We start from the raw sequence: 144,179 nt of genomic DNA on the forward strand, positions 1-144,179 counted from the left end.
CTGTTTCAGCAGGTCAGGGCAAACTGTGAGGAGAGCAGGCTGCTGTCTACAGCACAAAAAAGGGCCCAACCGTGCTGCTGGCTTTGCCTGCCTGTGAGACCTAGAAAACCCTGAGCAGCTGCTGTGGCCATGGGAGGCCTGGGAACATGTGGACAGGGTTGGGGCTGGTCAGACTCAGCAGCAGCAGGCACTGCTCCCAAAACTCTCACCCAAACTCTTCTCCACCCATACATCGCTGTCTCCCTTCCCCTCCTTCCCTCTGGTGGGAGCAGCCTGACCTGGCCCAGCCTCGATGCTTTGTTCAGTTTCGCCTCAATCCAAAGATCCAACCTACAAAATAGCAGGAGCTGAGAAAGATAAAGGAGCTGTGTGGTCCTGACAGCGGTGGACCCATTGCAGATGGCCTCACCTGGGCAGGACACTCAGTCGAAGTGCTTGAGTTGGATTTTAACAGCTGGGTCAATCTGAATGCCCATTGCTCTCTCCAACCACTGAACACTCCTCCTTACAAATAAAGGCTTATTGTACATTGCTCGCAGAGGTAGCCGCCAGCACCCTTCCCATGCCAATGGGTTGGAATGAGCCATTGGGCCATGCAAGGGAATGCCATGTCATGGCACTGATGCCAAGCAGGACCACAGGGCAGCAAGCCCTTCTCAGCCTCCCTTATGCACACCGGGAGCACCACCAGCACACCGGGAGCCCACTGCGTCTGCACCGGCCCCACCTGAAGGAGAACCCCGTGCGCCTCTTGCCCGCGATTCGCGGGGCTGCGCTCTGTCCCAGGACTCCGGGTCATCGGGAGAGGGGGAGCTCTTCCTCAGGGGCCCGGCCCTCTCCTCCCATCCGCTCGGGAGCGGCCGTCGGCCGGCTCGGGCAGGGGTCGGGAGCAGGGGCTGCCCCGAAGGGACCCGCTGATGGCGAGGGGCGCCATGCGGGGCCGGCGGCTCCCGCTTCTGCTCGGCCGCGGGGGCTGGAGCGGGGCGGGGGCCGGGGCCGGCCGGCCGGGTAGAGGGGAGCGGCGCCTCGGCCGGAGGGGGGTGCGGAGCCGCTGTGGAGGGCGGAAACGGGGTGGGGGGATTTGCGTCAGTGAGGGAGCTGGGAGCAGGCGAGGGCGGGCGGGACGGACGGAGGGACAGACGGACGGAGGGAGCCCTCCGAGAGGCACCGGCCCGCCCCGCTCGCCCGCCGCCGCTGCCCGCCGCCCCATGGAGCTGTGCCCGGGGCCCGCCGTGCACTGGGGATGGGCGCTGCCGCTCCTCCTCGCCCTGGGCGCCGGGCTCAGCCACGGCACCCCGCACCTGCCGTACTCCCGGCCGGGCTCCCGCAGCAAGTGAGTACCGCCCGCCCGGAGCGGGAGCGGGAGGCGCTGCCGGCGGCGGGGCGAGCTGGGGCAGCCCGGGGTGCCGGTCCGGGCGAGCTGGGCCGGCGGGAGGACTGTCTGACGGGCGCTGTCTTTCCACCCTCCAGGAACTGGTGCGCCTACATAGTGAACAAGAACGTGAGCTGCTCGGTGCTGGACGGGACGGAGAGCTACGTCCAGGCCCAGTACAAGTGCGCTTGGAACCAGTTCCCCTGCCAGCCGACCCCGGTGTAAGTAGCCCAGGAGGCGACCTCGGGAGGGCAAGCGCTTGGCCACCCACCGCCAAGCCCCGGCAGGGAGGTGGTCGCTGCGCCGGCGCTCGGGTGGTTCCCGGCACCCCAAAAGCGCAGAGTCGGGGCAGGAGAGCGCGGACCGGCCCTGGTCCCCAGCACGCCCCAAACAAAGCGCACTCTCATTGCAAACATCAGGCGGCCGGAGCTAATTGGAGCCAGATTGAATTGTTGGTCTGTACAGCCAGCCCGCCGAGAGGGAGCTGCGCTGGCACACCTCGACGGCGTGGTGGGGCGTGCAGGCAGGCGGAAAGCACGCGGGCTGCTTCCCATGGACGGCGGGAACGCCAGGATCTGCCGGGAGCGCACCTATGTGCTGCTGGGAGCGCCCCCCCTACGCACCCTGACCCAGAGCTGTCAGGGTACAGCCACGCTCAAAACCGGTTTTATAGTTGCTCTCTGTTCCTGGATCAAGAGAGAGCCAGGAACGTGAACCAGCTGCTTTACAGTCTGTGTATCCCTGTCGGTTGCCCAGCAAGGGGAGCTGCCAGTGCAGAGATTTTTACGGGGGGTTATATAAAGTTACTTTTTTGATTTTAAGCTTTATGAGTGTGACCACGTGCTAGTCTGCAGAGTGACCACCTACAGCACGCTGTGCTGCAGTAAGGCTGTGTGAGCCTGGAGGTACCATAGGCGTCAGGGAACAGATGTATCCCACTTACCTTCTGGCAAATCTCAGGCAAGTCCCCATTCCTCAGTTTCCCACTTGAGAAGCAGTAATATTTGCATGTTTCTGTTTGAAAGCTCTTAGTGAAAGCATTTCACCTCTCCCAGAAGACAGTGGAAGGACACCCACAGATTTTTGTAGGCTCAGATTTGGGCTGCGGTGATGATGAGAATTGTTTTAGAGTAAAACTTCAGTAACTAGTTTTTATTTTGACGTGAAACAGTGAGAATGAAACTTATACTGCTGTATCCTGGGTACTACTGAAATAAGACTGTGGACATTGATGACACTGCCACCCTGGGGCCCATGACAATAGGTGTTGGGTGTTTGGCATTCAAATGCGCCACTTTCTGTCTGTTTGGGTTGCTATTTTCGTTAAAAAAATCAGCTTTTCTCTGTTGGAAAATATAAACACTGGAATTTGAGGGGAAAAAACAAAGACAGCAGACAGCTGAGTAACATTCTCTTGTGTAATATCCCGTTTCTCTTTGAGTGTTGAACTGGCCATTTTGGACTTGTGACTGAGTTTATGGACTGTGTAATGGGGTGTGCCCTCTATCTTGAGAAGTCTCCGTAGCAGAGCTACAGAGGAGTGAGGAGTGGTTGAAACTGAGCTCTTTAAACATATAAATCACCAAGCATTGAGATAAGGAATTTCAGAGGCAGTAAATTAGGACTTTTGTGGACTATTTGCTAGTAGATAATGAAGAAAGTGCAAGGGCATTGCTTCTAGCTCAGGAAATTCCTGAACTGAAAATGTTTGAGTGTGTGAGGTCTTTGGCAGGAGTAAGAAGGGGAAGCCCATCTTGAGCAGGGGGCTGGACTGCATGACCTCCAGAAGTCCCGTCCCTTTCAGATTTCTCTGTGGTTCTGTGAAATGGCATTGTCTGTCCTTGTGCTTCGGAACATCTGGAGTTGGCTGCTGTCAGAGAGAGAATATGGGGCTAAACAGGCATTTGGTCTCGCCAGCTGTGTCCAGTCTCATGGGGTTTTTTTGTTCTTTTGAGAATGGAATTAGATACTTATCATAAGACTTTGTTGCCTCAATCTGACTTTCTTTGTTCAACATCACTATTATTTTCTTCGTAACTGTAATGGCAACTGCAAAACAATTCCTTTTTCTTAACATAAAATATTTTAAGCACCTTCCACAGCACTGGCTGATTAACACTGAAGGGTGGTGGAATATCAAAATCTTGAAATTTTATTGTGTTCAAAACTTTTGAACTTTTTGACTTTTATTTTTGTCTGCTGCATATACACCTTCTCTAAGTGCCAGAGTAGGAAAGGAGCTAATCCAAAATGTTTGAAAGACACGCCTCAAATCCTACAAATCCCTAACTTCAGTCCTGTGAAAAGAATTGTTTAAGTCAGAAGGAATAGTGGTCTGAATAACAAAATGTGTTTATATATGTTTATTATCTAGTGCTGACATAAATAGGAGAGGAAAGAGCTATAAAAGCAACAAAGAAATAACTGTGAGGACTTTTCAAAAATTATTCTCTTTCCTTCCTTTATACACTTGCATAGAGAACTTAAAATGAACTAAATAGCAGATATTCTTGGTAATAAAGTATAGTCCCTGTGTACTCTCTTCCTGATACCCAGGGTTTCTCTGAGAGCTCATTCAGCTGCAGACAGTGGGGACAGTGAGATCCAAATCAAACAAAGAGTTCCTTAACTGTATCATAGATGTAGGAGTTTTATTAGTACTTAAGTACTGTTAGGTCTATTTTTTAATCAGTCAGTGGATTTACTGTTGATTTATGTTAGTTGAAGACTAGGTTTAAAGCGCCTTTCTAATATTTAGGTACAGTCTAGGTTATGGATAGCAATTACTTAGATTGCATTTTATGTGAGAGCATTTCACTGCCTTAGACATACGGAGTACTCCCAAACTCCATGTGTTCTTCACATACAAGAGAGTGTGTATTCAAGTTTGGATTATAGTCAGCACTGATTATCCTTTTAATTTTTTTATTTTTTTTTTTTTAGAAATACAAAACTCTGGTGATTAAGCATAAACATCATATGCGTGCATGAACCCTTTTTATCTACCCTTTAGGCCCATTAAAATATAATTTGTCTGGAGAAAAACAAAACAAAACAAAACAAAATCCCCTATTGGGATGACTACGCTTCTAGAAGTGTTAACTGTAAGTTCACTTTGGCTAGGGGGTGTATTTCCTGAACTGTTAAGTTGAAATTCAGGAAATTATTAAACTTCGTTGTTTAAGTGTTCTGTAGGTACTTGGGCTCGATAGTGCATTTCCTTGCTGAAAAGCTGGTGAATGCTTTGGCTCATTAAGGTGTCAAGGATAAATGTGAGTTGAAGTGTGGCTGCTTAAGAGATAGGAAGAGAGGGAGTGGAAAGAGCAGAAAGGCCCTTTGAAGTATGTTCCCTTTGAAGTATGGGGGCACCTGATTTATTTTTCTTAAAACTGTGAGTAGCAAAAGCAGGAGGAACGTTGTTATTAGTAGGTCATTGGGCTGAAGGGTGCTTACACAAAATATTAATGTTTTTACCCACTAAAAAGAACTTGGATGTTTTGAAATTTAATGTTACTTCATAAATAACTGACCCCTCCCTGCTTCTTTTGTTGTGAATTTCCTTTCCTAGCTTTCTTGTGAATGGTTTGGTAACTTAATTAGCATTATTAGCAATTTATAACTAATAGCATTGTCTGATTCTAAAGAAAAAATGTGTTGCCCTTCTGGTTAGATCCTACACACTCTTTAGGGTTTTGGCTTGTTCTGGTCAATGTAGCTGCTTCAGAGTAGGGTATCGTCCTACCAATTGTTTGGTTTGCCTCTTGTTCTGTAGAGTATGTTGGGACACCTGGCTGTACCATAGGTACTCAAGTTTATGGCCCAGCATTTTTGGGGAAAGCTGCTCTTGACACTAAGGTTTTGATTTTAAAGTTTGAAGTGAACTGAAGTGGCTGAAGCGGAGGGATGTTTTCTGGGTTTCTGTCTTCGCCACAGAACTGCAATAGGACTTCACCGTAAATCAAATAGAAAGAAATTTAGATTGGTAAGAACCTCTGGAGGTATGTAATTCCCCCCTGCCATGCCTCCCAGCTAGCAGGAGAGCCAGCTTCAAGGTTAGATAAGGTTGCTCGGGGATTTGGAAGAGGGGATGTTTCATCAGATCTTCTAATTCATGTACCAACCCCCATTAATTCTGCTACATGAGTAAAGTATTTGTGGGCTCAAGTCAGGTCATCTGTCTTTAGCTTGTGAAAACTAAATTTCATAGTTTAGTGTAAGCTTCTCATATAACACTAATGATAAATGTTTAATAAGCAAACCCATTATTTCATTTTATTGCACATACTTAGAAAATGGTCAAGGAAATGATGAATGAATCAATAGCTGAATTGGCAAGCCTCTCCAGATCTCTCATTGAGCAATATTTTCCAACTTCTTGTCGTTTGATACTTTCAAATGAGCATAAATAAGCCCACTGCCAAACAATTCATGGTTTTGTTCATTGCCCAGAAGAAGATTTAAAGCGAAAGACTGAAATAACTTTAGAGAATATTACTGTTAGTTTTCTGCATTCTTAAGTATCAGGATAGATGATTACTTATGAGTAAAACACAGCTTTTAATGAGCAGCACTCAGTGTTTATTAACAAAATAATACTAAGTAAAAGCAGAAATGTGTTACTGAGGAACAGCATATGAGACTTCGAGTTCATGTTAAATGGCTTCATCAATCTGGCCACCCCCGAGCAACCTCGGTGGAGCACATCAGCCCTAGTCTAGGAACATGTAGGAAATCCACATCTTGTTTTCAACCCTTCAACAGTCTCAATGTAGTTTTAAGTGAGACTGTTCAGTTGCTAGAAATTAAGCATACAGACCAGTGTCAGAATGCTTAGCACCAGCCAGGATCAAAAACTCAGATACACAAGTCAGCACAGATCAGAGCCTGTGCCTGCCACTGGCCTCCAGCAATACATATCTCGTAAGAAAAACTTTCAGGATGCACAAAAACTTGAAGGGAAAGTGAGAGCTGTTTAATGTTTCCCCTCCAAGTATCTATAAAGGTCTTTGGGATTTTTTTTTTCTGACTTCTTGTATTTTGTATGAAGCAGTGTTTCTTTGTACAGGCTCCAGCTAGCTGACTACATAGGGAGGTTAGCCTAAGGGGTTGTGCATTGAAAACAGCAAGGAAACTTAAAAAACTTCAGTCTCCTGTAGTGCTTGTTTGAAAATCTTTGAGGGCCTGCTGGGTGTGGTAAGCTTTCCTGGCTGGCTCCCCGAGCCTGAAACTGTGCATCTCTGCCTCCACACACTGAATGCAAGAGAATCTTTCTTCTCTGTGAACTGGACAGGGAATTTTGACTTCACACATCATCTGAGTGTGTTGCAACAATTTTTTAAAAATCACACAGTGCTCCCCACTTCACATTAGTGTAAACACTTAGAGTTTTATGCTTTCAGGTTTGAGAAATGTGCGACCTGGAGGTCTGGAGCCTCTTCTGTTAAGCACCAAAACAACAAATTTTCTCTTTTAGGGAGCTGCTGACCTGTTTAAAGTGTATTTCATCATAAATCACCCAAATAACCAAGGAACATTCTGCACCATTAGAAAGTGGGCAGTGCCAGTTTTACACATTGTGCATTATTACTCCCATCTGATTTTGGTTTTGCATTCACATCTCATCTTTCCTTTCCCTTCTGGTTCACTTTTGACTTGGTGTCTTGAAAAGTAACAGCTCTCAAAACAATGCTCCATTTTATTCTGAAAGTCAGGGTCCCAGCTAATCCCACAGTTAGCTCTTGCATTCATGAAAGTATTGGTTTTCTCTTCTAACTGTGTGTGTTCTTAAATAATCTGTCAGCAATAGCTAATTCTAGAGCATCCTAGGAATCAACTATTTCATGGGCAGAGAAGCAGGAGAGAGACTGTTGGAGCTCAGTTTCTGAGGCAGCTTTATCAGTAGCAGTGTTCTGCATCCTCACTTGATCTTTTCACTGCTGTAGGGTGAGAAACTTGGTCCTCGCTGCTGGAAGAGGCAAATGAGTATGTTGCTAACATATAACCTGTTGCAAAATTGCACCTGTTCCATCCCTGTTAGACACGTTGCAGCTCTACAAAGTTTTGCTGAAATCTTTTTGAAAGGACTGTATTTTCAGGGTTCTCCTATCCCATTCCATTTAAGTGGGATTTTAATAGCTTATTGTTGGTCTGTCACCACGTCTGACTGGCATAAGTGTATCTCATGACAAAATGGAAGGAAGCAACCATATAAGATAATTCAAGATTGTAAGTCCCAAGAATGAAGCTCTGCTTTGAGCTTTGCCACAGGCTGTCTGTGGCTGCAAGTTACTTAAATGCATCCTATGTCTTGGTTTCGCTGCTCCTAAGAAGAGGATGCCTACCTAGTGGTAATTTATGAACATTAAGAGTATTAACATTTTAAACTTCTGAGCATTGCCTACTGGACTTTAGTGGTCAGCTCTTTGAAAATAAAATCTTTGGTGGCTGAGAGAGAGTTAGACAGATAGGTATTTCCGTGTGTGTATGTGTCTGTATGAAGATATATATACAAGAAGAAATAACTAGTATGAGACATGAGGTCATGTTTCAGAGTCCTTTGGCTCTTTCTTCCCATGACGAAACATTTCTCTCCCAAGAGAGAAAATTGTAATTTGAATCTCATCTTTTTTTGATAGAAGAATTCCAGCTGAGTGGCATGAAATTCACTGTGTAAGTAATAAACAATGGCACTTCTGGAGGCTTTGAAAGGAGCTACAAATGAAACCATGTGGTGTTGCCTGAGAATAGTTGAAAGTTTTTGTCTTCTAATGCTTCCTGTAATCTTCTGCCTCTCTTATTGAAAAAACCACCCAAACTCTGAAGTAAAATTCAGGATTCTCTTGGATTCATTGAAATAATGTTCAGCATTGAAGAGAACTGTGTGCAAGAGACCAGCCTGTAATGAGCTGATTTGGGCATCATGATTGTCTGCTCCTTCCCTGGCACCAATAGGTGAGACAACAGTTTTATTTAGATGTAGGGAAAAGCAACTTTTTCCTTCCTTGCAGGAGGGAGTAATACAGTCACCTGTGCCAGGTCTCTGCCCACTAGCAATTTCTTCCATCATGCTTTTCAGGTAGCATGAAGACACCAAATGAAAATAAGCACTGGAAAAAAGCACTTAGTCTCTAATGCTCATTCCTGTTTTATGCAACATTTAGTAAAATTACAGTGCTTTTGTAATCACATACTAAAACAGTCATTGCCGTGACCTGGATGGGTGATTTCTTGGTTATGTACACAGCAGGCAGTTGTGTTTCTGTGAATGCACGGTGCTTTGACTTATTCCCTTACTTTCCTTGAGTTTCAGTCCCTGTTAATACTCTCAGCCAGCAGCAGTTTTTTGTTCAGGATTTAGCTCAGAATAGATCTGGTACAAATGTTGGCCATGCTGTAGTATACATTAGTGAAAACTTTATTAAAAGCTCCCTTATGTGCCTGTGCGAGCCCAGCGAAGCTGAGCCTGCTTGGTCATATTGTGCTAGTGGTACTTGTCACAGTTTTATGTTTTCCGCAGGGGTGCCTCAAAATTGTGTTTTTTCCCAGCACAAAAAAATTTGAATCACTCTGTGGTTTCTTTTCATAACGAATATTAGGTCCTGATTATTATGTTATCTATAGACCTGGCCATGACTTTTCAGGATCTTCAATTAAGATGGCTGTGACTGGGCCAGACACTGGACTGGTGGGTAAGGTCAGTGGCATTTTTTTCCAAAAAAAGTAATTCCTCAGACCCCAGTGCCTGCAAAGACATGTACTAACCTACTTTATGTGAATTTTGAAAAAAAAAAAGCCAGCTAAAGGAAGAGTAGCAGTGTAAAGATAAGATTTTCTTAAGTCTATCTGTAAGAAGCAGCTTAGTGTCTCTAATGCCAGATCAAAATGGAAAATCATTTTGGGGTGCAATAGGATTCTTTTAAAATTGATTTTGCTGCATTGTATAATTGGAATTTATTATGGCCTTGATGTCTTTCTTTCACTTAACACCTAGACTTCTGTAGGTTACTCTATTCCTGTCAAAACATCTTTTCACTGCTTGCTATAAATGCCTTAGGATAAACTCTTAGTAAAGACACATTTTTCTCAAATTAAGCTCATCTGTGGGCTGGAACACAAGCTAGCTGCCAGTGCTGCTGTGCAGTAGTAAGGTTATAAAAGAACAAAATCCAGAGGTGGGGTTTGACTCACCCTGAATTCAGTTGTCTGCCCTTTATACGGAGGGATGAATATGAGCATGGGAACTTAGACATACAGTAATGGTGACTCAAATGCAAGTCAGTGGTGTCCAGCATGCTCTGTAGGTAATCGGTTGTAAATAATGGCTTTAGGGTGAGATGCAGCCTCATGCAGTGAGATGCAGGTTTGACTCTGCTGGCTGTATTGACTATTTCTGTTGGCCATCGTGGAAATACAGAGAACTAGTGCCTGTCCATACTTACACAGGAGGCACCTGAAATCCAGGAGAGCTGAAACTCGCTGTTACAGACAACCACTGGAAGTTTCCCACGATGTCAGTGGAACTAAGATTTCTGGCACTATTTGTAGGGCCTACGGTTAGGCCTGCAGTCTTGGGAAACAGAAAACTTGGGATCAACTGGTTCTAGTTTAGTATTTGTGTAGTATAAACCTACAAAATAAAAAATGTTTGGTCAAAGCACATTTGCATCTAGGTAGTATTTCTGAGAGTGTCTGTGTGCTACTTTGGCACTCATGTTGCAATCTATATTGGAAATTTAGATGACTGGGACTATATAACTGGATAAAAATAACTAGTAGACTATATAATTTGCAAAGAATGAATCTACATTCAATAAAATTGTGAAATACTGAAGATTTGTTATCTTATATTTAATAAGACAGCAATTTTCAGGCTGCTGAAGTATGGGACTTGTTCCAATCACTACAGAATTTTGGACCAACCTTAAAGCTTTGTGCTGAGAATAAACATTTTATATGCTGCTTATGTAGAAACATATGCTGAGTCAGCAGTCCCTTCCTCACAGTGAGGATGTGGTGCCACTTATCTCACTGCATTTCCCAAAAGGTTGAGTGTTAATATCTAGTTCCAGAACTGAGCCATATGTTTTCCCACCAGTTTTGTCCAAATGTTTCTGATTTGTTTTATTGCTATTAGGTGACATTCCAAATATCAGTGTTAACTGTTTCCTTCTGTGGTTTAGCACCATGAGAATATTATAGCTTATTCCCTAGTCAAAATGTCTAGCATTTACAGCAAACATGAATTTTTAATGAAGCATTTTCCTAAGGATGTACTTCTCTTTTGAAGAGGAGGAATATTTGAAAGCTATTGTCACCCAGTACAACTTTATTTCAGCTGCAAAACAGTTAGCTATTAAAAGTGAAGATTTGCATTAGCAGTCTGAATGTATTTTCTCATTTGATCAGCATGTTGAATTCATGGTGAAGATAGTAGGCATTGGTAGTTATAAGCCTGTTGTGGCAAGACTCCTAAAACCAGCTGTTCTTATTTTCTCTGTTGCGAGGAAAGATTAGAGACTGTTGAGAGAATTATTTCAATTACAGTATTTAGCTCAATTCATCAAGGGGATACAATCATCATCTTCTACTGAAGGTCCACAGGAGGATGGGATGACTAGGCACAGTAAGTGCTGGTGTATTGTATGTAACTTTTAACCATGTAAGAAATTACTATTTTTAAAAAATATCTTTAAGATACTTGTAAAAATAATTGTGTTTAGTAACACTTACATGAATAGCAGAAATCCAAGTCAACTGTAGGAAGATTTGATGTTTTACTGTTTTTGAATTGCGTTGCAGCATTTAAAGGCATTAAAGCAGAGCCTCAATTCTTTGAGAGACTTCTGAATGTTTTGTGAACCCTTTTGACCAAATTGCCTCACTAGATAGCTCTGTAAAGATTCACACCTACCAGATACACGATGTGAAAACTGATGATACATTCTAACCATGTAACTCTACCCAGCTTCATAGAGAACCAACGTTTTGTATCTCTGGCTACACGGAGTGCATTTTTTACGTTTTGTATGTTTGTGATTGTATGTTATGCATTTGCTGTGACTGTGAGTGAGCGGTTGGATTCAGAATACTGAAGAATTTAATAAAGACATGTCTGATTTGTATATTCTGGTAGCTCCCAGTCCTATGTCTTTCCCATATGTAGAATCACAAATTATTCCCAGGATGTGGTCCCTCGCAGGAAGTTACGGTTTGTTTTGTTAGAACTGTAACCAATAATACATTGTGTTCAATGCTGTTAGACTGTTGTATCCTAGCAATATCCTGGAAGTCTCCAGCTCCTGCACTGAAATTCATTGAGCAAGCAAAGTTCTGGCTTTAAAAAACTTAATATATGATTGAGAATCTCCCTTGGGCTGGATGCCTGCTGGTGACTGGCATTTATCAGTGCAGCTGGACAGTGTTGGCACAGTGGCACCATTCCTTGCATGGGCGACTTGCACAACAACTCTGTATGAAGTATATCATTAGTAGAGAAGCTGCATCAATAAAGCTGTGATTTTTGAGACATTTTTATTTGACTGAATTTACATTAGGAAAGTGTTATTGTAAGTTCCTGTTTCCCAGCCTTACATGACTAGCCTTCCTGGAGGAAATGGGAGTAGCTCTATGATTCATTCAGCTGGACTGGCAGTATAGAGAAGGAATAGTTCTTGGTAAGTAAATCCGTCTTTAATTTCTGAGCCATCCATGAGTATAGCTTCTTGTTAGCGTAGTTCAAAATGTGAAATATGAAAGCTGTTCTAGATTCAGATTTTGAAATATTCTGATTCTAGCTTGTTTTTGCTCTAGGAGAATTGTGGTTTAGGATTCAGGTTAGTCTGTATTTGATGTGCCGTATCTGAAATCAAAACAGATCCAATTTGTGTATTTGCTTAAGTTTTCAAACTGGCAAGAATTTGTAAGAAATGGACTGCTACAACATTTTAAAAGGTGTAGATGCACAGTGTTTATATTTTATAACTTAGAATGTGAGAATTATTCTGCATTTCAAATAATTTATTAAATCATATTGAAGGATTTTATGCCTCTTAGAATCATGAAACTATGAAACAAAAAAAAGTAAGAATGTCAAACATGCTTATTTTTTATTTTTAATTTTTAGAAAAATTTCACATATGAGAAATATTAAACTTGATTTCTTTTTATTTGTTTATATTCTTCTTTTGTGTCTCATGTTGAAGTCATCAACATTGTTGAAGTCTGAATGTCTATGTTGATGAGTATGAATATAGAGAAGGTATAGAAACTTGTCAAAAATATGATAGAAAATTCTCGTTCTGTAATTTAAGCGAAGAAGTGCACAGTTTGCATAAAACTAGTTCTTATTCCTTTTATAAAATTATTTTCAGCTATATTCTTAAAACTTTGTTAGGAAAATAGAGAGGTGTTTGAAAATAATCAAAATACTGTAATTTTCAGGAAGGGGGTTGGCCCTGAAAGTATAGAGAGGAACACACACGAAGTTTGGAGCAGTTAAGTGTTTTATGGAAATCAGAGAAAAGTATGTACAACCATTTCCGGCATGTGAACATCGATCTGGAAGTTCAAAGTTTGCATTTCAGTAATGTGGTAGTTGTGAGAGAGGTTGTAATGACTCTCAAAACCACTTCAAAACACTCAAGTGTCTAGCTAATCCTGTTGCTCCTGACTCTGGCAGCTAGTTGGAAGGAAAGGATTCAAACCCAAATTATCTCGACAAGATGTGGTTTAATACTTTAGATAAGGGAGAAGGAAGAGGAAGTTCCTGGGTGGCCAGGATATTGTTCTTCCCAGTGGTGCCCTCTGTGTTGCACTCCTCTATTTAATTTTTAAAGCACTTGACCTTGGGGATGTCTGTACTTTATATTTGTAAGCAGGATTCAGCAGATGTTTCAGTGAAAATTGTAGAAGAAATGATGAGCTGCTACAGCTGTTTCATATATGGTGTTGTGAAGGTAAAAAAAGGATTGGAAACCCACGTTGAGTTTACGTGCTCTGAGTCAGAGTCTGAAAAGCTGACAGCCCCAGCAAACCACTGTAGTTATGACCAGCTAATAGACAAGAGATACAACATAGCCTGCCCCTGCTTTCCTTTGTAATTGAGAGGCTTATTAGAATAAGATACTCTTGGCCCAGAAAGTAACTTTTTCCCATTAAATGAGAAGTCATAGACAAATTAATAATGCAAAACAACACTGAGTATATGCAAAAATTAGAATATATTGTGGCAGAATTGGGAAAGGTATGGTTGGGAAAGAAAAAAATTCATAATAAGTAGTAAACGTTTTAAGCACCCTGCCACAAGTTTGTTAACCACCTTACTGAAAAGGGACAGTAAATGTCTGTGAGATGTGGGACATTATATTAAAATTATGTATCTGGAGGTGAAATATGCTGAATAAAAAAAAATAGAATTATTTTAGCAATTATTTGCACCCGTGGCAAGAGGAGCTTTGAAGGGTAACAGTTAAACTAACTCTCAGTCTGTCACTTTGAATAGAAACTGTTTCACAGTCAGTGTAAGAATTTAACTCTTTCCATTTGATAGCTGAATACTGGGGGTTTTTTAACCAATAAGGAATTTTGCAAATTAATACAACACAGTGTTTAATGAAGTATGTAGGTGATTTTTGTGTGATAGTATGGCTGCTCTTAGTGCCTGTTCTGTACTGTATTCTCTCTGTCCCAAGAGACACTCCCTATGAGCCCAGCCAGGCTATGGATGAAATCTGTTGCAGAGCTCCTGTAGAGTCCTTTGCCACTGTTCTGAATTTATTCTGGCAGTATTACTATTTTAGAGACATCTCAGCTGTGAAGTGAGCCTGTCATTCATTAAATGAGTGCAACCTGTTGTTATAATCTGAAATAATTGTAAGGAAAAAAGAAAGGAAAAAAGATCTGAAAATGCTGTAGGGAGATTAGTAGCGTGATGCTAGTTTTACTCTGAGAAAGGAATTCATGTGAGAAATGGGGATTTTTTGTTTCTCTGTATCCCAAAAATACAATTTTATAGAGCTCAGGCAGCAAATCCCTATTTTCCTCATTTTCCTCTTCTCTCAACCCGAAATGAGCTGTACCTTAAATTGATTTAGTTTTTATAAAATAGCAGGGCCTCTGGTTATAGTCTGGTGGGATACTATAGTGTCTGACCGCAGGTGAACATGCAGCGTGTATATGAAAGAAAGCTATGGAAGAAGTCTATGGTTAACGAAAGTGATTAATCAGGGAAACTCAAGATTGTATGTGCATAATGTGTGCATAGGTTTGTCTGCCACACCCTTTTCAGCTTAACTAATGAAGTAGGAAAGAGTTGATTTCTTTGTTGGTTTAGCATTTCGTCTGACTCCTTCTTTCATGTCCTTGTCTGACTCATGCCTTCAGCGTTTTGTCCTTCTCTGAAATATCCCTTCCAGCTTTGACTGCTCTGTACATATGCATCCTGATGAATGGTTTAAGTGAAGACTGTGGAAAGACAAGTGGAACGAAGCAGGCAGAAACATTTTTTGATGTCCAGAAGAGCTCTGTGGGTGGGTTTGCAATGAAAAGCAATTATTAGAGGAAAAAGGTTTTGAATTTATAGAATAATACATTGATGGTCACTGTTACTCTCAGTGGTGTCTGAGAAGTTGAATCTTCACTTGCCACAGCATTTTATCCCTCTGCTCATACATGAAAGCCCTTATTCCATGCCAATATTTGTTTTTCCTGACATGACTGTGTTGAGCGCAGGTAACTTTAAAACCTAGACAGAAATGTTTGTTCGTTTGATGTTTGAAGCAGAAAATGAATCATAGATGAAAATATTTGGTTTTCATTGGAAAAAAAAACCCCAAACCTGTTTTAATTTTTACTTTAATTCAAATAGCTGGTTAGGTTATAGATCGCTTAAAATGCTTTCTGTTTTGGCAGATACCGAACGAGTTTCAGACCTCGGTACACAGTTGCATATAAGACAGTGACAGAGCTAGAATGGAGATGTTGTCCTGGGTACAAAGGGGAAGACTGCAGGGAAGGACCAACAGAAAAGCCAAACACTGCTCGACGTCCCACAACACCAGTGAAAGCTGTTGTGAAGAAAGGTGTGGGTAAGTTTTGGGTTGAATTTTGGTAGGCGTGATCATGTCTGGTTTCTTGTTCTGTCTTTTAAGAATAAGAACCGTCATGGTTTCTATTAAAGTCAACTACTGGCAGGTACAAATACCGTATGGAAGACGCTGTGTGGAGGCAAAATAATAGCCAGGCAATAGCAGTCTTGATACAGAGAATTTCCTGAAGAATAACAGAGGGTTGGGCTGTAGAATGCTGGCTGGAAATGCCATCTGACTACTCAGGGTTCCAGAAAATCTTTGTTTTAAGATTGGAGTTTTTGTGAGAATTTATAGGATTTTTTTTCTGTGGTTTCTCCAATGTTGGGGGAAAAAAAATAAGAAGAAGAACTACTATTAAAACAAAAAAAACCCACAGTAGGTACTAATTTTGATTATACATAGTGGTCCCTTGCAGTTTCACAGTGTTTTGTTCAAGGTTGTGTAGATTTTACAGATTTATGTTAGATTACCTGCCTTAATAGTAAGGAGTAAGGGAATAAGTAAGGATAAGCCTCAGTTCCTCAAAGAATATTTTAAAGAATAAATGACATTTGTGTAAGATACTATCTTCTGAAAGGGCATTATGTATTATGTATTATGCCTTTTCTCCATTAACAAAAAATGATAAACAGATGTTTCCTTCTGAAGGACTTTTTCTAACATAATTGGAGATTAGTGTCACATATAGCACTTAGTCAGATTTCCACATGTGTTTTCTGTGTAGTGGAATATATTGAATGACTTAAAACATGCTTTCAAACTAGTCCTATAGATTATACACCTGCTTTAAAAATAACCTTTTAAAATATTTTGTTAGCCCACCTAAAACATTATTTCCAGAAAATGGTAATAAAACATGGTGATATCTGTATCATTCTCCTCTCTTCTAGACTAAGTAAAAAATTACTTTGACTTTTCCTGAAGTTTATCCTTTTTTGACGTCTGATAATATTTCTTTTTTTGTTGTTGTTCTGGATTTTCTGCAATTGTCACACATTTTGCCTGAAACTGAACATCCAGAATTGCATATGAAGCAAGTGTGGTGACTGGAGTACCTTGCAGAACCCCATCTCGTAATCTCATATATGGGATGTATATTTGGACCCCTTCAGTAAAATACTGGAGCACAAAGCCATTTCAGGCAAATAAATGGCTGGCTGCCACTGAAGTTTTCAGTGGGAATTCGGGAGCAAATTTATTGTTGTAGGAGATGCAGTGGTTCCAAGGTGATTGTGTTGTGATATGTATGGATCTATAATGGTCTGTTATATACACTATAGCTTAGATTCATTGCTGAACAAGAAGGGCAATTCTGCTTGCCAGTTTATTTATTGCCCTTGTATCTCGACAGGAGTTGGTCAATGTGCTAGAACTTTTTAGTTTGGAGGGTTTTTGATAATGTGTTAATTATAAACTACCGAAAACAAGAACAGAAAAGGCAACAAGCATTCTGCAAATTAAATCATTATTTGGTTTTAAAGAAAAGTGAAATTAACCACAGCTGATTAAAACAAGTGACACTGGGAATATTTACATCCAGAGCTTGTCTGTTATTTCTGTGAAACAGATGCAGAACCAACGGAAGTGCCAGAGCCTCCAGCATATGAGAAGAGAATGCAGTTCCTTGAGGATGAATTGTTTAGACTTACACGATCTGTGATTGAACTTCAGTCCTCCGTGGCAGGTGTGAATGAAAACCTGAAGTTGACTGTACAAGAAGATGCTAGTAAGATGTTGGTCACTTGGCTGAACAACCTTTACGACCGCCCAGAGCCTGACAGTGCGGTTAGTGGTGAAACAGATGCTATTCATCTGCCTGGACTCCACAACAATAAAGATCAAAAAGACCCTTTTATTGATTTTGAAATGGAAGATATAAAGTCTGAGCTAGCTGAGGTCAAAGAAGCCTTGAAGGTGAGGAATGACGAGCTGGAGGAACTGAATGGAAAAGTAAAAGGCTATGAAGGACAATTAAAACAACTGCAGGAGGCAGCACAAGGACCTACAATAACAATGCCCAGTGACAATATTTATCAGGAGTATATAGACTCAAAATTTGAGTCCCTCAGACAAGAAATAATGGAAGGATTTGAGAAGAAAATGTCAGATCTGAAGAACTCCTGTGAATACAAACTACAGGATATTCAACAGCAGTGTGATGACAATGAAAATAACTGTGTAGGGATAATTGATGTTATAAAAGGAAAAGAGAATGATTTGAGGAAAGAAATAAATACTCTCCGAACTCAGATTCCATCAAACGACTCCAGTTGTTGCAGTGAGGGTGAGAGAAATGACTTTGACCAAAAGATAAAAGATTTAGATAAGAAGATTGACAGAGTTGCGGAAGCACATAGGATCTTGAACGTCAGAATAGATAATGAAATAATTCGATTGTCAACTCCAGATCTAGAAGACATGTTTGGCGAGAGGTTGGAGGAGCTTGATGCGAGGATGAATATTACAGAACGAAATGCCGAAGAACATTGCTTTTATGTTGAGGAAACTCTCCGCGGTGCTATAGCTGCTGAGGTAGATGAACTGAGAGACTTGTTTGACCAAAAGCTGCGGGCACTAGAGGTCAGGCTGGGTGGCACTATTTTAGAGATCGCTAATACCACGGACCCGGATGGAATGTTTATGAACCCTGGGCCCATCTTGCCCAGTGATGCAGGATTTGCAAATGAGCAATTTACAGCAGAGATTGATTTCCTGAAGAACAAACTACTGTCACTCGAACAGCTCTGTGGACAGAAATGTCAGTCTGCACCGCAAGGTATGGAGGACCTTCAGAAACGACTAGAAAACTGTAATGACAAGTACAGTCACTTGCTTTTGAAAACAGAGAATAACTCTGTTCTTCTGCAGTCTCTAAATAGCTCTCTTAATGAGAAACTCAACTTAATTAAGGGTAACCAACGTGACATCCAGAAAATGCAAAGAGACATACGTGTATTCCGGTATAATCTGAATGTCATTGATAAAGATATGAAAAATCTTCAAGATGGCTTGACTAGCTGCAAGGAGCAGCTTCTGGGTGTCAATTCTACATGTAGAAAAACACAACGAGGTGTCTTCCGAAAAATTGATCAAATGCAGAGGACATTTGCAAATCAAACTGCTCATCCCAGTGAGAGTTGCTGTGGTGAAGTGAAAGAGAGACTAGAACAATTGAATGACCATGTCCTGAATGATCTTAGCAAGTGCAAAGAAAAGACACAAGGTATCCAGGAGGGTGTTTCGGATGTTGAGAGCAGAGTCTCACATGTTGAAAAAGTTTGCGGCAAGCTGGACTCTGTCTCAGATAGCTTGCAGAGGATAAAAGAAGGTCTGAATAAACACGTGAGCAGCTTATGGAACTGCATCCATGAAATGAATGGAACTATAGCATCTCATTCCACAGATATTTCTGGCCTCAAAAATTCTGTCCAACAGTTTCATAGTCAGGTCTCCAGAATCACCACAGGCATTGAAGATGTGCTGAAATCTCAGTCTGATACAAGTAAGTTTTTTCCTTTTTTTTTTCTCCCATTTTTTGTTTGTTTGTTTTTCAATTGGCTTTCCTTTCTGAAACTTGTATAAAGGAGCTAAACAAGGGAGGGAAAACTTAATATTACACAATTACTACTTTGTTTTTACAGTGACTGTAATTTTGGCTCTTTGCTCTAGAACACCACAGAGTACTTTGAGTGCTTTTAAAAGTATCCTCCAAAAAAACCAAAACCCAAAAAAGAAGTCTTACATGCTTTTACGTTTACTTTGAGACAGAATAAAGAGAGTGGGAAAAGTAGTATTTTTGAATAGTGCATTTAAAGTAATGATTGTCTGTGGCTCTTATTGCAGTTAATTTGATTTAATTTTTTTCTTTTTTGTTTTATTCTGTTGTGTGAGATTATTCTGCATGCCTCAGGAAAAATTGAAAAGTAAATGGAGAAAATCAAGTCAGAGTAATTCAAATTTATTTTGATAATACATATTATCTCTGCATTTTCTCAGTTGTGTTCTTAGCATGAGTTAATGATTATAATTCAGCACCAACTCTTTGATCTAGAACTTTCATAAACAAGCTCTGGCATATCTTGGCATGGCAGTATAAGAATTCTTCTTTGTAACTCTCACAGAAGTTTGCATTCCCACAAGGTAGTTGGCAATAGTTGGCAGACCCCAGCTGGCACTGTTTTCACAGCTCAGCCACTTCTGTTGGTAATCCAACATGTTAGTACAAATCTACCTCCGCAGGTGGTTAAAAGTTTGCATTAGAGCAGATGAGAAGCAGGGGCACATTCCCTTTGGCTCAAAATACTGTGAAATGGTAACCTCAGCATGCTGGTGAACCTTGCCATGAAGGTTTAGGGACCTTGACAAAAGCCGCTCTGTTCCCTCTGCAGTTCTTGCTCCAAATTTCAGCAATGGGTTGTTTTGCTGAGAGAGTCAAAGTTTACAGAAGGAAGCTGAGTTCCTGTTTCTGCTAGCATGACGCAGAAACATAAGAATTGGAGACTGCTTTGAAACTGCACTCCTCAGCTGGTTGATGCTTCTGGTTTTAATTCTGTACATGTATGAGATAAATAAGAGGCAAATTTCTCTGACTGGCCTAAAATTAGGAGAGGTGCTCAGGGAAGAGCCTGTGGGCTGTTGCAGCTGATGGTAGCTGGGAGAGATCAGATGCAAGACTGTGAGCACTTGTCCTTGAATGGACAAGTCGTGCTTCATGAAGGGTCTGAAACTAATTTCTTTAGGGAAAACTATTCTTCTCACTCCAAGGCAGAGACTTGAAAGCCTATAATAGATGTGTTTCTTTTGTTTAATTGTTTAAAACCAAATGTATTGCAGTACTTGATGCAAAAATCCTTCTGAGGTGAGAAGTTCTGTGTGAAATTTTAAAAAAATACATTTCTCTTCCTTTAAAGGAAGAAGTGAAAAGGAATGAAGAGGGTCCATAATTTTAAGATAATTCTTTTGGTGTCATCTTGACTTAAATTCAACAGGGTTAGGACCTTTACTCCTAGATCTTGCAAATCCTCATTAAAATGAGTATTATGTATCTGTGTAATCCTGTTTCTCATCTATGTTGCCCAAAATTAATTTGCACTAGGGAATGACACTGGAGAAAGGTCCAAGGTACACACAGTAATCTTTCTTCTGCTCTTTAAAGCAGATGTTCAAGTGACCTCACGGGTTGCATTTTTCAGCCCCTATTACAGTGTATTAAAGCTTCAGCACACCTGGCTTTCCATAAAATAATGCTGCTTGAGGGCAGACCTCTCCATCTACCATTGGATGCTAAAAGTCTATGGAAGGATGCTGCTGCTGGATCTGGGGTGCAGGCACTCTTAGCATCCCTTGCTGCTATGGAGTGCCTCTGGCCTCTGAAGGATTTGTGAAGCACACATTTCAGTTCCCAAATGTTTCCAATTATAATAACACTATCTGGCAGAGCAGTCTAAGTAAGTTTTGAAAGCTGGAGTTGCAGAAACGTTTTGGCAGAAGAGCCTTTTTCGGAAGTGATTTGGGAACGCTGTAATGTGAGTTGGGGTATGGCTTAAACTATTTTTACATCTGTGATCTGCAGCACTGTCTCTGATACCAACATTATTTGAAAGGAAGACTGACAGTCCTGGACTTGGCTCAGTGCAGAATTTCTTATGCACAATTTGCCAGCATATTGTAGCATTCAAATGATGTCATTTGACTTCAGAAGGGCCAAAACAGAATCCAGTTGTTACTAATAAAGTTGTTGAGGGCAGTAAGGCAAGGGTATATTGCAAGGAATAGAATACAAAATCTCATCAAGCAGTGTAAGCCCAGCGCACTGTAAACCTGAGCAAAGTCAAAATGACAGTGATCTTAGGAATATTGGTTTTCTTCCAAATGTTTTTATTAAGGGGTTTCAAGTGCCTCAATCCAAACTAACAAGCCAGTGAATCAGTACATCAGATATGAACCCAGAGGCCAGAAATGTATTTAATTTGTTATAATTCCTGATGAAGGTAGTGCAATGTCCTGCCTCAGACAAGGTGGTTGTCTGCTCTAAGCATTTAGGGGACCATGTATGATGTACTCTCCTAGGTAATATGATCCTGTAGCTTTTCATCCACACTAAATGGTGGCTGCCCCCAGCTCCATAGCTCCGTAGGGTAAGTTGTTCTCATTGCACTCTGTGCCTCTCTGTGAGTACGTTTGCTCTTCAAATGGCACGAAACTGAAAGCCGTGTTAAAGTCAGTGGTCTCTTTTAATTACTGCCTATTCATATATGTCCATGAAGTTTTCCAGGGATCAAAGTGTGGTCTTGTAGCCAGATACCATGCTGGGAGTGTAGTTTGCTTTGGTTACGGTTATTTGGCCTGAACTGCAATTCCTACAGTAATTGTCTCTGTAGCAGGGTTTTGAAAGCAACAGCAAAATGTTGTCTGATGAAGTTATGGTCTAAGAAACCAAATGTGCACTCTGCATTACAGCATCGATAAAAGGCAACATAAAAATCTTAATGTTGCAGTGTGAATAGTCATACAGTCATAATAGTCAATTCCTCTGGGCTCCCTGTGAGCTTGTGCAAAGTGCTGCTTCCTAGCGTAATTGTAAAATCCCCTTGGTATCTATAAGAAAATTCACATGAGGCCTTTTTGGCTTCTTGTGGGTGCAGTGACAGATTCCTTTACTCATTAGTTTGCTTTATACACTTTGTTTCTGTGTGTTTGGGGGACTGAGGAGAGCATGGTCAGAGTAGAATGATACTAGAAACAAATGCATCCCAAAGGTCCACCCGCCTTGTGCATCCAGGTTGCTGCTCATTGTCCTTCCCAGCAAATCATTCCTCCTTCAGTGAAATAACTTGCAGATTAAAGCTGACTGGCTGAATAAACTGAAGGGAGAGGGGAACAAAAGCAGTCTTATTTTCAACCAAGGAGGAAAATCTTTCCTTCGGTTTTTAGTTGTGGATGGGCATCTGAGAGAAGACACTGTTATGTGATATGGTAACCACATTGTCACTCACAACAGTGATGACAGCCAGAGCAGCAAGGTCATCTCTGCTGAGGACAGTGTTAGTGTTCCTAGCTGTGTAATGATCTCAGCTCTATCCTTTGCATTCCCAGACAAATGGGAAGATGATGAGGAAGATTCTGTTTCATGTGCTGCTCAGCAAAGTTAAAGCAGGTCCAGCTAGATTCCCCCCAGCCTTCATCAAGGGTTCATTTTCTCATTGCCTTGTGAATTGACAATGTGTGTTATGGAATTCAGTGTCAGAATAGGTTGACTCCAATGTTACCATCTTTATCTATTGATTTATTGGTACTTTGTCTTGCTATGATGCATCTCAGTAGAAGAGGCTAAAAGGTTGGCAAAGGTGGCAGACCAGATTACTCTCAACTTGCACATATCTGATTACTTCTACTTTAAGTTGAGCTTTAGGCAGGTGATTCTGGATTTAGTTTTACAGAGATGGGATAATTCTGGGTATTGCAGTATTGATGTTGTGTGCAAGGAGGCAGTTTGCTCAGGATATGGGATTTCAGCTGTTGATTGTTATTTAAAGGTCTAGAAAAACAAACAAATGTATACATTTTCCCAGTGTCATTTCAAATAATTGTCTTAATAAAGCTCAGTATAACTGACTCAAGAAATGACAAGTACATGCATCCCAAATATTTTGTCAGTTTGTGTTTTGAGTGAGGTTAATCTGAAGATCTTAGTTGAAGGTCTAAATTGATGCTGCTGAGGACAGAAGTTGTCTCTAAGTTAATAATTCTGTTAAACAATTCACTTTGATACTTAAAGGCTTTTTTTTTGAAAAAAATTCCAAGATTTTCTTAATCTTGGGATTTTTATGAAAATAATTTTAACCTGTATAAAGTGAACATTTCACTCTTTAGGCCTCTGCCTTGTGGACAGAGTTACCAATAGAGCTTTAGCCCAGCTTTGTGGTGCGCTGCCTGTGTAAGTTTCAATTCTCATGACAGTGAAAGTCAGCCAGCAAAGCTCAGGGAGATTTATTTCCAGCAGCCATATCGAGCAAATGAATGCAGGTGGTGTGAGACTATGACTTCAGACATCCTCCCAGTACTCTGGAAGGCTTATGTGGACTTCTCATGAGACTGAAAACAAGAAATGGGATTCACAAGGGTAAAGTGCAGGTGCTGAGTAGTCACAAAACAGCATGTGGTTGCGATGACACTGTCCAAACCCCAGCCATGCGTCTTGGACAATACCTGCGTGACTTGGTTGCAAGCTCTTGCCCCAAGGAGCAGTGTAAGGCCCTCCTGGGGTCCCCAGCTGCACAGCAGAGCCAGGGGAAACCTCATACCAAATCTGCTTCTAGGCACAGCCAGGTGGTTTAGCCCTAGCCACTGATGAATTTACCCAGGCTGATTTTGGACTGTGCTGAATTGAAGTGCTTCACTGTGACCACTGAGACCTCAGAGAGGTGGTCTCCACTGTAGACCATGGCAAGCATCTCTGACATGTTTCTGACACGTCAGAGTCTGATAAGTTTCATCAGATAAATTTGCAATGGGGGTTTTACCCATTTCCACAGAAACTCACATCGCTCCCTGCACCTAACCAAAGTAACCTATGCTGAAGTTTAATTTAGCATGAAATTCTAATTATTCTGTATAAAAGCTGTCATTGCATCTGTTGAAATCTACACATTTGTAGATTTCTGTTCTTAGTGTAGATGTAGTTCAACTTTATTCTTGGGAGGACATTTCAGCCTTAAATGTCATCTAGGACTTCATTTTTATGAATGTCATAATTCCTGTAAAGGGCTTAGAACTACACCAGACACAAATGTAACCACGTCAGTGCTGTTCAACCCTGATGTCATATGAGCTGGCTGCCCTAGTGGAAAAGTCTTTTAATGGTATCTCTTCACTTTAAACAATAAAGAGTTTTCTGGTAGATTATATCCTAGGGTTCTGCCTTCATTGTCAGAAAATATTAGTAATGGAAGCACTTAGAATTTTAAGTTCATTGCTTTTTAAAGTAAGGAAAAAAAGTCTCATAAGTCGTGCTCATTACTGAATTTTTTTGCTGTGGATAATTTTCTTTATGGTCATGCTGAAGAGTCAGCCTTGTGCTAGGAGTTATGTGAGTACAGAGTTGCAGAGTACGCAGTGGGTGTGAGGGGTTGAGCAGAACTGAAGTGAAAGTAGAGCGAGAGAGAGAGCACGCAGTGGAGATGAAGGTACTGGTGGGAATAGGTGTGCCTATTTTAATAGGCATACCTAATAGGTGTGCCTTTCTGCCTGGTGCAGAAAGTTAAAACTGGTCTAGTGGTTGAATGAATGTTCACGGGTTATTCAACTGCTGCTTGTCCTGACCCCGGACTGTCCTTTCCTTGTATCACACAGGCTGGTAAAGAGGGGAGTCTATAGTACCGCAAGAGTGGAATGGAGTTTTGCCGGTGCGGTCTTGGGTCTGAGGGAACAGGTGGCCTGCAACCGAGCCCTGTTTTGTTTTAAAGTGTTTATTTTACAAAACTATGCCATTTTATTTACTGTTTTAGGCAAATAAATTTGTATCTTTCCTCCTCTTTCATCATTTCAAAGGGCGATCAGAAGTACCATGGCAGCCATTGCCACCAAGGCCACCCGTGCAGCCCCATCCTGGCATATCCCTGCTGCCATCAAGGCCAAGGATACAACCCCCTCGACACAGGACCCCCCTCCAGCCACCACAGCTGAGACCTCCTCCGCGCCCAGTGCTGCCAGGGTCAGGAGTTGTGCCACTTCTGCCTGGAACAACCGGGATCATCTTGGAGACTGGAGAGGCAGGGCCTCCTGGCACAGTTTTGATGTCAGGAAGAGGACGGCTTAGAAGTGCGGATGGTCAGGCTGGTCAAAGTACCATGCCCATTGCTGAAGGGTATGCTGGAGCACCAGGTGAGAGAACCAAACTGGTAGTGAATCACTCCCAACTAAGTGTGATGGACATGCCAAGTCTGGCTAGAGAAGTGACACTGAGATCTGTTGTGCTTTACCAGCCACTTTTACCTTCCTTGATGTTGAGAATGGGTTTACAGCAGAGATGATTTGTGAATGGGCCTTTGCAGACTGCAACTGGCTATAGAAGCAGGAGAAACACATTCAGTGCCAGTTTTGTTGCTTTTCCAAGGCTGCACAAAGCATGAGGTCAACAGAGCTGATGTAAAATCCCTGGTAACTACAGCAGTCTTTGCCACTAGGGAAACTTAAATTATTTTTTTCTTTCCATAATGCTTGCAGTGGATTTAGTACATTGAAGTAATAACTTGGTTTTCTTTGCCATGACCACCCCAGTTTAATGATAATTGAGCATTTCATAAGGGGTGCTGTTTGGTAGCTATTTGGGTAGGTTGCTGTTCAGTAACCAAGGATCTTTTCAGAAGACTGCAGTGATATTGGTCATAATGAACTCTGCTATGTACTGAGTCACACATACTACTTCTCCTTTGTAGGATATCCAAAGTCGTCTCCTCCTACCACAGAGTCACAAGGTAAGGTGATTGTTTCCTAGAAATTCTTCACACAGGTATTTAATGTTTATTTCAGTCCCTGGAAAGTCATGGTTGAAAGAAAAAAAGTGCTGATTTTTAGTATTTAAGTTTAGCATTGAGGAAAATCTGACCGATTTTTGCTATATGTACGCATCAAAGCAGAACCTGCATACTTTACAAATATGGGGCGGGGGAGAAGGGGGTTAGGTTTTGAGAAATAATTCGTCTTGGGTTCTTGTTACTTACTTTGGTGTGTTTTTTAAATACAAAGGGTTTGTAGTTTCTAGCAAATGTTAGTACAGACCTTTTTATTTGCCTTTTAAATGAGAAAATAAAGATATATTTCTGCTGACTTTAATATTATTTCTTTAATAAGATATGAATAAGGCCAAGACTAAGATCTTGAAGAACTGTTAGTGCCTTAGTGTAGTGCGTGAGTTGGTTCTCCTCTTGGGAGAGTTTCTGGCTTTGTTAGAATCGCCAAGGCTTGTGTTCCTGACTACAGTGAAAGCAAAAGTGCTGTCCACTGACAGCCACAGATTAAAGGATTCAAAACGCAGTTTTCTTGGTTTGGTAGGGTGTTTTTTTATTTTTTATAATTGTTAATATTGCAATTCATTTATAGATTTGTATTACAAACAGGTATAAAATTTGTGTAGGACGTGCTAGTTGGCCTTGATAAATATGTTGATTAGGTGTTGCCAGCCCTGCAATTTCATGCTTAAGATATTATCAAACCCTGGGGAATGGTATCCTCGATCAAAGTGAATATTTCCACACCCTCTTCAGAAAGAATGATTTCATCTAAATTTGTTTGAGGAAATATGGGAAATAGATGGAAATAAAACATAAGGGCTTTATGGAATCCAAAATCCTACCCTTGGGACTTAGTTTGATGACCATAACAAAATCACAAAAACACGTTGTAAAGACTGGTCTGGGGACTGACAAAAAAAGAATTGTAAAGAGTTCACACTGTAATTCTGATATTTATACATTCTAATTAAAAATCCATCAAACCTTAAAGCAATGTTTTTGCATTTGGGGATTGGTGGTAAGAACAAGCAGCAATAGATGAGGTTTTTGGAAGAGGATGAGAAGTAAAGAAACATTAATTTATCTTGATACCAGCAAAGCAAATATAGATGTCTAGATTTCTGTGATAAATGGATTTCCTGGGGGTTTTCTTCCACTTTGTACAATTTATTGCAGTTTATAGGCAGCAGTATTTTAATAAGTTTATGCTAAAACTGTGTGAAACAGTAGTTGGATGTTAGAAGTGTTGAAAAGGCAGGGTGAGGCAGGCAGTGCACCCGTCTGCTGCTTGGTGGAACATATTGGTGGAACAGTTATCACCCTGGGATCCAGAGGGAGGTGGGCTTTGCCAAGGAGTTCCTTTTCCTGATCCGTGTCCCTGAAGACATAGATATCTTATCTAAATATAAGATATACCTGCTGATCTGTCCTTTAGCTTCCCCCCAAGTGCCTCGCAAACCTTAATGGCAGGTACAGTCAGAAAACAGAGAGGTAAGAATGGTACAAAGAGCTGTTAGACTTCTGTGGAGTTGGAGCATTTACATCCAGTATCCCTAATCTGGCCTTATGGCTGGATAGATGGGCCGAGACCAACGGCATGAGGTTAAAGAAGACCAAGTGCTGGGTCCTACACTTTGACCGCAATGAGAGACTGGAGAAAAGTTTGTGTCTTCATAACACAAGGAGGTGTCATCCCCATCAGAAACACTGTGACTCAGCAGAGCAGCTTCACTGAGCACTGGCTCATGGAAATCAGTGTGATGCTGTGCTGCATGGCCATCCCATAAGCAGAAAAAATGTTCCTGCAAATGAGACATTAGGGTCAAACTGAAGTATTAAAAAATAAAAAAGTGAATCTGACAAATCCTCCTTACTTGTGCCATGTTCAAAGGAAATCAAAAGTGCCTGCTGGTAAATTAAATACTTATGGTCTTTCTTCTGTGTAGGTCCTTGAACAATCTTCATTCCAGTTGCTGAGCAATTGTCAGCAGCACTATCACACTTATTTTTTTCTCCTTTCACCTTGATGGCAAATGCCTATGCTGTGTGCTGTTTTGTTTCGCTTAATATTTTTTATTTCTTTTCTGTCCTTCTGGCTCTTGGGCTCTGTGGGAGGCATGAACTGTGCTGGGAAGTCAAAAGAGAGGTGGAGAACCAGAAGTACAACTAGCAGATGGGTGGAAGTAGATGTAACCTAATAAGGGCCACCCATGCATCTTCTGTAATTCTTTGACTTCCCAGAATGCATTACGTAGCTTAGATTGTCAAGAACAGGCATACCTACTCCTTCCTATGTATCTATATATAGAGAGATATAGATATATCTATCTCAAGTGAAACCTTCTTGAATGCATCTGAAGTAAAAAGAGTTTTTTCTGCCCCCAGAAGCTGTAAAACTGGGGTTGAATCTTTTGTGAAACTTTCTGTCTACCTAGCAGTTTCCTCATCAGAGCTGTGCCTGGGGTTCACCACTTTTAAATGTTTTAAAATTTTTCTTTCTGATGTTAATACTTCCACAACACTGACTGCTTACGTGAAAGTAGTTTTCAAGCCTGGACCTTGCCTAGAGAAGCTGAACTTTGATCTTTGTATGAAGGAAAGTGTTTTCAAGGGGGGACATGTAAGAGAGGGTGGTACATCCCTCTGTAAAGTTCCGCAAAACACTGCTGAGCTGTTGGTAGGAATTGTGAAAGCTTTGAACAGGCACAACTCCAGCTGGAAGCAGTGAGGAGGGTAAGAGAGCACAGACACAGTGTGTCTTCACTGTGCCTCCTTATATTGACCCTGAACTGATCTATAGGATATTTAGACAGTTTTAAGATTTCCACTTTGAATATATACATATAGTGTGCTAAACCAGGCTGCAGATCTGAAACAATTCCAGCAGCATAGCAGAAAATAGTTATTTCTAACAACTGTTCTAGCAATTAGTAAGGAAAATCTTGAAGGAAGTTGTGGCAAACCGGGGCAGGAGTCACTCCCTTATTCAGATGACACCAATCTGAACAGCACTATTGTTGCTCCAAAGGAAGAGGGCAATGTTTATGGGCAGGCAGCATATACTTGTGCAGTGTGACTGCAGGGGAGAGAAACCATTTGAGTGAGCCAGTAAGAAGTAAGTTGAGGTGTGTTTTCAGTTGATTTGAGTCCTGGGGTAAGCATATACATAGAGATGCTTTCTGTAAGTAGTGTGCTGTTAAGGTTGTGGAATTCTACAGAAGCTGCTTAAGTAAGTAGACTTCCAGCAATTAATGTTGGTCCTTTCAAATAACCTCATCTTAGCTTACAGGGCACCTGCAGCCACACTGGCAGGCAGGGGTAAGGAAAAAGGGCTTCTGTCTGTTTTCTGAACATGAGACAAAATGCTGAATGAGATTTCTAAAGGTACAGGAGGCAGCTGGTTACCAGCCCCCAAGGGAAATCAAGGTAGTTATTTGCCAATTATGAATTTGCAGGCATGTCTTCCTCTTGCCTTCCCCTCCCACTCCCCCATGCTGAGTTATTCAGAAAAAAAGTGGATAGGATAGCAGAGCATTTGTATATCTACATTTTAGGAAAAGTTTTGACACCTTTAAACTTCAATTTTTAAGTGTTATAATCTGGATTAGATTGGATATTAGGAAAAGCCTTTTCACCCAGAGGGTGGTTGAGCACTGGAACGGGCTCCTCAGGGAAGTGGTCACAACATGAAGCCTATTAGAATTTAAGAAGGGTTTGGACAACACTGTCAGGAACACAGTGTTATTCTTGGAGCTGTCCTGTGCAGGACCAGGGCTTGAACAGGTCTCTTTCAATTCAGGATATTCTATGATTCAATGAATTGAGCACTTGTTGCTGATGGGTACCTCTGATTAAGAGGGAGAGGGGAAAGGCAAACATTTATTTTATGGAAGGCAGAAGGAGCAGGGTGAAGCAGCAATTGTGGACAACTTTAAGGTCATTTGTTGTTTACCTAATTGCCTGAACAAAGCAACAAGAGTTGACTACTTCTAGCAGTGTGTACTGCCTTAGGGGAAATGTTTAAAGGGAAGGTAACTAAAATGGGACTAATAAGTGGTTGAGTATTAAGTACTTGCCATTAAGTCAGTCTGTTAAAAGTAAAAATTTGTCTTAATTGTCCAAATTGTATTTCATCCAGCCCAGTCTAACAGCGGTGTAAACACTGCTGGTAAGCAGATAGCCACTATAAAATGCCTAAGTATCTGTTTGATCTGCTGAGAAAAGGAGAAAAAATTGTGAAGTGAAAATTCACCCAAAAGGGAAGTGCCAGAGTGAGAGAATAGCCTCTTTGCATTAATGTATGGCCAGTCTTCGCGAACGAAGATTTGGGAAGGGTCTTTGCCCTTCGAGCCTGCGCAGTGGATTTTTTAGGTGAGACACAGTGTGCGCTGAGCTGAGCCCACCCTTTAATCCTAAGGTTCATCTGCCGGGGCCGAGCAAGCTTGGACGGTGGCAGTGAGGTCCTCAGGACGTAGGTTTGTTTAGAGTGACCTTCTCTTAGATGGATGGCCTTACAGGGCTAACGAGCTCCATCTACCCGGGGGACTCCTCTGACCGGGACCCGAACCCGGGCCGCGGCGGTGAAAGCGCCGCATCCTAACCACTAGACCACCAGAGCATTAATACTGAAATGTTATATATCTCTTTTCACTACCCTTTGGCAGGGAAGGTAGGAGATCTAAGCTGTGTGTAGCTTCTCAGCATGACCAGGAAAGCTGGCATGAGCCAAACACCTTTAGCACTCCTGTTGCCATTGTAATAGTGACAGAGAGTGGAGATGTTGAAGGGCAACCTCAGTCCTGAAGAAGGACTTTGGCAAAAGCATTGTAGAATTGAAACGTGGCAGGATTTCCACTGCCAGCATTTAGAAGCCATGTATTATTTTCTTAGAAGGAAAAAAAAAAGACTGTGATCAACACAGGAACTTTATGGTGCTCAGTAAATTTTATGGTGAGACACCTGGGACCTGGGCCAGCAATACATATTCTGCTAATTCTGGCATCCCTCAATAGACAGGATTAGTCTAAGGGGAGTTATGTGCAGGAACAGAGACATTGGATTATAAACCATCACAGGGAAAAGGCTGTGTTGTCATCCTGATGTGATTCTCACTCATGTTGTTACTCATTTTAGGACCTGCTGCTGCTGCTGCGCCCTCTCTGGTGTCGTTTTCTGCTGGGCTCACACAGAAGCCTTTCTCCAGTGATGCTGGCGTGGTTCACTTTAACAAAGTGCTTGTGAATGACGGGGACTATTATAACCCCAACACAGGTAATAGCCAAAAGATATGGACCCACAGAGATGATAGACTGGCAGTAGCATGGGTTTCCAGGGTTTGAGGTTATTTCAGGTCTTGCTGGCACATTGAACAACAAAATAAGTCCATTTAAACCAGACACACCGGGGTAAAAGCCTACTGTGGATGTGGACAGACATACACTTTGCCATGGCTGGTTTTCCCCAACTGCCCAGTACTACTGAGGCCCAGCTCACCACTTTGTCTTCTCTGGCAGCACAACTGATTGTGCTCCTCACCCCACCACAGGCCAGCTGAGCCCAGGTAGCAGAGGTGAGATTTCTTCCTAACCCTTACTTACTAATCCTGATTTCACTGCAGCTTAGCCAGCTGGGTCACCCAGAGGATAGGTGGGAGGGGGGTGTCTCACACTGCCTCTCCAATGGCCATCCCTGCAGGCTGCCTCCTTCTCAAGCAGGGTGTCATGTCACTTGAGGTTGTTAGGTGTGCCTCAACCTGCTGGGGACTTGCACAGCATCAAGCTGTGCACACCTTCATCCAGCTCCAAGTCATGGGAGCTGCTTAGGCCAGGACATTTTTGAATGTTGACAAGACCTGGTCATGTCCTGGAGGACAGGTGGTCTCTAACACAAAAGCAGCACTCCTTTGTCTTCATGACTGTTGTCAGTTGATCAAGGCCGACCTTGTGCAGTTACCTGTATGTAGCGATGGATAACCCATGTAGCTTTATGTTTGTCATCGTGCTTAGAAAAGCCGTTTCTCTTCTGCAGGCATTTTCACATCACCATATGAAGGGCGCTACCTGATCACCGCCGTGCTGGCCCCAGAGAGAGATGAGTATGTAGAAGCAGTGCTATCCGTCTCCAATGCAAGTGTGGCTCAGCTCCACACAGCTGGGTACAGAAGGGAACTGTTGGAGTATCACAAACCCTACTCGGGGAAACGGACCTGTGGTGGTCCTGGGACGTTCCACCTTGTTCTTCACCTCAAAGCAGGAGATGAAGTAAATGTTGTTGTAACGGGAGGCAAACTGGCCTACACAGACTCTGACGAAATGTACTCCACATTTAGTGGAGTTCTCCTTTATCCTTCTATTTCTCATGTTTAGGTTTGTCTTGAACAGGAAAGAAGGGTAAGATAACTCAGAAGAAATTAAGTGTAATAAAGTTCAAAGCTTTAATATATTCAGTTTATATATTTGATTTCAGTGATGGGTTTATAGTCTATACGGAGAACTTTTCCTTGTCCTTTGTTTCCCGAGGGAGCTACAAAAGACATGTTTCTGTAGCTAAATGAACTCCTTCCCAAGCCCTTGACCTGTACAAGAACAACTGTTTAAAAGGTACATTCTCAATAGACACTTCTCCACTGTGCTCTTGCTGTTCCCTATTAAATTGTCTTTGCCATCTTCTCCCCAGTTTTTCAAATTGTCCCTAGTATATAAGAGTTTACATCTTTGCTTAAGTTTACAGTTCCAGTCAGGTATTTTCATGTTTTCAGTAAAGCAGGGCCAAGAAAGAGAAATTGTAGTGGATGTGATTGATGACTTTTTATTCCTTGTGTTACTGAATCATGTGCGTTTGCATAATCAATTTGTGCAGTGCAATTGCTGACCATGGTGCAAAACAAAATGATACTCACCTGCATCGGTTTTCTTTTTTCCTCTAAGGGCCAAAGGCAGTGCTAGGAGGCAAGCTGAGTGACTCATTCCAGTCAAGTGAAAGCTGCAGCGCAGGGAGAAACTTGCCTCAGCTTTCCACTGGGCAGATGTGAGCATAATGTGCAGTTGGTACTACTGAAAGGTTCAGAACAGCTACTATCCATTTATAGAGTAAAAAAGAGGATCAGTTAAACATGATGCTCTTGGGATTAAAGCTTGCTGCTGGAAATTAATTAAACAGGTCAGAAAAATCAGAATTATCTTTGCTTAGGTAGGAAAATGGTAATTTTGAAAAGTTTAAAAAAATTTACAAAGTTTGTTTCTGGCACTCCTAAAGTACTTGTATTAAGAGGGAAGTTTTTTGTCTTTGGTGCAAATGAGAGGAAAAATCATTGATAAAGGAAAACTGTCTTATTAGTCATTACTGTCAAATGCAGAAACCAACCATCTGCAGCCTCCTTCGCATTGGTGAAGTTTGTTTTAACACGGCATCTGTTTATATGGATGGAACAACTTTCATAGCTTAAACAGACAAACACATTTGGGGCAGCAGTATTTTATTTCTCATTCTAGCCACTTCTCAGTGGAGGTAACAAAAATGATGCTTTGGCTCTTAGGGGATAGCATTTTGGTGTCTTTTGTGGCTGAAAAGAAAAGCCAGCCTTGCCTTACTGAGTGCCAGACTGTTTGTCTGTCACCTGTATATTCTTGTATCAACTGGCCTTTTGAATAGTCTACTCATGCCACATAGAGCTGTATTTATCACAGTGGTTTGTGTAGTATATTTTCCTTCTTAAAAATGCAGAACAGCTGTTTATAGCCTCAGAACAAACAATTCCTTTAGCTGAAGGAAGAACTCTCTGTGCTCTCTGCTGTAAGCAGCACAGTATGTTTATAGCTGAAGCCCATCCCATCTGAGGAGATCAGATGAAGACTTGTGCCTTTGTTGCTTAGCTTTGGAATAGATACTTCCTAATAACTGTGTTTCCAGGCAATGAGATGGGGCCTTCCCACAACAAACTGTCACATCCTGGAAACTGAACTGCTTTTGAGAAAAGCAGGCAGAAAAACCTTTCTCTCCACAGAGGAACTCTGAGTCAGTCCCTGTGCAGCTAGGATTGCACTGGGGGAGTTCCAAGCACAGGAAGGAAATTGTGAGTGGAGTTTTAAAGCACCTGGTTTGGGAAGATCTCTTTGGACCTGATTATCAGAAATGATGGTGTTAAGAGATAAGCAGAAGCTGGCTGTATTTGTAGCAGGAAGGCTATTTCTGTAAGAGCAGCTGTTAGTAGCCAAAGATGTACAGTGAACTTGTACTTCACAGCTTGATAAAAGGAGCCACCTCTGTCTCATTTCCCTGCGTGTTTTCTGAACCTGTGCTGGGGTGCGAGGCATTAGCATGTAGTCAGCAACCACACACTTGTTCAAGGGGGGCTTAGTGTTGTTTTGTCCTTTCTGTTTCACGTCTTTCTAGGTCTCAAAATTGAAGGGACAGACAGGAAGTGTTGTTTTCTGTGTTTTCAAAAGTCAAGCATATCATCCACTTTTTTTTTTTTTTAATGTAATTTCTTGTTATGTATAAAAGCCAGAGAGGCATTTTTTCTTTTAGAATATTTTTCACTCTTCTCAAGAAAGCTGTGTTCTCTAAGAAGTTGGCTCCAGACTATGTGTGACTCAAGTATTGTTAGATTATTGTTGCCTGTTCTAAAAATGACTCATGGAAATAAACAAAATGAGCTGAGTGCTTAGGGAGACCTAGCTGGCAAGCACAACGTTTTTTTTTTCCGCCCACGCCAAGTGAGAAATTTTTAAGAATTGGCAGTGCAAGTTTAGAGCTGAGTTGCAAAAGTTGTATCATTTAATTATTACCTAACTGCCCTGGGAGATTGCTAAATCCAATTCACAAATCTTCACAAGCCCAGTCTTCTACCAGAAAGTTTCTCCTTAGGCCCAGAATCTGCTGGTGCCCGTGCTGGAATGGTTGGAGCCCTCATAACGCAGAGTAACTGGTATTTGTACACTGCTGTAAAGCATTCCCTAAACTGTGTTACAGCAGGGCTCAGTCTCAGCAGCGTATTTTGAGGATACTTATAGATCTTTCAGGGATAGCTTCCCATTCATCTCTAGCAGTGTGGGTGGCTAAAGCTATGACCTTTTACAAGGAACCTCTGTCTTAGATTCCTGCCTTTGTTGAGGGGGACTTGACCCTTAATTTCCACTTCGTTGATAATTGCTGTAATCAGGGTAGATGGCTCAATTCCTCCTAATGAGGTTATTTTCCTGAAACTCAAGAGGCGAAATATTCATCCAGCTGGGAAGACCACAGTGCTGTAGCCCCTTAATAGGCAAAGGGAGAGTGGAACCTGAGTTCCAGTTCTCTGCTCCAGAGAGTGCCTGGATAAAATATTAATAAAGCAGGGGCTGTAAGGCACGCAAGCACAGAGACATTCATGGGCCTGCTGAGGGTTGGCTCCACACAGAACAGCCCAGCTTCAAAGGAAGGAGCAAGAGCCCTGCTCCAGAATACTCTGAACCTGCTGACAGAGCTTTCACATCTTTGGTGAGGATCAGCAGCAGAACACGGAAATACCTGCACTGAAAGGAACATTCTCACTGTAGGTCTGTAATTTGACTACCACATCCAGGAGCATCCAGGAGCTTATATAGGAAGCATCTGTTAATGGAGAAAGCCTTAAAAAAAATAAATCCTGTAGGTGGGGGCTGTAAGGCAGGAATGCTACCTGTTTCATAGATCACAAATCCGCTTTGTAAGTAGTTTTGTAATGCACTGTATGAGAATTACAAGATTCTTGGGCAATACAGTATCTGTTGTGCCAGGCGCTCTTGTTTGACATTGAAACAGGAAGAAAACCAAACCATACCAGGTGAAGCTGTACAGGCAGACATGTCTGACATTCCTGGAGCCAGGCGTGAGGCAGGGCGGTTCCACAGAGACTGTCCAAATATCAAAGCCAGCAGAGTCCCCAAGGCAGCATCATTTGTGAGACAGGTGAATTCCCACGGGCAGGTCATTAGCAGCAGAACATCTGAAGACAAGCCAGCATGCTGACAGTCAGAGAGACTCAGCTCTGCTGAACATATCCTAGAGCACCAAGGTGACATATAAATCAGTCATATCCCCTGGAATGCATGCAGCAAAGCAGGAATGCCAATTTTTGCAGCAAAAAGTATATAAAAAACTACCTCATCATTTTAATTTGCTGTTAAGACTTCTAAAAACATTTCTATGCTGAGCACTCAAAACAGTGAGGACTGTCTGTGGTATTCCACCACATTTCCTTTCAGTGTACACCATGTTAGTTGCAGCAACTTTGTGCAGTGTCACTGAGACTATTCGGCTTGGTGAAGCCAACCAGCCTATCAAGAAAACTTATAAATAGTCAAGGAAATGGAGCAAACTGTAAGTGGAAAGCACAGGAAAGCAACTTAAAGTAAAATGCCCAGTGCAGCTTTAAAATGCATGGAGAATACAAAGTAAAGGGCCCTCCAGCTTTCCAGCTGGACTAGACTGTTTCCTGAGGATACATGCATTTGGAAGTCAGTGTTACCTGCTGATTTAACTAAGTCTTTGTGTTAGTCCAGTAGTGGATACAGATGTATTTCACTAAAACTACAAATGCACTTATGGTCTCAGCTTGGAGATGGGAGGAATATGCACTCCAGTGAGAATTGCTCAGCAGGTACACGTTGGCTGCTGGTTGCTCCCAGATAATGGCACAGAGTTCAAATCATCAAGTTACGAGGAATACCTGGGGGCAGTCTCCTGTCATCACAAGGCAGACTTGTGCTTGAGCCAACACCAACTTTTTTGCACCATACTCTGGAGACTTGAGACGAGATGCAGAACAGCAGCTCTGCCAATTCTTTGTATATGGGAGACTTCAAAGAACATCTTGCAACATGTACTACATAAGCAGGTTTTGGCACTTATTTTGCTATCTTGATTGTGAAAAAAAGGAACATTACTAAAATTCTTCAGCAAAAAGGAACAGCACATTTGAGAGTATGCTTTAGGTATGTATGTGTATATGTATATTCATGTGCATATATATAAATAGAGAGAGTAATATCCAGGAACATGAAGAAAACTGTGTGATGGAAAACAACTGCAGATATGTCCCAATAAAGCCTACCTCTTATGTAATGCCTCGATGCTCTTTTGCTTTCCAGGGAACACAGCAGCACTAAGCCAGAATTTTCACTCTCTTCTTCACCACCTTTTAAACTGCAGTTTCTGGCTTCTCAATCAGGCTTACATGTATATTTTAAGTGTTTATTCAGTGTCAAGCACTGTTACGGAGGCTTTGTAGTACACAGAAGTTATGCCAACACAGTTCTTGTCCATCTTATTTGCTCAGTCACTGCCTTGATAATATTTCAGTTGCAAGGGACCTGCAACGATCATCTAGTCCAAGTGCCTGACTAATTCAGGGCTGGACAAAAGCTAAAGCATGTTGTCAAGGGCATTGTCCAAATGCCTCTTAAACACTGACAGGCTTGGAGATGCCGAGATGGCCCCTCTGCTCCCCCAGCATGGCAGTGGCAAAGCCCACAGACTTGGGACCTGCATCTGGAGGGCTTAGCCTGTGACTGCTGCAGCAAGCCTCTGTGTCTGCTCCACGTGCACACAGAACAAGGGCCATCCATGCCCAGGAGAGCTGAGCTGCTGAACATCCCACACTGGGGATGCGCTCCCCTCATCCATCCTGCTGGCACACAGTATGGTTCCCAGTGACCGAAAGGGCGGGCAGCCATCCATCCCCATGGCCCCCTCCTTGTGGGGGGTATCAGAGAGGCTTGAAGTCCAAGATGTAAGGGAGCGTGGGGAATGCAGAGAGGGTTCCATGGAAAGTAAGTGTCCACTGCCATATGGGGACAGCACTTGGCTGCTTTATAGACTTTTTTTTTTGTTGGGTTTGTTTATTTGCTTGTTTTGGGGTTTTTTTTTTATTGTATGGTTGGTTCATTTTTACCAATTATTGGCCTTTGTATTTGTCCTGGTTCTGACGAGGACAGGGTTAACTTTTGCAGCAGCCAGGAGGGGCACAGCCAGGACCCTGGGGTTATTCAATACCACCTCCCCTCATGGGCAGGGGGGACAGAAGGGTGGGGAGTTTCTCCGATTTTGGTGGGGCTGGGGTGGTGCCAAACTGGCGTGGTGACAATTGCATGTGAATTCTTCACTTGTCTTGTACAAACACACTGGTAGTTGTATTGTTGTTGTTGTTACTGTTTGCTTTCTCTTCTCATTGCTGTTTTCCACTAAATTGCTCTTAATCTCAACATGCGATTTTTACCTTTTCGTGGACTGGAGTGTTTAAATGGGAACACTAAATTGGGTATACAATTCCTACACCAAGAGAGCATTGCAGAGCAGGGATGCTGGCTGGAGCACTCAGCCTCCCAGCAGGGCCTGGGCTGGAGGAGGGAAGCTACTGCCAAAACAGTGGGGCCTTATCAGAAATTTATGGCCAAATCTGCCCTGTCCTTTAGCCAGTTCTAGGCTGAGCAGTTCAGGCTATGTTGCTTATTCTCCCCAGACCATGTACACATGAAGTACCATCAGAGATGGGGAATATAAGGTTAGAGAACAGCAAGGCAGGAAGGAGAAGGAAAAGAAGGCGGCAGGGAAAGGTTGGAAGAAAAGACTTAACTAGGAAGAAGATATGAGGTGCAGCACCTCCTGGTGCTGGGGCCAGACTGGCAGCCACCCGGTCCTTAAAGCAGAATTCAGATGAATTCAGACTAAAGCTGAATGTTTAGTCAGAACCATATCTTTCTGGCACACTTCCTTATAAGCAAAGTCATGGGGGAAACCAGCAGGAATGCAGGAGACAATACAACTCCAGCAGTAAGCTCTGTGTCCAGGCACAAGGAGAGCGAATGGGTGCTGGGCACAGCAACACAAATGACACCACAGAAGAACCAAAAGGCACAGCATCGCTGAAGCTTTCATGCAGATCTGTCGTACTTTTACATGTGACTGAACAGTCAGGTTTTCTATGCAGGCTGCTAATTAGTTGTATTTACCAATAACAGCAAGAGACCAGGAAAATCAGTTTCTGCTAAAGCCTGAGGCCTCTTTTTCAAGATGGTCTCCCAATATTTGCCTCAAACAATTCAACAACTGTTGTAGAAGACAATACTTTTTGCCTTGAAAGGAAAAAGTTAACTTTGATGGAATTAGGATAAAACTCCGAATTAGGGCATTTACCAGAGCTCAAACTATGCAGTTACAACATTTTCAAGGCAGATTGTGCATTCCCAAGTCATGCCTCTGTTACCTGATATTCTATATTACAAGTGCATGTTTGCCTTTCATTATAGTTATAACCCAGTATTGGTACTGCCACACAAGTTAAGTTTGATGACAGCAATTTTTTATCAGCTGTATAAATACTCTGAAGAAAAGTAAACTGAGTGTGAAAGAAAGCAAATGTATCATAGTCCTTAGAAGAGAATTCCATGTTAAACATGAATACAATTTCAATAACCCGGTATTCACTGAATTAGAAATACAATAATGGAATTACCAAACACGAAGTAAAGAGAAATTTTAGTTTAAGTCTGTTTATTGTGATAACATTGTTCCGAACACCAATAAACATTGCACTGAATTGTGGGTTGCTGTACCCAAGACAGTCCAGTCTTAACAAAAACCACTGTATTGGTATGATCACAGATTTGACATTTTAAACACACTACCTTATTAGTGATTGGGTTGCTTAACAATCAAGTATTCCACATCTTCAAGGTAAAACCAAATTACTGAAGAGAGTTTTCCCACCCTCAAAATAAACCAACATTTTAACTTTCATCTGAAAGTAATTAACACTGTAAAAAAATCCCAAACAATTCCATTTTATTTAGTAAATTTTAACTTTGGAAACTAAAACTTCTTTAGGCAAAAGTGACACTTTAAAGGCATCTCAAATTCACTATGTATTTTTGATGGTTCATTATGAATGTGCATTACAGTCATTTAAGCAACTCATTCATATGACAGCATTTTCTAGAAGACTTGTCTGAAATATTAACATGAAATCGCATCTCTTTTCTCTTTACCACAAGCCGATTCATTGTTTGTTTCAGAAGTTCCATGACAGAGTTAACACAAGTGTTAAAACTTTTCCAGTTGAAAAAAAAATAAAAGGTTTTAGGAGGAATATACTAATGACAGAAAGCTAAAGAGTCATGAGCCAAGATTGCACATGCAATTGTATACTGCTGGGAATGAGAGCCCATACAAACATGCTTGGTACAGTAAAAAAAACAACCAAAACCCAATTAAATCCAGAAATGTGTGCCCCTTGAATTGCTGAACTTTAAGACATTATAGAAATGGGTGATGCCCAAGTCACTAACAAGTTTTGAATTGCAGTGTTCCTTATTTACTCCCAGACAGGTGTCCTTGACTCAGCCTTTGGCAGGTTCCAGCACTAAGAGGATCTGCATCTTCAACAACACAGTCTTAACAGGGGTGTGCACGTGCCTACAGACACATACACTTAGAAGTTCCTCTTTCACAGAAAGAATGATTTAGTTTGCGCTAATTTTAAATCAGTATAGCACAATTTGTTCTCAAACATTAGTTTCAGGTCACTTCTCTCGACTCAGGTAACAAAGGACAGGCTAATGCTTAATTCTTATTTACCCCACTTCACATTAATATTGCAGCACAAGCCTACAGTTAATAGCAACAAGATGTCTTCTCTAGAGTCAGTTAAGTGCCCAGCAGCCCAAATGACGTAGGTATGCAATGACAGGTACAGTGCCGCCCTGTTCTGTCCATTAACAGGGTTAACAAACAGTCTGAAAAGCTTCAAACACAAGCCAGACAGAAAAAACAAATAAGCCCTCTGCCCTACTCATATCAGAAATACTCAGCAACACTTAAATTTTATCAAAAAGCAAATATCAAATTGTAGCTGTTACAGAGAAAAAAAAATCAGATTCTTTAACTAAGCAACTTTTTGGACATTCCTACAATGCAAAATGACATGTTAGCATAGTGAGGAGCTCTCCACACTCACACAACCACCAAATTTACACCAGCTGAAAGTACATGCATTTGGAGATAAACCTGATATTATTTTTCCATGCTGATCATTTACTCAAGTCCCCACCTTGAAATCCACAGCTTATCTTTATGACAGCCTGAAAAGATGGAGCTGAAGTGAAGCAAAAAAAAATAAATTACCACATAAAAAAAAGTTAACCAAGAAAGACATAGCCAAACCTTGGTAACAATCTGTCCCATTTGGAAACTCATTGTAGTTTCATGAAGTACTTTTATTTTTAGAAAAGCTGTGTACCAGGGCCACCAAGAGTAAGTTAAGCATGGGAAAGAAAATTTTCAGATCCACAAAAGGACTGGTTTAGGAAAGGCTGCTTCACTCCCTTTATGCAAAATAGAATCTTTAGATAGAATATTTAATCTCATAATTAAAATACTTTATTATGTTGGATTCTTATTTATTTTGAAGTATTTAAATGACTTAAAAGATCAAATCCCATTGATATTCAAAGCACTTGGTGATCATGAAAATTTCAGTTCTAGTGAAATCTATGGAATAAAAGGTAAGAAAAGGAAAAAAACCCACATGGAATGATGTTTGTAAGCTTCTGACAGTAAAAACAGAAAAAGAAAAAAAGGCAGTAAGAGCAAAATATCATGTGAAATCCACTTAAACACTGAGTAGGTTGGTGACCAAGAACCGCTGAAAGTATTGTTCGCGCAGAACAAGAATGAGGGTACCTTTCAATTCACTGACATGCATGGCACACCGTGACAGACAGGTATGGGGTTTTTTCCCCACTCTCATTCTCCTGTTTTGAAAGAGATTCCATGCTTGCCTCCACTCATTATCCAATGTTTTATAAATACAGGAATACACTAGAGTTTTATAAGGGGGAAAAAAGTAATTTCATTTATATGGTGATCTAAAAATGATTCCCCTGAGCAGTTCACCAACTGTCTAGTGTTAGCTGGTGTTACATCAGAACTGGGGGTTAAAACACTCAGCCTCATAAAGAAAATATTCCTGGAGGGGTGCAAAATCCTCTAAATGCATTCTTTTGCAGGTAGTAAAACAGAGCAACCTCCTTTCCTACATTCAGCCCACACACAAGGCCTGCCCCAGCTGTTCCTGAGAAGAGCAGCCCTATGCAGGCACTGCAGCAGGTAGCCACACAAATGCCTTCTGAAGATCACTCACACTTCCCTGCTCCCACTGGGAGCTGTGCAGAGGGAAGAGCTTGCTCCAGAGTCTGTGGAAATTCTGGATGTTGCCCCCTGAAAGATCTTTAATACATGGCCCCAGGAACACACTTAAGGAGTGAGTGACAGGAAGCCCAGAAATCTCAGGACTGATGATTAAATGATGTTTAAATGACTGTAGTCTTTAAGCCCTCTGGGCTGGTGGAATGATACGTTCTCACCATAGTTTTGTCCAAAGGAGGTTAAATGCACTAATTCAACTTAGAAAGCAGTTACCTTTGCCTTCAAGCACTTTTGGAGAGAGAAACACTAGCTGCTTCTACAGCTGACAAACACTACAATCGGAATGTAATTTGTTCACAGGCTCTGATCGGAACCTGAGGAATGACCAGCAGGATGTTTATGAATAACCCAAAACTTAAAACAAACAAACAAACAAAACAAGCCCAAAGAAAAAAAGAAAAAAAGGAAAAGGTTTTATTCTGCTCTGCAGCATTTAACCATTCTCACAGCTGGAATCTCACTACTTGGGGTGCATTTCCTTCCAGCTCTTGAAAACCTGCAATACAGAATTCTGGAAAGACCTGCAGTAGACAATTAAAATATTAAATACATAATTTTTATAGTATTACAATTCCCTGAATATAATCTGTACATACGTTTTACTGGCCTACACAGCATACACACACATACGCATCATCTCTTTGCTGAAAAAGGAAACAAAAATGCCAGTTCCCCAACTTTTACAGAATTGTTGAAGATTTTTCTTGATGGAAATAAACATGACACAGCTCAGCCTGAAAATAACAAAAGCCATATACGTGTCTGAAGACAACTTTCATTTTTAACAAGCTCATCAAATAGTTTAAATATTATGCGTAAAAAAAGAAAAGTAATAAGCAGAGTTAGTTTGAGCAGATTTGTACAAGCACAGCCTTGTACATGTGACAAAAGGCATATTTACGTCTTAAGAGGAATTTTATATCTTCAGAGTCTGTCAGACTAGTAAGGTCTATACATTTTCTGTATTTTAGGTGAGAAAAAGCACACTGGTCTTGGGCTCTGGCTCCTTTCAAAAATGGCCCAATTGCCCATCTGAACATTAAACCACGTTTTTTATTAACAGGTCTGACATTCTATTTGGCAGTTTCCATACACTTTTTGGCTTCATTTTAGAAAATATACTATTAAGACAAATTTTAAAAAAATTAGTCTGTTTACAATAAGGTCTGTACTGATGAGAATGCGAAGTCATATTTTACCTCAGCATTTAGGTTGCCCTGAAGCACTTGGGTACCATGACCATCAATGACAGGCCAATCTCAAGCGCCTTAGAACAGGTATATAAAGACAAGCAATAAAGAAACAAACAAACAAAAAAACCCACACACACACACCAAAAAATAAGACAGTAGCTTTGCATTTTCTTTGTTTCAAACCAATGAAGTTAAAGTGATTTCCTTAGTAAGACTTACGGTACCAATATATAAATTATCATCTTCATTAAGAAAGTTCTTCACATTTAAACTGAAGTTGAGTAGCTGAATATGAAATTCCATCTCCTGGTGAGAAGTACTTTTCAGGCCAGTTCATCCATGTTAAGGTCAGGAAGAGGTTCTCTCCAGTAGCAAAAAGAGCTGAATTCTGGGCACGGAAATGCAGAACTCTGTTCTTTATTAAGCAGTGGGAACACATATTCCACAAGCTCACTTAGTCTGTAATACCTGTATTAAAGAAGAAGAAAGACCATTATTTAACAGTCTAGTCACTGTTCAGCTGTAACCAAAAAGCAGCTTTGGAAGTCTAGACCAGAAAGTTATAGTTGAATAACTACTGCAGAACCAATTTTCAATTTTATTTTGCCAGTTTTCATTTTGAAAAGTTTCAGTCATGTATCTGAAGCTGTAAGTCTCTGGCAAACAAGGTTTTGCACCTTACATATTACCATATGTAAGAAGAGATCCTGGTCACAAAAGCAATTATTTTGTAATCTCATTCTTAGATACTTTTTTTAGTGGAAATAACAAAAATGGTCTTACGAAGATTTGTTTCCCTTAGTCTGTTCTTGGATCAGTTCACCCTTTGGATTCACAGTAAATATTCTGCAGGCTGGAACTCCCACTTGCATGTAGGCATATACATCCTGCAAAAACAATGACCAAAAGCACATGCTTCAACATTTCCTTACTGAATGTGATCCAACAACGAGAAAAGCAGATCCAAAAAGAGTATAGCAGAACTATCTCTTAAAAAAAGTCCCTAAAAAAACAGGAAAAAACCAAAATACACACCACTCCCCCTCCCCCCACCAAACCATACACACGCACCATAACAAAACATTCCCCCTGCCCCCAAACACTTAATTCCTGTTCCCAAGCCTGGGACCACAAACATGCACAAAATCTATACCACCCAACACCACTCCTTGTGACAATATTCTTTTTACAATACCCCCTCTCTTTTGCTTAATTACAGTAGCATTGAGCTGCAGAAAAAATACAGGAACTGTATAATAGGAAAAATGATTGAAGACTGCAGAGCACTGCATTAACGTCCTTAGGTCACAAAGCTGCCAAAAATCCTTAAAAATAATTTGGAAAGGTGGCACATATTTAATAAAATTCTGAGAATCCTAACGCATCTTTGTAACCTTTCTCATATAAGCTGTTGTAGCAACTTTTATTTAAAGTATCTACATATGACTTTTTCTGACCAAACCCATAAAAGCATCAGTGTCCCATTTCCATATTCAAATTTTGATAGACACAAAAAGAAAACCCTATTTATGTTGCTTCTCAAGTACTTCATGCATTTTAACCCTTCAATTAGAAAGGGGTAGACTTACATTGGGTCTGTTTCCAAAAGCAGCATAGAAAGGTTGTTTACTGGGAGCGAACAAATTCTTGATATCGTTCAAACATTCGATTTTGAACTTTTCGGGCTTCTTTTCTATTACTTCCCTAAAATAAAATTTCAACAATCAAATTCCAAGTCATGGTTGGATAGAGGGCATCTTCTTTCCCCCATTTATCTGATATTTATATTCCTACGGTTTCCCATTGGTAGTTACACAGACACTGGTAACTAGCTCTCCAAGAATGATACGAGAGACAATCAAACATTCACTGTTTTCCAACATCCACAGTAAAAAAACAGGTCCATAACCTGTGCATATGCTAAGTATAAATGAGATGGAATTCCCAGTTGTGAATGCAGTTTGTGAACTGCTTTTATTGTAGATGACTATCTGAATCAGAAGATCTAATCAAGTACACATAAGCTTGTCACAACTCCTGTCTCTGACACAGAAGTGTGTAAGGCCTATGACCTTAATGGAATTTGTTGTCATTGCTATCCATGAATGAGTCATTCTTATTAAAAACAAAACCAAAAAGACTTTTCTACTGTTAGCTCCTCCCATCAAGAACAAGTAGAATATGGCTGGTCCAAAAGATCAGTTGAGTTAAACCATACTTAAATGCCATACTGCTTTGTAAGTACTTGTATATGGAGCACTCCCAATATCACAAGGTCCTTTTGCATGACAGTCTATATTTCCCAGCTTTTCTTCTTTCCAACCCTTTCAGCTATACTTGAAAAGACTGATATAAACAGAACCTAACAGTAATGAGTCATGGTCTAAAGGAGTAAAGAGAAGGGAAAACAAGCTCCTCTAGGACTGGTATGCTGTGCTTTGTAGCCACTTCTAACACGCTCACAGAAACAGAAGCATAAAAGTCAGACAAAACAAATAGTTTATAAATGACCACTAGGGGGACCTCAAGACTCAAAAGCAAATCTAGCACAGAGTGTAATGTTTGGTTACAGCTGTAATGCCAAATATTTTTTATATCTGCTTCTTTCTCTGAAATGGGGAGAGAATGGATGTATGAAATCCCACATCCTTACCTATGAAAGGCAGAAAACAAACTGCTGGGGGACAACATGAGAGGGCCCCTGGGGAGAATTGTTCCTTTGTCATTCACCCAGTGTAAGTATCCTCTGGTGATATCTGCCATCCCAATGGCACGGGCAGAGCAGTACAGAAACTTGTAGCCATTTCTAGAAAAGAATTATCAACTTAATTCATATTCCTGCTGAAGAGTTTCTTTGCAAAGCTAAGTACACAATTATAGCAGTGTCCAGATGCACCAATTTAGGTACTGAATTGTTGCAGTGCTCTACACACACAAGGAAAAGACTTTTCTGCTGTTAAAGAATCTGCAAGACATACAGTAGTTTAAATATATTACTCAATCAAAACTGAGAAACAGGAAATGCAAAAAGAACAGGAACGGTAATACTCAGATGACACAATTAGATGGACTAGACTGTGTTTAAATAAGTGCCACACTGGTTTTATTCAGCTTCTTTCAGACCAGCTACATGTAGAATTATAGCAGTTATTTAAATTATCTGCATCACAAAATAATGGGTACCAGATCTCCTGCCTTTTTCAGGTTGTTGGCAGAATTTGCAGTGCGAGGTGAAGGACTGATAACAACAAACATTCATTAGGCCCTAATTTTTTCCTGCAGACTTTGTAGGTTCATCTGTTACACAGATTTGTTATACAGTTTCTGCATGCACAAAAGGCTTGAGTGTTTATGAGCATTTTCAAAGACTTGATTCAATTTGGCAAATAATTCCAAAACCGCTCTTCTCTTATGCACTGAATTAAAAAAAAACAACAACAACAACAACCAAAAAAAACCTCCAAAACCCCCCCAAAAACCTCAAAAACAACAAAACCAAAACATTCAGGGTATCTCCCATGGACTCCCATGGCCACAGATGAAATTTAGCCACAGAATGAAGGCCAACAATAGATTCTTTGATTACAAATATTTTTGTGGGCAGAAAGACTATTAAAAAACAAGGATAAAAGTTGATTATTTTAAGTAAATCCTGAAGTGTTTAACAGTTGATCATCCTGTGATCTTCCTCAGTACCAAGTACTATTTCTTGCCTCACTAGATTTTTGAAAAAAGTTTGCTAAACAAAGGACCAAATCTGAAAGCTGAGGTAGTATGTAGGTTTACTTTGCCCTAAGTTACCGGACATAAATATTATAGGGCTACATACTTCTTAGGTGAACAGCACATTTATAAGGGTGTAGTTTACAACACTTTTGAACAAAAATACTTCACTACTGCTGTAGAGAGAAGACACAGGGGTTGCCTCTGCAGGTCCTTGCAGATCACAAGGTGAGCACAGGGAAATTGCCAATTTGCTGAATTACTTTTCCACTGTTCTACATCAGCTTATATCAGAAATGCAACTGTGACAGAAAACTTGAGCCAGGCCACAAACTACCCTTTGTGGCAAGTAGCAAGTTGTTATTTAGGCTTGTTCCAGAACACGGAATTCATCCTAAGGAGCATTCACTTGAGTTGGGTAGCAAACCCAATAAAATACAAAATACCTATGCATTGGAAGGACCCAACTTAATTTTGAGTTTACACTGTACCATGTTCTAAAAGGCTTGCGATCAACTTCAGTTGGTGGAAACACACAGGCATGACTATTTGAGAAATTATTGCTATTATGTTTCACTTTTGTAGTCACAAAAATATTACAGAGTTCTTAAAAATGAAATGCAGAATCAAACATTTGAGAAGGGAACTAGTAAAAGTGGTGGTTTGCATTCTTGCAAAAGTATACATCTGAGGAAAGAAGTTAATTTTGTTTGTGAACCACAGAAGTAGTTCACTTCCCAACATCTAGACTAACAAATTATAATAAACTATCCATTAATAAATTATTAACAACTATCCAATTACCTGTCCATTAATCCCCAAATTCCAGAAAACTCTACTTGTTTCACTGATTACATACTCACTCGTTTATGGAATGATAGAGTTTTGCAATGCCCTGATGAGTCCAGTCCTTGCCAAACTGAGGGAGGATATGTCCTAAAGCATCAGACCTAAAAGCAGAATCAAAGGTACCTGATACTCAGTATATAAGTTTTGTTAAAGACAACCGCTAATATACGATTTATAGAGTATTTATAGAAATATCTCTGCAGAAAGTCCTAACTATTGCAAAAGTGGGGCCATATAACACAAGTCACTTTCCAAGTTAAGGTATGGCTGCTAAACCTGGAGAAGTCTGAGAGGGAACAGTCACATAGTAAAAATCACCATCTTTGCCTTATTCTTTTAAAAGACATTTTCTAGCTTGCTGTAAAGGCAAGTACAAATTAAAATCAAAGCAAGACCTTTTTTTCATGATTATTAATGAATATCCTTTAACAGCCATCTTAAAAAAGGCTCTTTATCTTATTTTGAAAAGCAGAGTAGGATCAATAAAGCAAGATTAAAAGAATCAAAGAAAAAAAATCCACCAAAGATACTTACTTGGTTATTGTTCCATCAATGTCTGAGATGATGATTTTATCATTCCAGTTCCAGAGGTATATTGTTCCTGCACAACGGCAAGTTCCTTGATATTGGGTTGTAATACTAAATACAACATCATTAGGGCCATCTCTGAGCTTCAACTTTGCCTTTAGAATAAATAAAAATAATTGAAAATATAAGTTCCCCTCTCTCTAAAATTTTTAGAATCATAAATGAGCTGCAGCAAATGGCTCATATACTCTTCCTTGTCTATCTTGATTAACTCATCAAAAAGTGAACCATGGTTTAACACTGGCACAGTTCTGCTGGCAAAGTCTGCTGCAGTCTGGGTACATGTTTTTTTCCAGAGCTCCTCTATCTGTTTACAGCAGCAGCAATTTCACTCTCTGCCTCTTTGATTCTTGCTGTCACAGTAGACTTGCCGCATTATCAAACAAAACTCCCAGTTTGCCAAAGTATGCAACAGTATTTCCTACGTAGTGGGTGCTTTCCTCGAAATTCTTCCCTGATGAAGATCATATATTTAGACAGTAGCAGAACTAACTTGTTAGACTGTAATGAGTAAACTGCACACCAGTTTAAATGTATGTTGTTAGACAGATGCTCAGACGTATTAGGCAAGTGTCCAGATCCCAGCATATTCGAACCGCAGAACCATCATCACTTTTTTGGCAACATCTCAATATAGAAGTTTGATTATAAAAAATAATTTCTTACAAAGTTTTAATCTAAACACAGATTCTTAAAAAACACTTTCACAGGAAAGTATTTTAACTTTCTTTTTAAATTTTAAATTTCCCCATTCCTTTTTTCTATTGTTAGCACGGTAACCCAAAGATAATTTTTACTTTGTGAAATGTACTTATATGTCACTTCTAAAAAGCAGAAAAAAGTTCAACTCTTAGAATCAGAGTGGAATTAGGGAGCATCCTATGTACAAGAAAGGTGTGCCACTTACTATTTGGTCCGAAGACAGTCTAAGTGACTTCTTATAAGATGGAACGTTCCCATGGGGTGGATGCTCTGCTGGGGCAGAATCCATTTTTAGAGATTCCTTCAACTCCTGTGATGCTTCATCACTAGAAGAATCATCTTCTGGAGGTCTAACAGGGCATCAACCAGAATACAAGTAAGCTACAGAAAATGCTTCTTTAACAGAGTAAGGTTATTATGCAAGATTAATTTCTGCTTATGTTGAGGATTTGCTACTACCTGAGAGCACAGATAAACAAAGTCCAAGGCCTAGTGAATGCCCAGATAAAGCCAACATATGCCAGCAAGCAAGACTTGTAGTGCCAGTACCAGTGGAGCTCTAAACATTACTAATCCTAGCTGGCTTCACACATGACAGGTTTAGTAAAGACATAGTGTCAAGTGGTCACTGATGCTATGTTGATGCATTAGGCAAAGTGCGGGCGAAAAGGGACACTGAATGGATAACAGTGCTTTGTTTTTTAAAAAAAGCTGCCACAGTTTCTATGTAAATTAAACTGTGGGTGATAAGTTAGTGGAGTAGCTCACCTTTTAAGGTTATTCACAGACTTACTTTCCTGCTCATTAGAGACTTCAAGATTAAAAGTAGCATTTAGTTTCTCTCAAGTATTAAATCACAATATATTAAATTTTTTAATCTTTAAGACACCAACACTTACAAGTATCTTTGTAAAATCATGGGAGAATATAAATATGCATAATAAGTTACCTAGAATGGGACAGTTTTGTGCTAAGCACTGATAGCTGTCTACCACAATCTTGGGCAACTTGTGCACTGTAATTAATGCTATTTTATTGTTTCAATTATTTAATGTTACAAAAAATTCCACATGGTTTAAATTATTTATACAATATTAGGCTTTCACAAAAGAAAAAAGAAAACAGCATCTCAGAAACAATACCACTATATTTACAGAGCAGTGTCCCATTGCTAAAGGTTACCAAGTATGTTTTTGTTCTGTCAGTTATGTTATGATTTAAGAAGTAAACACAGTGAGATTCAGGAAATAATTGTAGTGTGTCTGTAGTTCCTATAATGTTTGCTGTCACATTTTTCTGTTGAATTGTTTGCCAAACACATATGGTTCCTCTTCAGTAGCTTACAGGAAAATGTTTCTTCCCACAGTACATTCCTACTGAATTCTTTGTTCAAAAAAAGAAAAATAAAATAAAAAAAGAAGACACTATTCAGTCCACAAAATAAGTCTTCAGACAGGAACACACCTGCTATTAACTTGCTCTTTTATAGTTGCTGGCAGTTCATTTGCTCTTTGCGTCTCAGTTTTCCCCTCTTTTGCCTCTGGTATCTAAAGAAACATGATAATAAAGAATATATTGACATTTTAAACTGATCTGACTGAATTCGTAGTTTTAAGCAAACAGATACTAATATAGTACATAAAGTGTATTAAGTCTCAGAATTGCTCATTCTGCAAATTATTTAACAAAGAGATGCTTATGAAGAAATGATCCATTAAAGCTTTTTATTATTTCAGGAAACAAAACTCTGTGTGTCAAAAATTGAGAACTGCTAGTTTAACATGAGTTATTTAGCATTAAGGGAGCCGTCAACCTCTAAGCTTATAAAATTCACATTTTCGTGGGGAAGTAAATTTAAGGCCCATACTCAAGGTTTAGAAAGCATAATTTAGTTCAAAATGGTGTGTTTCAGCATAAAATCTGTGATGCAGCACAGCACCTACTTATTTATTGGTGTGCACATTCCTAAAACATACTGTAGTGACTGAAGTGTAGCTCTGACTACTGTTTATGGCCTAGAAGAAAGAATTTTGAGAACATTGTGCAACAGCTGAATACAATAAATTTTGTTGAAGTAACTAGTCATCATCATCATGGCTGGGCTTCGCAAATCAAGATTTGAGAAGGGCTCTACCCACGTTTGTTGCAAGCGTGTTGGTGGTTGAAAAGGCCAATACGAGATAGAAGTAACTAGTAACACCAAATATTAATGCAGTATTTAAGGCTAAATAAACAGATGCAGCTACAGCTACTGCAACATTGAGTAACTCTCATCTGGCAATCGGTGACACCGAGCTATACAAGCAGTTCAGAGGCACTTCTGACAAATTACAGTCTTTTTATCTTTTTACAGCTCAAAAAAAAAAAAAACCAAACCAAAATAGGTCTCAAGTTACCTGTTTAGTCATGCTTTCTCTCTTGCGCCAGAACCACCACCTTCCAGACTTCTTTGGCATCTTTTCTTTGACCCAAGACTCAACAGTAGCCTGAAAAATTAGACATGGTTTTAATTTGTACAGAAAAGAGATAATCATGTATTACTACATACAAAATTTTAAAGGAAAGTATAAGTTTATCTGTTTACCTTGGGTAAACTCTTCTGAAACACCTGCAAACTCAGAATCATCGGAGCAGCCAACGCCCAGTTATAATACCTGTTTTAAAACATGTTATTGATATTACAAAATCTGACTACAAGTCAATACATATCAGCATGAAAACTTGCCCTTTCACTGATGAAAATATATATATTTGCTGCCAACCACTAATATTACAGTTTTGTGCAAGTAGAGTCATTTTAATATACAGAATTCAACATCAGTTGAAATTGCAGAAAAAAATCTCACTCCGGCTAAAGTTAAATTTAACACAAATCTTCAGTTCAAAATATCTCTCTTTGAGACTGAGAAACAGATTCATCAATAACACAAACTGCAATGGAAGCTGAAAAGTGTGCTCACTTTAAAGAGCAGGTTTGAAATGAGATCTTCTATGGCCTAATTACATGATACAGAGAATTTACCTGTTATAAATCCGTATTACCAAATTAGGATTGTCAATGAGTCCAGGGTTTTCAGCAAATTCATGATAAGTAATAATATGTTCCATGAATTTTTCTGCAATAGAAAGAGATTTAAATTAATAATATAAAATCCCAAGATGTCTGATTAGTTTATGCCTAGGAAAACCTTGTCTGTCATCTCGGAGTCTTTGCTGATCTTGCAATAACACCGAAGATATGCTAATATAGCCTACCTGTCAAGGGTCTTGTGACTGCCTCCTCCCTTACAGGGGAAGCCTTGTACCACTCCAACAGTCACAGTAACGAGCATTAAGAAATTAGAAAAGGGAGGATAAGGAGGAGGCGGACACTAATTCAGTTTGCAGGTTAGAAAAAGGGAGCCATGCTTGTCTAAGCAAGTTTTCTTCAAAAATTATAATGGCATGGTAAGGGGCCTAGATAATACACAAAAAGGGGAGGTGAAGGATGTTGTCTGCTTTTCAGGTTTGAAAAACTACTACTATCACTAACTAATAGCATTTTCATGACTAGTTTCTATATATGTTTGCAGAAATCCACGATTTAGCGTAAGACCCCTGCAAGCAAGACAATTTTCTCAAATCAAATCCAATATTACTACTACCATGTTACCAAGAGTACTGAGTGTTCTGAGTCTTTATATTAATGACCATTTAAATTTCACTTCATGCATTAGAGACTGAATGACCATTAAAAATGTAATACTAAAAGCACTGTAGTACATGTTCATAAAGATTATGGGGTCACAAGAGCTCCCTCAAAAATACATACAACTTCAACATTAAATAAACTAGAGCATTAGGGGAGAAGAATCAGCTGGTAAAAATCTAAAGGTTGTCAAAAAATTAGGACAGGAAAAAAAATGCAGGCAAAGAGATAGTCTAACACAACAGTTAAAGTTGTTTTCTTTTTAAATCGTTTAAGAAAACTAAAAAAAAAAAAAAAAAATCAGGCAATTGGAAAAAACATGAGTTTTGAAGATTTATATAGGACTAAGCAAGTAATTGCAGCCAGAAATCATGCTGATTGGTCAGATAAACAACATGTAGTGCAAAAAAGGAGACTGAAAGCTTCTCAAGACATCAAGTGCTCTTGATTAATTTGAGGTTAAATTCTGCTATCTCTGCTTGGCAAATGCTTTCGAAGTTTAGAAAAATGAAAGATTATCCATCCTCCTTTCTTGACATGAGCATAGTAATAAGCCAAGTTTTGTAAGGAGGAAATCAGAGCATTCAGACTTAGTTGCCTGAGCTCTATTACTCTTTATGTTTTCAGACTTTCATGTACCTTTAGAAATCTCTCCATTTTCATTGAGACCTCCACAAAGTGACAGTGTGACATCAGGCAAGTCCATAGCAGAATCAGACATGCACTCTGTACCACTATCAGCAGCAGCACTTCCAACTGACTGGGGTGACTGGGAACCAGAAAGGGTATCTGACTCTGCCCACTGCCTGAAGCCAGGATCAGAATCACTAAAGGAAAGTGAAAAGTATTTTACTTAAAAAAAAAAAAAATGTACAGAACACATTATATAATTACTCAAAAAACAACAACAAACAAACTTGCTGTTGCATTTCTACATAATTTTACAATACAAATTTAAAACCAGCCAAACAAATACAGATACAAAATAACAAATACAGATACAAAAATAACAAAACCAGATACAAACACCCCCATCAACCCCTCATAATACTAGCAGACTGACAGTTTCCAGTTCTCCTAACATTCACCTAAATTGGGAAATAATTGTATTTCTCTTGTCTACAACAAAATTGGATTTAAATGAAGAAAATATCCTCTGCATTCTAATTCTGCAGAACAATACTGTGCTCCTCAATCTTTACCAGAAAGCTGTAGAATAAGAATAAAAAAACCCAAAAGGGCACCACTTTATGTTTTCAAAACACTGCATGTGTTTGGAAAAAGTACAATAGAAAAGAAAGGTGACATAAAAAAAAAATCACTCTGTCATCTAAGGTTAAAGTTATTAGTTTGAACTGAAGTACTGAAAAGTTTACTACTCTAGTTTTAACAGAAACCAACAGACACTTCTTTCTTATTAAGCTATATTTTTATAAAGGTCTTCCTAGATAGTTATTATTTTGCAGAATATTTTAGGAGTACAAAAATGTTTCAAATTCTTCAGAAAAAGTCAATGAGTGAATTTTGAGACTGAGCTGCCTTGCATGAAGATACAGTGGGATTTTTGTTGGTCTTTTTTGATATTAAAAAGTTGGAAAGGATGTATGGGGCATGCAAAATATAAACACATGTCTGCTTCTCTAGAGCTAGCAATGTGGCAAAACAGCACTGGAGTGGTGTTTAAATGGAGTGTGTAGTTTAAATTTACTCCCCCCTCTGTTTGCAGAACATACAGGTTCCACAAAGATGAAAACTCTCGGTAGTGATCTCCTGCGTGATCTTCCAACGTGTTTCTCAAACTAGAAATAGATTTTCCCAATGAGATCAGTACCAGTTACTCCATAAAAGCCTAGAAACCTGAAGTCCAAGTCCTGTTATCAGAACTGGCACATAAATAATACATGTAATAACTCCTGTAATGCAACTGCAATATCACCCTAGATCCACTGAATTTTAGTTCAAAATTACCTTTTGGGAAAGTAAAGTGCTGCAACTTCAGGTTCCAAAGCCTTTAGGTCATCCAAGTAAATATCATCAGGTCCTTGATGATGGCTTCGCTTGTGCACCCCTGTTAATTTTAACAATTAAGATTGCCAATATGAAGCTAACCAGACACATTAAATACATATGTAATTGGGGTATATTCAGACTTATTTGTATAATTTATAAATTCAAGAGTTTAATGATAGTTTTAGTCAGTTAAGACTTAAATAGGAAAAATTGAAAAGGCCCATTTCTACTTTTTCCACTATGGCCTCAAAATTGGTACATCAGACAGAAGGCAGAGATCAACAGTTTTATTACATACCTTTCTTTTTTGAAGGAGAGTCGGTTTTTGCTGTTGGTTTGGTTTCTGGTAAAGGGTCCACCAACATTCTGGAATGATGATCAGCATCTAATGGCAAAGCAACTTGCGGTTCTACGATTGCAGAAGCAAGAGAATCTTTAACATCCATCTGCTGAAGCAGAGGATGAGTTCTTGGCTCAGGTTTCAGTACTGTACAGACAGAATCTTTCACATCATCATCATCTTCAACTTCATCAGAGCTGAGGATGACCCTAAAATGAGTCTTCTCTGATGGAGTAATGGTAGCTGTTTTGCAATGTTCCAGTTTCTCTTTCTTGCTTATCTGAAAAACAAAAGTCTAGTCAATCCTTTCACTTTTTCTGTTTGTTTTATTCTATTCTAAACATTAAACTTGTATTCATGGTACAAGTCCTGGTCACAGGTAATCCAAAAAGAATTTAAATACACATTTTAGCAAGATAAAACCTGTCCCACTGTATTAGCAAAGTTCCCTGCAACAGAAGTTTCATATTAGTTTATTTACAAGTTCAGCATAGAAACTGGCATAGAGGAAGTGCTGACTTGACCAAACTGTAGCAAGAAAAAAGCATAAATGTGGATATATCAGGGCTTCTGTTACCAGTTGTTCTGTTAAGATACCACATTTACTCTACCAAGGCTACAGTTCTTCTGGAATGAACTAGAACTTACTCGACAATAAAGGAAATTATTTTCTAAAGTTTTTCCCTTCAGTTTCTAACTAAAAATTCAAAAAATTCAGACTTTTAGGGCTAGGTTTTCTGGAATAACGTTGCTGAGCAGCTTTTGAACTCAACGAAGCCGAACCTCTGCCAGCCACGAGGGGGTGCTACTTTCCCATTTCAGCTGAACCATTCTAAAGAACAGCAGCAGATTTCCGATCCTCTCCTAGGACACAATTTTAGACAAGCCAAAACTCAGTTCGCTAAAGTTAGAGACAATAAATAAATTTACCTTGGTTGATTCTGGGAATCCTCCCCATGTCCATTCCATGTGAGATTCAGATCTGAGCAAGCTCTCAGCAGGCTTAACTTCCAGTTCTGAATCGCTTTTAGGGCAGACTTGCTCAGAGAAAGGGCTAGCAAATCAACAAGAATTAAAAAAAAAAAAAAAAAGAAAAAAGAAAGCTACAGTGTTTAAAATGCATTTGTTGTGCAGCTACTGTTGGTAGAGTTTTCAACAGCTTAACAGAGCTTCAATTATTTGGCAACATGGCAAGAAGCCCAGCAGGGTTTTCAGACAGTGAGAAATTAGGTTAAAACCAAAATCACATTAAAGGACTTACATAGTGATCACACTAAACAGATTCCTCCACTATATCTGCAGTGTAGATATAGCTCTCCTTTCAGATCATGTTCCATTTTACAAACAAAACAAGAGCAAAACAAAAAAAGTTTATCTAAAAGAAAGAGAGAAGTTAGCTTAAAGTTCCTCACCTTTGTAAAAATATAGTATTTCACCTTGCTATGCCAAGAACTGAGTAATAAAAGACAAATGCATGAAACAACATCAATTCCCAATGCAGGGAAAAAAACATTAAGAAGATAACTTAGGACAGGGAAAGATTACTTGAAAACTTCCTTCAGATATGTTTGAACGACATGACCTTTTAGAAGCCATCCTATTTTTCCTACAGTGATTATTATCCATAAATCAGAAACAGACTTATGAAATTTACTTTAGCCAAAATTACTTTTAAGCCAGAAGAACTCTCTACAAAATGCTATAAAGGAGTGATTTCAAAATCATTTTTCTCTTATTATTTTACAGGTCCAGGTCTGCCCTTTCTTGAACAGGACAAGTATACTTCATATTATTGAACTGCTGCTCTTTTTATACTTTGATGTTCATTAACATATTATGGCTAGGATTTATATATATATATATATATATATATATATATATAAAGCTCAATATTTGAATTTAAATTGTAGGGACCACAACTGGACACAGCACTCCATGTGTGGCCTGACCAGCACTGAGTGGCGAGGGATAATCACATCTCTGCCTCTGCCAGTAATGCCCTTGTGGATGTAGCCCAGGATCCAATTTGACTTTGTTGCTGCAGCCATGCTCTGCTGACCCGTGTTCAGTTTGTTGTGTAAAGGACCCCCAGGTCAGCAAAGCTGCTCCCCCCCCCATCTACACAGATCCCAGCCTGTACTGGGCTCTTTAGTTATGTTATCCCAGTACAGTATTTTGCACTTGTCTTTGCACTTGTTGCACCAGGAGAGATTTCACCTTGATGTATGAACGGATTGTTTTACGGTGAGAACAATCAACCGCTGGAACAATCTTTCCAGGAAAGTGGTCCCCATCACAGGAGGTTTGCAATTTGTGATGTGTCAAGGTGCTACACCATCTCATTGAGACTCTCTCTCCATGAAAGGTTGGGCCAAATGAACTTCTGAGGCTGTTCAATGATTTAATACTAAAAATTTTACAGTAACCCCCTACAGGTATTTAATTTATGGATTTTTTTTTTCCTTACAAAAATCCTGCAAAGATTAGTTACCTAATGCAGTACCATATCTGAAACTTTCTGGAGGTCTATGGAACTCAGGTTTTACAGTATCATACAGGACTAAACTGTGATCACAGTTCAGACTGCAAAAATAGACACTACTCAGATCAGATCACAATCCAGACAGTAAGAATTCCTCACATTGCTCTAAAAGGACATCACAAAATCCAAGAGATCAGGACATTTAAACATATCTACAGTGGCAATTCATCATCTCACAGTCAACTTCCAGCCTCCATTACTCAGGGACACAGAAAGAAAACCATTTAGATATTTCCCCCCTCAGTTCTCCTTTAACGAAGTCCTACAGAAACGACATTTTCTGTACTGTTAGAAGGGCCTTTTTAAAGTAACACACTGATGAAAATACATGTACATATTTGTTTTCAGGAATATGAACTAATTTTCCCCACATGCCAACATCACAAGTCAATTGGAAGCCATACAGAATATTAACCTGTTTCTAAGCTTAATTCTTAATATTCAGTAGTATTCAGTGCAAAAGACTAAATATTTCAGGGCTTTGGGACCCTAAGTCTGTTCCACTTCCCCCAAAGCATAAGTTTTCCATTGTCATTCTCAGGCAGAAGTCTTTAGCCAAAAGGCCCAAGCTTGTAATAGTGACCTAGTCATGGTAACATTACTTGTTAAAACATGAAGAACATTGATGGTATTGCATATTAAATAGTTAATGGTTATGCTTTTCATCTTATTATAGTGAGTAGGACAAACAGAAGTGTCCTCATGGAAAAGACTTAAGCTATTATCTTCCCTGAGATCCCTGAAAACAACTAACCTCAATTACAAGTCAGTTAGCTTTTTCGGATCTCCAAAAAGGAGGTTATTAAAACCTCCCAATTCTCTTTCACTGTATGACAGCTACATTATAAAATCCTACTTTGATGGCTTAGGAGAAATAATTTAATGCAAAATTTCTTCTCATGCGCCAATTTGTGCCCAACCCCCACCTCAAAGAGGGAAAGGAAAATTGCTAATTTTTCTGTTACGTTGCAAGCTCTACTGGGTAGCTTTCTGTTAAAAAATCCCCCAAAATTATAAAGATCTTAGGTATATCTCACATGATGCATAAACAAGTTGTTAGAGCAGATTAACCTCTAAATATGTCAACAAGAAGAGATGTATGAATTGTCTCTCCCACATATAGCCTGCTAGTCTATGTTAGCTAAGAGTTTTATAAACTGAAAACGAGTATCAGCCTCTATGCTACAATTATCTAGGTGATATAATCCATACAATACCATGTCAATCCTTAGGGTCAAACACGGTGACTTCTTTTCAGTCACAAACCACAAACCTTTGGGGAACATACGAGAAGACTACATCTCATTAAGTATAATTGAGGATGTGGTTGTCAACCCAAAACAAAAAGGAATGATAATGGGATTTCCTGTCCAACTGCTTCTGTTCATTAACCAGCTATGCACTGGGGGAATATGCAGGCACCAAGCATGGGGTGGTACATTCAGCCTCCAGTGATGCCACAGCCCTGGAAACACCTGATGCAGAGACTATGCACTTCAAAAAGTATTTTCTGAAGGTTGATCTCTTCTATTCTGCACTACCCTCAATTGATATAGAAGAACAGGTAACTGAGCACTGAGCAGCTAACAAGCAACGCTGGGTATCAGAGAAGGCTGGCCAGTAATCCTCACTGATCTTGTGAATGTATCAAGCTGAAAAGCAGTAGAACTAGACATATACTGAAGAGTTCAGATGAATCAAGATACTACTTTGCATGCTATGTGCTAAATGGATGCTCCTTCTTGTATGTCCAATATTCACAGAAGATAGAAAATTTACCTCAAATACTACCACATATGGACAGAATGCTTTCTTATGTAAATAGATATTGATGTTAAGAGTTGTGAAATCCAAAGGGTGAGCCTTGAAAAATCTACAAACTGAACACAACAGGAATATAGTGGCATGAACATCAGAAACTGAAGAGTGTACTTGAGTGTACAAACAGAAAGGTCCTGGTCACAGTGAAAACTGAGCTGGTGAGTTGTATTATGCCACTTGTAAGACTCTAGGGTCCACTGATGCTGATTTTCGTATCTCTGGATAATCAAGGATATCAGAACTCCAGAATCTAGCTAATCCTCTGTTCTGAAATGGAATATGATTAAAGTTTAGGATCTAGCTGTACCTTGAGCAATTTGGACTACTTCACACAGCAAAATATACCTTAAACACTCAACACTTCTGATTTCTGGCATATCAAGTATCGCTCGATCATACTTGTTTTCCATACCCTTCTCAACCAAAGGAAATCTTATTAACTTTATTTTCTTTCTTTAATAGTGAATTTTAGTAAGAAAGGGTTCTTTTTCATTGGAGGGGGAATGATAAAATAAAGACAACCTTTTTTAATACATTGAGTAGAGAGAAAAGTTCTCGAAGTTTCAAATGAGTATCAAATGTTGCATTTGATATCATAAAAGTCATTTGATATCATAAAAGTCAACTTTAATAGTTTTATAGGTCAAGGGGGAAAATGAATAAAAAAGCACAGTGATTATTTTTTTTTAATAATTATATATCATTATATGTATGATGACATTATAAAATTACTTACTTCTCCAGAGGGGACCAGTCTCCATCAGATAAGGGGTAATGGTCCTTCGAGTGGTAAATCAAAGACTCTTTTTGCTCTTCACCCTTTGGTGATGAATTTGAGGACCCTCTGCCAAGATACACAAGACAATAAGTCAGCAATAAAAAATCTGCATTACTAATTCAGTTTAAAAAGTTACATATCATATATGTTATTAAAAATCCAAGATCAAAAGAAATCAGTGTATAGCTTAAAGGGATTTATTGTTTGCAAAATACCTTTATATAACTTAAAATTTATTTAAAAACTATTATTACTTGAAAATATTGCAACTTTAAAATCTACTACTCCTGTAAGTTAATACTGAAGAAATCACAATAGCAGAAATGATATTATGCTATATGAGTAATGATAAGTGATATTACTCTACACAGACAGATAATATTACCACAACACAAACATAAATTTTTACACATAGCCTTTACTATGTGAATCTTACAATCACTGGAAAAGTTAAACAGAGGTGGTAGTTTTGACAATGTACATTTCATAAACTAAAACCAGTAGGAAATCAGGGGGTAGGTACCAGTCTCATGATTTATCCAAGAGTTTACAAATTAACATCAACTACAACAAGTAGATAGAAATATTGTACTTTTCTGAACAGTGGTATTTGTTCTGCACTGGGAAGTCTACTTAAGTATCTACAAAGACCCAAAACCAATCAACATTAAGATCCATTGAGCAGTCATGCACTGTATTTTACACAGAAGTGTCTTTTAAATGTTACCATCATAAAGACTCCAGATCTTTCTACAGCTTTCTGAATTTAACTGAATAAATAGCTATTCTCACAATACAACTAACTTGTTTTGAGCTTAGATCAAGGGCATCATGGTTAAACAGTGGATAAGAACAGAAGGAAGATATGCCTGGAATTTGAGCGCAAAATGCGACAGAAATTATTTTAAGCCATTATTATGAAAGAAAAAAGAAAAAATATTTTTATTTCATTACCAACACAGATGCACTGGATTTGTTTTGGAATGCTAATGCTCATTTCTCTTATGGATGGAGAAAAGAAAATATTTCGTCATTATCAAATACATATTTAGAATTTACATGCTTACTCAATACAGCCCATTAGACACTAAGCAGTCATAGTGAATCTACCTCATTTGCACAAGTCTTTCATTTGTAAGACATCTAGACTATGGTAAATACTGAACTCTAAAAATGTCTTTGTAGCTCCACTTCTTATTCTATAATAGTATTCTTATGAAACCTGATGATGCATCCTGACTTAAGATGAGAGCTGCAGAGACTGTACATCCTTTGAATTCAGAAACTAATCTAAGTGTGACAGAAATATGTTTCATGTTTTTTTGCAGGCAGTCCTAAGTATCTCCAAAGAGGGAAAAGGTATGATTGAACAACTAAGTAAACACAAAAAATTATTAGAGAGGCCCTTAATATTTTCACATGAGAGGGGAGGCAAAATGACACATGGGTAATACTGAACAGATTTTATTCACTGGAAATTAGTGTCTAAAAGAGTTCACACGAAAGATCAAAACAAAAATCAAATTTAACCCATAAGTGGATAAATCTACAAGTTAAAAATCCAAATGCAGTTGAAGATTATTGAAAATAAGAAGGGAAAATCAGTATGCATAACTTCAAGTTGTACTATCCATTTTAAGCTATTTATGTTGCAACATTTATAAACAGTGCTGCCACTTCTTGCCCTTATCCACTTTATACAGTCTAAATAAATATATCAGATTTCAGAGACAGGTAACTACTTTAACTGTTTGACACCCTTAGCACTGGAGAAACAATGAGCTCTGAGTTATACACACTGTAATCTCAGTCCTCCTGGTATTATTTTATGTACATCCAGCACTACTAACATATCTAAATCATAGCTGAAAAACACAAAGGACATATTTTTTAGAAAAAGTAGATAAACACTTAGAAATAGATTTTCCTCAAGAAACAGGAAACAGCTTGTTTTCTGTTTTATAAGAATAGAACTAGATAAGACATTACATACTGGCACCTGTGACTGAATTTTTGACCTTCCTCTCAGAACATCAGCCTCCCTTTTCCTTTCTTAGTTTCACTTTGAAATCTGAAGCTATGTCTAATCACAGTTAAGTTTCTATTTCTTATCTTCCTTTTTTTCAGAGCCACACATTTATAACTAAAAACAAACAAACAAACAAAAAAACCCAAAACAAACCACTACAATAAACCCACCAAAATCCCAAAGAAAACAAACCCACTGGTATCACCTTACATACCCACAGGGTTTGAAAAGAAATCTAATGAATGCTTTCACAACCATATCTTTAGTTGGAAAGAAAACAAGTGTCTGCCTATTGCAAAGCACTTTATTTCCTGCCTTGGCAGCCCACGGAAATGACAGTAAATGAACTCCACTAACAGACACAGAGCCACAAATCTACCGTCTCTGGGCCTCCACCACTACAATATATTTTTTCACTCCTTCATTTACTTGCTATTCACAAGAAAACAGCATTCTTTTACAAAATCTTCTTTTCAGACTATGAACTGTTCTGTGTCCAATAATATGTTTCTACTGCTGTTTCTGCTTACTCATGTGAAAAAATGTAGCTTACAAATACAAAGTTTTTTAAATCTTTCATTCTAAAGGCTACAAAAAAATAAAACCAGAGTAACCTTTACGAAAGGACCATGGGCTGTTCAGCTATGACTAAACATTTGACACTTCGGTCAAACTTGCAATTTTTTATTCATCTGTAGTCCAAGTAAGATAATTGCCAGAATAGCCATTAGAATTCTAAACACTGGATGAAAACAGCCATTACTAACATGACATGGGGAAGTGCTTCATCCATTTGTAATGATACACTGAATAAAGAATAAATGATTCATGGGTTATATTTTCTTTCTTCCTGTACCTGATGGTTATTTTTATTTTTGACATTTTCAATATGACAAGTTATTGTTGTCTTAATAATCACACACTGAAGACTGACCAAAGGTCTTCTTTTTCTTACACTGGAAAAAAAGGAAAAAATCTCGAACCAAACAAAAAGCCAATTTCCAGACTTAAAAGGAGCAGTGAATATCTAAATGACAATTCATTGACATAAATATGAGATTAATAAGATAAGGTAAATGAACTAAGAAAAACACAGACACTCTAGAAAACATCTATCCAAAATCCAGATTTGTTTGTTGCGTTTTTATTAGACATAGGTGTGACAACAGATTCATGTTTTCCTGTTCCACTAACCTTTTTGGCTGGTACTTATTAAATTTGAAACTTACTTGAAAACCCTGAAGGAGTTTTTTCAGTTATACTTTATTCTCTTACACAAAAACATTCTTGTAATTCCCAGACCAGAACTTGCATTGATTCAGACAGTAATACATTTAACAACAATACTGTCCAATAAAACAGCTAGCTTTCTCTGAAAACTAAGTCCTGGTGAATAGGCCTTTCCCAGATTTTAAGGATTTATATGTTTGATAGCTTTCTTCTATTATCTTAATCTTTCCTGTTACTCATGCAAACTTCTTCAGCTTATTAGTATGTGCTACCACTTTAGCACAAGCTCCATTTTACTAATAGTTTATCCACTTCAAACTACAGGACTAAAATTTTTTTTTCCCTCCTTTTTAAACACATGTAAAGAATTGACTTTACTAATGTGAAGGAACACTCATTTATGTAGTTTTAAGTTGCCAAAGTAAACTTCAAGTTACAGAGAAGTCAAATTCAGATGTGGTGTACTATAGGCATTCCATGCTGCAGTTTATGTAGAGGTTACCAAACACGCCAGAAGATCACTCTGCCTCATCAGAGAAATTACACTGGAACTTTCTCAGTGACACAACAGATTGCGACAACACTTCTTTACCAGAATGGGCTTAACTACATTTCATGTTCATAAAAAAATGGCCCAACCTGAAGGATTCTGTAAAGATTTGGAAGATACCCATTTGGAATTTTGTTTGTTTGCTTGAGGAAATGCCCAGCCAGAGCCTACCAAAACTTATGCATTGCTTGCATGGAGGAAATGTACAAGTGACTTCTTAAATGTTCAGTGATAACAGTGAAAGCAGTCAGCAACTATCTGAGAGTTTACCTTAGGGGTTGAACACTTTTTTCATCATCTGAGCTGATTTCCATTTCGAATATCTCTTCAGTCCCAGCAGAAGAGATCTGATCTTCCTTCCTGCTATCTTGTTTGTATTTCTTTCTTCTTCTTTTTTTCTTTTTCACAGAACCTGGAGTGAATACAGTCTCTGTTTCTGCAGAGTGTAGAATTTCTGAGTTTGCACATGTCCTCTCATTTTCAACTGATTTCAAATGATTGTCAGTGTCTTTAAAAAACTGGTCTTCAGTGGGTATTGGAGATGTTGCCAAATATGCAGGAACCTTTTCCTAAAAAAAAAAAAAAAAGACAAAAAAGACTAGGATATTTTTTTACTTTGTTTTGTGCACACAGGATAGTTGTCAACTATAGATTAATTCTTGTGTCTATATTTAAACATGAAATCATGCAGCAGCCCAGTGGTATGAAGCCGAAATCCTGAAAGGAACCAAGTTTACTAGTGTGATTACAAAAAGTTCATAAAAATGCATATTAGTATTCTTACAGTATCAGACATAAACAACTGATTTTGCCAGCAAAGCAAATACCCAGTCAGTGGAATGTTTTTGAAATTATCTGCCCCTGAGCACACCAGTTCCATGCTTAGTAAATGTGTTAATAAAAAAAGCTAATTAAATTCACTGCTGTTTATTTTGAAACAGATTCTTAGAAAGGTGTAGGTTGAAAGGGACATCTGGAGATCATCTGGTCCAATGTACTATTGAAAGTAGGGCCTCAGGGTAGGTTATCCAGGGCCTCGTCAAGCCAAAGGTTGAGTATTTCCAGCGAGGGAGAGTCTATCACTTCTCAAGACAACTACTCCTGTGTTATAATGTTCTCAATCTCAGTGAAGCATTTTTCTTATAGCCAGTTGGAATTTTCTCCTTATGCCTTTTGCCCCCCCATCTTATCACTAGGCATCCTTGTGAAGAGAGCCTCTGTCTTCTCTATCTCGTAGGTAGTGTAAGACTGTAGTGAGATCCCCCTGAGTCTTCTCTAGGTTCAACACAATCAGTTACAGCAACCTTTCTTTCTATTTCAATTTCTCCAAACCTCTGATCAACTTGGTGGTTCTCCACTGGGTCCCCTCCAATTTTCCATGCCTCTCCTGAACGGGGGAGACCAGGACTGTGTTCCAGATTTGGTCTAACACACACCAGGCTAAGCAGGACAACCCCACATCCCTCCATCTGCTGGCTGTGCTCTTGCTGATGCAGCCTGGGACACATATGCCTTCACTGCTGTCAAGACACGCTGCCAGGCAGGTGATACGGCGATGCATTTCAGTCAGACCCCAGCCTGTACTGCTCCGCAGGATTCTTCCAACCCACATGCAAGACTTCACATGTATCTTGGTTAAACCTTGTGAATCTTGTTGGTCCAGTCTCCTAGCCTGCCAAATTGGTTCTATGGCTCTTGTTTCTGACCAGTCTACATCTCCTCCCAGCTCAGTGGGAGTTCACCACAAAATTGGTGAAGGTGCATTCAGTTTTGTCACCCATGTCAGGCACTATTTATGTAAATTATCATTCAAAGAGAAAAACTCAGCTATAACTTACTCAGGTTAAAACCAACATACAACCAACCAACCTTCAATTAATTACAACCCGCTGCCTTTTGAAGGAAAAGCTTTAGCTTTAGGTTTATTTGCATCATAACAGGAAACTTAAAAGGCATTGACATCTAGACTGAAAGAAACACACTGTGAAGGGACAAAGTAGAACAGAAGTAGAAGAAAATGGAATTTGCATGGAGAGGAAAGAAAGTTATGGAACTCAATTTCATGGTCTAGAATAGAAGTAATTACAATATGCCTGTTACTTTACAGGACTCTTATGCAGAAGATTAGTCAGGAACTACACTATGATCAGAAACAGCCAGAGCACTGATCATACTTTTGATGTGTTCAAAGTCTGATCTGCTATTATTTAATACTAAATTCAAATTTTCCACTGAGGTAAGAGTTACAGACCAAATTTTGTTCCACTGGTTGTACAGTGAAGGGGAGAAAGGAGAATAAAATACAGCTTTATACAGCACTCACAACAAACAGATTTTGCATTGTGAAAAACCTCAAAAAAAAATATAGCACCTAATATAAATATAATTCTACACAATTAGCGATAAATAATGAAGGATAACAAAAAAAGAAACCCTCAGGAAAAGTTAAAAGAAAACTGGCTGAGAAATAGTCCTGATTTACACGGCTTGAGATGAGTGGTATTGGTCCTGAATGTGAAGATGTGAAAAGCACAAAGACTGACCCTTTGAAAGAATAGTTCTGAATCCATCAAAAAACAAAAGAAAAAAATCGATGGGAGCTTTATGATTTATACCTTAAACATAGCCTCAAGAGGTCATCAAGGACACATTGATCAGTTGTAGGAAAAAAAAAATGTCCAAAGGCACTAAAAATAACTGTTTTGCTTTGTAGCAAACCCGATCTATAGTTTCAGCATGAACTACCAGCTTTCAAGAACACATTATACACAGATAAGTCACTCTTGTTATAAATTAAAACTAAGTAAGTGCAACAGCAATAGCTCCTTTAAAGCACTGCACTGGGGACAAAGGCAGTGGTTATCACCCTGGCTTTCTGAAAGTCATAAGACTGGTCAGTTCCCATCAATGCCTGACAGCCTGCAACTATAAAAAACTGCTTTCAGTTTTTATTTTTATCATGGTGTATGCTAAAAGAGAACCCAACGTTCCTCTTGCTTAGATGTTATAAATCCCTACCCCAAGTTATCATTTGGGGTCTTAATGCTTATTTTCTCCTTCCACTTTAAATTATATTTAACTCCTTTCAATATGAGAGCTTCCTCTGATCCTTCATAGTAAACAAGTAGCACCCTAAACTCAAAAGTGGATTAAGCTGATTTCCTTGAAAGACTGATTCCTAATAACAACAGGAAATTAACACTTCATCTTTAACTTCACTGACACAATTTTTTTTCCTCTCTCTTCGAACTGACTATTTTCATTAAACCTTTTGGAACTTTGTATTTAGAACTTCTTTCCTCCAGTCTTGCTGAAAAATGCCAACAGATTCAAAAGTGATCAAAAGCAATGCTCAGGACTGACCAATACTGTGATTACATAGCTCTTATATCCTTAGAAAATCAGACTAAAAATGAACCATAACTCCTGTTTTTCAGAGGTTCATTAGCTTCCAGTTGCAATAGGTTCTTGGGAAATTGATTACTGTATAATAATACAAGAGGAATTCTCAAGTCAAAGAAGTTATCGTTAAATGGTGGAAGTTTTATAAATAAAATTGTAAAAAAATGGGTAAAAATATGTAATACAAATTAAAAATATGCCAAAAAATAGACTACCTTTATTAATAGAGGCCAGTAGCACCAGCTATAAAAACTTAAGGCAAAAATTATTTTAAGACACTGCAATGAGAATAACTTCAGGCAACAAGAATGAATAAACTAAAACAAAATAAAAAAATTCAACACATCTTTCAAAAAATGCTCTAATAAAAATAATTCATTATATTATTATTACTAGTAGCAAAATGGTACAAACCATCAAACATCTTGGCAGCATATGAAAATGATGTTAAATTCAGTCACAGAATATCTAGCTTTCATAGAAGTTATGATATTGACAACATTGAATTAAGCATTTTTAACACATTACTTTGTTAATACTGCATTGTAGTCATCAAGCACAAAGCCCTTACATTTTCCTCCTCCGTTTCTTGTACAAAGAAAGCTTCTCCATTATCACCCAGTTTCATATGAAGATCAACAGCATCGCCATTAATTTCTATATCAATCTGTGGAAAGAGAATTTATTGTAAATAATTCATCATGGGGAAAGCGCTGGCCTCATGGCCCACTTAGCTCTGAGAGTAAACTTCATTCCATTATATAATCTTGTCTCTCCCCTCTCTGCTTTCTGAAACAAGTCTGTTATAAAAATGGTCTTTAGTTTGTTCACCTGTAAAATACATCATGCTCCTAGCAGACAGCCTAACACCTAACAAGAAAAATAAGTAAAACAATAAAAACATATAAAGACAGAATCTTGTTCAAGTAATTTGGAGAGCTAGAAGCATAAATAATAATCATTGATCTAGTCTTTATTTCATGGAAGCATGACTGAGACTGTTCATATATTTAAATCTCAATCTGAGTTGGGGCCTGGTATGAATCTGAATCCTGAATACCAAAAGTTCCAGCTGGAAGCCTCCTGGAGGTAGGCTTTGTTTGAAGCTGATAGAGACTTGCCACAATTATTTCTGCAACTCAGTTATTGTTCCAGATACTCCTGCTCATAAGTTTATGGGGATATGACATAGGACCACAACTCTTCTGCAACCATACTACTTTTGTCAGAGAAGAATGTTTTTATTATCCTAAAAAGGTACCTTAACTTAGATTACATTGCACAGGCGGGAGAGATTATTCTTCGCCACATGTGTGAAACAAAAGAAAAAACAAATGTCTTTCTAAAACCAAGGTACAACTACTTTACTTTCTCCTCTTTATGAAATCTTGGGTATCCAGGTAAGCTCCATTACAAATTTTTCCAAACAAAATGTGTTCAATTTTCAGATAAAAATGATCTTATTTTCTTCTGTAAATCTGCTTATCTAATGGTATCTGCGTATTTGCATTTAGCCTAGCTAAGTAAAAATAATTTACTACATGTCAGGTAGAAACACAATGGACTTGCCTTACTGCAGAAAATGTCAATGACATTTCAGGTTATGCATAATTTAGAAAAAAGGAGACCAAGTTATGAGATATCCAACACATACGTTAATCAAGTTCTAGTTTCCTGACAATACATAAGAAGAAATTGAACCCCAAGCCAACTCGTATTGTGATATGAATATTGTGATGTGAATTCATGTTCTTAGTCAGTAACCATGACAGAAAATGGACAGTCAAAACCAAAAGGGAACTAATTTTAAGATTAGCATCTGGACTGCCAAGAAAAAAAACCAAACATACCACCGCAGTGTTATGAAAGACAGTAGTATCCTTGTATCCTAATCTGTTCCATTATTCTCCCATTTATGAGAATAAAACCATTAGTCAAGGGAACCAAGTCATGGGAGGTGATAAATAATAGGTAAATAACCAAACATGCATGAGGATTATACCCAAATCCTTACGATAACCGTTTTTCTTTCTTCCCCAAAAGGACTGAATGGTTTTGATCTGAAAATCATACTTATTTCACTACTGGACACTGTTTATTCTTAAAATATTTTCTTGAATTTCCAATTCAGCAACAGGAGTTAAAAAGTCCTTTTTTTATGCTGATTTAGACAGACAAACACCCCTACTTTTAGCACCTATACCTCATGTTGCTTTCTGGAGACCAGTATATATCTTAAGTTGAAGCACAGGTATGCATACTTTATGTTCCCTTACATCTTAAGACTACTTATTGATGTTGGCCTCATAATACGTCAGAGAAGAATGCATACACAATGCAGTAACAAACATTCAACTGACTATTGAGAGAACTGTATGAATGGTAACTCGAAGGATGGAGGGAGCCAGAAGCAGCAGTCATCCACACAAGCAAAACTGGAGAACTGCACTGACAGTCAAGTACAGCACGTACCAAAAGTAGATGTTACGACTATCCAACACCTTTTTAGAGGTACCCAGAAGCAAAATCCTCTCAAATTTGGTTCAGCTACTCAAAAGTGTAATTAAAGACATTTAACAAACTCAAGTTTCAGACCACTTATGTTGTAAGGATATCTCACTTGCTGAGACATCAGAAAAAGTACAGCTATAATCACCTCTCTGGTACCTTGTTGAAAACTGCAATATAATCTGTTACAGAACTGTTAAGAAAAACCAATTCTTTGTCATCAGTGTGCTCATTAAGAAAAACACTAGCAAGAGGGAATCAATCAAAAATTAAATTAAACATAAAACCTTATACTAGCCTGTGTTACTATGATAAAGGTACAACTTTAATGTGTGTAACTCCCAGTATTGACCACTAACAAAAAACCCACTCTTAGTTTCACTTTATTCTCCTTTCACAACCAAAATATAAAGACGGGGGTAGCTTTCTGCAACGGCCATTAACTACTTAAAAAAGTAGTATATAATCCTGCGGTTTTATGTTCTGCTCAAATCAATCCATGTTTTGGTAGCACGCCCACATGCCACACTGCCATACACAATATTCTCTACTGACAGTAATGTAAAGTTCCCCCACAACAGGTCCGTTTTCCAGTCAAATTTACAACCCAATCCAATTTACTCCCTGACTAACGAAGCCCATGGGAAAGGGACGGCAGGACAATCTGCTCAAGTAGTGCCACCATCTCAGGCTGGCTGGGCAGGAAATTGTACCAGATTCTTTTTCAAACACACCCACAGGAATGAAGTTTCAGTCCCTTTTTTTAATTGCTTGTAGATATTAATAACTCCATTTTCTACTGCATAACAGCCTTGAAAAGAGCTAACAAGGAGCAATATTTATGATGGGTCACCAACACTTAAACATACACTCTATATGTCCCTCAGACATTCCAAAAAGGGTTGCCTACATCAGGAATTAGTTAAATAGCATTAAGCATTTCTTTCCCAGCATACTTAAATAAGTAAATAAATAGCTTCATGTAAACATTTTAAGACTGTGAAGTCTATATGTTTGTATTAGTCTTTCTCCAAAGCTCCAGAGCTGTCAAAGTTTTTCTTTCACAGTATTTTTTGCACAGTCCTTGGATTACCACAAGAAGTTCTGTTTTGCATTCCAAAACTACCACTCTATACTGCATATATGAGCAACTGCTCTGTACTAAACTGGTCTTCTAACTGGGAACATGGGGAAGGAAGAAAGAGGGGAAAAAAAAGAGAATGCACTGGTCTTCAAAACTTTGTTTTGGCCCACTTTCTGAACTTACCACTTTTTCTTTAGAGCGCAATACACCAAGCTTCCCAAATCGGACGTGGAAAGGAGAACACTGGTATGTACCATCCTGTTGCCGGACCACAATGACATCAATGCATCCTGAAAGGGTTGCCTGATTAATGCCTTTGTACAGCTCCTTCACAGTAACCAGGACTTGCCCTGCAAGTTGTCCTACGTAGTTCATAGTCTGAGACTATGGAAGAGAAAGAAAGAAAAAAAGTAAGTACATTTAAAACACATTAAAATTTGTTTGAAATTGATTTTTTAAAAACATTTAAATAGACGTGCAACGTCATTTATCAATTACTCTGACTATTGTAACAAGCTTTACATGAATGTCTTCAAGAGTCAACAGAACTTTGAGCCAATTCTTTTATTAGCAAAAGTCTCCAGAGCTATAAATCTTATTCTTAATAGTTTATCAACTTGAATCTGTGATTAATTGAACCAAGTCATTTTTAGACCTCAAAGATTAGAGATGTTGCTCAGATAAGTTAATAACTCAGATAAGCTAAAAAGAAAAATTCAGTCTCTGAGGACTGCCTATTTAATACAACTGATCCTTTATTGAAAATGGAGGTAACTGTACCTAAGGATGTGCAAAAATCTTAGAAGTCAGGAAAACTTATGTAGAACATACTGCATGTAGCTCTTCCTTTACAGATCTGTATTTTAAAAACGGCTGAGTCACCTTGGAGAAATTATCAAAATACGTAATGGGAGAGAGGAGATACACATTAACAAGATTATGCTGTAGTCAAACAGGATAAACAAGAGCACAAAATCATTTACTGAATATTCTGTTTAATCCATTAAAAATACTTCAGTAAATGAATGAATTCTGACCAAGTGCAGGTCTTTCAGAATAAGAACACGATGTGAACTCTGACTGTCAGTAAGAAAGGAAAAGTCTAAAGACTTCTCAGAACATCAGAGTTTTAATAAAAGAGGAGGGAAAATGGTGAAAATGTTCTAATCGAAACCTGAGTGCAACACTTCCTCATTCTACCATCTCCTGCCTCTCACTCAAAAGACTGCTACAAGCTTATTTCAAAAACTTCCAAGCAACTGCATGCCTGCGAAGTTAAGGATATTATTTGGGAGAACATAAAGCCACTGCCAACAAGCAAGACACAAAATGCTGAACACATATCAGGATTCAAATTGTAAAAAGTCTATTTTGGGATAATATGCCTAGGGAAAAAAAATAGAAACTCGCCATAGATATGCTATTCTATTTTTATTAGTCTTTGAACAAGGTTTAGAATTTTTCTTAATGTCTTTAAACAAAATTGTACTGCATTACAAGAGTTCTTCCTACTGATACTGTTTTCATTATGCAGGTAATTAATCAATTATTTCTGTTCTGAGCCTTCACAGTGTTCCTTGTAGTAAAGCAGGATATTTTGCATTCACTCAGAAGGAATTCACTTTTGTGGCATCTAACAGTACCAATATGATTGTAAACATGCAAGAAATCTAAAACTACTTTCACAGACTTAGAGTAGCTCCAGAAATATTTTTCTCCATCTCAGGCTCCTCATACACTACCCAGTCATATTTATATTTTTGAAAAAAAAAAAAATTCCTTCCTCTTCACAAGACTTACAAAGGAAGGTGGGGGTTTTCCAATACAGATTTAAAATTGTATTAAAACTATCCACAGAATTACTATGCTAGGTAACATGCTAGAGAATTTTTCTCCCACAGCTTTTGTACAATAGGGTTAATGAAGATAAAAAGAACAGACTGCCATTGAGTGACTAATGAGATTAGCAGGATGGACTCTCTATCAACATCAGTCATTAATTCAATTTCATCTCTAAGTAGTTTCATGTGCAACTATAAAAATTGACGGCTTGCTAATGAAGTAATAGCTCATTTGCTAAAAAGGGAAGGTCTCACTTCAACCTTTACTCATCTAACCCTCTTAATGAGCTGATTTTAGCTCACCGGCACAACTGGTAGAAGTCTACCTTTTTGTTTGTTTGTTTGGGTTTTCTTTGTTTTGTTTTGGTGGGGGGTTTTTGGGTTTTTTTGGGGTTTTTTTTGTTGCTGTTTGTTTCAGTGGGTTGATAGATTAGCTCACAAAGAAGAACGTGACTAACACCAGTCATGAAGCACAGAGCACCACAAAGCTAGAAAAAAAAGGAGGCTGAGGCAGGGAACTGAACATCCTCCTTTTGACGAGTAAGGCACTTGCTGCATCTATGAAACTGTAATCCAAGACAGAGAGGTAGCAATATCTCTATTTTACTGTTTAAGCAATTAATTTTCCCCCAAAATGACAGTCATCTTTAATCTCAATCTTATGAAAAAATTCTCTAGCACACTGTCATTAATCATTCATGGTTACATCTTGGCCTCTTCCAAGAGCGATCTGTGGTATTAGCTTACAATGAAAAGTTGATTTCATGTCATCCAAGAGACTGAATTTGTTAAAGGAAATGTTTGACACAATCAGGATTAAAAGTCCTTAATAGAATCTCCATTCCATATATTTCATGTCAATGAACAGGATTTGAGAAGTGGGCATTAGCAAGGAATTCTCTATGATTTAAGTAGCGACTTTTTAAAAGATCACAATTTCACACCATCTGCCAAGAACTGAGTTCAGATGATAAATAATCTAGTTTTTTCTCACATATATGCTAACTGACCTTGTCTAATCACAGAAAATGACTGAAAAACCTACACAAGACCAAAGTATTCAGCCATTTTACATATCTTCTTGCTTTCCTGCAGAAAGAATATTCTGTAGCAATATTATCTCTTCTACAGATATCAGTTACATTGCTGTAGCTCACAGCGCAGCCACTTTTCTGATCATATATAAACTAAATAACTTCTTGCATGTGAAAGTTCGTAACTATTTCACTCTTACATGTGAAAAAGTCATGAACTTTTGAACCTACTGAGTATTAAAAACATTTCTTATTAGGAAAGAAGCTTTTTATGATTCAAGTCTTAATGTAAACGTTGCTTTGTACATGGTAAGTAAACAAAATTGTGGATAAAGGCAATAAACTAATGTACATTATTGCTTATCACATTGCAGTTCAGCTTTTAACATAATGGTTCACTTTGCAAGATAAACATGTTATATAAGAAGGTTCAAACTGTAACAAGAAAATGATCCAATAGAAATAAAGTATCACTACGTACCTGAGAAACAGGTGATTGTATCTCAAATATCAACAGAGCTCCAGCTGGGAGATACTAAAATTTGGGGGTTAGGATTTGGTTTGGGCTTTGTTTGGGTTTGTTTTTCTTTAATTTTATTGTATACTGTTAGAAAAGTTGTGGTGAGCAGTACCGAATCTGACTATAGAGAAGCGTAAAGTGTTATTGTGTTAATTCTTGGAAATGCAATAGAAATAGCCTGATCGCAGAATAACTAGGAAGACAAAGTATCTCCTTGATAACACTATTTATTTCATGCTTAATAAAAAATTTCTTAAATGCTCCCTTGAAAGCAGAGAGCAGTATGCCTTCATAACCTGCTGTAAGAACCTAAAAAGAATTTCCAGTTCTGAAATTCAAGACAGAAGCCTGATGGAAAAGACAAGTTAAGAAAGCAATGCAGTAGTACTTCACAATACTGTTTAGCTTTTAAGTTTTATTTCTTTTGGCATCCAGAGTCTATACACTGCCTGATGCAGTCAAATTCAGAACTCTGAATAAAAGCTAAAGTTAATGCAGCTCACTACTACTTATTCTTCTCTGATAGTAAATGAAAAGGTTATGAATACCAGAGGTCTTAAAGCATACAAACACTCTTTGTGATTTCTGAGGCTCCAGAGAGATTGGTTTTTGAATGTTTAGGTAACGCTACCTAGTGTGCAAAAATTCTAATAGCTGAATAGGTTAATACTACTAACCTAAGTGCAGCTGTAATTGGAATGGGAAAAGGAATCTCTCTGTCATATCATAAAAATATTTTTTTTTCTGGTCAGAAGCCATTACACTGCAAAAGACAGAAACTGAAACTGCTTTGGTTTTTTGTCTTTCTTTTTCTGAGAGCATAAAACTAAACGCAAAACAAGAAAATATCTACCTCAAAAGTTCAATAATTAAAATTCTGTTCCTTCATCTACAAAATACTCGAATCAGTTAAACTAAAATTAACCCTGCATATGCTGGTTGACTTCCTCATGTTACAGCAATGAGGAATAGAATGGCTCTCAGAAATTATGATTAAACAGTACTCCACCTCAGAGCAAGCATCTAACATGTCCAACATGACAGACAGCTGAATTTTCAAAACTCATTACCAGGAAATGCTTACATTAGCATAACCTGAGCGAGAGGTTTTGTGGATAGGGATTATATTTCTGTACCATTAACAAAGATGTTATTTTGGCTGCCCCAGGACCAACATGTTTTCTTCAACAATTTTTTAATCTTATTCAGTAATATACATATACAAGGGCAAGATATAATCAAAAGCCTGTCCACAAATTTGTGTTTTCTGTGCATTTAGAGTACCGCTTTAGTAATGGTGATCTGCAGTTTTTGTGTTCTTAAAGACAATACCTTTTATACAAGTGCACCCATATGAACATGAATACTACAAATCCCTAGTTCCACAACAGAAAAAGAAGAGTGCAAGTTACTCAAAGGCAAGCTATCAGATTGCTCTACAGAGCTACAGTTTTAGAGGGCACGAATTTTAACAATCACTGCCAAAAAAAAAGCTACTTAAATGTAGACGTTAGCTGCATTTAAGTAGATATTCATACATCCCATTTATTTTGAGATACACTTAGAGGATTAAAACATAGTCTAATGCCACATGATGTACACAGTAAAGAATTTGTATTTGTTTCAAGAGCTTAGGTAGAAAAACAAAATAAAAACCATGCATAGCAGTGCTTTACCTCAACTCATCTCACTTTGCCTATATTTGCATGTATATAGATTTATGAGGCAGAAGCTTTCCTTAAGCAGAGAAAATCTTTAGCAAGTGTTTTACTAGTTTCTATTTTGTACCAAGAAAAGACTGGGGGGAAAAATGACCCTGTCAAAGAGGACCACTGTAGCATCAGGCCTACTCAACAAAAACCTCTTTGCTCCTAAGTAAAGATTTTAATTGGGGTTTTAGGATTCCTCCTAACACTCCACAGAGCACTTATGGAATAAAAATGGGAAACAAAGTAAGTGTTGAATGCCTAAGAAAAGGTTTCCACTATACTATATAATATTAAATATAGGTGGTCAATTTTCATAATTTTAAACTGTGCTACAGGAAATCACATACCCATACTTAGCAATAAATCTATCAAACTCACCAAGATTCCAGAAGGAACCTTTTCATGGAGAGCAGCATCACTTCTATTGGAGTCATCTTCAAAAACATTATTTTCTGAGAAATGCATCTCAGAAAACTGGAAACTAACTTTCCAAAATACAGGTAAATGCAAAAATTACAGCCATAACAGAATAGTGTAGCAGCATTTCTTCTCTTTCTGCAGAAGCAGAAAAATTATGTAAATCTTCTGTTTCTTAGAGAACAGTGCTTGATATCCTTTCCCACGGAGTACTATGATTAAAGAGGAAGTGCTTCTTTAAGAAGGCTCACTTAGAAACTTCCTCGCCAATAGGCTTTGCTTGAATGTCACAGCCCCCTTGGGCGCTTCGAGATAAGTAATAACATGGGCAGACTTTGCCATATGTTTGCACTGATAGGTAATGATCTTGGTTTACATCACATCACGTGACTTCAGCTGAAGCTCCCACGAAAACAGGGATTTAGTTAATGATTCTTATGCAAAGTCTACAATAGCTCACTTGGAGACTTTTCACCCACCCACTGTTTTAACTTCTACCACTGGTAGCAGCATTCAAAGTCCTAGTTCAGCCTGTGCACACCTAATTCAAGGCTATCTGCTGCCTCTCCATGTGCTGTTCCCTCTGCTGACGGTGTCACTGCAGTAGCCAGTCATGTCTGACACAACAAATTTGACATTTCAAGGTCTGGTGTTTGTGGGCTGTTTTCCCCTTTTCGAAACTGCATTATAATAGCAAAGAGACAATTGGTATCAAGTTTATACTTAGCCATAAAAAACCAATGCACACCAAAATAAACTTTTTTCCTGTGAAAATTTTCTTGCTTTCTTTAAACTGAAATGTTAACTCAGCATAATTTGAGCATGTGGACAATACATACAAGCTTTTTGTATAATTAGCTCCATGACTGAGAATAAGAATTAATTTTTGATCTGAGGAGTTGTGAAATGTCATTAGTTCTCTAAATAATATAATGAATAGGTGAAATAACTGAGAAAGAGTAGTAGTATAAGGAAACAATTCTGTCCCTGAATGGGAGAGACGCTCTCTGAGGACCATTGATATTCCCTCAACATAGGCACATTCTCATTATCCTAAACTCACGGACCTCCTTCCCACCCCCAGGGGGCTACAGAGTGTCTGCTCAGAACACTGCAGAGAATTACAAGTTGAAAAAATAATCTAGGACCCTATTACTAAATCCACTCTATCCTCCTCTAAGTAAATTCACGTATTAGACTCTGATGCAAGGACAGTGAATCACATTATTGGATGCAACCAAAAGGCTTGTAGGTTTCCAAAATATTAATGAACTACACTCAAAGCCAAAACTAAATCAGTTTCAATTACAAACTCCTAAACTGAGTCTTGGGATTGCTATATCTGCAGTAAGGTTGCAATAAGCTGCTACAGTCTCTGGGCCCTTTACCATACACTGAGTAAGCTCATATTTAACGAGGCTCTTCACAGGAAAAACTACTGGTTTGTTAGTAAACACAACAAGTATTGTAAAAGGATATTAAGAATTACTAGACACACTCAGATTTCTCCTATGTGTTCATCATTCTCTCCTTATGTGTGCTCCATTAAAATACTGCATAAAGCACACAGTTATGAGCAAAATGGAAACCAGATTTGTAAACCAGTGCTTCTTTTCAAACATTTTTCACTTAGCTTTATGTTGGGGGTACAATTTTCTATGATATCTATTCAAGTTCCATATTTTTCAGTATTTCAAACTGACATTATTTTCCTCAAAGCTTCTAAACATGTTTTAGAAAATAGACTTTCTAGAATACAGATAAAATTGTGGTCACTGCAGTAAGGTATGATTTAAGCAGGTAATAAGCTTTGCACATTTAGTTAGTCTCCTTGTCTTTTATTTCTCAATATGAATAAGGTAAATAAAATATAATTCCTGCTGAGTAAGTTTAAGCACTATATTATTTACTACAATTTGCACAGGAAAATTAGCTTCAGTTTTGAAAAGCAAATACCTCAAATTTGGAAGTCTTAGAAGCAATGTTTTCCAAGCAACCTTAAAGAAACTCGTTGGTGTAGGTAGATTTTACTGTGGTTTAGTCTCAGAAAGCACACAGGAGTTTTTCCAACAGCCTCATGCAAGTTAATACTGCTGACAAAATCATTCACCATCCTATGGTCTTTCTTTGATCTGCTCTTTGTGATTCTACATATTTTATCCTGTTGCTTGTTAGTCAAAATCCCTGATGTGAAATATGATTACATTTTTAAAATGCACTTTTCTATAGCAACCATCATAATATATTTGATTGCATTTCATTTAGTTTTACAACATTGTGGAAATGGGAGTACTTTTTTCAACTATGTCATAGAAAATTCAGGCCAGGAGATTAGAAATTAAAAATACAGGGGGTTTTAGCACAGTTAGAACTTGATTTTTCAGATTTTCCCTCCTTTTTTTACCTCTTTGCATATTCAAAACATTGCTTCAATAGGCTACGTTTGTAGTTGCAAATCAGATTTACATGTCCCAGATGGTCATTAAAAAAAAAAGCTCTGACTGCCTGTGAAAACCACATTTTAGTGATTTGATTGTACTGTATAGGAACCGCAGAATAAACGTGGCCAGAAAAAAGTTACAGGACATTTCCCCATACAAGACCTTCACTGGTACATGTCATTCTAAGTTCTGGAAGAAAGGAAGCAGAAATCCTAAAGACATGAGCCTCTATCAGCACACAATTCCAATTCAACAGAGATCAGAATAAATATGCCGAGACAAATGAATGGACCAAATCCTTCTCTAATTAACAAATCCTAATAGATAGGGCAAGTACAGGACAACCTTTGTTAATGTTCCAATTGTCTTCTTCATCCCACCCAGTCCCACAAAATTTTACTTATTATCACCAGGACTTAAGCACCACAGTTCTCCATGCCAGCATGAGTTATCACAGTTCTCAGTCTCACACCCCATCCTGATATTGAAAAAGGTCCTTTCCCCCCAAGCCTCCACAGATTCCAAAATTCCACCACACTTGTTTATTTTCATGCACTTTTACACTTTGCCTACCGGGTGCAGACAAAGTGGAGGAGTTTCCAACTCTCCTACAGAAATTAAAAATACTTTCCTGTGTCCAAGTTCTTGATCCTGGACCTGGTGTGAAGCATCTGCTTACTGAAAACGGAAACAAAGCTCTGCTCATTCCAGATTGTGCTAAAACACATTCAATACAATATCTCTGATACTTTTAAGTGCAAAAGTCTATCCATTCTCAATGTGGACTTTCAAACCCAATTCAAAGTTTAATAACTTTACTAAAATAATAGAATGAATAACAGAAGACCACCTGCATCAGATACCTTCTGAAAGCAACTCGAGAATTTTTGCCTCAGATATATTCATATTTTCTTGCAACTTTCCAGGATTTAGAAGTCAAAGCAAAAGAACATAGTCATGTGTGCACTTATGAAATATATCCTGATCTATTAGTGGTGAACAATTTGTTTACATTTAGAATGGATACATGAATATTAATATTTGAGACTAGTATATATCTTCAGGTTGACCAGAAAGAACAGAAATAATACTTATTCTGAGAAATACATCTGTGGAATATCCAAAAAGTTCTAAATATACTGTATATAATCAAGAAACCTTTTTCTTATTTGATAGATTCTCCATATTGCTGAACTGATGTACATATACAAAAATAAAACAAATTTAATTTGCACATAAGACTTGGCTGTATTATTAATAAATTGGGTAAAAATCCTAGTCTTACAGAATTCCCATGCAAAGGTACTTACATGAGATGTTGGGAACAGAAAAATTAGATACAGCAGAGCAAAGTGGCGTATGCTTATTCATTCACCAAACCCAACTAACCTGCATTATTAGGGTAACGTAATTAATTATGTAATGACCACAGAGATCACGTCTGAAGGATCTGTTCACCCCTAGGACACAACAGCATATCTGCACTGTCTATATGGGACATGACAAACCTGTAAAGTGGCCTCACAGAGTTCCTATTTGTCTTTACAGGTATACTTTTTCATTTGGGGAATGAATGCCTTAAAGTCACCACTAAGTAATTTTTTTTTCTTTAAATCATTGTATTTCAGTTCACACCACAAATTAAATTCTATTGTTAGCCAAGTGAGAGTCAATTACTTCCATTTCTAATTGAATCTCAGCTACAATTCCTTATTGGAAGCACTTATTTGAAAGAATTTTGCAAAGAATCCTTTACACACTTCCTTTAAAAGGCCTTTCATAACCATCAATTCAGAAGAAGCACGTTTCCTGAGGAGACGGTTATGCAGTCTAAAAAAAGACAAGTAAACCTAAAGACACCACCTAAGAATGGCTTAGCATGTGCTGGCTTCAGCCACAGAGACCAACACAAAAATGCCATCTGATACAATGGAGACTTTTCTGTTATTATTTCATATATTTACATTTCTGGTATTGAATTTAAGCACTTTGGATAAAGAAATGGGCCAGTTCCTCAGCTAAAACTTATCTGTTCACTCAGCACATACAGAAGCAATGAGGAAGTGCCCCTTAGTTTTGGGAAAATGAGTGACTCAAGACAACTTCTGGCAGCTAATGTCAAATTACATTAGTGCAAAGCTGAAACAAACTGATAAAAAGGAAATATTTAACTAGGAAGGGGAAGTTAGCATCCTTTACTTCAAAATTCCCTTGAAATATAAATACAAGGAAAAAAATCCCAAAAAAGTATGCTTAAGCTTTGACCTTAAGCACAAAGACAATCTGGCTTGACTTAGCATGACAGTTTCATATTAAATCAGTCTGCCTGCCCAAACTGAAATGCAAGCACCGACATAACAAGCAAGATGAGACAGCAGCTAGGCAGATTAAACCTATTTTTAAGTGAAACATTTTTGCAAAAGCAGCAACATTTTTATTATGCTTTAATTGGACAATTGTACATACAATTAAAAAAACCCCAACCCTCTGTTTAGATAACATCTTTGTGTAGTACCTTAAATTGTAACTTCAAGGAGATCCAAGGTTCATAGAAAACATGCTCCTGATCAGCACTGCCAGATACAAAAAACACTGGGATACAGGATGCTACAATGTTCTCAGAATGTGCCCAGTACAGGGTGAAGACATCTAATACATACACTTTAGACTTGAATTTGATCACAAACATATCACCCACTGTTTTGTATAAGCCTGAAAGCTTTTTCACTATGGATATCTGTAACATGCAGCACTGAATCTCATACCAGAAGGTGTCCTTTCATCCCTTTTCAGACAGTTATGTAGAACACATTGGTAATTCATGATATAAACAATGATTAAAAGTTAGCTTTGGTTTATATCTAAAGTATTTTACAAAAAAAAAAAAACCCACATGTTTTTTAGAAATTGTAATTTAAGCACAGAGATTCTATGATCACACACAGACTGTAAGAAACTCTCTTTTCCTATATGCTGCGATCTTGCACTTAAGATGCAAGATTGGAAAAACAGAAAATTGTGATCTAGAGTATTAACCATGAGAGCATCTTCCAGGAAGAAAGAAACAAATGCAATTGATTTAACCTTTTGCTTTGACAGAGGTTCCCAATGTGGCTTTGAACAAAACCCCTTCAGCTCTATCTGCTCCAGATTCCAAGTTGTCTGGAGCAGAGACCAAGTCATAAAACATGTAATCCAAGAAAGGGCTGCTCAGGACCTCAAAATACATAAGGAGGCATCAAGTGCAGTAAGTGCAGTTTAGATTTCCCCATAATTGATCAAGACTTCACACTGGTGGAAGGTAATGCTGGAAGCAGTGAGAAAACTCAAAAAGTTCTGAGAAACTGCAATATTTGATGTGGATGCCTTCCAAGTAAACAACAACAAAAAACCACACATAATTTTGCAACAAACCAAAACATTAATTACTAAGAATAAGACAAAGTTTAAACACCACCTCTATTTTTTTTACAGGTCACTAAGAAACCCAAACATTTTGGTATGTCTGACTGAAAAGCTATGCTACAAGCTTAAAAATCAATATTGTAATTGCTGAGGAGAGCCATTCAGCACTATCTAGTTACTCCTATTGCATTAAGAATAATACCAGGTAATACAGCATATCAGTCAAAGCTTCTGACATCCTGAGTTCATTTAGAAACTTTTTAACTTTAGCCTATCAGTTTAATATTCTATTATATAATAGTAATAAGCTTTTATGGAGCACCTTGGAGATCGTTCCTTTACATCACTCAAGTAACGAGATCTTCCCTGATTTTAGCAAGAGATGGTAGAACTGTGTACATTTCTGTATGTTCTGGGATGTAAGGGAACTATAGCAGGAGCTAGGAGAGAAAGTACAACTGTTGGCCCTGGCTGGAGCTAGCTGCCTGGTATGCATACAAAAACTGGCTAGGTATCTACAGAGTGATTGACATGCCCACATTTTCCCAACACAAAGTCAAGGCATTTTGAGACTTAGGACTTTTCATTACAACTAATGAATACCTGTACATTCTTAAACTGTATCTAACACTATAATTTTTTTGTATTTTGAAATATTAAACACTCAGTATGCAAAATTGTCCTGGAAACACTATTAGAAAGGATAAAACCCCCAAAACAACCAATGAAAGAAAACAAAATGAAAAATCAAACAACAACAACAACAAAAAACCTAAAACCAAACAACAAAAAAAACCCACAACAGAAAAAAAGCAAACAAGAAAACCACCAAGGAGCTGCTGTACTTCGATGATTCCTGTGGGTCCCTCAACTCAGGATATTCTGTGATTCTACAGCCTAAGTTCTGTAGGATTATGTATCATCTTCTCTGTCAGTATCCTGAATAACACCATATATCATGATGTGATGTGGCTAACAAATTCTCTCGTAACAACAATGGAATTTTGGTTGGAGGGGGGAAAAGTAGCCAGATGAAATGCACGTACAAAGTGCAGCCACAACACAGGTATATTTATGACATCATTCTGCTGGACGAAAACGCACAGGTTTAAACGGCATACTGCCTTGCTCTATTAAAAAATCGTTGGTGCCTACTACATGCACTCAGTGACCCCTTAAGGAGAAGAAAAACGCAGTTCACACAAATTAAACCAGACGTAAACTTGGCAAAACCCCAAATACATACACACACACACAAACGCAGGCAATGTAGTGCCACTTCAGACCCCACAGACCAGCGGGGACAAACACGGCAGGGGCGGAGCGCCCCGCAGGAGCGCGAGTTCACAGCCCCAGCTTAGGAAGTGCACTGCGAAATGCATCCCCCCGTGGAGGGGAAGGCGCTGGGGCAGCAAGGCAAGGCAAGGCGCGTATCCCGGTCCGCCAGAGCGGCACCGCCAGGCAGCGCCGGGAACACCGGCGTTCCCGAGCGGTCCCGCCGCCCCCGTGTCGCGGCGGGGAGGCAGCGCCGGGCGTCATCCGGGGCCCAGCGGGGCAGCAGCCTCCGCCCCCGCTCTACCCGGCGGCACACCGGGCAGCCAGGGCACCGGAGGGGATGCTGTCCCTTCCCTCCGCCCGCCTGGGCTGCGGGAGCCGTGGGCAGCGGCGGGGAGGGAGCGCAGGCACAGCCGTCCGGGCGGCCCCGCTTCCCAGCGACGGTTCCGGGGAGGTTCTCGTCGTTCCCTGTTCGGAGCCCTCTGCGGGGAGCAAGCCCGGCCCGGCAGCCGGGGCAGGCCCTGCCACGCTCTCCCTCCGTTCGTCCGTCCCTCCCTCCCACCCTCCCTGTGTCCCCGGCAGCCGCCCGCGCTCGCCCGGCGCTGCCGCCTCTCCCCCGCACCCGGTCACCGACACCCCGCCCCGAGCCGACCCGGCGGCAGCGGCCCCTTCCCGTTTACCTCGAGAGAGGCCCGGCGGGGGCCGACGCCACCCGGGGCGGGACGGACGCACGGATGGTTGTAAGGATGGATGGATGGAGAGCGGGACGGGAGCGGGGATCCGAGAGAGCCGCGCTTGGCCGGGTGCGAACTGCGCCAAGCGGCGGCCGTTGGTGCAGCGCGTGCACGCGCACGCGCGCTCCCGCTGGCGGCGGGTTGCGGGGGCGCGCCTCGCCCCGGGCGCCACGTGACCTGGGATCGGCGCGGGCTGGGAGGGGAGGGGGGGACAGGGAAGGAGGTGCGTGGCCCGTGTGCGCGTGCGCCCGGCGGGGGAGCGGGAGCGGGAGCGGGAGCGGCGGGCGCGGCCCCGGGAAGCACGTAGCAGTATCCCGGCACCTTCCGCCGGGACTCGGCCCGTCCACCCCGCCAGCCTCCCTCGGGCGCGGGGCCGCGGTGATCAGCGGCCAATCCCTCTCGGGTGCAGCTGTTCAGAAACCGCGGTCTGAGCCGGGACGCGGGATTAACACCTCCTGACAGGGGGTTGGGAGAGAAACGAAGCCCTCACCGTGTTTGCCGCTTTATATGTCCGTCACTGCATACGTCTCCTGAAAGTTATTGGTCTGCCCACAGGAGGATGGGAAATATTTATTTTCATGTGTATATAAATACCTATATACCATAGTTTCAAGCTGTGCCTCAGTCTCAAGCTGCTCCAGGGGAGGTTTGGGTTGGACATTAGGAGGAATTTCCTCACAGACAGGGTGATTAAACATTGGAATGGGCTGCCCAGGGAGGCAGCGGAGTCACCATCCCTGGAGGTGTTTAAGGAAAGACTGGACATGGTACTTTAGTGCCATGGTCTAGTTGACAAGATGATGTTGAGTCTTAGGTTGGACTCTCCTGAAGGTCTTTGCCAACCTAACTGATTCCGTGATTCTGTAATACTTATTTATTTATTTTGTAATGAAAGTATAGAATTGCAAAATCAGAACATGTCCAGCAGGCTGTGAATGCACTTCAGGTCAGCAGCTTCATTTGCCCATTGCTTTTGTGATTCATGCTGCTGCTTGCTGAACTTAACTTGGTTGTATGTTATTATTTACCTGAGTCACCCTATTGCCCAGAGGCCCCAGATGATACTGACACATAATATGTACTAAAACAGGACAATATTCTAGCACCAGACAACTTGAAGTGTAAAAAAGAGAAAAGGAGAAGTAGCATAATTGGAAATGCAATTCGGATTTCACAAAAGAGAATTAGATGTTTTATCACTACTCATGTAACTTCTTTATTTTACTGTACTTTCATTTGTCTACTAACTACTTTTTCATCCACCAATCTGTTGACAAGAGTTTTGTTGAAAGCTGGCTTTGCCCCACTTGGTGTTAGAGCCATTTTAAGCTCTCACATAGATTTTATGTAGTTGTCACGTACTAAGAAATCAGGCTGCTCAACAGAGTATTCAGTGCAACTGACAAAAAGACATGTTAGCTTGTGAAGTAATATAATATAGAGACAAAATTTATTGTGGTAGTCCACCTATCTCTTGGAAGATCCTTGGCAATCTTTTTTACCAGTCCTACAAAGAGATAAGATCTATTTATTCATCTGTACCTCCTGGGACAAGCTGCCTAAAAGATTACAGCCAGTGAGTTTGCTTATTTGCAGATAATATATTTAAATCCCTTTGAGCATGGAACTAAAACAAATCTATCCCTGCATAACATGCAGGCTGGATTTTTGAAGAAAGCAGTTCATGGAAGAAACATAAACACAGAATTAGATGGATAGGGTGACTATATTATACATATGTAAAAAGGAAGGTCAGATTTCATGCCTGCCTATTCTGATGATGTTATTGTCATGTCAGAAATTCTGAGTCACCCTTGGAACACTTTCCAGGACTCAGGATACATGGAAGCAACAAAGACTAATGGAGCAATTTTCCACCCTTCAGTGCAACCATTTTTCAGCTGCAGCAGTTTTCTGAAGAGGCCTCCTGTTTGAATATAACATTGCAATAATAATTACCTAGTCACATTAGCATAACATCTGTCGCAAACACACAGTCTGCACTACAGAGCATTTCTCTGCTTTGCAGAGTTCCTTATTTGGCACCTTAGTTGCTTAGTTTGTCAGGGTAACCACATCAGCAATTGCTCAAAGAGGATATTTTCATTTGTGTTTCCATAATCTTATCTTTGCTGGTCATAACAGCAAGAGATTTTTTTGGTTGCAAAGAGATTCTCCTTTTCAACACTAGACAGCCCTATTCACAGGGAGATAAGAGGTAGGGGCTAAATCTATCATATGTCTTCAAATATCAACATTAAACTAGATCCTATTATAAAAATAAGCCAGAAAAATCTTTACTTGAAATGCGGTAACAAAGGGGTAAGTCATACTTTTCTATTTCAAACCTGGAATAGGTGCTTCCAATTAAAGAGCATTTGATTGAAAACACAATGTTTTCTTTCTAGGTAATATTTACCATTCCAAAATTGTCATCTCTGGATGAACAAGACTACAGAAGTAGACATGCCTTGGTATTCTCCTTCTGCATTCTATACTCTTTCAGACTTGCACATGGATTATGATCAAGCTGAAAAGTGACCTGAATTTTCCACAGCTATATCTATCAAATGAGGTTTGTTTCCCTTCTGATTGTGTGGTTAAGCACCGTGGTGGTGTAGATACGATCTCTCTATAACTATGCATGATTTGTGGTCCTTGTTGAACCATAACTCACTGGTTAAACCAGGGCCTCCAGGCCACAGGTACCCTGCCACCTCCTTTACATTCCTTTTGCCTTTTCACCACAAATGTCGCTATTGTTTTCCCCATCAGGGACAGGGAAGGGTGTGACGAGAGCAATTGCTTACCGGTTTGGCTTTTTTGATGGAGAGGAAGCCATTTGAAAGTGTGTTGCATAAATCAGTGGCTCTCTGGCTCTCCAACTGCCAGATCATGTCCAGCTGCAGTAGTATGTGAAAGAGATAGGCTGCTTAGGGCTAGGCAAGAAATGATGAAAGGTATCTAGCACAGTGCCAGGGGCAAATCACAGATCTCGGAGGATATAGGGTGCTAGGCATGGCTTTGGTAAAGTCTCAGAAAATTCATGGTTCTGCAGATAGTAAAGAGCTGTAGATATAGAGATGTAGCACCAGTCCACAGCTTGCACTGGTGTGCTCAACATGTTGCCAACACTTGAAGATGAAAGAAAAAAATGGCCTTCTGCTTAGTTGTTACCACAGTTTAAAAACAAAAAAAGTCTTTTACCACATAAGGCAAAAAAAGCAAGACAGTGATGAGCTATTGTTATGTCATTTTGCATGTTTGTACAGCACCCAAAAATGCTGTCTGGAGCAGTCATTTATTCCATACCCACCAGATAGGATATCCTTTTTTTTCTTTAATGTGCTTTAGACTCATATCTTATTCTGTAAACCTGTGAGACTCCTTATCTGCATCTTAGTCACGATTTAGTGTTTTCAGTAACTTCTTTGAGATCGGAAGGACATTTTGACAGGATGTCACAATTTAGTTTATTTTATCTTTTTAATTCCATTTAACAGTCCAAAACAAATTAAGGAAGTTAATAGCAAGGATTCAGGGCTTTAAGGAACTGTACCCTGAGCCACCAAAATATTAAAGCACACCAATTTAAGCACACACACACTACACACAAGTTGATGAAGCTGTGTGTAGATTTAATGTACTTGGTTAAGCCAACACACTCAGATCAAGTCTCATGTGAGCGATATTTCTCCATTCTTTGTCAATCATTAACAGCTGTTTCACAAACCATTTTCTCATAATAGATATGGTAGGATTTCAGGCCTCCTGAAAGGAGGTTACAAAGTTCCTTATCCTTGCCATAATCACAGCCTAATTGAGTAGGAGGTTTTATTCTGCTCCTGTTGGTATATGTGATGAAATGGTAAATGGAAATGATTGTATCAAATCTGATGGATGGTAGAAGATGCAAGATAGGGAAAGAGGGAAGGAAAGGTGGTTCATTTGAAAATTTGCAGAACGAGATTACAGGAAAGACCTCTCACATAATGAAGTGGGAGATGGAACAAGGGCAAAAGTCAGCAGAAGATTGCAACCAAATCTGGTACCTTCCTTCCTCTCCATTGGTCTCAGCCCCTCACCATCTCTCTCATAGTACCTTCATCTCTACAGGCCCTTGTAGAACAGAGCTGTTTTCTCTAACATTTTTCTCTTTACAGCTTTTGCTGCTCTTTTCCCTGATCAACATTTTGATTCAATTATTAAAACCTAATGTCCTTTTAGCAAGGCAAATAAACCCCAAACCTGTGTGGAAAGATTTGTTGCAGGTGTCTGTCTGGTCAGTGTAAGTGCAGATTAAATGGAATATTGTTCATGCATGGACCTTATAGTCATTGTTCAAGGATACAGAGCAGAAGTTCACGCTATGCTAGTTTAAGGATAATCTCAGTTTGCAACTAGCTGCTTCAAAGATTATGGCTTAATGTATTACCAAATTATGGTTGTCAGTCTCAGACCACAGACAGATCTGCCTCAATAATTGGCTAACAAATCCAGAACTAATTCTCAGAAGAACTCAAGGACAGCTGAGCTCACAATGTCTTTACTGCAGTGGAAGGCAAAGCCTATTTTTTCATCTTCTTTCATCTTCAAAAATCACCCTTTGTGCTTTTGGAAGGTGATTAGATAATATAGCTTATTGCAACACTTTCCCTTACTGTTGCATACAGTTGTTATAACACAAGAACATAAATTTCTAACAGTTATAAATTTGAATATAAAGAGTAATGTGTGCTGAAATGGAACATTTAGGTGAGAAATAAGATAATAATCAGAACAGGCACTTCAGTTAAGTATTGCAACCAGTGCCTGAGTTTAAATGTAGACAAATGGTTCTGTGTGTTTGATGGGACATTCTGTTGCTACAGAAATAATTTGCATTCTATCATTTTGTAACGTACTGAAACTGAAACAATTTTTTCATACTTATAATGGAGAACAAAATATAAATCATACATTTAAAACACAAGGAAGAAATTATTCAACCATGGTAACACAGAAAGCTTTAGTATATTCAACAATTCTATTAATATTAATTTTGAACATTTTGTTATACATTTGTGAACAACTACAGCTTAAGTAATCAAAATGAAAAAATGGGGGGTTAATCTTTGATGTTTATCTTATTATTATGCATAACAACACTATGCTTCTGGATAGCAAATAGATTCCCGTAGAACAACACCGAGGTGACTCCATTTCCAGCTTTCTGAGGAACCATCCAAATTTAACAAAAAAACCCCCCAAACTCTAGCGCATTTTATTTTAGATTTTTAAAGATATTTCCAGAAGTTTTAATTGAAATATCAGGAAAACAGTAATTTTTTTTTTTTTTCAACAAAAAGCTAAGACCTGATTCTGCTACACTGACACAAAAGAAAAATCTGCCATTGGCTTCACGGTGAGCAAAATGGGCTTTGTAATCTGAGATTTGGGATATTTTTAGAACATTCTTCTGAGATCTATCTTGATTTCTATTAAAACTAATGAAAAGACCCCTGTGGCATTTCACAGGAATTGGATCAGGCTCTCAGTGGTACAGTCTGTTCTATATATAACTTAGACACTGCCGTAGGTGTTTGTGGGAGACAGTTTCCCAACCCGAAGGAGCTGTAAGAGGTGATGGATTTTGAGAGATGTAAGACGGGTTGAAATAATTGCCACAGCAAAGGGGAGTTGTGTGATACAACCTGCAGTTTTGTACTGCTTTTGAAAGGCCAGACTCTGACAGGGTAATGAAATTGCACATCTGTGGATATTTATTATTTTCTATAACAGTGGCATGAGAAATTACATGTATTTGGGTTCCCATTTTGAAAGTCTCCTACCATGGAAATCCTCCTTACTGCATTTCTCTGTGGGACCTATGCTTATGTCCTTCACTGCCGTGCTATAATACATAGATATGTAGAACAAGCTGTGATGTGGAACTGAATCAAGCTCTGTGCGTCAAACAGTACCTAAATTTAATAGGATGATTTTAGTTGTAGTTCAGTCTGTATTTAAGTTTCTCCCACTACCATTTTGTGTAGCAGTCAGTATTTTGATTTTTTCTCTGTTGTATTGTACATCCATCTGTCGCTCACTGTGGACCATCCAAGTTATTTAAATCCTTTACATTGTTTACAGAGATGTTATTACTCTAATTGCCTACATATAAGTGTCCTATCCAGTATTTCATCCAGCGTGAATATTTCTGTTGGTTTTAAAAAGAGCGGAATAGAATTCTATTGGAATTCTACTAGAAGGAAATGGATTTCTTTCCATCAGAGATATCAGTGTTTCAACTTTTATGCATTACATGCTATTCAGATTCTGTGCTTTGTTATGCTAACAGTTGGATTAGGATGGATTAGAAACTGATATTTCTCATGTTTTCAATATTTCCACATTTGTCATAGATCCAACACCTAAAAATACCAGTGGAATTCAGTAATCTTTCATCAATAATCCATCTAGAAAAAGATAGTACAATATGATTGAGCCTCCTAAGAGTTGAAATCAATAAGAATATTTTCCTAGTAATTAAAATATCTTATTTTTGTCTCTTATGTGTAATAATTTCTGGTCACTTCAAAGTTGAACTCAGTTTGCATAGTAACAAAATAAATTCTGACCTTTATTTTTATTGGTTTGTTTTTCAGCTTGAACTCTGCTTCTTCTATGGTATCTAAGCATCTCCAAATGAGTCATATTTTCCTATATCCTCAGTACATAAACATGTGAATGAACACATTAATGAATGTGAATGAGCACAGCAGAGATTCTTGGCTTATATTTATTCCTTACATGGTCCTTACATGGACTATGAAGCTACACTCTCTTATAAGAAACCAGTGAGTCTGATGCTACTGAGTGGAACAAGAGGTACAGTTGGGCTGAATCACTGAGGGGAAGAAGGACAGTGGGTTTAGAAGAAATGTGAGTGCTGTAGCAAAAAGTGTGGAGCGAAATGAACACGTGGGGCAGCCCATACTTTAGGGTGAATGCCATATCCACTGTAACTCACCGAGACCATGAGGGAATTAATGAAGTGGAGTGGACTGAAAAGCAGTCATGCGAGTCTTGGAGTTAGGAAATGGCCAGATGTCATCCTGATCCACCTGATGAAACAGGTTTGCATGAAAGAAACTACTTGGATCAAAAGAAAACCTACTTATGGCCCCCCTGCATCCATAGGAGATGGTTCTGTTTCTGGGGATCTTCCATTGTGGCCAAACTGGTCATGGTGAAAAGTAAAGCCCACATGGCATTATGAGGACTGCATGTATCGTTTCCTTGAAAAAGTGGTGTCTGCCTCAAGCTGTGATGACCTACAAGTATTGATTAACACATCTACATGATACCAACATTCTTTTGCAGCGTAGTAAATATATCAATTCTGGACAGAATTCGCTCTAATGAACTTTGCTGATCATGGACATTTTTGGTAATTAAATTCACATTGTCAGTACATAGATCATTATTCAAATACTTAGAAATTCCTGCAGTGCAATTATCTGGTATTGAGACATAAATGCCCATCTACTATGCGTTTAAAGTTAGAAACTATTACAAATGTTATAAAAAAGACCACTAATAAACTTTTGTGTTAAAATATTATGGCTAGTATACCACTCGTGAAATCTCAGCTTGAATTTATTATCCAGTTCATGACAAGATCATGTTCTTCATTCAATTTCAGTGGGGTTTACCCAAGGCTGCTTTTTCCACTGGTTTCTTTCCCTGCCTATCCAAGCTTTCTCTGGGCTGAGGAAGCATTTCTGCTTTTCCATCAGTCTTCTTTGGTGCTCCTTTGTTGCTTTTTGTATCCTTTTCTGTTTCCACAGGAGGGATTTCATTCGGATCAGGTGTCTCTTCTGTATCAACAATTTCTTCTACATGAGGCTTAATACAATCTGATTTAGGAGAAGTAATGAAATTTGCCTTGTATTTACTGTGCTTAGCAATATTTCTTTCACATTGCTTATGACCTTATCATGTTCTTTTGCTCTTCCCATACCCATATAAAGGGATTCAGTATCACAAATAACGTTACTACTTTTTATGGCACCAAAACCAATCTCAAGTCTTTATGGTCTCTAATTAAAATCTTTATGAAGTAGATCCTGTAAAACATTACAGATGTAAATAATTGTTTCCCACTTAAGTCACCTAATTTACAGGATTGCTCGGAAATGTCTACCCATACCCATAAAGCAAGAGAGAAGAGAAATGCAGTAAAATACTTGTTCTTGCCTTAGGAGCAGAAAGGGGACTGCATAAGAGTATTAATTGTTCTGTCAGCAATGATATAACATGTATACATCCTGTATACAAAGAAAAAATACTTATGCAAAAATACGTAAAACATATTCTGATAATCTTGGAATGTAAAACTTATTTGGAGCTAAAATGTTCTACATGAGGGAGCTGTAATTGTGAAGAATAAATCAATGTCCAAATAGCAATTATAGAGTAACAGTCTAAAAGAACAATAAAAATCTGTAATATACAAGAATGCTGAATCACCAGAGAACTTTAAATTCTCCACTCTTTTTCTAAATTGGAGAAAAAATGGTTGCTTATAATTCCAACTTCACCATTCAATATGGACATAAAGCTAAAAGAGAATAATTGATTAATCTCAAATAATGGCAATACAATCAGGAGTTTCTAAAACACTTAGGCATTTAGGACCCCTTAATCAGCAAGACCTTTTTTTCTAGGTGAAGTGTCAAAGATCCAGCTGCTGAAATGAGTCTCACTGTGGAAAATAACACTATCTGTGTATGTATACATGGTTGCAAAGTCTTACCTCTGCATTCAGAAATTTAGAAGTATTTATTAGGACAAAAAACTTTAATCATACAGGTGAGTCAAGGTGAGAATCCACAGTGAAGTAGGAAAGGTGATTTAAAAATGTTGATTTCAATCTCTTTCACTGAAGTTTAACCTGGCAATTCAAACTTTGCATCTGTTGTTAATTAAGAGCATGCGTACTGTAAACTTGATTGATTAGGACCTATGAAATAGTGATTGGCACAGACTATGGACCCCAGAATGTTTAACAATTTTTTCGTTTGAATAGAAGACCATAAACATGAAAGCACTCTTACCTTTCTTTCCCCCTTCCTTCCGTTTGCTTGTCATTGTTTTTTTCTTTTTAGATACATTTTTATTATTTTGATTGTGTCCTTGGACTGTGTCAGTCTGCCCTGATACAGGCATCACAATCACCTGAAGCAAAGCAAGAGCAAAAAATGCACAAGCGAGAAGTGTGGATACATCACAAATTCAGTCTGAAACCACCGTAACTGAATCCCTGGCAGAAGCATGTTTCGAGGCAGCTATTATTCTAACTGTCATGGACACGTCTGCCAAAGCAAAGCAAAGCAAAGTAAAATCCAGCCTGCTACCTGGGAGGTGACCCACTTTTGTTCCCTGGTAGTTCTGCCAAAAGGAGGGAGGCGAGAGGACAGACTTTTGAAAATAAAGTAGTAGAAATAAGCTGCTGCCAAAATGCAATCATTATTAACAATATGCTAATACTAAGTAATAAACATCAGTTATCAGTTATTGCAAAGAGCAAGTCATATTCTTTTGCACTCTGGAGGATGGAAGAGCTGTGACACTTGTTTCTAAGATATATATCCCTGGACAAAGATGGAACGACCTACATATCATCATTGCATTGGCTTCATGTCATACTAAGAAAAATTATTAAATCATTTAAAATTTTTTTAATTTAAATTTTTCTGAGTTCTTTAAACTCAGAAAGTTTGCTGCATGTCTAGTTACAGATCTTCTCATTATTGTATTTTGAAATTTTAAAATTAAGCTATGTTACTTTGTCTGATATGCAGCTGCTGTGACTAAATAGTCTGAACTTTTTTTATAAGAGATTATTAATGTACATAATTACGCAAGTAAATCTTAAAATTGCAATAATGCCATCAAGTTTGATACTTGAGTTTTAACCATTTTAGGAGATAAGGCTGTGTGAATACATACTGAATGCCGAAAACACATTATCTTTACATAATTTCATGTTAAAAATCCCTGTGACGTGAAATCTGTTCTGAAAGAAAAAATATTCATACCAGATAAACTTAACATGTTCCTTGATACTGGTGATACTATTAGTGCATAAAGTTAGGCACATGGTAACATGTTTTGGTAATTTGTAAGTCTGATCTAAATCTGGACTGTTTTTATAAAGACTAAGACCATGATCATAAGCCCTCTATAAAAACTGATTTAAAAAAAAAAAATTGCAAAAATCAGCACTTTCACCATTGATAACTATGTTGAATCTATTTTTACCTGAACCATCAAGAATTTCCTCATGCTTCCACTTCACCTTTGATGTTAGCTGACAGTAAACCTCAGATGGCAAGGGTTTAAGTGAGCATTAACTGTACAACACTTAGTAGTGGCATTCTCACAGAAATGCCAGTACTGCACCAAAATGAGTCCCTGGGAAACAGCAGTATGTCTGCAGTCACAGTAGCCAAAAACGACAAGGGACAGTACGTGAAAGGTGTGCACAGATCATGCTTGTAGTGAAAATATATGTGTTAGTTCTTTAGAGTTTGATGTGAAGAATTGTGCCGTTGTGAAACTAGTAATGAAGAGATTTATAGACAAGAGACATTGCTCTCCTAATTAGCAATTGGGCTGGTGACTGCTTCTGATCCTATCCTATATATATCTAGTATCATATATATATCCTATATATGTCTAGCAGGATCTGTTGCTTTTCCTCAGTGAATAATATTTAATGGCACTGTAAAAGAGCTGACATGGAGTTTTTAATCTATGTGTGTTCAAAGATCTGGACAAATGTTTTTTTCTCTGAAACATTTTTATCCAAGAAAAAAAAAACAAAAAAACCCAACCACATTTTTTTCCTATGTTCCAGTGAAGATTCTTTTTGCACCTTTAAAAGATCTTGATGAAATATGTTATTTCTGGATCTCCAATGTCAATTTTGAATGAAATTAACTGACACTTTGATCTAACAAAATACTTACCTAACACCCTTAAATCACAATTCGTGAGCAGGTTCGTTGAGAAAGCACGAAACTACTCCTGTGCCAGAATTTGCAAAAATACCTTGTTGAGTTGAGATGTGAAGTAGTGAAGGTCTGGACAGAAAGGTGTGAAGAGATACCATTGTGGGTTTTGTCATAAACAGCAAAGTGAAGATTAACAGGGATCTAAAGGGAAGCTAAAGGTAATTAGAGTGTGAAAGCATTAAGAGGCTAAGATAATGTGTACAACTACCAGAGCTGTGACTAGTAAAACAAGACAGTGAAACCAGCTTGTGATAGAAGGAAAGAAGTGAATTCAGTTTATTTGTGAACATAGAGGAGAGTTCATACATTTTTACAGACACATACACACGCACACATATTAGTATCCTGGCCTACTAAGCCTTATTTTCATTTAAGTTACAGTACTTTTACCCCATTTGGGCAGATTAAACAATATTTCAGGATGTAAATGACACCCATTTTAAGGCTTCTCTAAATTAACACAGCAATACAAAGGGGCCTCAACGTAGACAAAAACCAGCACTAATTTCTCTATGATCTAACACATTCCATCTATTCTACTTTACCAAACCTGGAATAAATCCTAACTGCTGCTCAAAAATGCCTTGATCATTTTTGATCTTTCCATCTACCACATCAGTTGCTTCCACTGAAACAATTCTTGACCCTTTCCTTCCAGATGCTCCAGGGAGAGGGTCAAATGTTGGACCTGTGTTGGAACACAACTGGCCCTGTTTTCCCTGGCACAATAAGTGTACTGGAAGCAAAAGTGAAGTGAATGGAAAAATCCAAGGCTGCCTGCTAAAGCAGAAAGCCATTTACACACACTAATTATGTCAGCCTATCATCCAAAATCTCCCCCATACTTCTGTCTTCTAGTCTTAAATTCATGCTTTCATTTCTGTTTTTCTTGCTCAGACTCTCTCTCTTCCTCAGGTATATACACACTTACGGTGACATCACTGGTCTCTGTACCGTACTTGTTCTTCACCACAATGCTGTATTTCCCAGAGTCGTGTGTGGACACAGTAGAAATGGAAAAGCTGACATTTTTTCCCGACTCGAACCTCAGGATGCAATTAGCATCTGATACAAATGATTTTTCGTTCTTCAGCCATGAGACCTCTGGAGTGGGATCTCCCCAGACAGTGCAAGAGAGATTAAGTGCCTGTAGAGAAAGCACAAAGGAATTACGGGTTAGTGAATATTTGCTATGTTTTTTAATGCCTCATTCTCCAAATATTCCAACTCCCCATTCGCCTTCCTGCTTTTAGTAAATGGATGCATACCATCATCAGTAATCAATAATTTATGTCAGTCTTCTGTATCATAAAGGAAAAGAAGGAACTCAATTAAAAAATGCCATTAAAAGCTTTCAATATTTTATGGACCTTCTTCTCTACTCTCATAATCATTAGCAGAGCTTTCTCCATGCATATTGTTTAATATAAAACTAGATATTATCTGCATTTGTGTGTTAGATCTGAAATGAGATTTTGATGAACTGTCCGATGGTTTTGTTCGGATTTTGTTCACATTTTGTTCACATTAAGCTCACTATATCTTTATTCCGTAAGTAAAGAAAGCGTGCCTGTTTTTTTAAATAACAAAGGGCAAAGTGTCCCTGGAATATTTTGTTTAATTTAGGATCCTTTTAAACTATGCCCTGACAGCTCTTCTAACAAACTTGAATTGTTTTATGCACTCCTGTAAAACTATTTTTAACTGAAATCAATACAGGCTTTACTCATTCTTTGGTATTTCCCTTTGATGTTAGTAATGTTCCTAAGGGCTGAATTCAGTTCCATCAAACTGAAGGAAGTATCTTCACTGTCAGAGAATCACATTGTTGGAGGGACCACTGGCAGCTTCTTCTACCTTCAGTAGCTTGGCAAGTATCTTGGGCACACAATGTTTAGGTCTCCTTTTTTTTCTTGCCAGCTAAGAAATTCATGTTTGGGATATTGATACATATAAATGATCCCAGCCTCTGGTCACAGCACCATGGGAATACTCTTGAAAGTGTTTGCAAAAGTGAGTATCATGTAGAGAGTCAAATGTGAAGGAAGTTCACATGACACTGCAGTGGTACATAGGCCTTTCTCTGGAGCTTTATTCAGGAAGGAATTTATTTATATGTAAGTACTGAATAGTACATTGGTCTTTTTAAAAGATTTAAAATGCTATTCAGAAGGGAATCTCACTTTCTCTTGATTGGAAATTTAAGAACTTCTACTGCAGAGAAAATGGTCTTCAGTGGTTCATTAAGAATGGACTAAGTGATACATAAGGAATAGACAAGCTTCCACTTGACAGGAATCAAGTTTTTCTTCCATTTTATTTAAAGGCTTTTTATAAAAATGTGTCAAAAATAGAGACAACTGAAGAGCACTCCCACCGTTGTCCCTATAAGCTGTGAAGATAAAAATCCACAGTGAGAAATCTATTTACCTGGCTACTTTAACTCTCTGCTTATTATCTGGTAGTGTGATGGTGGAAGATGGGACAGAAGACAGATGCCCAGAAGGCTATTGAAATGAGCAGATAGAAAAATTGATACCTTCATAAAAATAAAAGGTTTTGATATCTTTCAGAACAAAATAAAAATCAAATAAATCTCGCATGCCTGCCCTAAAGACTAAAATGAGAACAAAAGGGAAGGGGAAGTCTTTCCTCCATCAAGAACACATAATTCTTGGTACTGAGGGAAGGACAGATTCCAAGTAAGAGGTGGTTACAGCATGGTGGAAATGGCCTCTATCTGATTTCCTGCAGCACCTACAGCTGGTGACCACATGGGACTGTTGACTACCTTCTCTTGTAGCCCACTGGTATGAATGTGGTTTCGATTGCCACATCAGTCCATCTTTTTGAAAAACAAGGGGGAAATGAGAGGTTTTACATTTTTCCTTCTTCCTTATCACACTCGACACAGACATGTCCTTAGCCTTAGCCTCAGCCTTAGCCTTCAGGCACCTCCAGGTGCTTGGTATGGGCACCTTCAGGTGCTCAGTATTTCTTTGTCGTCTTCTGATTCTCTAGCAAGCAGGAGATCAGCACTGAGTGGCCCCAGCTGCCACTCTACCACAATGCTAATGAGCTGATGTCCATGTCCAGACAGCTCTATTAGTGGCATCATTCGAACCTGAGATGTTTGAAGTGCTGTCAGTACTCCTTAGTTCAAAGAGATTCAAGCAGCAGTGACGACTCTTTTCTTCTTCTAAATCACTCCCTAAAATACCTACATTTTCCTTAACCTTGCGTCACTAGCTCATGTTTGACATCGGTGCTCCTCTTGATGTTTCCAACTCTATTTATTTTCCAGTTACTAATGTGCAGAGATGTGTCTTATAATTCACTACCTAGATGCTGAGATCTTTGATTTTCTGGAAGGTAATTCCATAGCCAATGAGAAGTAATTGTTCGCTTTCACTACACCTGTGTGTTGCAGATTTTCTGTTCTTTGGGCAAAAGATTGTCTTTGCGCATGTATGTCTTTATTACTCACTGAACCCCCTGATTATAATACTGTGTTCAATGTAAAATCCTTATCGTGGTAAAAAAAACATGTGTCCTGTACTCCTGGATCTGGGGCATTGAGACACGTGCACTTGGAGCAACCACCAGCTGCAAGTCCAGACCCTTTGTGTCCCTCACTATCTTTTCTGCCTTTGACTGCAGATTGTATTGAATGTAATACGAGTGGCAGAGGGAAATGTGTTACTGTATTTTAAGTATTGCCATTATTCTTGCATAGTAGCACACATTCACATTCATGGACAGTTTGGTCAGACAACTGAAGCAGCTCAGTCAGGGGAACCTGTTCCTTTCTTCCAACCTAGCTGTGAGGACACCTACCTCTGGCAGAAGGATGTTACATGTTGCTTCTTTGACTGAAAGGGCCTGACAAAATCCTAAGCCTCTCCTTTTAAAAATAAAGCCAACTTACTCACAGACCTTCATTAAGACAGTCACTTAGGTTAATTTGGCCGGCTGGACACAAAACTTATGCTAGTATTCTCTGTCCAATTCCTCCCTAATGTGAATTGACACTTAGCCTTTTCCAATTATACCACACTGATGAAGAGCATTTATGTCTATCAGTGGAAGCCTCTTAGGCCATCTGGAATGCTATTTGATTTACACTGGGTAAACACTGCTTCATTCATTCTCATCCATATCCTCCAGTTCACATGTAAAAAGCTAATAAATATCATCACAGTCACAATGTTAAGTTTAAATTTGAGATATACCTATGCTTGGTTCAGTCTAGGGGTACCAATCTGTTCATATAGCCCTGTGGTCATCGCTGCACAAGTATTCACAATCAAAGCTTGCAATTACCAGACCCCTGCTACCTCATTTGTTTTTTTTCAAAATCCTTGATGATTGTGCAATTTGCACGAATTACACAATGCAGAACTTCATTCCCCTCTCTCAAGCATATATGAAAACAATACACAGATGAGCCAACACCACCCAAACAAGCTCTGTTTTTCCTGATCACTCTCTGTCCTACTCAAAATGATCATCTACTGAATCAAGAAACATAAGTTCAAGGATATTTGTCTTGAGTTCTGGGAGTATTTCAATCGTTTATTCAATCATTACAAATGTCGTTGCTCTCAAGGACAGTGTGTGTCTGGGTAAGATTTTGCAACTCATTTTCTACAAACTGTTTTTAAAACTACACATTTTGCTTCAGTGAACTCTTACTCAAGTTCATATCAACTCTCTTTTAGGTGAATGCTTAAAACTGGCAATAACCACCCAAATTTAACCCCTACCAAAGCATTATGGGAATCACATCTCCAAGCACAAGCACTGATTAGCTGAGAATCTGCTAATTTGTTCTGTTCCTTTGTGTGTTCTACCTACAGTTACAATGCTCATATGAGTGCTTCTTACTTCTGTAGCATTTCCTAAACTGCTCAATCCTTTAAAGAAAGGTTTAATCAAACATAGTTTCATTTTGTAATGCCCAGAACTGCTGCAGTCTATTATCTGTTGGTTATGCTATGTCTCACATTGTTAAGTGATTCAGAACAAGATTTTAGATTCTTAACACTTCTGCTGAACCTATATTCAAATACTTTTAACCCGGCTGACCTACTGCCAAATAAAGCCAGAAATATCAGAAAGAAGCCTTACTGTAGTTGTCACATTACAGGTTTTTACTGACATTCATGTGCCCTATTTCTGTGTTAGCACACACTGTGAAGAGAAACTGGATCGTGGCAGAGCAGCAGGAAGTGAAGAGCAGACAATTCTTGGTCTCAGTAATATTAAGTAGGAACTTGTAGAAGCAGTGTGCTGGGAAAAGGTTGTGAGATTGAGAACTGACTTTCTGGGTCACCTGTTCTATGCTCAAGCATTGATGTTCCTCTGGGAGTGCCTTACAATAATCTTGCAGCTAAACTCTCCTAATATAATCCAGTGTAACACCAGTGATTTATTTTGACTTCTCTCTCTCCTTTACCCTGATGGCATAGAGAAAATTTTCTCCTTTTGTCTGTATGAGAATAGAGGTATTGTGGTTTACTACTTTTATGCCATTTAAAAGCCAGCTTTGACAGATGTGACTATGTGGCTTCCATGCCACATTGCAAGGAAGTTAACTGCAGAAGACGTGGAATGACTAGGTACCATGTAAAAAAAGGAATTAAATTTGATGACCTCTTACAAAAAAAAAAAATTAACTGTGAAACCTGTGCATGAATTTTTAAAGAGCTGGTTATATAAGGAATTTTAGTCCCAACTCACATTGTCATCTCACTTTTATCTAATTCTTAAGAAAAGACACTGCCCTGAATACATAAAACCATCTATGATAGACCATTGAATTATGTACAGAAGGCAGGGGACAAATAAATAATGCAGCAGATTTTAAAGATGGCATCTTTAAGAAAAAAAAGTTAAATGTTTTCCCATCATAGACAGGTATTCAAGCTGTTGGGATGTTGTGTAGAGCTTCAGTTAATTTACTGTACCTTGCCCTCCTGGATGGTGACAACATCGGGCAAACCTCCAAGTACTCGGGCACGATCTGAAAATAAAGAAGCATAATTTTCTTTAGTGTCTTAAAATCAACTGTGTGCTAGATTCTGTGTGCCTGATTCTATTTCTCTTCTAGTTCTTTCCCTTTGTCTTATTTATGTACAGCTTGTCTCTGATATTTGCTCTATCAGAGAACTATTCAGCATTTTTAGCACACCATTTGGACTTTAAAAAATGTTGAATTCACAGCAAAAGATGTGTTAATAACTGGTGTGAATCACTTACAGAGGGGAATTAAAGTACATATGCTGTGTTCTGCAGAATTTGACATCAATTCACTGTTACTTCTGAGTGCACAAAAAAAAAATAAAATTTTTGAGATCTGGTTTTCTAAATTTTTAGTGTAGTAAACTAAAGACATTGGGTTTCCAAGGGGAAATGAATGACACTTGATGAAGTGCTGGCGATCAGGTTTTAATCTAAATACAAAGACAGACTTAAGTCTCAGTGTTAACAGTGATGTTCCATTACTTTGTATTTACCTATGTGTAAATGAGATTGATACCTGATTGATCTAGTTTTAAGGTCAGAGTCCTGCAGAAATCTTACACAAATATGAATAAGCCAATCACATGCAGGGTATAGTGCACTTATACTGGAAAATGGATTTTGTTCGTTACATATCTGGGCAGAGCCTGGCAGAGGAAGGAAATGGCTGTACAGAATGTTCCTCTCTAATGTGTTCTGTCAAAGATGTGCTCTGGAGCACAGAGATAACAACCTTCTGAGACCAGGAAAGGAACTGTGTTATGCCATTTAACATGCCAACCCCTTATGGATGGTCTAGGGTTAGAAATAAAATGCCCAGGTCTATTCTATAACTGATCCCTTTGTGCTGTCTCAGCTGGGACATGTAGGGATCACATAATCAAGCCCTGCTCTTTTTGGAGTATATGCCCAGGAGGAGTTAGCTCAGATCTCTGTACACATTTTTCTCAATAACTTTTTGAATGCCAATTCTGACCTCATTTTTTTACAGGTCTGAAAGTAATCTGCAGTGGGACAATTTTTTTCCTTGCATTTTTCTGTAAATAGGAAGAATGAGTTTAATAATTCAAGTTGAAGTCTAATGACTTACTCCTTAAGTAGTTATTATATACTTTTGTTTTAGTTGCTATGTTGGAATTGACACAGAGGCAAAAGTATGAGGAGATTCTATCCAACACAAAAGCTACTGTTGCTTTCTTATCCATTTCTGTATGTAATGCAGATGCTTTGACATTTTAGAGCATTCAAAACGGGCCAAATTATTTCCTCCGTCTTTGAAAACAAAGTGACTTTTGTGCAGAGAATGTGCATGAGAGATCTCAGCAATAAAGTTAATTTTTAGAGAAGGCTAGCTGGTAAGGAGAACATAGCTTAGATGGGAAAAATCAATATAACCCATAACTATATTGTGATTAGCTGCAATGTGCACCAGTGGTAAATCACTAAAAGGTCACTTACTTCTCCTTAGTGTAAGGACAAACTCCTTTTAGGATAAGCAAACACACATACACATGTATACATGCCCTCTCTTTCCCAACACAAAACCTTTCTGGAAAGGGAGAAAACCTTCACAAACAGTTTATTACAACCATTGTTGAAGAAGACCAACTTACTTTTCTCTGCAATCGCAGCTTGCCTGGAGTTGAAAGAAACAAAGAGAAAGTCCAATTTCACTTAAGGTTTACTTAGAGTGATAGAAAAGTAGATTATCTTTTTAACTGCCTTTAATCCATCAAGGAAACTATCTCTCATCATTTGGCAATACTGCTGTTTCTTTGTTACCTAGCTATTACATAAGAGTTGCACCAAAGAAGTCACATGCAAAACTCCTACAGGCTTCTGTAGGACTAGGATTTGTTTCATAAGACATAGCTAGGTTTTAGCACAAAACAAACAAATACTGTTATTATTTTTTTGGTTGCCATTACTGTATTTAGATGGCATAATACTTACTTTAATCTCTCGAACTCAGCAAAGGCTTCATCAAATGCTTTGTAAAGAGAAAAAAACTACGTTTAGAGATAAACTGTCACAGGTTTAAATTTAAAATGTAGAAATAAATTTGAAATGTAGACATCATTAAAGAAATAGTAATGGATGCATGCATGTATATTGTACAAATCCTAAAATGCTGAATGGTTCAACTAATAAAGGCTATCTGGCACATGGCAGATATCATATATACATATGAATGCATAAACATGCTTTTTTTCTTCTAGAAGAAAAGCTTTAAGACAAAGAAACAGCAGGAAAATAGTAGACTGAAGTAATTTCACAAAATAGAGGAAGAAATGCACAATACAACACTTAAATGATAGATTATGGCAGTGACGTCCCAAATGTTTTAAATGTACACCCCTATCTAAAATTTTTTTGAGCATGCACTCAAAATATATCTATATTTATTTATAGATTATGTAGCAAAGTTCTTGTATTTTCTTCCCACAGCCCAGTAGTGTGCACTGGGTCATCTTGCACATACCCTACTTCAGAGACCACTGGTTTATGGAATACAAGAGATATGGGGTTTTTAAGTGCTTTTCACACCTACTCTGAAGCACTACACTGATGGCTATGAGCAAACCAAACAGCACATTGTTGCCTCCTTTGTAGATTCAAGCTAAGGTGCCATCATGTGGGAGGTCAACCTCTCCTGCTTTGAAAGGGAAGAAGAGATGTCTTTTCTCAGAAAGTGGGGATAGAGTACAGAAGGAGTAGCATGGAGATGATTATAAGATTGTTGCTCTTACACAGAGTTTGCAGACCAAAAGTGAAGCTTTAGGGATGAGAATAGCTGGGAATGGCAACTCAGAAGTTTGGAAGGAGTTAATCTTTTCCCTAAAATCTGAGAGGTCTCTCAGAGTAAAATCTTCCAACAGTCAATCCAAATAATTTTATCTGTTCCACTAACAATCTTTCATCCTGCTGATGAAAGGTCTTGGCATCTCTGAAGAATAAGTAGCTCTCTTATACCAGTCAAAGGAATACAGTAGAAAAGTAACAGAACAAAATTGTCCCTCACTTCCTCCTCAATTACTTGGAAGGGAGAGATAGAGAAGGCATTCAGTACTACAACTCATTTTTAAAGCTGCCAACCAATGCCAGCAACACAAGGGGTTTTGTAAGGTAGCTCTGACACTGGACTGATGTCTCAGTAGGCAAACTGTAAGCGGGTATTTGGAATAGGAAAAAGCCATTTGTAATTTATGACCCGAGAGCACAGGTTGGGGAGAACAAATGGCACTGCTCCTACAAACACTGGCAGGTTGGTGGGTGCACACACAGACCCCAAAGGGTAACAGGTCTGTAGCAAGATCCTGCTGTAGATGCTCCTACCCTGGCACAGCGTAGTGCCCACACACAGGTGATGTTAGCAGAGGGAACGGCCTACCTTGTCCAGAAAGATCTATTGTCTTTTTGTGTGCTGTGTTGCCATCAAAGAGTTCCATTATGTATTTGCCCTTGTCCTGTGGAGTTGGCTCATTGATCTGCAACCAGATCTGCTCCCCAGTGACACCAGTCTTCACTCGGTCTGTGAACTTAATCTGGGTATCACTGAAAAATACAAAACGTTACCTTTTCATTTTACTGGAACATAAAGGGTTTTACTCATTTTGAGCCACTGAGTACATCTGTAGTTACTAAATGATGTTCAAGATGTTATGGTATGCCACCAAATTTTGAAACTTCAGAAGTCAAATCCTTCCTAAAGCTGTGATCCAACTGGGCAAAGTTGGTGTGACAGTATGACAATCTTTCCCTGTTCAAGGTCTAACTCTCCTCAAAGCTTGCACAAAGGTTATCCATCCTATTCTATGACCTGAGCCATAGAAGAATTATTCATATTTAAAAGTCGCACCTCTGAAGGGTAATCCTTGAATCCTGAAATGTTCCTGTTTTCTTTTTAGCATAGGTTTATTTCTACTTGGGCAAAACAATAGTGTAGAGGGCTGTATCTACAAAAACCTCACTTTTGTAACAAACTGTTTACCCAGTTAGAATGTTTTCTGATGCTCTACTATGTTTGGCACTTATAGTTAAACATGCTTTGACATAAGTATATCTTCTCCCCCCCCCAAAAAAAAAAAAAGAAAATCAATGTCTCAGCTTCCTAACTTAGCAGTTAATTGCCCTGGATGAGTCAAAAGATATTTGTCAAATAAGCTACTCATTTTCTTGCTATCTTTAAATTGATAACTTTGAATGTACTGGAGGGAAAAATAATTTTTTCTAGATTATTTTGGCACACTTCAAGATGAAATAAGTTTCTAAAAATTAAACAGAGAAAAGAGAGAGAAAAAGAAAGAGAGGGGGAAAAAACTCCCAGAATACCTCATATTCACTTACACTTATTTGAAATACTTAGGACATTTGGCGATACGGGGTCAAAATGGATGGCAAGAAACAACCAGGCCTCAAACTGCTTTATTTCTCTGACAGGGTGCTGGTTAGCATCAGTGTCAATAATTACAGCCAGCCTGCTACAGCACATTCTGGGTATTCTGTGCCTCATTTATATGAGTTTTATTGAGAGATTAGTAATTCAGATTCCATCCAAAAAGACTAACTACTACCATGTCCACAGACATGACAAGAATGGTAATAATAGATTTAAGCAATCTAAATTGTTTATTTCTCAGGCTTTTCCAGTGCATGCTATATGTGCTGGCTGAGAACTCAAAGAACATCAAATCATTTGGATGTGCAACTCCCATTAATTTTATGGGGAACTGGACACTAGAATTCTTTTTAAAAATATCAGTTCTTCTGTCTGCCTTAGTTAGATTTGTAGTGCTCTCGGGAGGGGCTGTCTGGATTTTACTGCCCCAGGCACTCACTGGAATTTGCTTTGCCTTCTAAAAATGAAGCCATACATTAAGAGGACGTGCCTGCTTGTCCCAGTTCCAGTGAATTGTGTCTTCTAGAAAAGCGGACCTCCAGGGTAGGTATTTCAGGACGGTCTCTCAGGTTATATTTGCATCACTCCTTAAAATTGAGTCAGGGAAAGATGTAGCTCCCATCAGGGAGGTGGGAAGTGCTCTGAAGCAACATGGTCCTGACAGCATCCCATGGCATGGAACTACCTGTTCCATAAGAGAAACAACAGGAGGGCCTGGCACCACTAACACCCAACTTTCATCCTGGTTTCATGTAGATGTAATTGACTGAAACTAACTTATATGAGATAAGGACTCATGAGAGATGAGAACAAACCTAGGCCTTACCTCTCTCACACAACCAGTTTCTTTCTGAATCTATAAAAGCAAAATTGCACTGAGTTTTGCCAAGATTTTGTTTACTTACTTGTGCACCCAGCCTACTCTCAAATCTTCCACATAATAAGTAACGTAGGAGTAGAGTCTGATACCCTCAGCTGTGCTCTGGATTTTCAGGTCTGTTGCAGATAAAGCTGAAAGAAGAGCAAATGGTTTTATGCAGCCATGCAGCCATTCATTGAGTGCCACAATGAGTCATTCATTCGAAAAGAGAATTAAGTACTTACCAATCCTTCGGCATACTTCATTCATCAGATCTGCAAAAGCTGTGGAAATAAAATCCGGAGACTAAGACTCTATGTCTGCAGTTCAAGCACAGTCAATGATAGGACAAGTACTGGCTCTGAAATATGCTCCCCAGTAGGTTTGAAAGAGCAATCAGACCTACCTTTTAAAGCATATTAGAAATCTAAGTAATGCAGACATGTAACCTGTTATTTCAGAGTTTCCAGACTTTATTTAAATACAGCCTTGGAGAATACTTCTGAACAAAACCATTTTTTTTTAAAATGATACTATTCAGCTGGAATGCTAACCCATCTATATACATTTTAAAGGATAGGATTTTCCTCCATTTGCTTGGAAACAAGTGAAATGTTAAAAATACAGTAAATGCAGTAAATGTGAAAGCCCCCAAATAAATGGGAAAACATAATAAAAATGTGAAAGTTTTTAAAATTATCTACTTCTGTAATTTTTCTTCTATACTTGTAGATTTACTGATGTCCCTCTGAGGAAACCTGTTATCATTTTGCTTAGCGTTAGTCATCATATGCTCCCAAAATTATACAGAACCCAGATGAAATAAACCGTATTCAAATGTTATTTGGACTTAAAAATCTCAGCTTTTCTAATCAGATGATCTCGTACACAGGAGGAACAAAGCCACAAGAAGGTGACATGTGCAGATGCCTGTACTACCCCAAACCCACTTCAGTGAGGCTATCAGCTGGTGTAGTTGAGAGCATTGAGACTCTGACCTGTGTCCTTAAGCTTCAGCTCACTGGAGTCCTTTCCTCTGTCATCCTTCAGTATAACTTCATAAGTGCCAGCATCTTTCTTAGAAAACTGCAATATTGTAACAGTAAAATCAGTTTTCAGAACAAGTACTGTAGAAAAATCTAGATTTTACTTCTGAACCCAGCTGATTTCCTGTCTCTGTCCCTGGGGAGGTACCTGATGCCTGGGGCTGGAGCTGCCCCAGTGCCCCCAAGGTGCCCTGCGGGATGGGCTTTGGCAGGTGCATCATGGTATGCAGGACCTTGTCCCCCCCCCCATCTGCTGCAAGGCTGGGTAAGCACCAGACCCCTGTAGTGACTCTGAGAGGGTGGTCCTCTGAAAGCCTGAGTGACATGCACTTTCCAAATGCTATTCAAAATGGAAATGTGGTCTCAATCTGTTTCTCAACTGACATGCAAAGGAAGTGACAAGCTTATTATCTCTTCAATCATCATTTCCTGAAAACCCGAACAAGCAGTTACAGACAGACATTTTCTTTAGCTAAAACACAGGCGCCTTGTGAGTTTTTCCATTTTTAAAACCCACTTCCTTTTTCAATTGTTCTGCTGGAGTATCAGATTAGATCATATCATTCATCTGAGTTCACAGCACTAATTTCAGCTGAGGGCTAATGAGGACAGTCACTCACCTCTGATATCAGCAGAGTACACACTCCATCCTTAAAGTCATGTTCTTCATCTACCATTATCTCCCTGTCATCTTTGTACCATACAATGTGTGTTTCCTTCTTAATATTAGCCACCTAGGATGGATGAAAACCACATCACAATTATTCTCTTCATCTGAGCAGGGGAACTCAGTGTCACATGGGTTAGCCTGTTCAGGTCTCTCATAAAAGAACAGCAAGCTTTACAACTTGTTTGCAGTGAACTACTGCAAGCCTCCATTTTAAAATGAGGGAGGCAAGAGGGAAAACAGCAGGGATGAAAAGAGAGACAAAAGGAGCTCAGGGAAACAGTGAATCTTGCTCAGGCTATTTCTGCACACATAAACAGGCCAAAAATGAGAAAGTTACAGGATTTGTAAAGACTTGCCATTCCTATTCAGGTGCCTTTCCCTGAGTGGGAAAGCTGACAGATCTAAAAAGTTCAAGCTATTTTCCAATGTATTTTGTTACACATAATGATCTTTTGCCCCAGCATGATTACCCTTCAGAGACTCTGTCACTATCCAATATGCAGTTGGGAGTACAAAAGCAAAGGATGTGTCTTTAGTCCCTTCCCACCCTCACTGTCTAAGTAGTGGTAGGTCAAAGCGCTTTGAACATTGAACTTGGTTTTCTTTGTCCCTTACCTTACATTTCAGCATCACGTTACACTCATCAGTAACTTCCCATCCCAGTTCATCCACAAAATGAGGACCTGTTTAAAGTTACACATATGTTTTTGAAGGTCACATCAGTGGTATTTATGGTACAAAACCAAAGACAGATGTGTTTTACTTGACAGGAATAGTTATATGTTAATATAATTTTATTTTTCTTATTTCTCCTTCAGAAGGTAAATAACCATGTAACAGAATAAAACTCATATATTTCAAATTAGCATATAAAAGTATAATCAAACTCTTAGCAGGCTAACACATATGCAATTCTTGTAAATAATCATATTATCACCTTGTTTCCTCTGCCAATCTTTTCTCTGGAAATCTGCTTCATCCCGTAGCTTCTTGAATACTAGGAATTAAAACCGGTAAGAAATACAAGGTTAAACTTCATGTGCCATTTGCAGGGTGCTGATTGTCACTGTAACAGTTAGGAGCAATTCTGTCCCTTGGATGTCAACGAGCATCCAGCCACGGGATTAGGTTTTCACAGGAAATTTCAGAGTGTCAGAAGCTGATTACAGCTAACTCAACTTTCCCAACTGCTTGCAGTCGTCAGGAGTTTAATGTGTCCTGTCTGATGACGTGCAATCCCCAGTCATACAGCTACTTTCCGCTCCTGGTAGGAAGGCAAATGAGCGGCAGCAGTGTCAGCAGCCGCTTGAGCTCTAACAGGTGCAACTGCTTGTTCCTGACTGAATGGGCTTTTTACACGGGAAATTTTCATTTCACCCATAGAAAAGCTAACCATGACATGCTGCAGTATTTTGCATTTCTGTAACAATTCCCCTTTCTCCCATCACTTTAAAAATTTCAGTTCACACACAAGCTCTGTCCTGTGTGAGGCAGACAAAACTGTGACATAAAAAACCTGGAAGGTCTACTGATATTGAAAACAGTGGAAAGTGAAGGTGACAACTGAGGTAACCTCTTTATAATTTTTCCAACCCACTGCATAATACAGATTGACCTACCATCACCAATGAGGACAAGGCTAGATTGATTGGTTGCTTTTCCATCCTGCAGTTGGAAAGTGTAAGTGCCTTCATCCTTGTCCTCAAGTTTATCCATAATCATTTCAATAAGGCCAGTCTTCTGGTCCACCTTCATTTTATATTTCTTCAGGAGTGGAAAGTAAAACAACGGTTAATGCGTATCAGAGACAGAAAATATTTGTGAATATTTGCATATCTATAGATGAAATTCAGTTTTTCTTAATTCAGATACCTACTTGTCCAGAGTCCCACTGTCTCTAGTTCCAGTTAAATAAATCTATTCAAGGTGAAGCCTATTTATTGATGCTATACAAGCATGTGACATCTGTGTTGTACAGTGAGTACTGTGTCCTTTTTCATTAGAAAGGTTTAGATTTGCATGTCTTCAGAATAACTCTTTCTTTGAGCATGATTTTATTTGATAAGGTTTTATCTAGAATGTGCCACCTCTGCCTTCTATCTGATATCAGTGTTACAACAAAAACATGCCATGGCCTGTCTTTGGGAGTAACAAAGTTTGCTGCTGGAAACAACTGCTTGGGAATTTTTCTGTGGTGTAATAAATTCCTCCAAACAACAAAAGGAGGTGAGAATCAAGTACAAGGGTATTCTAGAGCCATAGGTGAAGGAGATAGGATGGATCTGGGTTACTGCAGTGATTCCTTGAAAGCAGTAGCTGCTTACCTGGGGCTACTTTATTGCAGGAACAGCAGTGGTCCCCACTAGTTAGCAGAACATGTGGTACTCAGGTGGCAAGAAGGCATTTAACTTCCCTGTATAAACTGCATCCAGTAGAATTGATCTGGAGCTCAGAACTATAGACAAAATCTTTCTATTTATGCTTTACATGACTTATGTTATTTCTCATAAAAATGCATTAGTGTGGAATAGTAGTTGGAAGTATATTGGAGACAGAGACACTAATACTCATTGATACTCATAAAAATGCAAACACATCTGAGCAGTTAAAAGGCTTACCTCTCCATTGAAAATCTCCTTATCATTAAATACAAAGTTGGCCTTTGCATTGCCAGACAGTTTTTCAGCTTGCAACCAGAATCTCACTTCTCCTTTTTCCAAAATTTCCACTGCCAACTCAGAAGTAAGTGGGACAGCTACAAAGAAGAAAGAAAAGAATGAGGTATATATTTTGCCAGTACCCCAACAACTGCTTTCTTCTACATTCAGAAAGCCACTTATTCTTTCATACTTGGATACTGTATGCAAGGTACTAGCTTATGATGGCTTTTCATATAGATAGAATGCCTCTCCACCCACATATATCTGTTATAGGATGACAGATAAGATTTAATCTTCTGATCCTTCAATCACAAGGTCTGTACAAGCCAAAAGTGTTCAGCATTTGAGTTATGCTCCATTCTAATACAAGGCTATTTCAAAGTTAAACAGCAAGTATCTGTGCAGCATGATATGAGTTCTGTATGGTGCAGACCCATGTTTAATGAGTTGTCTAACAATATTACTGTAAGACAGTGAAGTGACTCAGAGGAAAAAGGAAACAGCCCCAAAGCACAAAGCCAGATCAGAAAGTCAGCTGAGCTGAGGTTGGGAGATTTCTGCAAGCACTCTGACCCTTTGCTGAGCGGAACCTCCATCTCCAGGATCACCAAGTATCACAATACACCCTTGGTCTTCCCAGTACATTTTGTTTTTCTATGAATAATGGAAATCGCCCGCATATAAACTAATTCATAGTGTTAATGGGGAAAAAACCCATAAAAATAATGTACTATACCATAGGTAATATTAGTCTCTTTTTTTTTATATATATTTTCTTGTTCTTGTTAGTAACAGTGCTCAGCTTGCTTTCACTTTAACTTTTCTTTAGGACACCATAATCAGCAACATTAAGCATGAGCATTTAGACTCTGATATTGGGGCATATTGCTCATTTTATTGGCTTCCATTGCTTTATCTGTCTCAGTGGATGCTCACATTCTCAAGACAAGTCATACTCTTGGGATTATGTATGTTGCATGTGAACTCTTCCTCCAATCTCTGCTTTCTCAGCAGTGTAAAGTCTGCAGTGCCAGGGTGTAGCAGGGAACAGCTGAGGACAGTGTACAAACACGTTGCTAAATATGTGATGATATAGTTTGGTGATAGTGTAAAGACACACCTCCTTCCAGAGGAATCTCAGGGCAGGGTGGTTTCTTTAGCACCATGCATGCAAAGACTCGGTTACAGCAGGAGAGGACTGGGACCGAAGAGGTGTCTAATTTCTCTCATCTATATATGTGCACTGGCCTAAATGACTGAAGTGCCTTCTGGAGCACAACTGCCATCCCACCCCAATGCCAAACAAACTTAGGGGGTGAGGACCCCTCGCCTCCTTCTTTCCCGTGCTCATCGCTTCCCCTTCCCACACCTGCATGTATGCTTTTGGTGCCTAAGTTGCACAGGGTCTGTCTCTGGTGAAAATAAGGCTTCTGGGAGGTGTGGCAACAGTCACAGGGAAACAAAGACAATTACGAAAAAGACACAGGCTTAACCAGAGAGGGGAGAGCCTGGAGTGGCAGCATTATCATGAGGGAGTGGGGCAAAGACAACCCCACAGGAGTGTGCCCCAGCTGTGCGAATGGTCTGTGTGAGCTTTCCTCACCCAGTTTATCCCTTTGTATGTAAGGAACAGAAGGAATCTCAGGGCTTGCAAAATTTCTCAAAACAAAGTGACTGAAATGCACAGGAAGCAAGTGGGAGTGTGAATAGACATCAGGCTGCACTGCTTTTGTCTCACTGTCAGCTCTACAGCAATTTTAAACCCCCACTTGGCTTGCCTGTAATTAACTAAGAATATCTTAGTCTAACATGGAAGAAAGTATCTCAGAAGCTGTTAAATAAAGGGCTGAAAGGATGCAAAAGGATTCTTTTTGGGGTGGAAAGGCTGTTTGCTCCTCAGCCCAAAAGAACTGGACAAGCCTGCATTACAGGCAAAAGTCTTATTTTAAAATATTTCCATAAGCACCAAATGGCAGCTACTTTAGTAATTTTCCAGCCATCATGCTTACAAGGTTTTACATCCTATTTCTATAGCATCACAAATTACTACCAGAACTTGACAGGGGGCCCTCGGGCAGTTACTCAGTTGCAGAGTTAGAAAAATTTATTTTTACCTAGCACCAATGCACTATTGCACCCAAACATAGCTGTGTTCTGTAAGGCTGCATTATTGAAACAATGGAGTTACTGGCTGCAGGTGTTTCTAAGCAGAAGTTACCATTAATTGCTGTTCAGAAGTACAAACAAGGCAACATGCAAGAGCTCGTGTTGAATCAGAACTGCCTAGCAACTAATTTTGGTTTTTAAGAATTTGGATAATCCTCAAGCAGATTATTTGGAGATATGACTAAGATTTCCTGTTGATCCGGAGAAGCTCATTATTATTTTTCTAACCTCACAGGCATAGTCAGCTGAATCTCAACCCCTATTTGTAATATATATGTATGTATTTATTTTAAGTGCCCACATGGCCTGGAGTGGGCAAAGCAAGTAAAACAGTTTCCTCCTTAAGGATACTTTCTGCAGTGATCTCCCTTTTTACCTATGCCTTCTGGAAGCTCATGCACAACTAGACGTGTGCTGTTACCTAATACAGCGCGAAAAAGATGACATCATCTGAGGAGCTTATTTTGTGACATTAGTTGTGAACACAAAGCCCTCAGAAGGGAAGGGTCAGGGAAAGTGAGGTCGTGCTGCAGCAGTAAGGTTCTGTGATGACTAACTTTCAGTGTCAAAATATAATTAGGAGGAAATAATTAGGAGGAGCAGGAGTAAACCAAGGGATGTTTAGGCTATCATGAAGCAGTCAAAAGATGATATAATATGTTGAGAAGAGTAGAGCTGATATGAAAAAGACGCAGAAGGAAATGAGAAAGAGAGATGATGTGGGCAAAAAGGCCATTTCTGCAGCCAAGTTTGGACTGAGCTGAGAGGTGCAGTGTGGGCTGAGTTGGGAGAGGTGTCAGCAGTGCATACACAAATCTGAAGATGTTAAAACAAGAGTTTCAGGGTCTTGAACAGAAAAAAAGAGAATGTAGCCGGAGAAGATGAAATGAGGTTTAGGTCTCATCTTGTTGTGTGCAATAGAATTCATTATACAATCCAATATTATTTTTCCCCCATTTTTAAAAGTCCCACTCCAATGAAAATAACTGAGTTTTGCTACTGCCAGGATATCATAAAGGTATGGGAGGTCTGTGGAATTGACAAAAATACCATCTAAAGTTGCAGGAAGAATGTCCATAATGCCAAATGCTACGGAAAGAGGGAGGGAATGAATTTCAGCAGAGAAATTCTGTGTATATAGATCATTACAGCTGAATTTACTACACTTGCCTGCTTTGTTAATCTTAAATTTAACTTACGCTAACTTCAATCGGAGAGAAGCTAGATAATTTTTCAAATTCTGGTTTTCAAATCAGGTTAGGTATGCTGAGTAAGTATAAAAGTCTGTTCTGCAGAAGAACCAAAGCCGACATGATACTTTTTTTCCAGCTGGTACATAGAGTTATTATATGCCTAGATCGGTAGCCTGCAACCGATTGGGAAGAACACCAGTGATACACAAATGTACTGAAAGAAAGACAAAAAAAATAAAGGAATCTCAGATTTTTCAATTCAAAACCATTTTCACTTGAAATTATTATAGTGATCTCCCTACGTGATGGTGGTATGAGCTTTATGATCATAGAAGCATAGATTGGTTTGGGTTGGAAGGGACTTATTAAGGTCATCAAGTCCAACACCTCCCTGCAATGTGCAGGGACATCTTCAATTGCATCAGGTTTGTGATATCCCACTCTCCCCTACAGACATGGGATGTACTTACTTGGGAATTGGTGTTCGTGGCTCAGAGCAAGGAGGCGTTTCATTTCTGCAAAAGACATAAAAGAAATAATATAAGGTCTGGATCCGAGAAAAACAGAAACAGCGAAAAATAGATGTGAAAGCAAACTAGGCATGCCTAATAGGCATTGTGTCTACCTTCCTCATCAATTGTGTAACTTGATGAAACTCCATCAGTGTCTGTAACAATACAAGAGTAAATTCCCAAATCATCTTCTCCAAGATTCTTAAAGGAAGCTTTTGACCTTTAGGGGGAAAAAAAGCATTTTGATAAAAAGGTGAGATCAATCTAAACCAAACCCCTCCTTTATGTCTAAAACACCAGACAAAAATAGTCTTGTATTAGCTTTTGCTCTGACTGAACAGGCAAATGCACAGTTCAGGTGACTATAAACCAGGGTAGGTCCTACCATGCGTGGTACAAATGGAGACAGCACCAAAAAAAAGAGAATACTGTCAAGTCTTTGATGACCCTAGAAGGATACTGTAACTACAGGTCAATTCAATTTCCTTATGCAACACTGTAACTACGGTGAGTCCCCTTTTCTTTCAGTATGGCTTTTACATCACTAGAAGAGCACGCAGGCCCTTCAAGGGCTGAACCTGTGCATTCGCCATGCCTTCCTCTGTGAGAAGCCTGAAGAAACAGAATGGGCTTGGAGATCATTATGTAAATTGCTAAAGTGGGCCATGGTGATGCCATCAGAAGAAAGCCCTGCTTACTGCAGCAGCTCCAAAGATTACAGCTGTGTTACATGGCAAAAGCATTTTGCAAGCAGCCAGATAATTTTATTATTTGGAGATTTAAAATAATAGCAATAACAATAATAATAATAATCTGCCTTGACTGACAGGTTATAAGATGACAGAGCACAAATTTTCTCTCCCCATGCCTAAACATAACTAAATTCCCCGAAGAGGAGGTCTGACTCATTCTGTGCGATCTACAATTTCCAAACAGTCTGCGTATGGACTTGCTGGAGAACAGCATATTCAGGGAGTAGCCTCCAAGTAAGAGGTGGGTTTAGCTCTTAGTGAGGTCATACATCAAAAGGATGGATTTCTGTGACTGTCTAGATCTCTCAAACATGAGACTATGGCTTCCCTTGGGAGTTCTTACTTTCCGCCTTTGGTATCGATGTTCAGTCGAGAGTCATCCTCAATTGGTTCATAATTCTTGGACCAAACAAACTTAGAGTCTGGAGACATCTGATCACATTCGAAGTTCAAGGAAATTACTCCATTGTCATCTACATCAACCACAATTTCCTTGGTTCCTTAAAGAGATGAACAAGGCAATTCCAGTTTCTCAGAGAAGCCAGCAATATAGATATATATAGATATCATTCATAGGGTTGATTAAGCAGATCCTTGCCATTTTCTCAGCTGGCACATAAATTTCTGCACTCACTGGTCCTTGATTCACAAGAACAGTTCTTTTTCTAGTCCACAGATTAAAAACCATTATAAATCAACTGATTTATTTGAGCAAGTCTAAGCATCTAAGCACGCACGAGAATTATGATATTTGCTATGAAAAAAACTGAAGGAGGAAAAAAACCAAGCCTCTAAATCCACTAAATGTTTGAAATATTAAATAGAAATATTTTCCATACTAGGGGGTAGTTACATCTTTCATTATGCAGCATGAATTTCCTATTCTCTAATAAGATAAGAGCAATAAAGGGAAAAACGTGTGCAAATGTGGACGTTTGAAGAGGTGCAGGAGGTAGAAGAGGAAGCAGTTGAGTCGCCCCAGCAGTGCACACTTGTGTGACTGAGGCACATTTTCAGTGACACTGGCTTCACTCCAGGAGGTTGGTTTAATTGCTGTGCTTGGCATCCGGCCCTGCCACCGTCTGCACCATTAATCCTGGGCCCACAAAGGGAGTGAATATTTGCAATTAGCTGCTTAAGTCAGCCACCCTGTTTTGCCAGTACCTACAGTTCTTGAGGTGGATATGGTGACCCAGTTTGTCCTTTAAGAGGCGCTGGGGGTGAATCCCGTGTCAGAAACCTGAAAGCATCTCTATGCTGCTCACTCTCACCCCAGGGAAGCTGAGGGAATTTCATCTGGGATTTGGGTAACTGGGCGAGCTCATCATCTGTGGCGTTAACATTCATTTCAACAACTTGTCTGAGAATGTCAGGGAGAGCGTGTGCACTGAGAGGTGCTGGAGAACATCCAACCTCCTTTTCTGAACAGCTCTGAGCTGGATCTTGCATCTGAATAGGGCACTCATGTCCTATTACTTGGGCTAAGACAATTCTGGGCTGCTCAGAATGCCCATGACACAATTTCTCCACAAAGTATTGTACCTTAAAGGCAAGAGCCTTATTCTTGACATTGAGATTAAATGCTTTATTTCTTAATGACCCTCAAGCATACAAGGAGATTTCTGTGTTTCATCATCCTAACACTATACACATCTTTTCCAGAACTGTGAGCAGCTCCTGTAATGAGAATTGGTGTACATGCAGCTTTCTTAGTCTTATAATTTGCCAAAAGTGTTTAATGGAAGATGAGATTAATATTCCCATTTTGATACTGTTGATAACCAGCCCTTCCAGTAGTGAAGCACATTAAGTACCAATATGTGAAAAATGAAGTCTAAGGTCTACAAATATTTTTTTAGGCAGCAGCATATTTACAATTTTTTTATAATTTAATTTATTATATGCAAAATTCATCACTTGAAATTTCATTAGTGTTTACTTTCCTGTAGATCATTAGCCATTAGCATATGAATCTTTTGATGGCATTTTATGTGACATACAAAGAATTACAGCCATAAGGTTCATTTGAAGAGCAGAATCTTTTCTATTTGTTTTAAAGTATTCTCATTACAATAACAATGCATAGCATTTATTTCCAGAAGTGATGATGGAATTTACCTCTAATATTTATATGATTAAAAAAAATTTTGTCTGAATTACTGACTGGATCTGGAGACCTCTCTCCATCTATCCTGCAAAAGGGAGCTGAAGAAGCTGTCATAGTACCAGTAGTCTTAATTTCCCTCCTCTAGATAGCTTGTTGGTTTCAATATATCATCCAGAGCTTCTCTTAAAGTCACAATAAGAAATAAAATACTTAGATGTCATATCAAAACTTCATTTATCTGAGCTTTTTTTATTGCATCGACAGGAACAAATCAACATGAACATAAAGCAGACATCTTTAAAACAGTAAAGTTAGTGGCGTAATTTTGAATGTGGGTGGTCAGAAAAGTTGAATGGGACAGGGTTTCATTAATTTCTGAGATTCAAGCCCTTCTCAAGTGACTGATGCAGGGTGAGGATCTAATTTTGCTTTGTACCAAGATACCCAAGGACTAAGGATAGCAATGGGGAAGAGTTGCAGTCTACTCTTGGATTTCCCTTGCTTCCTGTGAGATCCACACACGCTGAAGTGCTTTTGTCAAAAGACAAAGTTACAGCTGGATTGGTATTTGTTTATGTGGCTGTGTTTATTAATTTAATTTTAGAAGATAACTACAAAAATTAAATGTGGTTTCCAAAGAGAAGAAGGTGGATGCAAAGTATCGTATCAGTATATTTACGCATTTCATTGGATAAAGACAACTGGTAGCATTTGTATAAAAGCAAGTATTTTCATTCAGGATATTATTTGCTTGCATTCTTTGATTGGAAAGCTCAGTTGTCTTCTGATTCTGCACATTTGCCAAAAGTAGAATTCCAGCAGGAATTGTCTAGAAAGATTTGACAATGTTTTGTCTTCATCCAAGATGTTAATAAAGGCATCATTCATTGGGCAACACCAAAAGACTTGTGGTAATATTAAAAAAATGATAAGATTGTTCTTGAAATTAGTGTGGTTTGAATGAAAAAGGTGGAAGCCTTCCCAAGAGACTGCTTTCTGAAATAATTGTTTTTAATAAGCTTTTTGTCCTTTCTTAATACTTCTGAGAAGCTTAGTTTGGTGGATGCTGTACCAGCAGATCTCAGCTCAAAATATGGGTCAAGTAGATTTATACAAGTAAACCATTTTTAGCTTCCCTGCAATTTCACTGGGCCAAATCCTGACTTTCTGGTGATCCCTCAGATGTTACACTTATGAACCTCCCTTCTCTAATGGTGAGATCTGTAAATGAAATGTTCTGCTCAAGTTCATATTGCCAGGTGGACATACACCTCACCTGAGTGAACACTGAAAACAATGTAAAATTTTTTTTGGTCATGGTGATCATCTTCAGAAGAGTTTGTGTTCATATTTTTTTAATTGTAATGGCGCCAATCCTTTATTTAGTGCACTTGAAGGTTGTTATCATCACAACTTTCTATCAAAAGTATGACACATAGATATTAATCCTCAATGAAAATGGATTAATAAAGCCAAAAGTTTAGTACTAGTAGTGGTTTCATTCTCTTTTTAGAAGTTGTTGCTGTATATAAGCTGTTTTCAAGAATAAGTTTCTAAGTTTTGCCTTACTCCACTTGCAGGTAATGGAAATAGCCCTCATGCTTCAGCAGCCTTATAGATCTGAAATTATGACTCTTGTATTTTTCAAAGATCCCATTCCAAACCCTTCTTACTCACAGACTTACCCTTTTTATCATCCTTGTATCCCAATCTTACACGTTTTCAACTGACCATCTGCTTATTCTAGTACCTTCGTCCCAGCCTTGCTAGCAGTCACCCCAATCTCCCCACTTGGAGTGTTCCAGTTCTTTTACACCCCCAGCTTCAGACCTCCTTATTCAGATTTTTTGACTTACAGCCTCACTGAGAGCTAACTCAATGCTTGTTAGAATTTTTGCTGCCTGGCCATAAGGACCAGGCATCTAGGAGAGCTGGGCTAGTGCTGTTGTGCGAACAGAAGATGTGAAAATGGGTCTGGGGTTCAGAAACAGGGAAAGGGTCTCAGAGAAATACTCCCAAGGCATCTGGGGTGGGAGTAGGTTCTGGTGATCGCTGATGATGTCTGCTCAGTGCCTCACAACACCTCACAGTCAATAGCATCCCAAATAAATCCTGCCTGTTTCTCCAGGTGGGAGCAGCCGTCTGCCTTACTGTGTAGGCAGAGTAGGCAGCGGTTTGCTCAGACAGCCACCTCCTTTGTCTGTGCCCATGCTATTAATGGTCCCTGTGTCCAGCTGTCCCCAGCCCCTCTGCTGTCCTGTCTCCCCACTGCCTGCCCTCCTTCTTGCTCTTAGAAACCTTCGCAGGTGAGATCAGGTATGAGAGTCTGAAGGTGTAGGAAGGGAACTTGTCAGAGGAAAAGAGTGTGTACAGTGGATCCAGGTCGGGTTGTACTCCTGTACTTTCTTACATCATACTAACCTTATACTAGATTTGATTAAAATATCTGGGAATTTGTTCTTGCACCTCATAGAACTCTGCACTTCTAAAATCTATAGAAGAATAAGCCACAAGCCCATACTTGTGTTTTCTGTTAGGGACTTAGTGACAAAAAAAGTTGTTGTCTCTGACCAAAGTCACCTAAGTTACTTGTATAGCTAAATGGAACCCAGCGGTTTCCTGAAGTTCCAGGTATGGAGATTCTGCCTTTGCACTGGTTCCTGTGTTTTTTTCTGGTGTTACAGACATGATGGAGCCAGCCTTTGAGGATGACTCCAGCAAACAGTTGCACTTGAATTCCTACTGAAAGTGGTCTCCAAAGTGACTTCATCGTGCTTTTAAAGCCTTTATTTTAAAGACCAAGGGAAAAAAATAATTTCTTTTACCCTTTCCTGAGGCACATTACACACAAAAAGGAGAATGATAAAGCATAAACAATTAGTTTAATATGGGAAGGGCAAAATCTACATCTGTAGTTTATTGTTTGGTTGAACGGATTTTAGTGGGTCCTCTGCTTATTTATCTATAGATACATGCAAATCTTAACACTTTATTGTATCTTTATATTCCTGAGCCTGTAGTTACAGTAAGAAAATCAGTTCTGACCTTAAAATATACCAGACAAGAAACTAACCCTCAACTCATATCTTGCTTTGTAAAAAAGCTTGACCTGAGAAAGGTCAGGCTGTTGGCATGTAGCTTGCAGGTGAACACATCACACAAACAGGAACCGTGTAAATATGACAAAAAAGAGGAAGTATTTCTAACAAACCTGGTCGTGTTTCAGCTAAAACAGCATCTGTGACATCTGATGGTTTCCCAACACCAGCCTGGTTTGTTGCCCGCACACGAAACACGTAACTCACACCTTGTGTTAGGCCATCGATCTGGAGGAACCAAATATACACACACAATGGGTTGCAAAAGACTGATTTTAATTTCATGCTTATAAAGATCAGTCTGGATACTTGACAATTATATTTCCTTTCTTGTTTTGTTTCATTGATTTTCCAGCTCTCTCTCTTTTTTTTTTCAATTCCAGAGTGACATGACTAATCTGTATGACTTGCTCCTTCCCTGTGTGCACAGTTAACATTCAGAGAGCGTCATTACTGTCATTGACTTTTTTGCAAAAGGAGCATTGGTTTTGGAACAGGGTGTTTTCAACTCTTGTACATTGACCTCTGAAACATCACAGTCTTTTACTGCAGATAAATGCTGACTTTTAAAAATGAAATTATCAGGGTAATAAGTGTCAGCCACACCTATTTAGAAACAGGAGGGCATTTAATTGTACAGATTTAGTTGTCGTGACTTGAGGAATTATACTGACATTATAACACCTGTGAATACTCCTTTAAAATATACATGAAAGGATCATGTTTTAAAGCGAGTTGTCTTTCAAGTACTCTGAAAAGCATACAAATAGCAAACCTACTTCAGATGTATCTCTAGAACTGAGATACTGATATTCCCTTATTTAAAAGACGTTCCACAAAATTATGTAGCATAATAGTGCAAAAAGCTTGAGTTTAACTTGTGAAATGTGAAGAGAGGGTACTTTGTATTAGAAAGAATCACTTGCCACATTATCAAAGCATCTGGTTTTGTATAGTGCTACCCTTTGAGCCAGCAAACGCTACGGATGCCTCCTGTGTTACAAGGATGGTATTTGGTTTTAGCAGCGCTTTCTTTTATTTTTAGGCTTGTCATACCAGTTTGTGTTCAGAGTTACCATCTTGTCTGTCTATACAGCTGTTACATGTGTGTATTATTGGCCCAATATAACTTACTAAGTATTCCATTTAGTGGAACCATGATCAGCACAGGATGATGCTATTGAAGACTGACTTCCTCAAGGTTATACTGTTATACCAGTATTTGAATCTTTGGCTATTTACCTTCAAGTATTTCTTTTGAAGTGGCTTCTTATTGACACTTCTCCAGCGTTCCTCCTTTGCTTCAGTTTCCTTCATATCAACATAATAACCAACTATGGGACTACGGCCAGTATAAACTGGTTCCTTCCACAGTAAAACCAGAGAGTCCTTCCTAACTTCTGTGCATTTGACATCATGGGGTGGCCCTGAAAGGTAAAAGCTGGAGTTGTGGCATCAAAATAAATTTGAAAGGGACTAATGCATAAGACTTCAGAGATCAAAACCAGACACATGGTGTACCCAGAACTGACACAACATGCAGCTCCTCTGTATCATATCTAGACCTGATGTAAATGCAACCCATGCCAATTAAAAAGACTGGTCCAAAAATCAATCTGATTGGCTGAGACTGGTATCTTGATCAAATATTCATGAACTTACAAAATTGACAAATAACCTTCAAACTCTGGGAAATAAGTTAATTATTAAACCAATGTCCTGCTTGTGTAAAGGGATCTGGCCTTGAAGTGATACATTTACACAAGGGTTACAAGACCTCATTCTTCTCTGCCTTGTACCTTAGGCAGGTATTTATGTCTACTATTTAAACCAGAAAGCAAAGTGGCAGACACAGTAGAGGAACAAGAAGGAAAGATAAAAAAAAATACAGGTTGCTTGCAAAATGCTGCTGATAAAAGGGATTACGTAATGCATCATTGTAAAGGTATTAAATCAGTGATGGAGATTCAAGCCTGGGCATGAACTTCAGGGCCCCATTGGCTTCTTTGCAAACTGACTGCATTGAGGACTTAGATCAGAGAGCACCCTTGGGCTGTGTCCCACTCAGGATCCTACCGGGTACAGCAATGGTCCACTCTTCACATTTGAAGGGCTTGCTGGGTTGGGAGGGTGTTCCAACCCCAGCCAGGTTAGCAGCAGCCACCTGGAACTGGTACACCATGTTTTCCTTCAGGTTTTCTATCTGCAGGATCAATAAGATGGTACTTATTAACTATGTATTGAATCTTTAGAAGAAAGTCACAATAGCAATTATTGAATGCATGAGCATGCTTTTAAGTGTAACTGAAGATGGAAGCATTATTGACAGCTTAAGATGATAACTTGTCTTTTTTGACAAGCATATTTGAGTGGTCTTAGCACATTCAAATTGTAACCCTCTTTTCCTATTGATAGACACTTTAATAGTCAGGGAGGAAACAATCATCTTAGTCTGCCTCGTGGTACAGAGCAAGTTCACTTAAGGCAAGAGGTGTCCTCACAGTGGGGTGAAACTCAGTCCTGGCATTGCTTTTCATTTCGAAAGCAGCTCAACAAGGCTGTAGCTAGCACTGTCTCTAAATTGGGGTCAAGAACTGAATCACAAAAAGCAGCTGGCACAGGGCTGGTTCCAGCACCAGCAATCACTGGGTATGTCCACCAACCCAGTAGGAATGCCATTTCTTGTGAGGGCCTGACTTACAAATCAGACTGTGTCAGTGATTTAACACAACAGTTGGTGCTAGACCAATAGGTAAGTACAAACAATTTTGCAGGGAAGTTTAACAGAGCTAAATAATTTTTCATCATGGATTTAAAACCCTCTGAACAGCTATCTGTACATGAATCAGAATTCAACCCAATGTGTCTTTGAGATTTGTTTTGGAAGTACTGTCTGTACCCCCAGCAATAACAGAAGGTATCTCTTACCCGTATGCCCTCTCAGTAACAGCCTTAATGTTGCCTCCTTCCACTTTCCAGGAACCCATCAACCACTTCACAATAGTTCACATAGTAGCCAGTAATTTCAGTTCCACCAGTGACTTTAGGTTGTTTCCATCCCAATCCATCGAGTCACGAACGCTCTCAAGTACCACGTGTCATAAGGTTGAGATGGAGCAGCTGTTTCAATGTAAATAACACATAATTAGGAAGTAATATTTCAATTGTCAGACTGGCTTTCACTTACCTATTCAGTGGCTCCCCCCTGCTGTTTCCTAATTAGGACAATATTTATGCGCTCAAGGTAAGTTCTGGAGCTGGAATAAGAAATGCAGGATAAAGCTTTCACAAACCAAATGCAGAAGTCCAAACTGCATAGGAATTACTTTCGGATCCCCTGCTTTTGAAGCAAGCTGATGCATAGTGAAAGATGTTTGCATTGCAGCTCTGATGCAAGTGATCAGGACTCACTTTAATATTGTGAAAAATGAGGAATGGAAACTATCATTTACAGGAAAGTAAAAAAACTTGGAGATGCAATGATTTGTTTCTTTTGAAGGAACCAAACCTTTTTTCACACATACCGTATGCATTGTAGTTCCTTTTCTTTTTCAAAGTCTCACATTCTTCTCTCCCAAGAATGGACTTTGTCTGTTTCTTTTTTCTTTTTAATTTTTTACACTGACATGCAAATTTTATCATTGCACCCATCACATAAGCTTACCTTAGTGGAAGACAGTGTGATCATAGGCACTGTAGACTGACTAGAAATGGAACATGTCTGTTACTTCACTTACATTAAAAATGCATGGCATAATCCTCCATCTTAGATTTTTTTATAATAATGCAGAAATCATTCACTTAATCCTAACTCAACTTCTTATATTTCTTCTGTATCTAGTGGAGAAATGGTTGCCTGCATCCAATATGTTATGCCAAGTGAAAAGTTCTACTTCTGACCCCCTAGTCCCTACTTTGGATGGAATCATACATCATATATATTTCCTTTTGTCTTCAATGTTTATATCGGTGCCATATAGCCCCAGGTGCCTCTACTTTGTTTTCTGTTCAACATTTTGCACAAGCTTTTTGAGTCTTATTTCAGAGGCCTGGGGTGGAGTTCAGTTCACTGGCCAGGTACCAGGATGAAATTCAAGCCTCACATTTCTTGGGCACAAGGGGTGTCTAGGTGCTGAAAACATAAAACATGATTTTGTACACGTGCCTATAACTTATAAGTTTTCCTCTTTACATATGCTATCAGTTAGAGATAGACACAACATTCAAGTGTGTCAGAGATAAGCTGTAGCTTAGGCACAATCCACAAAGGAGCTTCAATATCCTACAGAACACAGATTTTCATGCTTACCGTCGTAATCAGATTTTGTTTTCTGCCCACATATATAACCCAGGACTAGGTAACCAGACTCCTAACAAATTACTGAAGCATTTAGACATAATATAGTATCTTGGATACACTAAAATGTAGTCAACAAGCCATTAAACTACTAACACATTTATATGTTTTCACTCTCAGTAACGCCCCATTTGTAAAGTGGTCTCCAAAAAATATACCATTCATTTGCATAATGATCTTAATGGAGAGTTGAGCCCTAATTGATGGGCCTGATGAATGCATCACCGTAGAGCATATCTGCTTGAGGTAGGACGAACAGAGGTTACAGCAGTCTGATGGAGGTACCAAAGCAGTGAAATCTATTTATTTTATTAACTTCTCCCTGTATCTTTCTCTTTCTGACTTTTTCCACTGTCAAAGATCCTCGGTAGAGACTTACTTGCCTGCTTAGCAGCACTTTTTTGGTGCAGGTGCATTCTTAACCATTCTCTCATGTTACAGTCTCCTGTACTCCCCAGTTTGTCACAGCTACTGAGTAGTGTGTGTCTCTATTAAATTTAGCATTGCATTTTAGCAAGCATCTTGTCAAAGATAGGCTGGAGGTCTCATGCATGCCTTCCCAGCTGGTATGTGGCTGTTAGTCCACCAGCTTTACACTCAGTTCAGGACACACACCATGAAGCAATCCTCCCCTATAATTGCCGAATAAACAGCAAAGACATTTCGGATTAGAATACATTCTTTTTACTTCATTTAGTCAGCAGAATTAAGAAATACATCAGTGAAAAATACGCCAAAATATGACAACATGACTGGTTTATGCACAAAATGTTAAGCTTGAATTCACAAAAATTTGAAATGTGTAGAAATCCTCTCAGCCTACTCACGAATAATGCTTTTTTTAATAATGTCTAGTTTTCAGAGCAGAAAAAAACGATGGAATGTTAATATATTAATACTTAATTGCTACAATTATTTTGAGTATTAGATCTTCCAGGTCATGTTTTCTGATCGTCTTTCAAGATGAGTCTCAGAAATTGCCTTGGCCACTCTCTTGCTCTAGAGGTTGCGAGGTATGCAGTCTTGATAAAAAGAGAGTGAGGATGTTGCAGACATGCAATTCATTCAAATAGCTCATGGTCTCATTAATCTTTATATTAGTCCTCAGGCAGTGGCAAACAGAATAATCCATCAGCAAAGGGAGAACACCAGGTTATAGAAGTTTTACAAAAGACACATTGCACTGATTACTGGGTTTAGGTATGGAAAAAATTTCTTAGAAACTGACTGTATATAGGATGGTGTCATTAGAGGTGATATACCAGATTACAGCATCAGAATGACATCCATTTTCCAGGATACCTATGAAGTGAACTTGACAGTGCCCTCATACAGTGGTTCACAAGAAACACCTGAAAGACTGGACAGTTGAAGGTGAACAGTCTACAGAGTGGGCATTGACTGTGAAACTATGGCTGTGGAGCCAAAGGATCTATGATAAATTATTATTTGTGGACAACATCATAAACAAAATGATTAGTTTACAATATTGCTGAAAACTTCTTTACTTCATTAAACCCCAACATAGATACCATTGAAAAGAGCAATGGAAAATGGCTTACCAATGGCTGCTTTCACCTCTATAGGCTCTGAAGCCTGTGAAATTCACTGACCCTGCTGCATTAACAGCTCTGACTCTGAAAATGTACTTCTCACCATTGCTTAGCCCATGGCAAACGAATCTAAAACAAATCCGTGAGGAATACTTAGGAAGATATTATAAAGAAAAGGAAAATCCTAAGGGGGAACAGAAAATATTTCTTCCATAAATTTTACTCTGGTTTCTGAAAACCACGGATAAATCATGACCTCAGTCCCTTATATGAGTCAGAGCTGCAGAGGTATCTCAGCACCTTGTTTAACCAACAAAATATGTCTAAACTCATGTCTCTTTAGACATACCATTTACCAACACTCTTTCCTTCTTAAGACTGCACAAGTTTTTGTGTTACCACAGGGTCTACTTTACTTCTGCTATATATACATTCCATACTTCCCGACAGAAAAATGTGAAAATCTGCAGAGGTAAGGTCTATATTTGCTTCTTGTGGGATATTTTCATTACATAAGTAACAGACACATGTACACAAGTTTCCATAAATCACTTCCACCATAAATGGAAATTGTTACTGTTCAAAAAAGTTACGGGCATTTTACAAGAGTTAAATGATTTTTTAAATTTCACTTTCTTGCTTCTACACATGGCACAATAATCTGAGCCAACGAATTCTTTTATTTGAATAGTTTTTTTACTAGATTACTTAATTGTCACATAAAACACCCTCCTAAATTTTTCTCTGGTGTCCACCCTGAAAACACAAAATTTCTCAAGACAGGATAATTTTATTAGGAATAGACTGTGGTTTGAAAATTTAAACTTTTATTTAAAATAACATTTATTTTTCAATACGTTATTTTGTTTGTATTGCATGTGACCTTTATTTCATTCTACTTCATAATTGTCATGCCTTGTACTACCAACACGGGGGGGGGGGGGGGGGGGGGGGGGGGGGGGGAACTGACATCATGGCAATGGGTATGAAGCAAATATAATGTGGAAAACAAAATCAAAGTTTTATTTTGGGGGAAAAAGTAAAACCTGTATCAAAATTTTCAGAGCTGAATTTTCCCTACCCATTCTACTAGACTTCTCCAAATCATTTGCTTTCACATTATGGGTGCAGAAAACAAATTTCAAAAGATCAAAATATTCTTCATAATGCAAACTATGAAGTACAGCTAATGCTTTGAGATTGACTCAACCAGAAAAATCAAGAGTTAAGAGAAAGCCTGTGCCTGACTGCATCATACATTATATCACAGTGACTAAAAATGCAGTAATAGAAACCTATGTAGTGTAGTTATATCACAATATGTATTAACTCAGAAAAATATTTCTATTTATAAGGACAATAAAGATCACATTTCATATTTTACAGTTAGCAAACAACACAAAACTTCACCAATACTTGATATAGCTATAATATAAATCATGGAAGTATATAATGAAAGTATATAGTATTGACACATAGATCTGTTGCAATATAAATGCACAAAATAATACTAAGCAAAAACTGTTTTGCTTGTGCACACAAGCAAAACATACACAAGAAAGTGAGGATTTAGGTACTTTTGATATACTAAGCATTTACAATGCTTTTCTAAAAAACAAAGCTGATCCAAGAGTATTTAGGAGATCCTTACTTATTTTAATAAGGGTTGTCATGGATAGCCATTACATGTAAGCATAGACAGTCATAACAAGCAGGGACTACCTCTGTATTGACATCAATCTACTTGAGACAAAGTTCTGCAATTACTCCTTCAGACTGAAGATTATATCCTTATTCAAATAAACCCAAATCTGATTTAACTTATGAAGTCTTAAATCTTGATTATTTTTTCTGACTAGAGACCAAGCTACACATCACTAAGAAATGTTTGTATCCCATATATGAGTGTTCATTAATATCTTGATTTTATTGCAAGTGAAAGAGCAATTAGAAAGTAATATTGTTAGTATGATATAGTTCATATGCCCTCCTGACAGTCTAGATACACAGTCCAGACATGTTTACAGCAGTCTTCCAAAACAAAGCACTTTGTTTCCAAACATTATGCAGTTTAGTTTTCCACATTTGTAGCTCCAGTCATTCCTCACTGTACTGTTTCTTGTCAAAGTGTACAACAGTAGAACTAGCGAGCTACTTCTCTTTTCTTCACTAGCATGTCCATATTTTTTCCCCTTGCTAATTGTTTCTAATATAAGGTAGATTATAATTTCTTTTTGGACAAGACTCACACTTTGAAGTACGCTTTTATAACTTCTTACGAGTTTCACCTGCAAGACTGATTCCAGCCTTCTGGCTACCACAGACAGACTACCTCTACTATTGTTAATGACTGGAAAGCACATATTTCCAGTAGGTCAGAAACTGGTTACCATAATTTTCATGCTTTAAAAATCATTACCTTGTGCCTTTCACTGGATTGTTGTTACATGGTTCCCAACGACCAGATCCCTCTACACTTGACTCGATGTAGTACCCAACTAGCTCCTTGGCATCTGGGGGCTCTGTCCAGGTGACAACAACTGAGGTGTCTGTATTCCTAGTTGGCATAATACGGCCAGGAGCTTTGGGAATATCTATGGGAGAGAAGCAGAAATACATTAGTGACCAGCCAGTCAAGATTTACAAATAAAATAAGAGTGACATTCTATTCTTGATTATATTAACATGATTAGTACCTTCAAAAAACTTCTCTGATTTAAGGATAGGACAGGATTAGTAGGCTCAAGCCTTTGGTAGTGAGATTCCTCATTTCTCCATTGCCTATGATTCAGGGCATTTCCCTCAAATTATATTTTGTTTATTTCCTTGTACTGAATATCTGCACCAGAGATGTGATTTGGAGCCTTCTAAAAGGTAATATGTGTTAGGTGCACATTGAAGATCTTGTGGAGTCCATAGGTAAGCCAGAAACCAATGCCCTTGTTAAGCAGCCAAGTGCATCTACAGTGCTATTCGAGGAGACATTTTATTCTTCTTAAAAAATGTAACTCAAATTCATCAAAGTATTTCAAGAACTCAACATGAAGCAAAGAGAGACCATCTGGGAATTGGATTGAAATCTGCATTGCTGTTTGGAAACAAATTGCTAATGTAGGTGTAGCTACTGAAGTTTTTCTGTGTTGAATATCTTGGCTCCTCTTCCAGTGAAAAAAGTCTCTTCCTTCATGTAAGTATTAAATTCTTCATTTTTGTTTAATTTGGCAAACAAGGAAGATTGAACTCTGCTGGTGTCTGGGCTTATTTGCATTTAAGACTCTAAGTAAAACAAAATATTTTTGTACTTCCTTGAGTTTTCATTTTCTTTCACTATTCGCAGTCTTTGAAGTTCTTGGCATCGTTATTTTCCTTGCTTTGCATCTGCCATTTGACTGTACATTAAAGATTGAACAACCAAACCAAAATTATTTTAGTTAAAGGGAATAAATCATTCAGTACTTTTCATACTTGAATTATTTTCTGGGCAGCTATCTGCCTACAGACAAAACAATTACATCACAAACTGTAAAGTTACCATGGAGGTAATTTAATACATATGATCACACACTTACCGAGTTTGTCATCCACTACAGTGGCTTCAGTTGCTTCTGAGGGTTCACCAATTCCAGCTGAATTGCAACAGCGAACTCGGAAGCAGTAGGATTTGCCTTCAGACAGATCAAAAACTGCAAAGCGAGGAGACTTCACAGGGATCTCAGTGTTCACCCTTTGCCAGTCCTCTGTGCCGGCAATGCACTGTAGACAATCCCAGAAACCACGTTCAGAACAAAAGCTTCTGAAAGCTCAGTGTCTAACCCAGCAAGGCTTTCTACCCAGACCACTAAATGCACATATGCTGTGGAAAACAGGGAAACACATCCCTTTTTTGTTTTTGCCTTTTCACAGAATGAGCATGTTTCAAAGATTATGAATCTGCCAGATGTCCACCTACTCCAGAAAACTTACATAAAAGTTTACTGGTTTTTATACATCAAAGCTAACCTCCTCTCCAGCACAAGGATGTGATGTGATTAATAACTGCATCCAGTCTGGACCACTTTCAAAATAAGTTCTGCAGATATTCAGAATCATGTAAAGAGCAAAACTCTAACATTGCTACACTGCTCATAAATGTGCTTGTGTCATTCTTAATGCTTTTGGTGTGGCTTCCAGAATAAGGAGTTTTACCCTCATCAGGATCTGACCCTCATTTTCCAGAAAAAAATTAACACGTGCAATTAATTTGTAAATTGTTTTTTATTTCTGTGGCTAGAAACTCTACATATCATGATCACTTATACTATTAATACTAGTGATTAATTTTCCACTGTGATTTACATTAAGTATAAATTCAAGTAATGGTTCTGGTTTCTGAGGGATTCAAATTCTCAGGAGAATGTTCTCTGATTATCTGACATTAATGCTGAGTACTCAGCAGGCAATCAGTTATCATTTCATATATGGAAACTCAAAATTCATATATTCACCCTCTCTAAGGCTTGTTACTAAGTGAAATTCATTTATTTAGACTAGATTTTGTACGAGAGATGAAAAAACCACAAAATTAGAAGATATTTATGTCTCCCTTGATGCCCCCTCTAGCCTGACAGAGAAAAGCATTGATAAAAAAGTTTATGAGCCATGACATACGAGTAAAAAGGGTGACGGGGTGAAGAATTTTCTAGGCTAGCAGCCATGAAGAAACACCTCAGGAAAGCTGAACACTGAAATTAAAACTGATTCTGTTCTAGAAAATCAAAAAAGAAATTTTGTCATCTTTGTTGAGTTGGTGAAGCAAATGGAAAGTTAATGTAGAGGATAAATACGAAAAGGCAGCTGGAAGAGAAACTGCTGATGCCAAGAAACTCTTGCAGAATGCTTCCATCCAGGGTGTCCTACTAGACAAGCTTTGTTTATACAAAATTTATGTATATATTTTATATCATATGTATATGAGATACATATATAAGCATGTGACTTTGCTCTGTGTTTTCTCATTACAGAGGGAGTTTGTCAGTCCATCTACTCCAAGGGAGGTGAATAACGCAATTCACAAAAGAACATTACAGTTTGTGACGCAATCTGCATCTGCAGATTGTGTTTTCTATACTGTATTTCTGTTTGTATTTCTCTTCTTTCTTCTCTTCTTAGTTTATCTTAATCTACAGTTTAACAATTATCTTGATGAAGTTCTAGTTCTGGCCCTGGTTTGAAAGTCTCAGACAGAAATGAAAGTTAACTAGAAGTCCAGAAGAGATGGCAAAACAAGTGTAAAAGATTGCCACAGCATAATTTTGATTTTGTCCAATTTTACCTTTTCCACAAAGTACATGATACCCTCATGGCCCCTCTGTCCAGGAGGTTTCCAGCTAAGCACAACATAGTTCTTAGTGGCTTCAATAACTTGGAGGTCTGTAGGGGGACCTGGAACAACACCCTCTGAAGAACAGAATAAGAAATTAATATTTAATTCCTTTATATTTGTATCAGAATTGGTGCTATAATCAAAATATAGGAATATTAATATACCTTGCCACCTGATATTTTTTAAAAACATAGAGTTAGAAATCTTCTAAATGTCAATTTCAAATGTCCTTCTTTTAGTTCCAAACATGGTTTTTGTTGGGTCCTGAATAATGAAACCTCATCTCAACAATCAAGTCGTGAATAATTCAAGGTTGAGTGACTCTCAGAACAACGAACTTTGGGTGCTTGCCAAAGTCCACAGAACTCACTCAGAGTTCTCCTAATTAGTCAGCCAGTTTCACATTAGACTTTTGTAGGCAAAAGGGCTGTGTTTACCTGCAGGTTCTTCCTCAGTCACAATAATCTGTCCAGTCCAAGGAGCAGAAGGGTGACCTGAAACAAATGCCAGAGGTATCATGGAAATGGGAGACTTCAGGAACTTTTGAAACAATGAGAAAACTGACTCTTTTGTGGTTCGAAACTGACATTCGCAAGATCCCTGTGAGCTCTGGTTTTAGTTAATGCTGTGGCTGTTGCTCATGTAGCAAGCTTGTTACCCACGGTAGTTGCAAGCTTATCAGCTTGAATATTGAGAGCAGCTCAGCAATTAACATAGCTAGAAAATTTAATCTACTGATTCCTTCCTGAAATGTCACTGAAGTCTCCTAGGTGACAAGCAGAGCTATTTGGCTCACTTCATCGTTTTCAGAGAATAATTTCAACTTCATTTTCTCTCCTCTATTCCTTTGGTTTAACAGCTCACTTATTAAAAGAACAGCCAAATTCCTGCAGGCTGGTTTTTGTCTCTTTTTAACCACTTCCTTCATATTACCAGCTTTAAATCACAGGTCACAGTCACAAACAGAAATGTCTCAACCTGACTCAACCATATCCATTGATATAATTGGGTGGCTCTCTCAGCGCCTCTACATTATCATATTTATTGCAGTAATGCATTCAGCTATCAGCGAGGTCAATGCACTTTCAGAGATAATTTTGCAAACACTGTTCTCCACCTCCAATTGCTCATCTACTGATCTGTTTTGGAGATGTGGGCAGAGAGGGAGCCGATGGGGAGAAAAGGTCGTGAAGGATGAGGAGATATAATGGAAATAGGTCAACAAAACCAGACTTTATCTCCTGAAAAAGCTTCTATGCTGCCTATTGAGAAGAAGAGGCCTTCCCCCGACTTAGGGTTTCACAAATATGACTGAGTGCAATGTTTCCTGGCAGTGCCAAACCTCCTTCCTCTGGCCTTTTGTTTTTATCTTGAATGGGAATCTAGATTATCTGGCTGCATCGCATACAGTAACTCATACAAGCTGGGACCATGGGATCCCTGTAGCTTTGCATGCAATACCCCTTCACATTCAACCATTTCAGTTATATATGTTCAGAAATACGTAGAAATAGATTATGAATGGAAGTAGAACTTGATTTTAGGCATATGATTGTGGCATATGGGTAGAGAGGTGGATTCGGAAGCAAAATACCTGAGACATTGTGAGGCCACAGAAGAAATATCCTTGACTTGCAAAATGCTAACTTTAAAGCAGAAAGTCTGGGATCTGTGTGGTCATCCTGGTATTGTGCTGATGTTATTGCAAGACTTTGGTTGTCACATGAGCACAGAATCAGCCACCCTTGTCTATGTCTCAGAGAGACTATTCACAGGATCTGTTCAGCTATTTTGTTGGCTGAAAAAAAGTGAGTCTCTCTAGCTCTCCTGTGCCTTTTCCCCCCTCTTCCTGCAAGTTTGGAGCATGGTACTGCAGCCAGCCAAAGCCATTTCAGCACATAGAGTACCGAGTGCAAAGAGCAAACAAGATGATTTCTTCTTGGCAAAGCTGTCTCCAAAGAATATTTTGGTTTAGCATTGCTCCCTCTAGTGGGATTTTGAAGGTGTCTGAGTTGATAGTCATAATTTTTTTAAATTTTTTCTTTTTTCTTTTTTTTTAATGAGTTGTAACTTCTTAAGCCTCTCAAGCAAACTGCAAAAAGCACATCTTACTTCTAAGCCTGGCTCTGTCTGCAGGATCCAGAGCAGCCACAGGCTCTGACACCCGGGACGGTAGGCTGACGCCAGCTTTGTTCACTGCTCGGACTCGGAAATGTAGGAACGGCCTTCAATCAGACCAGTGACGGGAAAAACGAGCAAACTTCACGGGATTCTCATTGCACTGGGTCCAGTGGGCGGTGCCAACCCTCACACCTGAAAAATACAAACAGCAAGAGCAGCGATGAGAGGGAAAAACACAAACTTGGGGCACCCACACGCCTTTGCATCTTCGCCATCTGTTTGTGTTGATTGTCTGGTCCACACAAGTTTCCACAGCAGCTTTATGTACTGGTGACATCAAAGCAGCTGCACCAAGGCATCAGGGCTGACTTTAGTCTGGGCATGCACTAAATCCCTCTCAGCTGCACCCCTTCTTCCTGAACTGAAGCGGGAAAGGATCAGAACTCACTTCACTGCTTAAACCCTCCAAAGTATGCTTAGGGAATGCCAGCTTTAGCATACTTAAGGGACAAGAAACACCTGTCTCTCTTGCAGTTGCCAAAAGGTGACTAGTTCATCTTTCCTGCACAGTGCTGCACTGTACATTACTGCAAAATGCTGAGCTTCTCAGGGTGCAGAGACCTCCATTGTGAGTTCTGAGACCAGCACAGCACAGAGAATGGCTGTGAACAGGGTTAAAGTTGGGCACTTAGCCAAACCCTGCTTCAGAAACCGCTGAGGCTGCCAAGGGAGCCTGTGGTGTGCTGGCTGCAGTCACTGCAATGACAAGACCCAGCATGGTGGTGCTGGTCACACAGCTGTGAAGCTTCACACATGTCAGTAAGCTGGTTTCTGGCAGAAGGAAGAGGTAACCAGCAGCCACTTCAGCTCAGAGAGCCAGGAGGAGCCTGTGGTAATGGCTTCCCAGTATCTAGCAATGTGGTCAGCAGGAACATGGCCCTGTAGCTTAGGAAAGACTTTTTATTGCTGATGAGACATCTACCAAAGCAAATGTTACAGTTTCTACCCAGATTTCTTGGTACATGCAAGCATCTCTGTTGAGAGAACTGTTACCGTCCTGCTCAGGCAGTTTTTTGGTTCTGGTTTCTGTTTGGGTGAGGGATGCCCAAACTTTGCCTTTAGCCTTAGCACAGATCAATCCTGTTGGCTTGGACCACCCACTCACTCTACAAGGCAGTTAGTGGCTACCCTGGATGAATATTTGGGTACCTAAATGTCTTTTGTGGGATCAAAACACTGGAGAGCAGCAACACAGCTTTGAATTTAGGGGCAAATGCAGAATAAAGGAGGTGAACACAAGAGAAAAAACAAAATGCCATTTGTGTTGCAATTACTCTCAGTGCTAACATCTTTAACAGCCTAGTTTTAAAATGAGATATTGTTCAGTCTAGTCCTGTCTTTTGTTCAGGATTTTCAGTGAATGTTAAAGAGCTCTAGCTTCTGCCTAATGCAGCACAGTTACAGCAGCAACTGACACTCAAAAGTTAGCAAAAAGTTATATTTGAATGTTAGATTTATTTCAAAAAGCAATGTCCTCTTTTTAGAGATAGATAATGTAATATACATAATGTAACTATGTACAATAGCATAATACATGCATCTGAAACTCCATATTGCTAATGATGTATTCTGTTACTGAAATTCAAACAAATATTACCAGCACTGAAGATTATTTTAAGTCTCAAAATGCTGACTGAATTTCTTAGATCCCATGTTTCTACACTCCTACCACTGTGTAATATGTGGAGGTTTGGAGATTTCATATTTTTTAAAATTATTTTGAATTCTTATTGTTGCAGAGACAAACAAGTAAGCATGATTTGCATGAAGCTTGTGAATCTAAGAGCTTAGATAACAACAGCATATAAGAAAGAAATTCAAGTCTGTTTGAGATACTATTTTGTTTTCTGGCACATAGCAACTACTAGGAAAGAGACAGGAGAGCTGTGTTACAAAAGGAAACACATTTGCCTGATGAAAGAGCAGATACCATAAGCTCTCAAACACTGCAAAATCCCGAGGCCTCTCAAGCTTAGAGGAAGCAGCAAGGCCTGAGCTATGTAGCATCTCACAGTTAAATGAAGCAAGATGTGATTATTTTAGTGAAAGTTAGATCAGGCCTAGCCAATCTAAAATATAAAAAGTAATTTCTTCTGGCCAGCAAAAAGAATGAAAATAACAAATGACTATTTTATCTCATGTTTTTCAGCGTGCATTTAGTTTTTCAACTTAGAATGAGCAGCGATATGAATTCTCCAGTCCAGCGTGCTCACTGACCTGTCAATGAAATATCCAAGGATGGGGTTTCCTCCATCGACAGCAGGTTGCTTCCAGGAGACAATGACATAATCTTTGTTGGCATCTAAGCACTGCACATCCAGTGGTGCACCAGGGGCTCCAGGGATTTCAGCATCAGCATCTATGAGGATGGAGGAATATGTTTCCAAATGTGAACCATGGTTCTTTCACAATTATTAATCTTAAGGACTAATGTGTTCCTACTGAGCCAAAAAAAAAAAAAAAAAGAAAAAAAGAAGTTCCACTACTGGCTTCAAAAAGTATTTGCTTTTATATGTCAGTGTTTCTCTAGGTTTTGGGTTCTCTTTGCCACATTTACAAATGCTTAATATGTTACAGCACACTGTAAATGTAATTCACCTAGGCATTTTAAATAAAATTAGTACCATGCATTCTGGTTAGGGAACTGCCAGAGACACAGCTGAACTAAAAACTTGGCAGACTGCCCCTTACAGCCGGGCAATGGATGAATCAGAAGTATTCACCCATTGGATATAACAACATAGAATTAAATATTTTATCTCTACTCATAGTCCTTCATTGTTTGATTTTGGTCAGCTGTGAACTGCAAGGTATCAAAACCTTTGAAGTTTAATTATATTACATATTATCACTGTGGAATATACCTTCATAAGGATGAGCATATTTTTTCTTTCAAGTGTTTATCACAAATCTGGGACTGCTCGTGTCAAAGGGCCTTGACTTCAACATCAGCTTCTGGACATATCTTATCTAAAACTTTAAAGAACAGAGCACAGTGCTGGGCACTGGGGAATTTTACTGTTTACACAGTCTGATTTGTGAAATGGTGTAATTTTCATGTAGAGAAAAAGAACCTTTGCAGGAAGATTGTGTGAAAGACTTTCAAATGAGAGAGGTTGTTTCTCTGCAGAATAACATCAATTTGTACAATTACATGTTGCTATTTTCAAGATCTGTTGTGAGCTACTTCAAAAGAAGACCTGACTAAATGTATATACCTGAATAAACAATATTTTGCTAATAAATATTTTTCATACATTCCCTCTAAACCCGAGACTTTTTAAAAAGTTTTAATATTACAAGGCATTACAGGACTTAGTATTACAATATAAAGTAATCACTATTTTTCGTGCTTTTGGCTTTCAGGCAAAAAAGTGCCTTATAAGAGTATTTAACATGCTTCCTTAAGTAAAACAATAGTTTTCCTAAAAAAAATCCACAAAAACAAAACATGCTTTACAGTGTGCCTTCTCTTATATACAGAGATGCATCACACAGAGCTTTTGAAACTCCACTGAGTTTGCCAAGTCCAGGTTCTAATTACAGGCAACTCAATGCATTTTTAAAAGTGATCATGTACAGAGTAAACAATCCAGTTAACAACACAAAATACTAAGAATGTTAAGAGTAATAACAACATGTCTTCAGTGATCTCTTTACAAAAGATTTTAATTGCCCATATTTACCACTTGACCGAACATGAGACAACACAGTTTCTTTCCAAGACAGACTGGGAAATAGCTGGGACAACCAGCATTGCTGATCAGCCTCTGGGGGGGCTAGGATTTCATCCCTGATGTCTTGCTGACAAATGATGACCTGTAGCCATGGCAGAGAAATCACACATGCTCTCAAAGCCCGTCTGAAGACCTAAATTTTTGAGCCTGATCACTGCTTTGCTCCCTTCCATCAAAGCATGGGGATTTCTAAGTGTGACACAAAAAGACAATGGCTCAAGGTAAAATACCACAGCTAGCCATTTTAGAGCAAATTTGTCTACAATTTAGTAGAAGCAGTGAGGAATATATTAGCCAACCAAGGCTGTGGGGACCACTTAAATAGGAATGTAGAATGTGATTAATCTAATTAGAATTTGGCAAACATGTCCATTGGCTAGTAAAACACTCTGGTGAAAGGGGCAGTGGGTTCACACTCAGGTCACACCTGCATTGCTAGAAGATGTAACAGGATTGAGAGTGATCATTTATTTATATGGCAGCAGAATGTAAAACAAATAAAGACAGACAAGTCATATTTCTTGTCACAGATACTCATTTCAATAGCCTCTTCAGGTGCTGAAAATGTCTGCTTCAGTCATATTTTCTGAGCTGTTATCTCACACAGCTCTGATGGACTTAACAACACAGAGCCATTCTGGGCATGGTCTCAGAGACAAGAATTTCCAGAGCCTTTCGAATTAGCACTACACACTTCAGCTGCTCTTAGCAGCTGGGATAGATATAGAATCAGCACACAACCTGATAGCAATGGCTCCTTTTAAAGAAATAATTCTCAATAGAAATCCGATGAAGTTTTTCATGATACAAGCAAACAACACTCAGAAAAATGACATTTTTGTTCTACACATTGCTGTACTACTTTAGAGAATCACAGATTGGCAGACAGCTCCAGAGACTCCCTAGTTTGTCCCCTGGCTCAAAGCAGAGTCAGCTAGAGCTGGTTGCTCAGAGCCATGTCAAATCAGGGTTTGGGTGACTCCAAGGATTGAGACTCCACAGCCAGTCTAGGTAATGTGTTCCAGTGTTCAACCACCCTCACAGTAAAAAAAAAAGTGTGGGGCTTTTTATGTTTAAATGAGCTTCCCTTATTTGAACTTATGTCCATTTCCTCTTGTCCTGGCACTGAGCATCACTGAAAAGAGCCTGTCTCTGTCTTTTTTACTCCCCTCCGTCAGGTACATAATGTGGATAAGCTCCTCCTAAGATCTCTCTTCTCCATGCTGAACAGTCCCAGCTCTCTCAGCCTTTCCTCATGTCAGAGATGCTCCAAGCTCTAAATCACCTTCATAGCCCTTCACTGGACTCACTCCAGTGAGTCCATGCCTCTTTCATATTGAGGGTCCGAGAACTGAATCCAGCATTTCAGATGAGTCTCATCAGTGCTGAGCAGAGGGGAAGGATCACCTCCCCAGCCTGCTACCAATGCTCTTCCTACTGCAGCCCAGGATGCCACTGCCTTTCTTCGTGACAAAGGCACATGTTCACCTTGTTGTCCACCAGGTTCTTTTCTGAAAAGCAGCTTTTGAGCCAGTCAGACACCAGCCTACACTGCTGCACAAGATTAAGCTTTGCCAGGTGCAGACCTTTGTGTTTCCATTCCACTGTACGGATTTTCCCTGCACTGTGCATTAGAGACAATCCCTCAAATGGCACATAAATCTTGATAAAATAGTGCAGTTTAGCTAGAAGTGAGATTGTTACAAAAATGCATTTTTTATTTTTGTGTGGCTTTTTTCCTCCTTATGACTTATGTTCAATACTCTTCACTAGCTGCAAGTGAGAAGTAGTAGTGAAGTTACATCAATACCATAAATTTCTTTCTCAGAATGCCAACGAGTTGAGAATTCTGGCATGTGACACCAAAGCATGAGATATGTTGAATTTTTTACAGAGATAACAACTGGGAACAATATTGCTAGAATCTATTAATAGAAAATAATTATTCTCTTTTTAATGAGGAGGGGGAAAAAAAACCCACTCAAATATCTGCGACTGATTTTGCCAGCATGTTTTTCTCAGTTCTATAGTGAGTTTTGTTCACATTATCCTACCTCGAACAAAGACATAACCACTGTACTCTTCATAGTACTCTCCCATTGCCACTCGTAGGGTGTAAAGACCTTCATCTTCCTTGTTTGCATGAGTCAGTGTTAATGAAGCTCGCTCCCCCGCTCCACTGCATCTGGACCATTGGATGGTGTAATCAAGAACACCTAGGAATTAAAGAATTTCATTATGAGAATGAGCTGAATCTATGGAGGAGTAAATTCTGAATACGGAGAATATATTTGAATAGATTGGAAATACACAAGAGACCATTCTTATTGGATGACTTTCTGACTTTGAACAAAACCACAGCTAATTCTGCTCTCATGAAAATTTTGTCTTCAATTTCAAAGTGTAACTCAGAGAGCAACAGGATTTTTAATCAGCTGTTGCACAACATACATGTGCAACTACTTAAGAAATGTCTCAGCATACATATAAATAGTAAAAGCTATATGGATTTTGTAGATGGGCCATATAGCTGATCGAAATGCTTCTAATTTAGAATTTTTTAAGAAGAAAAAAATTCGTAGAAGGCGTTTCCACCAGTGCCTTACCAGTTTTCTGTGGTTCACATCAAAATGCTAAATTTTGAAACAATTTTAGTGAAAAGAGAAATATTACTGTTGGAAAAATTGAGAAAGTGATGATCAAATCATAACGTTCACATATGATGAAATAAGTAAAGATTTACATGAAAGAAATTTATAGTTCTAATGTCAAACATTCTCACCATTTCTGTACCATTCAATGTCTGGTTTGAAGCGCTTGATATCAGGATTGATGACAACTGTGCAGCCCAGACTCATTGTCTCTCCTTCTCTCCCAAAGGCTACATCAAACTTGTCGACAAAGCTGATTTCAAACCTGGAAGCATAGCATAAAGGGGTAATGGCAACTGTATAAAGGGAAAAAAAAATAATCTGGCTGTTTACTTGTCTTTCCTTTTGTGACAAGAGTAGGAAGAAAAAGTACTCAGTGATTATGAATACAGTCTCAGCTAAAGTTTAAATTATAAATAGGAACAATATATATATTGTCATCATCTCAGGGGTAATTGCAGTGTTAAATAATCCAAGCCCTTTCTATCACAAAGAATCAACTATTCCTTTATTCATACAACTCTAGTTCTTACAGATAGTTAATTTATCAGAATTCCTGCAGAATTCATTTCAGAATTTCAAAATTTCAGATCTATGTGTTTTATCATCAGGTTTGTTTTACAATTTTAAAAGTCTTCTATTTATGATTAATTTTTTGTTCAAGTCAAGTTGATCTTTAGCCTATGTGGTTCTTCTCTTTCCCTTTTTAACTCCTTGCTCTGTCTCAAAGCAGTCGTGTCTACTCAGCCTTTATTTTATAAGCTAAATAACCCTTTGGGGGGCTATTAATATAAAATGAACTCTCCAATCCCAAGGCATTCAGGTAGTCTGTTTCTGTATTTGCTCCTGAATCCATCTTTTCTGATGCTGTAAGTCCCAGGTTGTGCAGTTTTTCAAACAGAGTATCCTATGTGCCTTACACTTGTGCTATACATACATGGTACAGGGCCTTACATGTTCTTTTGAAAACAACTCAGCTGATAAAACCTAAGGCCACATTTGCCTTTTTACACAACTGATGGAAGCTGTGATCAGTCTTCCTGTGACCAATGGATATATACAAATCGCCATCTTTCTTTCCCATAACCAAGTGATAGATCCTAAATTACATTGGAAATGTATAACATTATGTTTTGTAATGTGGCACATAATCTTGTCTCTATTATTTCAGAGCTTTGGCATGTAAATGCCAGCTAGTATGCCTTTGTAGCATCTCTCTGATTCTATTTGTGCTGCAGCAATAAAAGAAAAGTCCAGAAGTGTCATCTGTCGAGCCTTTCCTGGGGTCCCTAGTGCTCTTCATCCACATGGCATACGTGGGTAGATTGTCTTGTCATCATAGAAGCATCTATGCAATACTGTAAATAACATCAAAATGCCAGGTTCTCAGGTAAAATAAACTACAATTTTTACGTTCTCATATCCAAAATAGTCAAAACGGGTTCTGGATATTTGATCTTTTCTGTGTATTTTCCCAACTAATGGAATCACATAGGCAGCAGACAAAATAACTAAATCATCTTCTTGCTTAGGCACATGCACCCCCTAGCTTTTTTCCCAGGCCATGTTTTTACATTTTGCAAAAGATGAAGTGTCTCTCTCGTTGACAGATTTTATTTCACAGCGATGTACAAACATTAACAAGATGTTTCTTATAGAGCCAATATACCTAAAAGCAATGCCATTCCCCTACTGGTGAGGCATCTGAAATGTAGGGCTCAGAACCTTTATAAATCAGACCTGCTTCTTTTTAAAATAATGTTACTAAATATTCTGCTTAATCATGTGTCATGATGTCACAACTATAAATGGAAGTGTCAAACAAACATATTGTAACTTACATGGAGATATGGAAAGATTTCCAGCATGCAAAAGACTTGCATCAATTTCTCCTTTGTACCCTACATGGAAAAAGACAAATCCAGTCACTATCACCAAGAGGTAAAGGCTCTCTGAGCCTCAAAACCAAAACTGGTAATATGCATCTTAACAAAAAGAACTTGAAGGAAATATTTTGCAACCTACTCTTTACCACGAGGGAAGCATAAACTGAAACTTCTCCTTTAACGTTCATAGCAGAGGCCCTATACTGGGCAGTGTCGTCAAATTCACATCTGAAATTATAGAAATGATTAGGCAGAGCACACATTTACTCCTTCTTATAGCCTCTCCTATGTTTTAGATTAAGGCAACTCTCAGAAATCTGGGTACAATCTGTGAAGTAAAAGCTTGGGAGACAGACACGCTGGACACTGGATTGATTGCAACCACTAAGTTTTTTCCAGTGTTAAAACCCAGGGTTTGAAATAAATGACTCTTTTCAAATATCACTTATGTATTTGCAATTGAGAATACAGCACAAGCAGGGCAAACAATGTGATAATATTTATCTCTAATTTACTGTCTCCTAAGAGAGTAAAGAGAGTGTGCAAGCTGTAGAAATGGTAGATTTCGTAAAATATTTTCAAAAGGCCCCTAGCAGTATATAAATTGTCAAATCTAGATTGTTGCTGATAGGGTCTCATATTGTCAATGTTTTTAGTGAAAAGTAACTGCAAAAATTTCCCATTTGGAGGATGAGTACTGTTAAAGATCTTCCTTGTGTATAAGTGAGGACATCTCAGTTCTGTTCCTCATTTCAGTAAGAATTACGAACTTTGCCGTTTTTGAAAAACAGGTAACTCACATATTTTTACCCTTAGCTGAATTTTTTTTCATGTTTAACTGCACTCATCAAGCAGACAAGTGGGAAAAATAATCACAAATGTCCCACATGTTTCTGACTCAGCCATAAAGAGGATATCCAGGTAACTCAGGTAAATTACATATCCTCCATTGAGGTAAACCAGAACTTCTTCAACCTTTATGAGACAGCATTCACCTCAGCTGATATTTTTGATACCTCTGATACAACCTTACTTGGTATCTCTTACATGCCCAAGAGATATGTTCACATTTTGCAGGTTTCAATCTGTAGCAATGTTTCAGCATAAGGTGTTTGTTAAATTGTCTATTATTGCCTTACGTGGTAATCTCCAGTGAGTGCAGTCCATATCGGCTTTCAATGATATACTTGCCAGGGTGAGCCTGTACATCAATGGGCACATTGTTTTTGTACCTATGGAGAAGCAAAGAAAGAGTATGTCACAAAGAGAAGGGTATAATTATATACTTTAAAAATGAAG

At 38.9% G+C, this 144,179-nt stretch overlaps 3 protein-coding genes across 4 annotated transcripts in view; 1 reads left to right on the top strand and 2 right to left on the bottom strand.

The window, feature by feature from the left end:
• Positions 1–1,166: 1,166 nt before the first annotated feature.
• EMILIN2 (elastin microfibril interfacer 2) lies at positions 1,167–33,066 on the top strand. Its single transcript, XM_032676766.1, has 8 exons — positions 1,167–1,333; positions 1,471–1,593; positions 15,281–15,456; positions 17,027–18,961; positions 25,009–25,341; positions 25,896–25,934; positions 31,104–31,241; positions 31,998–33,066. Exons 1-8 carry the CDS (start codon positions 1,209–1,211, stop codon positions 32,333–32,335), a joined length of 3,207 nt encoding a protein of 1,068 aa, XP_032532657.1. The 5' UTR covers positions 1,167–1,208; the 3' UTR covers positions 32,336–33,066.
• A 6,396-nt stretch (positions 33,067–39,462) lies between these two features.
• On the bottom strand, positions 39,463–84,739 carry LPIN2 (lipin 2). Of its 2 annotated transcripts, none has more exons than XM_032676791.1 (20): positions 84,551–84,739; positions 71,412–71,612; positions 68,208–68,303; positions 64,505–64,803; positions 60,384–60,491; positions 56,215–56,338; positions 55,243–55,564; positions 54,903–55,002; positions 53,574–53,761; positions 52,269–52,362; positions 51,831–51,900; positions 51,643–51,732; positions 50,711–50,793; positions 49,452–49,596; positions 48,491–48,639; positions 47,971–48,057; positions 46,038–46,190; positions 44,974–45,088; positions 44,168–44,271; positions 39,463–43,852 (listed from the first exon to the last, which is right to left on the bottom strand). In XM_032676791.1, the coding sequence occupies exons 2-20, from the start codon at positions 71,601–71,603 to the stop codon at positions 43,708–43,710; spliced, it is 2,664 nt and encodes an 887-aa protein (XP_032532682.1). In that variant the 5' UTR covers positions 71,604–71,612; positions 84,551–84,739; the 3' UTR covers positions 39,463–43,707. The 2 variants fall into 2 exon arrangements, with proteins under 2 accessions (XP_032532682.1, XP_032532673.1); XM_032676782.1 differs by lacking the exon at positions 84,551–84,739 and adding an exon at positions 76,711–77,069.
• An 11,174-nt stretch (positions 84,740–95,913) lies between these two features.
• Positions 95,914–144,179, bottom strand: part of MYOM1 (myomesin 1) — a 72,559-nt gene continuing 24,293 nt past the window's right edge. The window contains 40 exon segments of the mRNA XM_032696437.1: positions 95,914–96,814; positions 101,637–101,692; positions 103,305–103,327; positions 103,645–103,681; positions 105,083–105,246; positions 106,996–107,101; positions 107,195–107,233; positions 107,948–108,035; positions 108,616–108,729; positions 109,281–109,348; positions 109,603–109,662; positions 110,285–110,429; positions 111,284–111,420; positions 115,155–115,199; positions 115,310–115,416; positions 116,292–116,448; positions 121,267–121,381; positions 122,396–122,580; positions 123,230–123,378; positions 124,082–124,115; positions 124,118–124,135; positions 124,138–124,218; positions 124,221–124,250; positions 124,253–124,273; positions 127,073–127,110; positions 127,112–127,192; positions 129,483–129,657; positions 130,633–130,816; positions 132,375–132,499; positions 132,863–132,919; positions 134,538–134,639; positions 134,642–134,675; positions 134,677–134,731; positions 136,141–136,146; positions 136,824–136,965; positions 140,398–140,559; positions 141,126–141,290; positions 142,836–142,895; positions 143,020–143,108; positions 144,020–144,112. Of these exon segments, the coding sequence (XP_032552328.1) occupies positions 96,542–96,814; positions 101,637–101,692; positions 103,305–103,327; positions 103,645–103,681; positions 105,083–105,246; positions 106,996–107,101; positions 107,195–107,233; positions 107,948–108,035; positions 108,616–108,729; positions 109,281–109,348; positions 109,603–109,662; positions 110,285–110,429; positions 111,284–111,420; positions 115,155–115,199; positions 115,310–115,416; positions 116,292–116,448; positions 121,267–121,381; positions 122,396–122,580; positions 123,230–123,378; positions 124,082–124,115; positions 124,118–124,135; positions 124,138–124,218; positions 124,221–124,250; positions 124,253–124,273; positions 127,073–127,110; positions 127,112–127,192; positions 129,483–129,657; positions 130,633–130,816; positions 132,375–132,499; positions 132,863–132,919; positions 134,538–134,639; positions 134,642–134,675; positions 134,677–134,731; positions 136,141–136,146; positions 136,824–136,965; positions 140,398–140,559; positions 141,126–141,290; positions 142,836–142,895; positions 143,020–143,108; positions 144,020–144,112 (3,820 nt within the window). The 3' untranslated portion in view covers positions 95,914–96,541.

This window comes from Chiroxiphia lanceolata, chromosome 1 (genome assembly GCF_009829145.1).
Source record: "Chiroxiphia lanceolata isolate bChiLan1 chromosome 1, bChiLan1.pri, whole genome shotgun sequence".
Taxonomy (NCBI): domain Eukaryota; kingdom Metazoa; phylum Chordata; class Aves; order Passeriformes; family Pipridae; genus Chiroxiphia; species Chiroxiphia lanceolata.

What these genes read in the sequence shown, in the direction of transcription:
- EMILIN2 (XM_032676766.1), top strand. Translation starts at nt 1,209, where the DNA reads ATGGAGCTGTGCCCGGGGCCCGCCGTGCACTGGGGATGGGCGCTGCCG. An exon ending in CGGCCGGGCTCCCGCAGCAA is followed by an intron (nt 1,334 to 1,470) that starts GTGAGTACCGCC and finishes TCCACCCTCCAG; the next exon opens with GAACTGGTGCGCCTACATAG. An exon ending in TCCTACCACAGAGTCACAAG is followed by an intron (nt 25,935 to 31,103) that starts GTAAGGTGATTG and finishes TACTCATTTTAG; the next exon opens with GACCTGCTGCTGCTGCTGCG.
- LPIN2 (XM_032676782.1), bottom strand. Translation starts at nt 76,797, where the DNA reads ATGCATTTCTCAGAAAATAATGTTTTTGAAGATGACTCCAATAGAAGT. An exon ending in GTAATACGGATTTATAACAG is followed by an intron (nt 51,901 to 52,268) that starts GTAAATTCTCTG and finishes GTTTTAAAACAG; the next exon opens with GTATTATAACTGGGCGTTGG. An exon ending in GACTGTCTTCGGACCAAATA is followed by an intron (nt 48,640 to 49,451) that starts GTAAGTGGCACA and finishes TTTATTCTAAAG; the next exon opens with GCAAAGTTGAAGCTCAGAGA.